Here is a 144,179-nt window from a genome sequence, read left to right as displayed (position 1 = left end):
ATTAAGCAAATCGCATTAAATCAAAATCACAATGGTATTACACCTCACACCAGTGGGATGGCTATTATATAGAAAGATAACAAGTACCGTTGGGGAGGTAGAGAATAGGAGACCTTTGTACATTATGGAAATTGAGGTAGCCACTGTGGAAAACAATATGGAGGTTCCTCAAAAATTTTTAAAAAGAACTACCATATGACCCAACAATCTTACTACTGGGTACATACCCAAAGGAACTCAAATCAGGATCTTGAAGAAATATCTGCACTCCAAGGTTTACGGCAGCACTATTCACAATAGCCAAGACTTGAAAGTAACCTAAACGTTCATTGAGGGATGAATGGATAAAGAAAATGTGGTATATCCATACAGTGGAATAGTATGGAGCCTTAAAAAAAGAAAGCAATCTGCTATTTGCAACAACGTGGATGAACCTAGAAGGACATTATACTAAGTGAAGTAAGCATGTGTCACAAAAGGACAGATACTACATGATACCTCTTATATGAGGAATCTAAAATAGTCAAACTTACAGAAGCAGAGGGTAGAATGGTATTTTCCAAGGGCTGAGGAGGAGGGATGGATGGGGAGGCAGACGATACGAAGTTTCAATATGTGCCAGATTATCAAGATGAATAAATCCTAGAGACCTACTGTCCATCATAGTGCCTGTAGGTAAGAATACTGTATTGTACACTCAACGATTTGGTAAGAGGGTAGATCTGATGTTAAATACCCTTAACACACATGAATAAATTGGCTGGGAGGAAACTTTTGGAGGCAATCCATATACTTATGGTATTAGATCATGGTGATGGTTTCATGGGTATACACGAATCTCCAAACTCATCAGGCTGTATACATTCAGTGCAGCTTTTTGTAGGTCAGCCACATCTCAGTCAAATGGTTTTAAAAAAGTAAGAAGAAACCTACCTACTGATCCCGTTTTACAATTCTTTCTTCATCCCAAGTCATTCATTTGTAGGTGTAACAAGAATCCTTGAACCGTTCATGCTGAAATGTAAGCCCATTAAGTCTGATATCATGCTCAGTGGAGGAGAGAGAATGGGTGATCGTGCCTCCCCAGTACGGTCATCAGCACCACCTCAAGCAAAGCTGAATAGATCTTTGTGGCCCTTCCCCTCTCAGCCTCCCCTCGTCCATCCAAGACCACCACCCCTTCCACGTGGAAGAAAGTTATCTCATGGACACATGCATACCAAGGAGAAGGGGACTAAAATTTCTCAAAAAATAATTATGTACCACATACTATATGCATATTATCTAATCCAACCATCACAAGAGCCACAAGTATTACTCTTTACACTTGACAGATCAAGAGTTTCAGAGAAGCGACTTGGGTTCTGGTTACGTAAGTGTTGAACCCCCATATGGTGGTCAGGGGACTTGAACCCAGTTCTGCTGGGCTCCGTGGTTCCTGGTCTCTCCATGACTCGATGCTTTCTCCCTTAGAGGCAGTGGAATTGTCACTGTCCTCTACTATGGAAACAAGCAGGATTGCCTGGTAACTGAGGCTCCTCCTTCCCCAGCACAGGGATGGAGCCAAGCTCCCCCAAGGTCTCCAGATGTGGGCAGCTGACGTTCCCAACCACGGCTATACACAGCCCGTGCCAAAGCCCAGATCATCTGATGCTCAGTCGACTGCTTTTGCCCTGAGCTTCAAGTCCACGGTCATACACACTCCACAGACAAGGAGAACATTCTCCCTGGGAGGAGGTTCTTCTGCTGGCTTGCTCACCTGTGCTTGAGGATACAGCCCAGGGCTGTCAGGGAGCCAGGGACACACAGCTGCTGGCTCTTCGGCCGACGGTTCCATGCTGTCCCGTTGAGGTCTGCTGGAGTTCACCTGAGCCTGTTGTTATCCTCTCCTCACCATCCCTTACGTGGAGATGGCACCTTACTTTCCCATATATTTCTTGGTTCACCTGCTAAGTCAGGAGTTGGCAAACTATTGCACACGGGCCAAATCCTGCTCACTGCCTCTTTTTCTTGCTGGAAAACATCCAGCCCCCTCCTTTCATGTTTTGTCCATGGCTGCTTTCCCTAAAATGGCACAGTTGAATAGTGGCTGCGGAGACCATCATGGCCGAGAAAGCTTAGAATACTTACTGTTTCTTTCCAAAAAAAAGGTTTGCCAGCCTGCTCTAAAGAACGCTGGGAGGCAAATGCAATGACTATCATTTCCTAATTACAGGTTAAAAAAAAATAGATGAAACCAAGTTGCTCAGAAAACGTCAATGGTTTCTTAAGGACGCAGAACTGGTTTGCACAGCCAAGCCAGAAGTCAAATTCATATTTAAGAGATGGGAATATTGGAAAGGTTTGCACCAGGGAGTGATTCTTTGAGAACGCCTTCTAGGCCCAGTGGTCTTGTCTTGCAGAAAAGAAAAGGAGAGGCAAGTTTCTGTTCTTTAAAACATGGTAGACAGTCAATACTTCTTAGCCCATGGATCAAGAGAATAAGACTTGAACACAAGGCTGCAGAGTGTGAAATGCCAGCCAAAAGGTTCTGGAGAATTCAGAGTTGATACTTTACTTTGTATTTTCTAATTTTAATTTTTTTATGTTTATTTTTGAGAGAGAGAGAGAGAGAGAGAGAGAGAGAGAGAGCTTGAGTGGGGCAGAGAGAGAGGAAGACACAGAATCCAAAGCAGGCTCCAGGCTTCGAGCTGTCAGCACAGAGCCCGACGCAGGGCTCGAACCACAAACCACAAGATCGTGACCTGAGCTGAAGTTGGATGCTCAGTCGAGCCACCCAAGGGCCCCAGTTTTACTTTGTATTTTCTAATTCAAAAAGCCAGCAAAATCCATACAACCCCTAGGTATACTAGAAATAAAGGTGAGAAAGGTACATGTGGGGAAGGAAGCCATGAGTTCTTCTGGTGTATTCAGGGAAGCAGACTTTCAGAGGGTGGCTTTTCTCAAGCAAGATGCTCTTCTCCCTCTGGCCCAGCCCCTCACCACACCCAGAATTTGAATGGCAAAGGCAGCCGGGCCCAGAATCCTCTCTTCCCCATGCTGTCTTCAACCAAGATGGGGCTCAAGGACCGTTCTCATGTTGATCTGTGTTTATCATATAGAGACTTGGAGACTTTTGTTTCCGATAAGAACTTATTTCCTAATGATATTTCATATTGGCCATGCATCGTCTCCTTAGAGCTCCGTCCGCAGTCACCCTAGAACGGTCTGGGAAGGGATGGAGCAGAGACCACTGGGGCTTGTGTTCTCAGTCTTGGACATCGGGGTCTGTGGAGCTTCAAGCAGGCAAGCCTGGCAGTGTGTAGACTGAGGGGCCATTGCAGGGGAGGCAACCCTAGTCCTGCAACAAATAGATGAAGCAGGAGTGCCTTGGAAGAGAAAAAAAGAAAAAGAAAAAGGCAGGCAAGGCCTGGGCAACCAAGTGAAGCCAACTAGGAAGGGAGAAGAGAGGAGGCTGCCCACAGGAGTCAACCCTCCTACACCCGGTGAGTGGTTTCATCTGCAAAAGACGCCTGGGTTGTGCAGGATGCAGCCATACAGAACAGCTCTGAGAAGTGCCAACTTGGCTCAGAATCCTTCAGAAACAGATTTTGCAAATATATGTAATATATTAAGCTTGACTCCATCTTACCAAGATAGGTCTTTGTGTATCAGAAAGAAAGAAGCAGAGGAAAACTAAAATGAGCACCTCTGGGCTCTTTGAGCTGAGCTGCATTATTAATGATCATGGCCTTGCCTGGGAGATGGCCATCCAATAGGGGTTTTAAGAAGTCATTTTGCATGAGCAGGCCAAAGGCAAAGAGCTGGCGAGAGGACGATTCGAGACCCAGGTGTCTCCCTGGTGCCGGTGGTGCCTCTCTTCTCAACCAGAACCTGGAGACGGGCTTGTGTTTTCCCAGCTAGCGCCATTCTTTACTTCCGCATCAATATTTTCCATCAATTTCTTCCTAATACCCTTAAAAACTCGATGTTATCAGCTGTAGCCAAGTTCATGCAGAATTTAAGGAAATTAAACCCCAGGCTTGCTGGAAGACAGGAGGGCCATGGCTCTCAAACTTTCAAGTGCCCAGAATGTTCCGGAGGGCTGGGGAACTCACAGACAACTGGCAGTCAACCCTAGTTTCAGATTTAGTAGTTTTGTGCATAGGGCCAAAAGAATTTCCATTTCTTTTTTTTAATTTATTTTAATTGACTTATTTTTTAAATTTATTTATTTATTCTTAATTATATTCATTTATAAATTAATTTTAGTTAATATATTTATTTTATTAAATTTTACATGTAATTAATTTATTTTTAATTTATTTATTATGATGTACAGGGTACATCCTGCCTGCCTGTATATTATTGAGAGACCCTCAGTGCTAAGCCAAACCCATGAACCGTGAGGTCTGACCTGAGCTGAAATCAAAAGTCAGATGCTTAACTGACTGAGCCAGCCAGGCACCCCCCAAAATTTGCATTTCTAATACAGTCCCAGGTCTTGCTGATGCTGCTGGTCAAGGCGCCCCACACTGAGAACTACTGGACGATAAACCAGGAAGTTTAACAGCATAAGCTTTGGACGCAGACTGCCTGTGAGTGGATCCTGGTCCCATCCCTTCCCACCTCTACCTCTGTGACCAGGAGCAAATTACTCTAACATTTCATACCTATTTCAGCAGCTACAAAATGGTGTTTTGACAAGGATTAAGTGAGTTAATAATACACATAGGGGCGCCTGGGTGGCTCAGTCAGTTAAGCATCCGACTTCGGCTCAGGTCATGATCTCGCGGTTTGTGAGTTCGAGCCCCGCGCCGGGCTCTGTGCTGACAGCTCAGCAGGAACCCATTTTGGATTCTGTGTCTCCCTCTCTGTCTCTCTCCCTCAAAAATAAACAGACATTTTAAAAAAATACACAATAAAGCCCAACCCACAGAAAGCGGTAAGAAGCCACTGCCTATCTGAGCCTTATTTGAAAAGAGAAAGATGACAGAGGCGGCACAAGTCAGGGGAGGGGAGGGGGGCAGACAGGCAGGGCCAGGGACACTTCAGCACCATTCTGAAGGACAGGCGCCGGCTGCCCCATCATTGCACAGCCCGCTCACAAACTGCCCACTGATGGTCGCGTGCTGCCTCCCCACCCCCAAGGGAACAGGAAGTAAAAGGAGGTGACAGCTAACATGACTCCGTGTCTGCAAAGCCCTGCCCCATCTGCTGTCTCCTTTGGTCTTCTCCATGTCCCTGTGAGTTAGGCCTTATCAGATGCAGAAGCCCAAGGCTCAGAAAGGTCAAGGGACTCCCACCCCGCCATGATCAGGAAGCTAAGGGCCCCCCCAGACTCCAAAACAGCCTCAGGGCACCTTATTAGCACAATGGGCCAACGACTCAGCTGGATTCCCCTCCCCTTTCTTTCTTCTTCTCCAGTTAAGAGTCAGGGTCAATATTTGTGGACTCCTTCTGGCAAAGGGGCCCTGGCAATAGGGAGGTTGAGGGAAACCCTCATTAGAGAGGGTCTGGGGACATCTCAAGCCATCAGCATCTCCAGCATGCTGCAAAAGGCTAAGGGGACCAGCACTGGGTGGGCTCCAATCCCTGAACTTGGCCTGGAGTGGCAGGTCTCTGCCCACAGAGCAGTCATGGAACAGGATAGCAGGGCTAGCCTGAATGCACTCAGGCATGCCCGCAGGCAACTGTTCAGAGGCTTGATCTTGGGCTCAGGAGGTATCGAGAAGGTGATAGCTGCGGGGCCAGGGGAAGCTGGAGAGATGGTCTCAGGTTCACATTGTATGAGCCTCTGGCCACTCTCACAGTATAGAAGCCTGCCTCTGGTAAAGGGTGAATATGTGTGAGGGGCAAGGCGGCAGCAGAATCCAGAACCTTCTCACTCCAGGCCACCCTTTTCCATCAAGGGCTCTTCCTGCTTCACCGGTCTCCTTTCTTCCTGTCTTGTCAGTGCTTAGACTGAGGACTACCAGCCATTTGACGTCCCTCCCGTGAACTGGGGTCTAAGGTCAGTCTTACTGCACAGTAGGCTGGAGGTCAGAGGCTGGGCCCCTGTATTCCTACTCTCAACTTTGTTTGGTGCACCTAGAGGGAGTAAGGCCATCAGAACATTGGGCAAGCCCTATGAAAATTCCCAAGCCCACGGGTACATCCCGCCTGTACGTCTTGACCAACTGCCTTTCTGTTCGGGCAAAGTGTTGTTTTCTTGTTCCCGTCGTCTTTGCAACCTGATTTCAAACCAAGTAACATCATCAGAGGGACTTGTAATGCCCAAAGCCCAAAGACTGTCATCGTGAATCACTTTCTGCCCCAGTCAACCCAAAGTGTGATTCCAAGGAATGTTGTAAATTGCAGCTGGGTGACAGCTAAATACAACACAAACATATCACAAACCTCATACGCTCAGTGAGAGTGATGGAAACAAGAGTGCAAAATTAATATGTTATATATACACATCTCTGGCTCATCGGTTTTTCTGCTTTAACCACATTTACGCTTTTATCAGCACTAGATAATCTCCAGCCACTACACGGTCCTTCTGGGATTGTCAATGCCTTTGAAAGGAACATTTCCATGTGGAGCTAGCTCCCCTTACATATTAGAAGAGCTTGAAGGTGATTTATAGTGGGATTTGAAAGGTGCTACAAGGTGCTCCCCGCCCCAAATCTTCCTTAGGTGCAATTCCCACAATTAAAGGCACTTTTTGGGATAGGACACTGAATGCAAAAGGCATCTGCTAAATTCAGTGACATTGCCCAGAAGAAGTATCAAGCTGACCAACTGGCACACAGCCCTCCCTCCACGTCCCTTTCCAATTCTTCCTTCTTAAATATTGAGTGACCACCATGGATTACCTCAGGGGTTCTTATCGGAGGGTCCCAGCCACGGGCGTCAGTGGTTCCAGGACACAGGCTGTCAGTTTCGTGTATGTGTTACATGTACGTAGATGTCTAGAGAGATGCTTCTAACTCCCGTTGCATTTCAAGGAGGTCTCAGACTCCCCAGAGGGCAAGTCTCATTAAGTTTACTGTATTAATGTGACGAATTTAGAAGGTCAGCCCAGGCCCTTCGGAAAGAGGGACAATGACCAGGTGACCTGGGAGGAAGGAGATTTACCCTGTGCTGTCGCGAAAGGCAAACCAGCGGGAGGGCCACACAGCAGACTCGGGAAAGGGGCCAAGGTCACATTTGAACTTCCTCATGTCTAAGATGACTTCTTAGCTCCACATCTCCTCTCCTCTCCCCCTCCCTCCAACGACACATGTACACTCTGAAGAACACATGATCTATTAAGCATGTGTAACACAACAGGTATCGTGCTCAGTACTACATATGTTTTCTTATTTAATCCACACAACATTTTGAGATCTCCGCTATTGGTATCTCCTTTTACAGACGGTAAAACTGAGGCTTAGAGCGATTGGGTAACTTGCCAAGGTCACCCAGCAAACAAGCAAACTGCAAAACCGGGTTCAGGCAGCCTTACTCCAGAATCTAGACTTGCCCCCAGATAATGTTGTCTTCCTTGGGTCCCATTTCTCCTATTTTTATCTCAGACCTGGATCACGTTACAGTCCACACCAGGAGCCATAGTTACGCCCACCCTGATGGGCTAGGGTTTCACGAAGTTCCTCAGTCTGTCAGAATATGTCCACAGACACCATCTGTGGGTTTTAGATAAAGACGGGTCTCAAGTAGCTTCCTGTACTAAAGTGACTGCCTAAGCCATCAAATCACCCTGGCGGGAGTCTGAGTTGGGATCTTAAGGGATGTCAGAGACACCCCTGCAGGAGAGGAGGGGAGACAGGGAGGCCCCTTCTGATGCCTGGCCAGGGGTGGTGAAAGCACCCCTCTCTTTAGTACAGGACAGGGCTGGTGGGAACTAGATTCCCTCACATCTGTTGCTTCAAGTCATCCGTCTGGAGAGAGCTCACTGCCGCCCTCAATATTTGCGAGTAGTGTTTGGGAAACAGGAAACAAACCAAGGCAAGAAATAAAAGCTTGGCCAGACCTTCCTCTGGTGCCTTGGTGCTAGAGGATCCCGTAGGGTCTTGGTTACCCCCTCCCCGTTCCCGCCACTCAGCAGGCTGTAGGCCAGAGTTGTCCAGTATAGAAATGTAACTGGAGACAGAGACGTAGGTTTACATGTTCTAGTAGACACGTTAAAAGGGCCAGAAAGAGATCAAGTTTTAATATATTTAATCTGTAGTCAAAATTCTATCACATCATCACCAGTACAGAAACCATTAATGAGAACTTTTACAGGTTTTTGCCATAGGAAGTCATTGAAACCTACCGTGCCTTTAGACTTACGGCGTATCTCAGTTCGGACGCTAAACCTTCAACGGGCAAAGTGAAATGTGGTCCTAACGATAACTTTGCGTTCAAGGGAAAAATAATTTTTATATTGCATCCATTTTTAAATTTATATAGATTAAAACTTCAGATCCTCAGTTGACCTAGCTCTATTTCAGGGGCCCCATAGCCACACGTGACTAGTGTTGGAAACACAGCTCAAGGAACTGTGCCTCCTGGAAGTTAGCACAGACTGGATCACAGTTTCTATGTTCCTGAAATAGTGGTAGGAACAGTGGTTGTCTGGGGATGTCACAGGGGAGACAAGGAGGGATTTTATAATTTGGAGAAAAGCAAAGGGAGAAAAATCAGGATCGTTAGGGTTCCTACCAGAATCTCATGTCTCTACACAGTAACTCCTTTTATTAGTAATTACCATGTCAATACGTTGTACGATTGGTGATTGGTCGTTCAGAATCTGACTCCTCTCCTAAACCATAAGCTCCAGAAGGGCGGGAAATGTGTCCGCCCTTGTATTCATGTTACGGTGGTTGAGCCTAGCTCAGTGCCTGGTATGGCTCTCAGTACTGTTGAAATGGTAAGCGAAGAAATTACACTAAATCTTTGAAGGACACATAAGGTACATAGGATTCTGCCCACGAGTAAACAAATCGGCCCCAAAGGAGAGTTATCATCATAGCAAGACTGGCAAAGTCAGCATGTAGCCTATAGTTTAGCTGAAAACAACAAGTCCCAAATTGGGCTGAGTGTTCTATTTTACAGATGAAGTCATCTGAGGAATTGGTAGGTGATGGTGACTTGGTAAGTCCTAGGTCCCCACAGAACCTGATGGGTTTCCATTACCCATAACCCTGAGGCCATACTCTTCCTACTAAGGTCCTGCTTTCTAGGTTCTTCTTTTATTTCCTCTAGAAATCATGGACAAGCAAGGTCAGATTTTTACTGAGCACTGGGGAAGAGCCACTTAATAGTGTTTAGTTTGGGACTTGGAGGTGAGTAACAGAAACCGAACCTGACTTCTTTCAACATACAGGGGGATTTACTGCAAAAGCGGGGCAATAAATCCTGGACAAGATTAGAACTAGGGTCACACACAGCCAGAACCAGGTTAGCTGCCTTGCCTCCCCTTTCTGTCCGTCCAAACTGGCTTCCTCTCCATTCTAAGCCATGTGTTAGCAAACACCCTGCCACCATAACCAAGCTTTAGAGCTTCAGTGTTCAACCACCAGAAGGAGGTTGGCACAGCCATCTTGGGTCCAAATTCCAGAATCTCACAGCGGGGACTTTTTGGTCTGGCTTGCCCAAGTGCCCAGCCCTGGACAAATCCATGTGGCCAGGCCTGGAAAACGATATGCCAATACAAAGGATGTCGAGACGCTTTTCTTGCCCTAGATTTGTTGAGTCCAGATCTAGTAAAAAATATGAGGTGTTTATACTGCCACTTTGTAAAGAGTCACCTCCAGAGTGTGTCCAAGAGACTGCCAAACTGGCTAACCATCATGCCAGGTGGGCCCTCACCAGCCAGTCTAACATGACTGGAGTTGGAGGGGGGGGTGGCGGGGGAGGGATGGTCATCTGAGTTAGTTTTAGACCTTGTGTGGAGGGAGAGGATTTGAGGGGTAGGAGAGGGGTGCTTTCTTACCATCAAGCCAAGGGAGAAGGAGGGGAATCATTCTAGGGCGGTGGGCTGGTGGGGAGCGGAGCCTGGCATGCAGGGCCAGCTCTGTGGGTCTGTTGGCTGTGCGGTCATTCAGGAAAATCCCACCCCTGGAGAGAGGACAAGATGGACTAAGAAATTCCCGTGTAACTGGAAGTTTCACATAAGACTGGATTCAACTTTAAGATCCAATGGGGCCTGAAAGTTATGGGATCTGGCCTAGATGCCCCGGGGGTGGGGGGATCTTCTGTGCAGTGGGGTACAGTGAGCATCACATAGCCCAGCTGGGGCAGGGACCAGAGTGACAACACATCTGCTTTACACACACAGATGGCTGAGTTGAGGTCATTATCTTGACATTGCAGCACCACGGCACCCATGATGAAGGGGTTCTGGCAGACTTGCCCACACCAGGAGAGGGTGTGACTCAGCCCCACGTCCCAGACTTGGGCTCACAGGCACTCAAGCACCCTGCTGTTCTTGAGTCCTAGTGCCCCAGGAGAATGTGTGTCCCCCGAGATCTATGTCCCCATTGTATAGAGTCCGGGGCTTTACGTTCAGGAGGAGCTGGCTGAGCATGTAGGCTTACAGCCCCGAAGACCGCCTGGCTCCTGCATCATTTGATAGCAGTGCTTCTCCAACTTCAGCTCCAACACTGGGACCTCCTGCAGGAGGACCTGTTCACACATGCACACGCTGTTGGGCCCCATGCCTGCCGTTCTGGATCAGTAGGTCAGGGTGGAACCTGAGAGTTTACACTCTCACACGTTTCCAGGGGACCACACTTTGAGAACCACCATGTTCAGGGCTTACTCCGGCTCTCGGAGCCACCTCAGCCACCAGAAGTGGTGACAGGTGCTGACAGAGGCACCAGGTACGTGAATGGTTCTTCTTCTGGCCACAGGTCGGTACGCCCGGTGGGTAGGCACCAGCACAGACTTTATCTCCCTCCCCCAACCCCTGCCCAAGGCCAGGGCTCCAGCCCTTTTCCAGCTGGAGTTGACAGCAGGGGCGGAATCAACAAGTTGACAGAGAGGCAGCTGCAGAGACCTGGTACCATCACCACTACCTAATTCCAGAAACTTTCAATCATTCTGAACAAAAATTCTATACCAAATAACACCCCAACACCCCTCCCCCCACCTCCAGCCACTGGGAACCTCCGTTTCCTAGCTCTATGAATTAGCCTATTCTAGATACCTCACATAAGTAGAAGCCCACTCTATTTGTCCTCTTAGGCTGGCTTATTTCACTTAGCATGTCCTCAAGGTTCACACGTGTTGCAGTGTGCATCAGAATTTCCTTCCTCTTCAAGGCTGCATAATATTCCATTGGGTGTATACACCACGTTTGGTTTGTCCACTCAGTTTGAAGGGCATTTGGGTGTTTCTACCTTTTGGCTGTTGTGAATAGCACTGCTATGAACACTCTCGTACAAGTATTAGTCTCTGCTTTCTATTCTTTTGAGTATATACCCAGAAGTGGGATTATTATTATTATACGGCACTTGTATATTTAATTGTTTGAGGAGCTGCCGTGTGGTTTTCCACAAACTTTGAATCAAATCTTCCACTTCGGAGTTGTTCACCAGAAACAGGAACGCTGAAAATCTCACCAGTATCCTCCAAAAGGGATCTGGTGCCAGCTTCTACCAATGGACTTATGGCTCTGAACCTTTGTGGTAAGAGGCTTAACCAACCTCCCCACTGATATACGCAGAAAGCTAACACCGGCAGGAACCGCACACTCTCATTCTAGGAGATGAGCAAGTTGTAGTCAAGAGAGGGGAGAGTGCTACATAGCTTTACTGGCTCGTCACTCCTCAGGGCTCAGTCCAAATGTCACCTCAAGGACCCCAATCATCCCCTCCCCCTAATCACTCTCTAGCCTTATTTTCTGCACATTACAGTCTAAAAGGATATTAGTTCTTTGTCTCTTTGTTTATTCTCTGTCTCCTCCAAATGGATGTGAGGGCAGGTGCAGGGGTCCCTTGCTTTTAGAAAGTTTGCATTACACGGTGCTTTGACAAAAATACCTATATTAGTTCCTGCTTTCCACTAATTTAAAGATATCCGAAGAGGATTTTCATTTTCAGGAGAAAAGGCACATAGTGAGAACAGGGTTCAGCACCTGTTTTGCAACAAGCCCTTACAGAGGTGGCACACATCCTGAGCACCAAGACGGTACCGCCAAGCTCCTTCCCCAGGAACCACACTCAACAACTCAGCATCAAGCCACCACAGCTTTGAATGGTGTCGGTGAGTATATGTGCTTTATCCCAACTTATTGTGTGAATCCATTGGCAAGATGTGTCCTAAAGGTACCAGGAAAGCCTAAGAGAGATTATTTTTTGGGTCTGGGGATACTCAACGTTTTTTCCCGTATAAATTAATGATAATTGCTTCTTTACGCCATTTTGGCTTACAAAAGATTTCATCGGAACACTCTGCTTTTGGATAGTGGGGGAATCCAGATAAGATTTTCTGTCTTAATCATGGCATACCCACAGTATCTACAACTGTGTGTGGCATGTTGTAGGCACCCACGTATTTTCATTGAATGAATGAAATATAAATATCTTATTAAAATGTATTTACAACTCTGACATTTGCAAGAGATTCTGAGACTTGCACAATTCTCTCAAGTATACACTCTCCCATAAAATACAACCCGTTAAAAAAAAAAAAAAGACAAAACCACACTGAGATGCTAAGTGACAGACTCCAGCTCATCAGTTCTTACAATGAGTCTAAAGCTCAAATGTTAATTCCACAGATGCCAGGTCTCTACTCTTTCCACAGGTCTGAGATGAATGGGGAAGGGCTAATATTCCATTAGGGAGTCAAGGTCTTCGATTGTGATCACGCTGATCATTTTCTTTCCATTAAGATGTTAAATCATGTGGCTGTTCTAAGGATGAAAGTAACACTTTTCTAAGTAATGGTCTCTCCCGGTATAAAAACACTGTCGGTAATGGGACAAAAAGACAAAAAAACCAGAGGGGCTTGGCCTCATTCCAGCTAGCTGTGTGTGCGATCGGTGTTGCTGTCCCTGGTCCTGAAGTTTTCATAAGAACCCTCCATAGAGCACAGCAGAACTTACAGGAATGCTAGATGCGGTTTTACTATTTTTAGTTCTACTGATTGAGAACTGAACAGAGCAAGGTGAGACCTTTTCCTGAACCTGAAGTAGAGCTAATTGGGGTGGTCAAGGAGGCAAGGCCATGAGCCATACAACACAGACTCCTGGGTTCAAGAGTGAAATTTTTTTTTCTTTATTGTTTATTTAGCGCGCGCGAGTGAGCGAGCGAGAGAGAGAGAGAGAGAGAGAGAGAGAGAGAGTGAGCGAGCAGGGGAGGGGCTAGAGAAAGGGAGATAGAGAGTCCCAAGCAGGCTCTGCGCTGTCTGCACTGAATGTGGAGCCTGCTTAAGATGCTTCTTTGATTCTTTCTCTCCCCCCTTTGCCCCTCTCCCCTGTTCATATTCTCTGAAAAACATTTTTTTTCCATGAAAGGTTCAACAGCAGACTAGATAAAGTGGAAGAAATGATCAGCAATGGAATTAAAAAGCACAAATAATCCAATTAAAAATTGGGCAGAAGACATGAACAGACATTTCTCCAAAGAAGACATACAGATGGCCAACAGACACATGGCAAGATGCTGAACATCACTCAGAGAAACGTAAATCAAAACCTCAGTGAGGTATCACTTTATATCTGTTACAGTGGTTAAAATCAACACCACAAGAAACAAGTGTTGGTGAGGATGTGGGGTAACAGGAATCTTTGTGCATTGCTGGTGGGAATGCAAACTGGTACAGCCACTCTGGAAAATAGTAGGGGGCTTCCTTAAAAAGTTAAAAATAGCACTACCCTACAATGCAGTAATTGCCCTACTAGATACATACCTCTATAATTCAAAAACGCTATTTCAAAAGAACACACGCACCCTTATGTTTATAACAGCATGATTTACAATTGCCAAGATATGGAAGCAGCCCAAATGTCCACCAATTGATGAATGTATAAAGAAGATGTGATACACACACACACACATTTTTCTGAATCTATTGTGTGTGTGTGTGTATCAATGATTTAGAAGACAGTGAAGTGGAAAGCACACAATTGAACAGCAGAAAATAATAAAAATTAAAAATAAATTAAAACAAAATAAGGATACATTGAGATCTCTTGGACAACTTCAAGTGAACAAACCTTATTATAGGGGTCCCAGAAGAAGAGAGAAAGAATGGTGTAAAAAAAAAAAAAAAAAACTTATTTGAAGAAATAGTAACTGATAATTTCCCCAACCTAGGGAAGGACTCTTTTGTTTGTTAGAATACGTTTGTACTGAGAGGGAGGTGGGAGATTAGGCAAAATGGGTGGATCGAAGAGGGAGGTACAGGCTTTCAGTTACAGAATTTGTAAGTCACAAAAGGCACAGCACAGAGAGCACAGTCAATGATACTGTAATAGTGATGTAACAGGACAGATGGGAGCTACACTTGTGGTGAGCATAGCATAATGTATAACCTTGTCAAATCAGTAAGTTGTACACCTGAAACTAATGTAACATCATGTGTCAACTATACTGAAAAAACAAACAAACAAAAAACCGATGTAGATGGTTTAAGAGACTTATGGGAGAATATCAAGAGAAGTGTTTGTTTTATGGTGGTCCCAGAAGGAGAAGACAGCTTATTTGAAGAACTAATGACTAAAACCTTCCCTCACCCAGAGAGGAAAACAGACATCCAGATCCAGGAGGCCCAGAGTATTCCAAAGAAGATAAATCCAACAGACTCTTAATCAAGACACATTACAATTAAATTGCCAAAAGTTAAAGATAAGGAGAGAGTCTTAAAAGCAGCAAGAGAAAAACTATTTGTTGGATATAAAGAAACTACTTTAAGACTAACAGATTGTTTCAGGAGAAACTCTGTAGGCCAGAAGGGAGTGGCATTATGTATTCAAAGTTCTGAAAGTTCAAAAAACAGTCTACCCAGGAAAACTATCCTTCAGAATTGGAGAAAAAAAAGTTTTCCAGAGAACCAATAACTAAAGGAGTTAACACTGGACCAGTCCACAAAATGTTAAGGGAACTTGTTTAATCTAAAATAAAAGAGTGCTAATTAGTAACAGGAACACATATAAATGTATAATTATCACTGGTTTTAGGTAAATATATACAGTACTTAAATTCAGAATAGTCTAATGTAATGGTGGTGGACAAATTAAAAATTGGGTATGAAGGTTAAGACAAAAATAGTAAACATAACTACAATAATTTGTTAATGGATACCCATGATAAAAAGGTATAAATTGTGACAAAGACAAAAATATAAGCGTGTGTTGGGGGTGGGGGAGAATAAAAATGCTGAACTTTAGAATGCATTTAAACTTATTATCAACTCAAAATAGACTTTATACCTCTAAGATGTTTTATATAAGCCTCATGGTAACCAGAAAACAAAAACCTACAGTGCATACACGAAGGAGAAATCTAAGCATAGCACTAAAGACAATCATCATATCACAAAGGAAGATAGCCAGAGAAGAAAAGAAACAAAAGGAATTATAAAACAGACAGAAAACCATTAACAAAATGGCAATAGTAAGTCCTTACCTATCATTAATTACTTTAAATGTAAATAGACAAAATTCTCCAAAAGACATCAAGTAGCTGGGTGGATACAAAATGAAACCCAACTACATGCCATCTACAAGAGACTCATCTCAGCTTTAACCATATGCTGTCTACAAGAGACACATATAGACATGAAGTGAAGGAATGGAAAAAGATATTCCAAGCAAACGGAAGCCAAAAGAAAGCTGAGATAGCCATACTTCTATCTGATAAAAATAGGCATTAAAACAAAGAAGGTAATTATGTAATGATCAAGTGGTTAACCCAACAAGAGGATAGAACATTTGTAAATATTTATGAAATCAACATAGAAGCACCTAAATAATAACAGACTCAAAGGAAGAAATAGATAGTAATATAATAATAGCAGAGGACTTTAATACCCCACTTTCATCAATGGATAGATCATCCAGATAGAAAATCAATGAGCAAACACTAGACTTAAACGACATGTTAGAGCAGATGGACATCATGTACATTTATAGAACATTCCATCCAAAAGCAGCACATTCTTCCCAGACACATATGGAACATTCTCCAGGACAGATCATATATTAGGCCACAAAACAAGTCAATACATTTAAGAAGATTGGAAGAGCATCAAGCATTTTTTCCAACCACAATGGTATGAGACTACTGATTAATTATAAGAAAAAACTGGAATATTTGAAAAATATGGAGATGAAAAAACATGCTACTAAACTACTAATGGGTCAAAGACAAAAAGCAAAAAATATCTTGAGACAAATGAAAATAGAAATACGATACACCAACACCTAGGAAACGCAGCGAAAGCAGTTCTAAAAGGGAAGTTCACAGTGATGAAAGCCTACATTAATAAAGAAGAATGATCTCAAATAAAAAACCTAACTTTGTACCTCCAGAAACTAGAAAAAGAAAACCAAAATAAGCCCAAATTTAGAAGGAAGGAAATAGAGATTAGAGTGGAAATAAATGAAATAGAGACTAAAAAGGCAATAGGAAAGATCCATAGCTCTTAGATAGAATAGCTTAGATCAAAAGCTCTTAGACTAAGCGCTGTTTTAGAAGATAAACAAAATAGTCAAACCTTTAGCTCAACAAGAACAGACAAGAGAGGACTCAAAATTAGAAATGAAAGGGATGTTACAACCAATACCATAGAAATATAAAAAGATCATAAGAGACTACTATGAACGATTATCTCAACAAATTAGATAATCTAGAAGAAATGGATAAATTCCTAGAAACATACAACCTACCAGGACTGAATCAAGAAGAATAGGCAATCTGAAAGTATCAGTTACTAGTAAGGAGATTGCAACAGTAATTAAAAACCTCCCAACAAACACAAGTTCAGGACCAGATGGCTTCACTGGTGAATTCTACCAAACATCTGAAGAAGAATTAATACAAACTCTTCTCAAATTCCTTCAAGAAATAGAGGATGGGACACTTCTGAACTCATTTGAGTCCAGCATTAACCTGTTATCAAAACCAGACAAGGACACTACCAAAAAAAAAAAAAAATTACAGGGCAATCTCCATGATGAACATAGACGCAAAAACATTCTCAGCAAGGCATTAGCAAACTGAATTCAACAATACATTAAAAAAATCATATACCATGACTAAGTGGGATTTATTCCAGGGTGTAAGGGTGGTTCAACATCTGTAAATCAATGTGATACACTACATTGACAAAGCAAAGGATAAAAATCCTATCGTCTTGACAGATGCAGAAAAAGCAGCATTTGACAAATTTAACACCCATTTATGATAAAAACTCACAAGAAACTGTGCATAGAGGTAAAGTATGTCAACATAATAAAGCCCCAATATGATAAGCCGACAAACAACATCATACTCAGTTGTAAAAAAATTGAAAGCTTGTCCAGTACGAATAAGGAGTAAGATAAAGATGCCCATTCTTGCTATGTTTATTCAACATAGTATTGGAAGTCCTAGCCAGAGCAATTAGATAAGAAAAATTTTTAAAGGCATCCAAACTGAAGCAGAAGTAAAATTCCCTATTTACAGATATATTATATATAGAAAACCTTAAAGGCTCCACCAAAAAACTGTTAGTACTAATAAACAAATGAAGCTGTAGGATACAAAAATCAATATACAAAAATCTGTTGTACTACTTTGCACTAGTAATGAATTCTCAGAGATATTATGAAAACAATTCCATTTATAACTGCATCAGAAACAATGAAACACAAAATTTAAAGAGGTGAAAATCCGTACACTGAAAACTAAGACACTAATGAAAAAAAATTGAAGACAATACACATAAAAAGATATTATGTACTCATGAATTAGAATATTGTTATAATGTCCATATTATCCAAAACTATCTGATTCAATGCAATCCTTATCAAAATTCCAATGGCATTTTTTTTTTTTACATAGTCAACAATCCTAGAATTTGTATGGAACCACAAATGACTTAGAATAGCCAAATTAATCTCTTTTTTTTTTTTTTAACATTTATTTATTTTTGAGACAGAGAGAGAGCATGAACAGGGGAGGGTCAGAGAAAGAGGGAGACACAGAATCTGAAACAGGCTCCAGGTTCTGAGCCGTCAGCTCAGAGCCCGACATGGGGCTTGAACCCACGGACTGCAAGATCATGACCTGAGCTGAAGTCGGCCGCTTAACCAACTGAGCCACCCAGGTGCCCCAATAGCCAAATTAATCTTGAGAAAAAAGAACAAAGCTGGAGGCATCACACTTGCCGATTTCAAAGTGTATTACAAAGGTATGGTAGTCAAAACACTATGTTAGTGGCATAAGAACAGACTCATAGATCAATGGAACAGAACAGAGAACACAGAAATAAACCCATACATATATGGTCAATTAATTTATTACAAAGGAGCCAAGATTATACAATGAAGAAAGGATAGTTTTTTCAATAAATGGTCCTGGGAAAACTACACAGTCACATACAAAAAAAATATGATTGGACCACTATCCTATACCATACACAAAAATCAGCTCAAAGTGGATTAAAGACAAACAAATGTAAGACCTGAAATCATGAAACTCCTACAATGAAACATGGGGGTAAGCTCTTTGACATCAGTCTTGGCAGTAATTTTTCAGATTTCACACCAAAAGTAAAGGCAACAAAAGCAAAAACAAAGAGTAGGGCTATTATCAGACCAAGCTTCTACATAGCAAAGGAAACTACCAACAAAATGAAGACAGCCTACCAATGGAAGAAAATATTTGCAAATTCTATATCGGATACGGGGTTAATTTCAAAAAAATATATATAAAGAACTCCTATAACTCCATAGCAAAACAAATAAACAATGCTGTTTTTAAAATGTGGAGATGAACTGAATAGACATTTGTCCAAAGACATCCAAATGGCACATAGGTACATGAAAAGATGTTCAACATCACTCGTTATCAGGGAAATGCAAATCAAAAAGGCAATGAGATATCACCTCACACCTGTTAGAAAGGCAATTACCAAAAAGACCAGTACTGGTAAGAACGTGGAGAAAAGAGAACCTTTGTACACTATTGGTGGGAATATCAATTGTAAATTGGAAAACAGTATGGAATTTCCTCAAAAAAAAAAAAAGTATTAAATAGTACTACCATATAACTCAGCAATTCCACTTCTGGGTATTTGTCTGAAGGAAGTGAAATCACTATCTTGAAAAGATTTCTGGACTCTCATGTTCATATCAGGGTTGTTTACAACAGCTAAGACCTGAAAACAAACTAGGTATCCACTGATGGTTGAATGGATAAAGAAAATGTGGTCTATTTATAGAATGAAATATTGACCCCAGAAAGGAAGGAAATCCTGCCATTTGTGACCACATAGATGGACCTTGAAGGCATTAGGTAAGTGAAATAAGTCAGACAAAGACAAAATAGTTTACGGTTTTACTTCTATGTAGAGGTCTTAAAACAACCTGAACTCATAGATGCAGAAAACAGATTGGCAGCTGCCAGAAGCAGGGGTGGGGTTGAAATGAGTGAAGGAGGTCAAAACGTACAAAGTTTCAGTTACAAGGTGAGTAAGTCCAGGGAGTATGACGTACAGTATTGTGACTCCTGACTATATTTTTTCAATTAAAAAAAAAGTCTCAGTTGAAGGGATGGGGAGAAAGAAAATGGTAATTCAAGGAGTAACAAGGTTTGGGAAGGATTGGTTCCATTTATTCTTTTTAAGACAAGGTACAATTGACCAGTCTTTTTTTTTTTCAACTTTTTTTTTTTTTTTTTTTTTTTATTTATGGGACAGACAGAGACAGAGCATGAACGGGGGAGGGGCAGAGAGAGAGGGAGACACAGAATCGGAAACAGGCTCCAGGCTCCGAGCCATCAGCCCAGAGCCTGACGCGGGGCTCGAACTCCCGGACCGTGAGATCGTGACCTGGCTGAAGTCGGACGCTTAACCGACTGCGCCACCCAGGCGCCCCATTGACCAGTCTTTTTAGGCAAAGATGAATACAATAGGGTTGGTGAAACTGAAGAGTCCAGGGCACGAGTAATTAGTGAGAATGACCATGGCCACAGGCACAGATCGGTATCTGGAGAAGAGATGGTCTAAGAAGGAAAAGGGACCCTTCACTCCTGAGATGTTCCAAAGTAGAGAGGAAGCAGGGGAGAGGAGCCCAGAGTGGCCTCAATAAAGACCATATTCTTATCTGATGCAGAGCATGGGGCCTGTGACTGGTGTTGGGCTTGGTTTGGGGGAGAGAGAGAAACACCTCACTATTGTCTGCATCTCCACACCTGGGACCAGGATCCTTCTCGCCTTCTTACTAAATACATTCCAAGCACCCACATCTCTGTGCTCCTACTTTTCTCCCTTCCACAAAATCTTGCACAAGCAAGACATATGGATGCAGTAGGTTACTACTTGTAGGCATATTGCACATGGCAGGTGGCTCCTGGAACGTACGTACACAGAGGAATGGCATTTCCTCCTGAAAGCCACTACAACTCAGCTGGTCTGAAACTGAGATCATTGCCACCCGCCCAAGCCCGCTTCCTCTGACAGGAATTAAGCCTTCTATTAAAAGGCATTGATGACCAGACACGGGGCTGAAAAACAGACCCATCTATGACACCTTCCTCCTCAAGTGTCCTCTTCCCTCTTTCTAGTGGTTTCTCCTGTGCCAATCTCAGGAATATTCGCACCCCCCACTGTCGGCCTCAGGTCCTGATCACCTCTTGGACGGATGACAAAAATACCTATCAGCTGGTCCATCTCCCTCCGGCCTATTCCCGTGGCCCCGGGGCTCCTGCAACACCTTGTTCTCCTTAGCTCAGAAGCCTTCAGTAATGCTGTTCTCTCCCAGTGAAATGCCCCTACTGCCTTTCTTGGTCAACTCCTCCTCATCCTCCAGACTCAGCCCTGACCCTCCTACGTCCTGGCCCCAACCAGACCGTTGTGAGGACAGGAATGCTGTTCTACTTGTTATCCCCACCTCTAACCTGGTATCTACACTTAGTAAGTGCTTGGTAAGTGTCTAATGAGGAAAGCGCTGAAGGAATGAGGGTTTCTCACTGCTTAGTCTTCTCCAGTTAAATGACGAGGGGACGGGAACTAACATTGTGCTAGGTCTACTCCAGCTAGGTCTATTGCACCAAATACGGTATCCCAAATGCTTTGAATATACTATTTCAGTCAAATTTCTCTGCTGCCGACAAGGAAGCAGGCTGAGCGAGGAAAGGAGTTTACTCAAAAGCACCTAGTTTGCACCACTGGCTCCAAAGTCCCTATAATCATGGGCTACGTATCATTACCTTCCATCTCCCCTCGCCCCGCAATCAGAGGCCCTTGTGATTGCAAAGCTTGGGGAACTAGAAAGTCACTCCTTAGCATAGCTTAGGGATTCTAACAAATAACTTATGCCATTCATGCATCTTTAAATATCTATTTCTTAACTTGACATCAAGCTAAGAGGTCCCCACAGGCAGGAACTGTGTCATATTCATCTTTGTACAACCTTTGGTTCTTGGCAAGTTGTAGGTATTTTGTAAATATTTACTGACTTGATTATCAATCAAATTATTTGTTGATTTATTCAGTGAAACTGTAAGGGTGAATTTTCTGGAGTCAGGGCAGGAAGGATTTTTGAGCAGATGGCCCATTCTGGCACCCATCAAATTATACTAGATGGGTCATTTTCTAAGCATGGGGCCAGCCCTGGGGACGTAGCTAAAACAAATTTAAATTCATGATGAATTCATTAAAAATTCCAGGGCAAGAAATCTTTCAGGAACACTAATGACATCCACATTTAAGACTACATTAATTCTGTATGGTTTAAATGTTATTAAAATGAAGTGCAAACAAACACAATGGTGACGAGGCACTGCTTCTGAAAAGGAATCCATTAAGAGACTCAATCACCATAGCTTAGCTATTCTTTAGTACTGCTTGACATCTTCTGTGTTAGGTCATTGTTTTCAGTTCAGTTATTCAACACCTATTTATAGAGCACTTGTTCAAACAATGCAGAGAACTTGGAAAATTCAACAGAAGTGGAAGGTGGGGTACTTGCCTGTGCCAGGTGTGGTCTGAGAACCAGCATGTGGAGACTTTAACCAAACTACTCCATGATATTTGCTGCCTCAGCATCCATTTGGTGTGGCCAAGCAGTCCACAGGGACGAGGGACAGGTAATATCTCCTCGTACAAGCACGTGCCCTGGATAACAGCCCAGAGAGGCACAGGTAAATTCAAGTTCCTGATACGACTTCTCCAACAGCCCTTGTGATAAACGTTCTCCCCTGCCACCCAGGGCCTTCCCCTTGGATGTCCCTGAAGACAAAACTTCCAAGAAGCTTACCGAAATTCCACTCTTTTCATTTGAATGGACTTACCACAGGAAGCCCAAAGCACTCCATCCACCAATCCAAAAGGCTTGGAAAACAGTGTGGAGGTTCCTCAAAAAGTTAAAAATAGATCTACCCTATGACCCAGCAATAGCACTTCTAGGAATTTACCCAAGGGATACAGGAGTGCTGATGCATAAGGGCACAATTACCCCCAATGTTTATAGCAGCACTTTCGACAACAGCCAAATGATGGAAAGAGCCTAAATGTCCATTGACTGATGAATGGATAAAGAAGATGTGGTTTACATATACATTGAAATACTACTTGGCAAGGATAAAGAATGAAATCCGGCCATTTGCAGTAACATGGATGGAACTGGAGGGTATTATGCTAAGTGAAATAAGTCGGGCAGAGAAAGACTGATACCATTTGTTTTCACTCATATGTAGATCCTGAGAAACTTAACACAAGACCATGGGGGAGAGTATTGGGGGGGGGGGGAGTTACAGAGAGGGAGGGAGGCAAACCATAAGAGACTCTTAAACACAGAGAACAAACTGAGGATTGATGGGGGTGGGGAAGAGGGGAAAGTGGGTGATGGGCATTGTGGAGGGCACCTGTTGGGATGAGCACTGGGTGTCTTATGGACACCAATTTGACAATAAATTATACTTAAAAACAACAAACAGACAAAAGGCTTGTGCCCAAGGTCCTGGGGCTCTCTCTGCCTGCACCCTGCCTTGACCTCCCCACCTGTCCCCTCAAGGCATGCTGTGCACCTCCTGCCAGGACCTGTAATAGACCTATTTCAATTTCCTCTGGGGTCTTTCCTTGAACTTCTGCTCACCATCCCACACCTCAGTGCCCTACTTAACAAATGTTAATTTGATAAGGACACAACACAGCAACAGCAACCTCTGGGAGCTTGTAGGATCTCATACCCCACCCCAGACCTCTGGAATTAGAATCCCCAGTTTAACAAGATGCCCAGGTGATTGGAAAGGCCACAATGTTTGAGAAGCACTGTAGAAATCTCTAGGATCCAGCTGGTCATGTAGGATGGTCAAGAGATAGAATTTCTGGACAATATGAACAATCTTAATAAGGTCTACCCTATACAGACATCAAGTCATTTTGTTTTACACTTTAAACTTATACAGTGTTGGGGCGCCTGGGTGGCGCAGTCGGTTAAGCGTCCAACTCCCGATTTCAGCTCAGGTCATGATCCCAGGGTCGTGGGATGGAGCTCCCCACCAGGCTCCGCACTTAGCGGGAGCCTGCTTGAGATGCTTGCTCGCTCTCTCCCCCCCCCCGCCCTTTGCTCCCCCTCATGCGCTCACTCTCTCCCGAAAATAAAATTAAAATAAATAAAAAATAATTGGAAGAAGAAATAAAGGTCTGGCTGCTCCCAGGGCCCAAAGACCCTTCGCTCGTGTTAAGACTTCCAGCCTGACTTTTTGTTTCAACTCAGTGAAGAGAAACCTAGAGTCTCCATACCCCATGTGCAGAAGAATGCCTTGGAGATTACAGGAGGGTGGCATTAATCTGCAGGTACAACAGGTGTACGGGAGGACCGTCTCAAGAAGCTGGGGTCTTACTTATGGGACCCACTTTGTTCTCGACAATCCAGCTCCAGGAAAATGGATTGGAAAGCTGTCTCCATGTGAGTTCTTCTCAAATGCACTCAGATAGGAATAATTTGTGGCAACATAGTGCCACATTTCCCACTGACATTCCCCTATGAAATAAAATAGGTCATCTAGATTGTCAACTTGTGTTTTTGTTTCTGCGGAGTGCAATGATGCTACTTTTTGTTTCAAAGAGGGAAAATGTAAACGTATATTTTTCCCAAACTGGCTTTCCTGCAGAAAACGTTGTATATCCCAATGCTGCAAGAAAACAGCCAGTGCAAAAATGCAAAGGGGTGTGTGGTGGGAGGCCGGCCCCGCAGATTTCCCTTGTGCTTCTTACCCAAACACAGCCTGGGCCTCGGTCTCAAAATAAAAATCAAAACAAACAATGTGCCTCCAACCCTTCTTTCCTTCCTTCCCTCCCAAGTCCCAAATACATAAACATAATTTGTTTTTGAAGGAAGCACATTTTTTTCCATGCGTGTTTAACAAGCTGCCGTGAAAGAGATACCTGTATTATGTTCCCTTCAGGAAAACGAAGGCTGACAAAGAATCCTGTCACTGGAACACACCATCTGCCTTAATAAAGACATTACATGATGCTTGGTGTTGTTAACATACATGTTCCTGACCCTTAACTGAGTTCTAAGCTTGCTACAGAGGGATCAGGTCATAGATTTTTGCCTCCGTGTGGAATCATTTGATTGTATAAAAAAAAAAAAAAAAACAATCCGATTGAAATGAGGTCAAGTTAAAAAGTGTTTTCTTGAGAGATTATAGGGACAGCTCACAGAACCAAGTGGAGGAATTCTAGCCAGGCCTGAGTGCCATGGGGAAGGTATGAGGCATGGAGGTACAAGGCTTGCCATCCCTCAGGGCCAGTGGTCCCCTTCATCACTGTGTTTCTATCTCCTGTCACTGTGCTGGCTTACTAACCATGCCTGTGCCCCCAACACCCTAAGAAATTCTTCCTTGGAGATCATGTTTTTTCAGTGAAAACATCATTGGCAACTTGGATGGGGCGATTCATTGAGCTATGGTCTTGTGCACAGCTGGAGATTCAGCATTCTCTGCCCTTGCCCAATGAATGCTAGTAAGGTCTCCTCACAAATTCATTGTCACAACCTAAAATACCTCCATGCATTTTCCAATGTCCCCAACTATGTGATAATAGAGGTGAGCTTGCAACACCGTGTCTTAACTCCCATTCCCAGGAGAGAAATCGATTGATCAGTCTACAGCCATTAAATTGGACCCCAGTCCACTCAACCATGACTAGAGGTGTGAATTTCAGTCCATCACAATCACAGGATACACCCAAGTCTGCCAAGACCTGCTTCTTCCAGGGGAGCTAAGGGCAGGGATAATCCCAGAGAGGGGACTAGGACTAAGGAACTAATAGTCTAAATTGACTAAAGCATGGGACCAATGGCAAGAGTTCTCCGAGATAATTACATTTGCTCAGGGGGCCCCACCATAGTGCTCAGAATCTTGCCATGCTTTTGGAAGCAATGCCTACAGGTCATCTAATTTCCCTTTCCTTCTCCCTTGAATGCCACTTTACTCCTACTTTTTATTTTCTCTACATCTCCTACAACCATTTAGGTCCACAAACATGTGATCTTAGTGGTTCTGGCTTCTCTTGCATACCAGATAACACAACATTAATTTACTTAGACTTGAATGAACTATTTTGTAGGCCTAAGAACATAATGCCCTAATTTACCCCCCAAATTAACATACTTTTGCTTCTGTGTTTGCCTTGCACAGCTGTTCACCATTTGAAGAGGCCATCACAGTGCTCAAAAGGTAATCAAAGAAGCTACTTAAGAATAACATGCTGCCTTTTTCAAAAACCAATGCCCATGCTGAACTCAGAATGGTAATCAGATCAGGCAAGAACCCAACTGAGACCTCCGTGGCCAACCCACCCAGCTGGGATATTTGCATTTTATACAAACCATTTTATGAGGCTATAAATTTCACATTTTTACAGTTACAGGTCTTAATCATCACGAATACCATTTCTGCACGCATCTTTGGTAGACAGAATTAAAATTTCCACATGATCTGAAGATGCTGAATTGTTAATAGCTTCGCTAGGGCTTTGCGGCTTTTTCTGACCTCTTTGATGATTTCATCATTGTTTATGCATATAAAAATCATGATTTAGGCTCATGAGCCTAATGTAAATCTCCAGGCATTTTTTTCCAGTCGGTTTTTGCCGCTTTTCGATATTCTTCAAGCTAGAGGACTGGTGCTTGAAAAGCAGGGAGTGTATTGAGACTCACAAATGCCTTTCTCAAACCAAGTTAGGTTAACAAGCAAATGGAGTACAAAATAATGGAGACACCAGTTTTTAACCCCAGCATATATTATAAACACAACTGTCATCTATTTTCACACTTTAAAGTATTTGTTCGTGACATGCGATCATGTCATTTTTGGTTGTTTCATTCAGTATTTGGCTCTTAAGCCAATCTGCTTTTCCATTTATAATGTTTTTCCTAGAGGGTGCTTTAACTGCATTCATTTGGGGTTTTGAAACTGCTATATCTATATTTACCTACTTTTCAAAGTCACAAAGCTGTTTGAAGCAGACTCAAATTTCTTAGGTCTAAGTAAGCATTTGATTTAAAAATGATCTGGGGCGCCTGGGTGGCGCAGTCGGTTAAGCGTCCGACTTCAGCCAGGTCACGATCTCACGGTCTGTGAGTTCGAGCCCCGCGTCGGGCTCTGGGCTGATGGCTCAGAGCCTGGAGCCTGTTTCCGATTCTGTGTCTCCCTCTCTCTCTGCCCCTCCCCCGTTCATGCTCTGTCTCTCCCTGTCCCAAAAATAAATAAACGTTGAAAAAAAAAAATTAAAAATGATCTTTGAGCTGTTTAGTAACTATTTGTGAGCATTGTATGCTATTCTACAGGAACTCAGAAGAGTTTTTCATTCACTTGTGTTTATCAGTTCTGTATATTTGGGGATCATAGAGAATGTGTTCAAGACAATAAATTTAACATGCTTTTTTTTTAGGTCTATTTATTAATTTTTGAGAGAGAGAACACAAGCAGGGGAGGGGCAAGAGAGAAAGGGATTCACAGAATCCGAAGCAGTCGGCACAGCCTGACGCAGGGCTCGAACCGTGAGGTCATGACCTGAGCCAAAGTTGGACGCTCAACAGACTGAGCCACATAGGCACCCCAACAAGCTGTTTTTGATTTAACCGTGAAATGAAAGCTTGTGCTTCCTTGAAAACATCTTTTGCATGAAGTAAAGGTGTTGATTCTTTCTATTGTTATCACCTGCCAAAGTTGGTCAACAAATACTTGGTACATACTAAGCACACTGGCTCAAGAGTCAGGTCTTCATTCACCATGTGATCGTGAGGATGGGGGCCTTGAAAAGCCATCATTGTATTTTTTTTTTTATATAATTTTTTTTTCAACGTTTATTTATTTTTGGGACAGAGCGAGACAGAGCATGAACGGGGGAGGGGCAGAGAGAGAGGGAGACACAGAATCGGAAACAGGCTCCAGGCTCCGAGCCATCAGCCCAGAGCCCGATGCGGGGCTCGAACTCACGGACTGCGAGATCGTGACCTGGCTGAAGTCGGAGGCTCAACCGACTGCGCCACCCAGGCGCCCCCCAAGCCATCATTGTATTAACTGAGGCTTACAAACCCCTCTTCACACTGAGTGAGTGTGGATGATGGAACAGGCAATAGAAAGAGCACGAAGTTTCCAGGGGGAATAAATGCAAACTGAAGGACTTGGACACATTTGTAAAGGGTCTGATGAGTCCAGCCTGTGTGTCTGCCAAAGTCATCTTGCCTTCCAGTATTGGACCTTCAGAGATGCCGGGTCTGTCTTTTAAATTAATCTAAGAATACCCTAGCTAATCCTGCCAGCTTCAACTTCATAACACTGCCCCTCGTTTATCCTTCTCAAATGTAAATGTAATCCTATTCCATCCCCTTTGAAACTCTTCAAAGTTTTTCTATGGCTTGCAGGGAAAACATACAAATGAGCTGGCAAGACCTCTAAAGCTAGCATCATTTGGCCTCTGGCCACATCTCCATACACTTCCCATTTGTCCATTTCATTCCAGCCGCGCGGAACTGCATGGAGCCCCAGCCACGAGCCATTTGACCTTTAAGGCGTCCATTTCGGTCTCAAGGAATCTCCCATCCCATCCAGCTTTTACCTGGCCCGGAAGCCCCGTAGCCAATTCCTATTCCACCCTTCAAGACCCGGTTCAAGCATTACCTTGCTCAGGCTTTCCCTGACCACCAACCCCCTTCCAACAACTCAGTTCACAGTTCCCTCCTTGCAGACACAGCTCAGTGCTCAGGCCTCTATTCCAGCACTTAACCACATAGGGTTGTAACTATTTTTCTCGAACAGGCCAGCAATTCCCTCCTTGATTACACAAAGGTCAACTGGGAAGAGGATACCTATTGTTAGGTTGCATCCTTGAATCCTTGAAGATTCTAATTTAATGGGTGGGGAAAGGCCCAGGAATTTTTTTTTTTTTTTTTAAGTGCTCCAGGCGATTCTGATGTGCCTGTCTGAGGATCCCCACACCGAACTGTGAGTTCTGGACAGGCCAGGACTGGATCTTGTTTATCTCTGACCTACAGCAGAATGGCATTTAGACTTTCAGTCAATATGCAACAAGAAAAAGAAAAAAAACAGAGTGGGGGGGGGGCAGAGGGGCAAAGCACAGGTCTTCTAGGCTTCTTGGGAGAATGGTACCCTGTGGGGGAAAATACTGCAATACGGGAGTTTTGTGAAAAGAAACTTCCTGATTTAGCTCTAAGGATCAGATCTGCTTCTCAAGAAGATAGGAGCCAGGAGGTCGATATACTGAGAAAGACGCACTGGTACCTGGGAAGTGTGTGGGCACAGAAAAACCACGGAAGTTATTCCTGGTCTTATAAGCACCAATGTCAACCATCCATAGAAAACACATCAATCAGCCTCTTGAACTTTGCCTGCGGCACCTCAGGTCTCTGGTAGTCTGACATCCAGCTTAAAGGATCTTCCACCTCTGTGATACACAAATTACTCCCAAGCCTTGCCGGGTGTTCCTCTGCTCAAACCAACTTTTTGGCGATCAGGCTGCCTCATGCTGTTCCGCAGAATGCTGGGATCAGCGTTCTAATCCACTGGCCAACAACCCCTGCCCCCTCCACCCGCCCTGTCCCAGGCCCCAGCCCCAGCCCCAGCCCCAGCCCGGCGGACTCATTCTGATGTCAAGAGATCTGCACTTGGATGGCATTTTGTAGAAGAGGATTAGACAGGCAAGAGGACACCCTGGAGTGGAGTTGGAAAGAGATCTTTGCACCTCGTGGGGAGTTTTCCAGCTGCAAAGAACACTGCCGCTAGTTTTCTCTATACTGAATACCAGGAAATGGGGTTAAGCACCATGCAAAAATCAGCCCCCCCACTCCCATCCCAAGGCTGCCAGACTGGGGCAAAAAAAAACCCAGATCCTTCTCAACCTCTGGAAGAACGCTTTTAATGTTCTGGTTTTCCTGATCGCTGGAAAACAGGCCTCAGGATTTTAGCAGCCAAGAGGCCCGGTATGATTAGTCTGGTCAGAACGGACCGGAATTGCTAACGACTGCAGGTTTTTGTTTTTAAATACATGCCGTGGTCAGGGAAGGAAAGCCCATCGTGCAGGGTGCAGCATTTCAAGCACAAAACGTGATATGAGGAAGGGTTATGATTGGAGCAAGCATAGCGCGACTCCACTTTGGGGCTCTGCCAGAGCTCCCATAAAACCCTCCTTTTTCTTGAGTCTACACCATGCGCTCTGATGTGATCAATTTAAGAGGCTTTTATGAGATGCCAGAGCGCGTTACTTAAAGCACTCCCATTTATTTCTCTTTACTTTATGTTTTTATTACGTAGCATTTGAATTAAATCCATCTGGCAACGTTTTACCATGGAGGGAGGTGGGGCCCATCAGGAAGAGAAAAGAAATTTGTTGACGAGGGAAAAGCTCCTGTGGTCAGGGCTGCTTGGACCTCAGTGGGGTGAGCACCCTCCCCCCAGTTGAACCCCCAGGTTCCATGTGAGGACAGATCTTAGATGACGAATATACAATCTGCCTCCACAATTTGATTTAGGTTTTTTTTCCCCCCCCTTTTCTTGCTTCTTCCCCTCCGGCTAACCATGAGCTATTTCCTGTTTATGCCTCCTACTAACCAGCCTTCAAGTCCTACCGGACGGTCAGGGCCCAGACATAATGTCATCTCTGCCTCACCATGTCACTTAATCCTTCTGGAAGGAAGTAGCTGGTTTCAGCTCTGAACGCCTATGGCATTTTATCTGGACTTCTGTAGGACAGTTATCACTTTTTATCTTGACTCCTACAGAGGCGCGTTTTAGTTTTCAAAATTATGAGTCTAAAGCCTGAATGTTTTATCTTTGAATCATGCTCAGCGCCTACTGCAATGACTTGAACATCCGAGGGACCCAATAAATACGTTTTGAGTAGTTATGTACATGCCGACTCCAAAAAGCAATTTTAGAACTAGGAAGCAGTTGTCACTTACCTACAAGTGAGCCACAAGGACTTGCTTTAGAGGCAGCTCTTAAAGTCAACAGCTACTCAGAGGCCACGCCTGGCAACTGGCCTCCGGTCCCACCGGCCAGCTCAGAGCCACGGCCAGGATGACTCGTTCTGAGATCAGGGAGCTGTGCTCAGACGGCATCTTATGGGAGGGTACCGATGAGCCGGATTGGGATCATCTGTTTGCAATAAAGACCATCCTGCTCAGCTGCACTATTAAAACAGGCTTCATCTTGAGGATCCATGTGGAGCTGTAATCAGGTCAAACCTCTGAGGACGCACCTGGAGCCTGGACCTTCACCTTGGCCCTCCACTCTGGTCAGGCCTGGCCACATGCGCCTCCCATCTGCTCCTTTCTGCTGGGCCGCCAGCGGCCCCTCCATCCTGGCCGGTTGCCCCCACGGCCACCTCCGCTGTGTGACCCTTCAGTGGTAGCAGTTGCGAACAGTGGGTAAATGTGCTGTCTGTAGTTTTTGTTTTGTTTTGTTTTGGTCTGTTTTAGTGTGGATTTCTGAACAAAGGAATTTGATTGGTTCAGCCATCCCTGGAAGCCAGATGACTATAGTTCTTGGGTCAGGCGCCTCCCTCCGGGTCCCAGGGCCAGGGTGCAGGGACACGTGTGCACCTGTGGGTGTGTGCCCTGGAAACCGTCGGTCAGGGACCACTGCACACCTGCGGAGCATTGCTGCCTGCCCTCCGTGAAGACCCTGCAGCTAGGGACAGGGCTCGGGGGAGGCCTCTGCTCCCTGTCAGAGCAGCGAGAGAAACGCAGCAACCAGAAGCTGGGGGTGACTAATTCACCTAGGTGTCCAGACTCTGGCGCACTGCAGGAGAGTCGAGGGGGGAAAATGAAGTAACTGCAGGCGATCGCAGATTGGCTGGGAACAAACACTAAAAACACTACACAAGGGAGAAAGAAGGGGGGAAAGCAAGTATTTTAAACCCCCTGATGAGCAGCTGAAGCCAGAGGACAGTCTTCTGAATGGAGTGATACGCTCAACACCTCATTAGAACCTCCGAGTTCATTGGGTCCTCCGGTATTTTAGACTCCTGGTCTGTCCTGGGTCCTCATCTTTAAGGCATGTGAGGTTTGGCTTTGGATACTTAAAAAAGAAAGAAAAAAAAAAAACATCATAAGCCATTGCCTGATTAATGCCTAAGACACAGCAGTTTCTGATGCTCATTGTAAGCTTTGCCTCTTAGAAGTGGCTAACGCTGGTTCAGTTCTTAACAAGCTCCCCGTTCTCACGTCTCTCACGACTTTATAATCACAGATGGAGAGCCCTGATTAGCTGCTCAATCTGGTGACCAGAAGCGCTAGTCCTTTCTTTTAGCAGATTCAGGCAATCGCCCTCCTGTATCTCTGAGAAAAGAGTCTGCTAAGATTTGATTACGGGGTGCTAACGATCACGGGGTGGGGCTGGGGGTTGGAGGGTGGCACGGCCCCCTCCTCTGGGCTCCAGGAACTTCTTTCTCTGTCTCCCTTCGGGAATGCTCCAGCTGGGAGGACGAATCCAATCATGATCATAAGAGCCAATGTCTACTGAATGCTGAATATGTCCCAGGCACCCTTGTGAGCCCATCCCATAATTACCTCACTGAATTCTCACGACAGCCTTTTGAGGAGGGGGCCATGCATGTATCTTTAATTTACAGATAGGCTCCGTCTTCAGAGGGGGCTTCTGAAACAGAGCAGGCAACCTTTTTTGGGGGGTGGGGGTGGGAGGGACGGGAGGGTGGGTGAGGGGTATTGAGGAGGGCACCTGTTGGGATGAGCACTGGGTGTTGTATGGAAACCAATTTGACAGTAAATTTCTTTTTTTTTTTTTATTTTTTTTTTCAACGTTTATTTATTTTTGGGACAGAGAGAGACAGAGCATGAAGGGGGGAGGGGCAGAGAGAGAGGGAGTCACAGAATCGGAAGCAGACTCCAGGCTCTGAGCCATCAGCCCAGAGCCTGACGCGGGGCTCGAACTCCCGGACCGTGAGATCGTGACCTGGCTGAAGTCGGACGCTTAACCGACTGCGCCACCCAGGCGCCCCTTGACAGTAAATTTCATATTTAAAAAAATAATGATAAATAAATAAATAAAACTCTTAAAAAAAAAAAAATGAAACAGACTTTAGCCTGCCCAAAGTCACAGCCCCGGCAGGAGGATGCCACCCAGGCAGACCTCCACTTAACTTCTGTGCTCCTCCCAGGCTGGGAGACATTAACTCACACCTCGAATGAACGAACATTTCCACGAATGGAGGTTTTAAGTATTGCCATCATGTTAGCACTCCCCGCCCCGGGGTTATCTGTGGCCCCTCCCGGAAGGGCCTTCCTTCCTGGGGCGACTACCGTAGCAGGAAGCCATCTAAATGGTTGATTTCCAAAGAGATGTACAAGAGGGATGCTTTCTAAGGGTGGGATTTCTGGACCTACCACAAGGTGACAAAGCAGGTTGTGGCGCAGAACGCTCGTTTATTTAATTTGCACCACTCCTGAAATAATAGACGCTCTCATCCTCCTGTAAAAGATGGGGGAACAGACACAATGAGATTCATCAACTTGCCCAACATCAAAATTGGGTGAATGGAAGAGCCAACATTCCAACCTGGCCCCGCACCAGTAGCTTCCCCATCTCTCAGCAAGGAAAGAGCCCTGCCGGACGGGAATGTACCCTACCGGGATCTGCATTTGCTCAAAGGGCCTCCGGTCTTTTGGGTTTGGTTCTGTTTTTCCCATCAGGCAAACCTGCTGCCTCCCGCTCCTGAAACTGCACATCCTGGCATGAAGCCCCGCCCACCTGCTCTGCAGGCGCACCTCCCGCCGGGCGGGCGCTCCATTCCCCCCCCCTCCGGCCTCACCCCCACCCCACACACAACACAAAATGACAGGGGAAAGAAAAATATCCTTTGTGTGGCCTGGAAGACTTAGCCTGAGGCATTACTCCTGCTTCAGCACCAAGACAACAGAAATACGTGATGATTACTGGGTACCTTTGTCAATGGATTTTTAATTTCACCTTATTTGTCATTTACTTTCTTAGGAAGAATTCTACAGTCTCCTTCTCTGTCCCGTGGGTGGATGTCTTGGGATCGCTCTCCTGTCCCTCTTATTAATTTTACTTTTATGCTCTCTGAAAAGACATTTTTTTCACTTTGTCATTCCTTGGGGCTTGCGTGCAGCCCCGAGCCTCAGTTAGCGCCCCGGTGGCATTAAAGGTGACACCTGAGTTCTGAGCCTCACCTGACCTCTGCCATGGCGTTTCCCCTCTCCTCACAGCCAAGCCTGGGAACACCTCCTCTTCCCTCTCTTTCCCCAAATCCACCCACAAAATCTGCTACTTTTGGGGGGAAGACACAAGTGGGGAGACTTAACCTCCGAAGCCCGGTCTCGATCTGAGCGCAGAGGGGCAGCTTGGCTGAGATGCGTTCGACGTTCGTTCGCTGCCTTTTTGTCAGACAGCTGTGGTGCTTTTCAAACAAAAACTTCAGCAGTTATTTTCCTGTCCTGAAAAAGAATTCAACTTCGTCAAATTCACATTGTGTTTTGTTCTCTCAATAGATAGGTCTGGGCAGTTTTGCCCCGGGCATTTCAAACTGAAGCCAATGCCATTTCATACATAACGTCCTCAAAGATAGGAGACCCTCAGCCAATCGAATTGGGAGGCTTCACCGGCCTCCTGCCTGAAAGCACTTTCACCCAGGGGCCGGGACAGTGGGCATGCTTTGCACTTCTCCTGTCTTGAGGGAGGAAAAGCAGAGGCCTCCTACCCCAGAATCTTTGAGAAATTCATTGCTCAACATGGAGAGCACCTCCTCTGTGCCAGGCATGTACTAGGCGCAGGGATAGCAAACAGACACTACCGTGGGTCTACAAAAGAAAGATATTATCCTTCCGTTTCCAGTTTCTAAGTTCAAAACCAGTGGATAGACATACTCAAGAGTGAGACAGGTGGAGATGAAAATATCAGCCTTAGCACTGGCAAAAGCCAGACTGGAGGGCACAGCGTAGATACGAAGGTTCCTATTACTTTCCACACGTGTCCAGCCCACCGCTGCAGAGCCGGACTAGGGCAGCCTCCCCCAAAGGGTGGAGCGTGCCCCCCGGGGGGCTCACTGCTAGGCTGAGAGCGGGTAGGCATCCCCAGCTCCCCCACGGGGGCCAGACGGAGAGAGAAAGGAAGGGGAGAGCCCAGAGGACTCTGGGCTGGTTTACCGAGCACCCTGGTTCCCCATGCCCGTTACCCCTCTGCAGAGAAGCAATGAGTGAGGATGGGAACGGGTCCAGGAAGGGTGTGCTGACTGGAGCCCCTCCACCTGCCAGCACGCGACAGGGGACTAGAGGCGCCCCCTAAGGGACACATTCCCTCCCCTCACGGAGAGGGCGGCCCTGCGGTAGGGAGACCAGAGAGGAATTGTAAAACAGTAAGTGCTTTCCAGAGCAGGTGGTCTCTGAGCTGAGGCCAGGACGAGCAGGGCCCTTGCCAGCTGGACGAGTTGTGGAAGGACCAGGATACGCCAGGGCCCGGAGCCTAATAGAAAGAGGGTGACTGCGAGGCCAGGCAGACTTGCAGGAAGCCACCAAGGTGCACTTTGTCCCTCTGGCCCTCAGGACCAGCTTCCTCCACCTCCATCTGGCTTGCAGTCAAGGACTAAGGAACTGAGCACAGGACCCTGAAGGCAGGTGCTCCGCGGGGCAAAGACTGGCGCCTGTCACAGGTGGCTGCCCAGCAAATATTTGTTCTTTGGACCCACATCACATCCCTCTGGCTGCCTGGAACAGGCCACTTTTCCTTCATGCCTCTTGCCGTAACTGCAGAGACCCCACTCCGAGTCACCTTCTCACTTCCCCGAGCCCCTGTGATGATCCTTCCAGAACTGATGTTTGCACAAGCCCGAATGCTCTCGGAAGCACGGCTCTCTGTAAATACAGAGTTTTATTATTAGAAGATGATGAATTTTTAAAATGCCAATTCTGGCCTTTTCGCCGTGACAGAGTGTGACTCAAGTCTGCGTACACTTGGCTCCTTCTTCGCCAGAAACCTCACGGGTCTCAGCTCCACGCCGAGGACGTGACTTTGTGCAGCGGTCGAGGCTACGATGCCGAGGGGGGGATCAGGGACATCCTGTGAATGATGGAGCCCACGCAGCCACCCAACTCCTGGGAATGCCCAGGAATATTCGTCCAGCATGGCTTGTCAAGAAAAAGCAGAAAAATCTGTATTTTGTGTAAAATGTCCTGAATGTTAAATATCGGCCTCCAATTCAAAAGTTAAAAAAGAACACCGTGAGGCCCTAACATGACACATCAGAGGGGCAGGTTCACTCTCCTCCCACTCCCCTGGCCAGCTGGCTTCTGATCTACGGCAACTTTGCCCTAATGTCCAGTTCAGCACTTGGACCGGATTGCTGGAAGGAGAGCAATGGTCTCGAGGAAGTGAGCCTTGGCCACCCAGGGGAGGGCAAGGTCTGTGCTGTGCATATTTTATTTTATTTTTTAATTTTTTTAATGTTTATTTTTGAGAGAGAGACACAGTGAGAGTAGGGGAGGGGCAGAGAGAGATAGAGACACAATCTGAAGCAGGCTCCAGGCTCTGAGCTGTCAGCACAGAGCCCGACGTGGGGCTCGAACCCACGAACCGTGAGATCACGACCTGAGCCGAAGTAGGGCGCTCAACCGACTGAGCCACCCAGGCACCTCTGTGCATATTTTAAACTACTGCTTCTTAGCATTTTCAGCTTCACATAATTCTTCCTTTAATGTTTTCAGTCGTAGGGCTTGTCCCAATTCAGGCTCGTGCTCTATGGCCCAACTCTTCGCCAGACAGGAAGACTGTGGTTGAGACCACACACGGAGCCTGTGCAGTGCCACAGGTCTGGGGTCAAATCCCGACCCGTCACTTCTTGGCCGTGTGATCTGGACAAATCACTGAACCTTTCTGGGCCTCGTGGGCAAATGAGGGATGGCTACCAACCCTATTTCGAAGGGCAACTATGAGAAATACTTGTAGGTAAAGCACCGAGCACCTGTCCGGCAGAGTGAAACCCCGGCTACAGGATCTCCATGTCCTCAGTGCCTCCTGCTCCTAACGCACAACCCCAGGGCGTGCGGAAAGCCAGGTGGACGACCCTCGGAGAGCGAAAAGTAAAAGACCAGAATCAGCCGGCATTTGGGGCACATCCACAATGCTCAGCGGATTGCTGATCGAACCTAGAAACAATTTGCCACGTGCCTTACTGGCCTCTTTTACCGATGGGATCAAACACGCTTACGAAGCCAAAGTCTGGGGCATGGAGCCCCCATAACCATCGGGCCCTGTGTGGGCATCAAGTGATTCCTTCTCTTGGGTGGAGACTGTTTCCTTTCTACGTGCTGGGCTTGCACCAGAGAGCTTGACGGGACCCTTTCCCATGGCCCACGTTGTTCCGCCTCAGCTCACCGTTGTCTGCAGATGTTAGAATATACGCTGGCTGGACAGCGGGGAGACCATCATCTGGCTCATCCTTGGACCTCCTTCCTCCTCATCAGCCTGCCCCGTGGCTGCCAAGTGGTCATGCGAAAACAAACAAACAAACAAACAACAACAACAAAAAAACAACACACCCCTCCAGAAACAAGAAGCTACTAACTGAAGCCTGGGCCAAGGTGCATTAACACCGTCATACCCACATTCTCTCCCAATCCCACTCTAGCCGTTGTCCACTGATAGTTTTCCTGTCCTTCTCCACTTGGAAGCTCTCCATGATATCAGTGATTGCCTCCAGTGTCAGATTATCATCTGTCTTCCTCATTACATTATAGATTCCTTGGGTGCCCATAAAACTTTCAACATGAAACTTTGGAAATCAGGGACTGTGAGGAATAGGAACTGGGTATTTATTTATTTGAGAGAGAGAGAGAGAGAGAGAGAGTATGCACGAACCAGAGAGAGGGGCAGAGGAGAGAGAGAGACTCTCAACCAAGCTCCACACTCTGGATGGAGGGCTCAATCCCACGCCCCCGGGATCATGATCGGAGCCAAAATCCAGAGCCAGACGCTCAACTGGCTGAGCCACCCAGGTGCCCCGAGAGACTGGGCTGCCTGTGTTGTAGATGTTCCTCAGCTCCTATAGAAATCCAGGAAAAAAAACCCAGAAGGTCTAAGACGGGAAAAGACCTTCGCGTTTGCCGCACGCCTGCACCAAGAGCCCAGAGAGCAGGGCCCGAACGTGCCGGGATGCCAGCGCCACTGAGTCAGGTCTGCTGGCAGTGACGGGCATTGGGCTGGCTCTTTCGGGGACAGGGGGAGGGGGCAGCAAGCTGACATGGAGTCAGGGACCGGAAGCTGTGAACAGAACACCCGCCAGCCCTGGAACAAGAGCACTGCCGGGGCCGTCACCGCGGGGAGAAAAGCTGGGCGAGCGCTGGCCTTTTCCGTGGTACCTGAACAAACTGTAACGATTTTCAAGGTGTTTGTGGGACTCTAAAGTATGTTCTGGCTGATGACATCTTTCGAAGTATAACGAATTGCACGGTTCTGTTGCTAGAGTGTGACTTTCTGGGTGTGTGCTATGGAGAGCTTCCGAGAACCAGTGATCTCACGTTCGTGCATTCATTCATCAACCATGTGAGGCGCTGTGCTCCATAGTACAGGAATACTAAGAGGAGCTTAAAGTCAATGGGGGGGTGGGGGGGGTGGGGGGGGAGGGACGCAATTTGGTCTTAAAGATTGAATAGGACTTTACCAGATAGACATGAGTTGGGGAGAGGAAGGCACAGGACTGAAAGTCAAACCCTGAAGAGATGGAAAGATATGACAGAAGCACAAGGATCTTCAAAGTTCAGATAATGCAATTATTAATTTTAAAACATTTCAGATGGAGCACCTCATTCAGGCAGTTACGCTTCCGACTTCGGCGCAGGTCATGATCTCTCGCTTTATGGGTTCGAGCCCCACGTCGGGCTCTGTGCTGACGGCTCAGGGCCTGGAGCCTGCTTCGGATTCCGTGTCTCCCGTGCTCTCGGCCCCTCCCCCATTCGCACTCTGTCTCTCAAAAATAAATACGTTACACATTTTTTAAAAACATTTGAGATGATCTATAATTGGGCAGTATTTGAACAGAGTGGTTCTGGAGTAAATATCTTTTTTTTTACTTCTAATTTATAATACAGTAGTTATCGGCCAGTGCTCAAAAAGTAATTGGAGTCATTTACAATGCGAAGTCTTTATTCTCAGCATCAGAGAAGGTGTCATTATCAGATGTTCCAGCAGAAGATGTTGGCAGTCCAGCCACGGCCCTCACCATTCCTGCACTTAGCCATTTCCCACTGTCCCTTCTACGGCTCTGCTGGTGGGCTTTCAGCCAATGAAAGAAAACAGGATAAATCCCCTAACTTCCTCGGGTATGACAGCTCGGAGATGCATTTGACACTGTCTCCTGGAGTCCCCCAACAAGATTGACCCCCAACTGCCCACAACAGCATCTTGCTCATTAATGCCCTCTGTATTGGCCTCCTTCCCTTCTCTTCCTCACTTCTCCACTTACCTCCTGCGATCCCCTCAAACGTAACCTATCTGCATTCAAATCTTTGTCTCGGGGTCTTTTTCGGAAGGGACTCCCATGTTGCGGATTGAACTGTGTCTCCCCCAAATCGCATGCTGAAGTTCTGATCTCTGCTCCTCCATCTCTGCACGAGACCTTTTTTGGAAATAGGATCTTTGCAAATGAAATCAAGTTACGCTGAGGTCACCCTGGATCAGGGTAGGGCCCCTCATGACTGGCTCCTTACAAGAAGAGAAGAGTCACAGACACACACATGGAGACGGCCGTGTGAAGACAGAGACAGAGACCGGAGCGATGCATGCGTGTGCCCGGGAACGCTAAGGATTGTCAGTAGTCATCAGAAACTACAATAAATGCACACGCAGGATTCTCTGAGGATTTCCCCCAAGGAACCAGTTCTGCCAACACCCCAAGTTTGGACTTCTGGTCTTGTGAACTATGAGAGAATAAATTCCTGTTCATTTAATACATCCGGTTTGTGGTCTTCTGTTAGAGCTCCCTAGGAAACTAATACACTGACCCATGATAAAAGTGAATGTTTCCTTCTTCTGGATTTTCTACGAGTCTGGGGCTCTTTGGCTATGTGCTTCAGAGTCTCTTACTGCAGGAATCCATGCTGTTCCTGGTCAGGGGGTCAGACTGTGATGTCAGGAGAGATCGGGCAGATAGGAATGGAAGAAAGGGATGAATGGACTCTTCTGAGTCCTCCTGGGTGATTACAGCCACTGAAAATAATAATGTGACCATATTTTACAACCAGAAAGATCTGGAAATGGCTGGTGCTTCTGCAACATTCGTGGATCTCCTCTACCCACTTACATAATCAAGCTTGCACAGCTTTTAAGTGCTAAGGTATGTTGTTCCCCATCTTTAGGTGGATCACAGCACTAATTAAATACTGACATAGGAGTCTGCATAACTTTGAACTTGCTTGTCACAAATTATACATTCCAAATCTTCTGGCTGTGTGCATTCCTATTCCATTTCTAGAAAGAAAAAGAAAGAGAGAGAGAGAGAGAGAGAGAGAGAAAGAAAGAAAGAGAAGAACGAAAGAAAGAAAAAGAAAGAAAAAAAGAAAGAAGGAAGGAAAGAAAGAAGAAGCAAGGAAGGAAGGAAATAAAGAGAAAGAAAAAAAGAAAGAAGGAAGGAAGGAAAGAAAGAAGGAAGGAAGGAGAAGAAAGAAAGAAAGGAAGAAAAAGAAAGAAAAAAAGAAGGAAGAAAGAAGGAAGAAAGGAAAGAAAGAAAAAGAAAAAAGGAAAGAAAGAAAAAGAAAGAAGGAAGGAAGGAAGGAAGGAAGGAAGGAAGGAGAAGAAAAAAGGAAAGAAAGCAAGAAAAAAGGAAGGAAAGGAAGAAGGAAGGAAGGAAAGAGAAGAAAGAAAAAGAAAGAGGGAAGGAAAGAAAGAAAGAAGAAGGAAGGAAGGAAAGAAAAAGAAGGAAGGAAGAAAGAAAGAAGGAAGGAAAGAAAGAGAAGAAAGAAAAAGGAAAGAAAGAAAGAAAGAAAGAAAGAAAGAAAGAAAGAAAGAAAGAAAGGGAGGGAAGGAGGAAGGAAGAAAGAGAGAGCAAGTCACTGAGTCTCTTGAAAATTATCTCAATCTTTTATCAAAACCCAATTCCAGTTTTCAAACCTTCAGAGGTTTCTATCTTCTTTTATCCCCCTTTATTGAGCCAGCTGCCTCCTCCCTAACTTGGATGTCAGTCTTTTTCTGTAAGAAATAAATCTACCTCTAAGGGTTTGACCTTGAGCCTGGAAGATGGAGGAAGCACAGAGGGAAATAAGTACAGCCTGACAGAGACGATGCAAACCCACTCCTGAGGCTCCGGGAGAAGGAGGGGGCAGCGTTTTGTACCACTGAGTTTTTCTCCCGGACTTTCGCCCCCTAGGCCGGAGTCATCAGCTGGGTACCCAAAGCAAAACCCTGTGTGGGCCTGTGGCTGAAAGTGGCCACACCAATTTGGAAGTCTCTTTTAGAGATCTGATCCTGCCATGCTGCAGACAAGGGTTGCCATGGTAACTCTCCAGGGGGCACTTTCAACCAGACAGAGACATTCCAACACGCAGAGACGGGTGGTTAAGAAAATCTATCGTGACATCGAGTTGGCGTTTTAATTTGAGGCAGAGTCAGAAACTCTGCCTGCAGCTCGGAGTGACCCTCTGAGCAGGAGAAGGCAAGTGATCAAAGTAATCTGTCATGTCTGTAATCAGACCCCCAAAGCGGGGAGGGCGCTGTCTGGAAGCCCTCTGGGGGAGGTCTCTCCACAAGAGTGAAGCCCAGCCAGCTATAGCCTCTGCAAGTACTGTTAAGAGCCCAAGTCGATGATGTTCTTCCCGGCCAGGGAGGCCAGCATGGTCTTTCTTTTCCTGACTCGCTTACCCTCCCCGTCTCCCTCCCAGAAATCTTCCTGCCTTTCCAGGTTCTTTCTCTCTTGGCTGATCTGCCATATCGGATTTCGGATGCATTTGGCCATGGAGTTCAGTCCTAGCCGCGGGACCTTGTTCGCTCACCCCTCTGGGCCACAACTTCTGCGCCCGTGGTGGTGGACACTATTGTAAACAGTGAATAGGGAGACATCTGTAAACGGCTTAACACAAAAGGAGCACAGAGCTACCCAACAAATGGCTGCTTCTCCTCTTTCAACTTTTCCTTAGTCTTTGTGCAAAGAAGAGTGACTCTAAATTAGAGAAGAATATGTCCCTCTAGTTCTGTGGATACTTGGCTAAGATAGACGAGTTCGATGGTAGTTACTTTTCAGTTGGAGGAGGGACTCTCCTAGGATAAAGGCACAACATCCCAAGAAAGCTGGAAAGGGACAGGCAGAAATAACACTCAACAGGGGCACCGGGGTGGCCCTGTTGCTTGAGTGTCCGACACTTGATTTTGGCTCAGGTCGTGGTCTCGCGGTTTGTGAGATTGAGCCCCTCGCGCCCCCCCCCCCCACCTCAGGCTTGCGCTGACCGCATGGAACCTGCTTGGGATTCTCTCTCTCCCTCTCTCTCTGCCCGTCACCTCCTCTCGCATGCAGACACGTGCGTGTGCTCGCTCTCAGAAAGAAATGAACTTAAAAAAATATATATATCACTGAACAAAATCTTGCTATGACCCTTTCTAGTGAGTCCAGGGCGCTGGGGGGTGGGGGTAGGAGGAAGTGCAAGTGTCCCCAGTAACACAACAACGTGAATGCACCAGAGGCCACTGGACTGTATGCTTAAAAATGATGAAGCTGGCAAATTTCATGTCATGTGTATTTTTAACCATAATTTTAAAAAGATGTGTCACAAGTGATTTCCTGAGCGTTTTATTCCAGACTTGGTTTTTTTTTTTTTTTAAGTAATGCAATTAACGCATTAAGCTAAGGGGGAAAAAAATCCATTTAGGTTTTTTGGTGTTTTTTTTTTTTGTGGTTAATGACAGCAGTGGTTTCCTTAATGCAGATGGATTCACAAAGAAAAAGGCACTGTAAACTTGGAAAAGCCAGTGAAAGAATGAAAAGTTATTAAATCCCCCAAATCACAAACCTCTTTTCTGATCCCTTTGAACTTGGATCTTAGGCTACCTTGAAAACACGGGGTTTGGTTTCCTTTCTGTGTCCATATTTCGCCCCCAAAGGTAAATTTAATCTGCGTGAAATTGCAGTCATTATCCAGCCGTGTGTCTGATGGGGTTGGCCTCTGTCGGGGCTGGAAAACATTCGAGGGCTTCTGGCTTCTCCTGCTACCCAGGCATCCACTCCAGGGAACGCAGCCACCTTCCCAAAGGAGGCGGCAAATTTCTGTCATAAAGGTGGCTCGAAGGGTGGCTGTATTAAATTACCCCTTAAAATGGCAGGTGCAGTAAATTATTTAATGAATCTTCCGCTGCAGCGTTTGGGCTTTTGTTTTCTTCAAATTAAAAATGAAGGGGGGGGGGCGGGGTGGAAAAAGCAATTTCAGTGAGACGCTGCTCAATGTTTTTCAAGCCTGTGGAATTTCACTGACACCTCCACCCCCAGAAACAAGCATGTCAATCACAGACTCGGGAGCTGAGAGGGGAAGAGCTTTCCAGAGCGGCTCTGACCCAAGGCGTGCGGACAGGCGCTGGCAGTCGCCAAAGGGGTTTCTGCTGTTCTGGGAGCCAAAGAGGCCAGATGTTTGAGGCCACTCATGGGCGCGGAAAGGGACGGTGAACACTGACCCTGTGAGCAAGGGTGAGGCTGTTCCTGCCCCCTGGCTCAGCGGCTCCCTGGAAGGGGGGAGGAAAGAGCACTTCTCCGCGTCCTATGCGTGACGCGTCGTCCTTGTACCTTACCTGTGAGTTTCCACATCAGCCTCGGGCAGAAGGTACCCACAAGTAGAAAATGGCTCAGAGTGAGCGAGCAACTTACCGAAGTGGTGATTCCGCATGGCAGACTTTGGGACCGGGAGGACTCCAGAGCGCTCCCTCCTTCCATCAGACAAGAAGGTCCGTTCTGCAACCTGGGAGGAGGGGGTGTTCAGTTTAGGGAGGACGGTATGGGGCAGAAAGCAGCAAGGAGATGCAGTGCTGCTAAAAAAAAAAAAAAGCAAGAACCCCATGAAGGCCAAGTTTGGGCAGGGGGAGGGGGGGCTTGAGTTTAGGGTGAGGCTTCCTGCTTGTGTTGAGTAATTAATTAATGGGGAGCCACTGAGGATGTATGAGAAAGGGAGTGCCCATGCCAGATCTTCAGGAGGTTCCTCCAGCCACAGTCTAGGGGGCAGACTCACACGGAAGGACTTCAGAAGGATGTCAGTGGTCTGGCGGTGAATTGGCTTCAGGGTGTGGACTTTCTCTGTTTTCTTTTTTTTTTTTTAATTTTTTTTTAATGTTTATTTATTTTTGACAGGGAGAAAGGCAGAGCATGAGCGGGGGGGAGGGGCAGAGAGAGAGGGAGACACAGAATCTGAAACAGACTCCAGGCTCTGAGCTGTCAGCCCAGAGCCCGACGCGGGGCTCGAACTCAAGGACCGCGAGATTGTGACCTGAGCCCAAGTCGGACGCTCAACCGACTGAGCCACCCAGGCGCCCCAATGTTTTCTGAGCGGTTACACTTTCTCCCTTCTGCACACATCCCTCCGGAGAAGGAGGCAGCATAGCGAGCTGGTCACAAGCTCGGCCTCTTTTTTGCTGTGTGAGTTGGAGCAAAGTCCTTCCCTTCTCTGGGTTTACTTTCCTCTTCTAGAAAATGGGAAAAATAAGACGTGCTTCACGGGCTGCCGTGAAAGACACAGGAGAATAAAGTTATTTAACACCTGGCAGCATGATACACATTTAATAACTGACTGCCGTTATTATTGCTCTTATGCATAGATAGCAGCCCTTTGCACTTTGGCAAGCAGGCCTGATCAGAATGGAAACCGTAAAGTAAGTGAAATTAACCTTTGGTCCTTTCCACCCCTTCCCCCCAGGCCCCCAAGCTCCCAAAACTCATTTGGTGGCAAAATCGGACCTGAAGTCAAGGGAGCCTAGCAATAGACTTCATCTGAGTGTGAAACTCATCCAATGTTGCTGCTGAAGTTCCATGTGTGTGATGTGGGGGCCTAGGTGCCAAGGTGTTTGGTCAATCACTAGTCTCGAAGTTGCTGTGAAGGTAAATTTAATATGATTAATGCCGGCAATCGGCTGTTTTTTTTCTATTTACTTATTTATTTATTTAATGTGTATCTATTTTTGAGAGAGAGAGAGAGAGTGGGGGAAGGGCAGAGAGAGGGGGCAGAGGATCCAAAGCAGGCTCTGCGCTCACGGCAGAGAGCCTGATGCGGGGCTCTCGAACTCATGAACCATGAGATCATGATCTGAGCCTAAAGTCAGATGCTTAACACACTGAGCCACCCAGGCGCCCCGTTATTTTTAATTACTTATTTTAAATTTTTCTTTTTTTGTTTTTAATTTTGTTTTTGAGAGAGGGAATGAGAGAGCAAGAGAGAGAGACAGAACGTGAGCAGGGGAGGAGCAGAGAGAAAGAGGAGACACAGAATCCGAAGCAGGCTCCAGGCTCTGAGCCATCAGCCCAGAGCCCGATGCAGGGCCCAAACCCACAAACTGTGAGATCGCAACTAGAGCCGAAGTCAGGCGCTTAACCAACTGAGCCACCCTGGTGCCCCTAAGTTTTTCATTTTAAGTAAACTCCATGCCACATGTGGGGCTCGAAACTCACAACCCCGAGATCAAGAGTCATATGCTCTACCGACTGAGCCGGCCAGGCACCCCTCAGCTGACTTTACATCAAGGAGACTGCAATCAATAATACGGGTGGGCCTCTGAACTGTTGTGCTCAGGCTGTCACAGTAAAAGACCACAGACCGGGGAGCTTCAGCAGCAGAAATTTATTTCTCAAGGCTCGAAACCCAAGATCAAGGTGTCAATAGGTTTGGTTCCTCCTGAGGCCTCTCTCCTTGGCTCGCAGATGGCCTCCCTCTTCCTGAGTCCTCACATGGCCTTTTCTCTGCGCATCCCTCCCTGGTGTTCCTTCCTTTTCCAATAAGGATGCCAGTCCGGTTGGATGAGGGCCCCAACCCTGTGACCTCATCTAATCTGAATGACGTCTTGAGAGATCCTATTTCCAAATACAGTTAGACCCTAAACAGAAGCATTCTGGGAGGACACAATTCAGTCCACGTCATTCTCCCCCAGTCAGTTGAAGGCCTTAAGAGGAAATATCGAGGATTCTCGAAGAAGATGGAATTTTGCCTCCAGACTACAACATAGCAATCCTGCCTCAGTTTCCAGCCTTCCATCCTGTGCTGCAAATTTTGGACTTACCAGCCCCTACAATCCCATAAACCAATTCCTTAAATCCAATCTCTTTATGCCTGTCTGTCTTGATCTATCTACCTACCTACCTACCTACCTACCTATCTCACACGTATGCGGTATATAACTCAGGGTAGAATGGACTGGGGCTGAACGTGGGACAATGTTGACTCTCCAGAGTAGCTCACTGAACAGAAGTCCTTAATCAGTAGGGCCTGTCTTTTGAAAGTGAGCCCCATTTGAGCCAGTGGAAACCCTTCTGTGTAATATGCCTAGAAAACGCATTTTCTCAGTCTTTGGTGATCAGTCCTTCCTGCCACTTTCTCTTGTCCGTGGGACTTCCAAATGATCTCAGTTGTAACTCCGAGCTACTAATTAAGTCCGTTAAACACAGTGAGTTTTCTGCCTCCAGCAGTGCTATAGAAATCGAGGGTTTTGCTGGTAAGTGACTAATCTGCCTGAATATATTAATTGTTGCGTGAACTGCTAGAGCTGTGAGAACAGTCTAAAAACATCCTAAGAATACCTTGATAATGAAACATCTCCTCCGTGATTGCCCTTTTCATGGTCAGAAGAACGTGTCATACCCAAAAGAAAGCCTCCACCTGTATCAACACAAGCGTATCAAAAACAGAATGCATGGGTGTGCTTTCGTATTTGTCTCTGTGAGGACTGGCTGGGGTGTCTTACAGCAGTGACCTCCCCCAATCCCCAAAAGTGCCCGGTGAATGTCCAGTGAATGAACAAACAAACGTCCTTCCTCTCCCCTCCCTTCCATCCTTGATTTTGTTTTGAATGAAGGGGAATAGCTCCTTGGCTACAGGTAGTGCCCTTAGGTCTTGTGAGAAAAGTTTGGGCGAGCCGTTTAAGATAGAGTCCGGAAGAACTCCTGCTGGGGCAGCCATTCAGACACCCCATTTTGCCAACCGAAAACTCCGCCCCGTGCCGCCCTGGCAATCCGTGGCCAAGGTCAGAACAGGAGTTCTTCCTTGCAAACGTTCAAGTGATGGAGGCTTTGCCATTAGGAGCAGTTTGAGGGGGAGCTAAAACTCACCTCCCTGGGTGGGAGCAGACACATGAAAACTTTCAGAGAGGAAAGGTCGAGACGGTCCTCCAGCGAGAGGGCACCATCTAGAGACAGAGAGAGACAGTGAGAGACCAAGGAGCCAGCGACTGGCAAGAGCCGTCTAAGCATCGGGCGGAATGGTGAGCTGTTCAGGTCCTGGCATCTGGAGGGCAGGTGTGAGCTGGGCAGGGGGCCAAGGACACTCTGTGGAAGATCTGAAGTCCTGGGATGAACTGCGCCTCTCTCACAGTGATTTGGAGACAATCCTGGGCCAAGGTCATGTGCCAGTGAGGCAGGGAAGTACAACCTGCAGAGGCAGGGGCCTTGGGAAGAGCACCCGAGGTGGGAAAAGTGGTCAGGTGGCTTTGGAGACCGATAGGCCTGGGTGCAAATTCCAGTTCCAGCATATTTCTTGCCATATGGCTCTGGGTGCGTTCCTTACTTTCTTTGAACCTCTTTTCTACCGAGTGGGATTTAACCACGTCTCACAAGGCTGATGTGAAGATTTAGGAGAAAATACGTGCAAATTGGTAAAGCGCTGTGCTCGGTGCATGGTGGGTAACAAGTGCTCACAACGTAAGTGTCCTTTCATCCTTTCTCCTGCTCTGATTTCCTCCAGGCTCACCTACACACACACACACACACACACACACACACACACGGCAATGAAAAAATTCTTAGTTTTAAAGAAGTACCGTTCTTACCTTAGGAGCCTTTAGACATGTCTTCCAACTTTTTTGGTTACAGACCACAGTCAGAAATACATCTGAACAAAACCACGTGTGGGCTGGTGGTGGAGAATGGGTGCAAGCACCGAGCTGCACCCCGTCACGTAGAACATGCAGGAATCACAGAACCAACAGCCCTCTCCTGTGTGCCAGAGAAACCCCTCTGCAGGCATGCCAGGGAAATGAGGGAGAAGGTTCCGGAGCAGCACTGTTTGTAAACACCCAATCTGGAATGACTCTCGTGTCCACCAGCCCCAGGATGGTGCCGGTATCATGGTGCAATCCTATGAAGAAAGCTACACGCCAATGAAATGCTTGCGCTACAGGTGAACGTGCCAACAAGAGAAAAATCTCAGGAACACAGCCTTGAGGGGAAGAAGCAAATCCCAGGAGAACTCGTAGGAAGAGCTCAAAGGCAGACCAAACTCAGTGTTCTTCCTGATGTAGATGTGGGGGGCCAAAACTGTGACCAAAGCCAGGGGATGATTACTGTAAAAGTCAGGAGTGCGGCTGCTTCTGGGGGCCGGGAAGGGGAATGAGGTGAGGAGGGTCAGACAGACGGTTTCTTTTTAAATTTTTTATGTTTTATTTATTTTTGAGAGCAAGAGAGACAGAGCACGAGCGGGGGAGGGGCAGAGAGAGAGAGGGAGACAGAATCTGAAACAGGCTCCAAGCTCTGAGCTGTCAGCACAGAGCCCAACACGGGGCTTGAACTCACAGACCGCAAGATCACGACGTGAGCCAAGTTGGACGCTTAACCGACTGAGCCGCCCAGGTGCCCCCAGACAGACGGTTTCTAAGGTCGCAGCTCTGTCCTCGTTCTCAGTCATAGTGGGGGAAACTTAGGAGTTGGTCTAATGAGTCTTTAAAATAGAAATTGTATATATGCTGCTGGGGGGTTAATAATACGTCACAGTTAAAATAAAGGTTAAAAAATAAACAGAAATACATTCGTGCCCCCACATCAGTACACACGTTTATCTATCTATGTGCGTGTGTTTATACCAAAATGAAAATTTCACAAAGAAACCAACCTTTGTTACGGGCTGTGTACTCCTGTACATCTACCCTATTCTCTTTGGTTCGATTCTATTTTCTTTTTTTTTTTTTTTTAATTTTTTTAATGTTTTATTTATTTTTGAGACAGAGAGAGACAGAGCATGAACGGGGGAGGGGCAGAGAGAGAGGGAGACACAGAATCGGAAGCAGGCTCCAGGCTCTGAGCCATCAGCCCAGAGCCCGACGCGGGGCTCGAACTCACGGACCGCGAGATCGTGACCTGAGCTGAAGTCGGACGCTTAACCGACTGAGCCACCCAGGCGCCCCTCGATTCTATTTTCTAATGCAGTTGTAACCTACTAAACTGATTTCAGAAGCCCCTAGTGGATCATGACCACAGTTTAAGAACATTGCCTCAGCCTGATGATACATACCAACATTCCCCCTTGCCCAGATGCGAAAGGCTGTTTGAAATATTTGGCAAAGCCCAAAGTGGCAAAGACAGACCTTGTTCTTGGAAGGGATTTACCGCTTTTGATCAGCCATTTGCATTTCAACGGCACAGCTTTTCCTCTGGGAAGCCTTGGGGGGGGGGGGGGGCGGGAAGTGACTGCTGGTTATGGTGCTGCCAATCAGTCACCCTTGTCATGGGATTCGAACAGCTGAGGAAGGAGAAGGCTGAATGCAACAGTTTGGAAGCTGCATCCCTGGGGTGCAATAACAGTGTTTCCAAGAGACAAACCAAAGCGCATCATCAGGAAATACACAATGGACGCTACGTACCTAGGCAGCGGGGAGTGAGAATTGCAGCAGCGCATCTAAAGGACAGGAATGCTGAGATAAGAATGGAGTGGAACAGGGCATCCCCTAGAAGAGCATTTTGTTCAGTCGCTGCCCTGTGGTGGCTGGCAAATCATGTGGAGGGAGCAGCTTGCGGGTGAGGGAGCTGCCCGCTGGCCAGATAACAGAGCGGCAGTAGGAACAATCGACAGACAACCGGTGAGCACTCCTTTAGGGTCCGAATGACTCGGAATGTTCCTCTCCAGTGCTTCAGCGTCAGCGCTGCTTTTAAGGTTGAGCGTGACCCTGGACAGAACCAGCCAGCGCCCACAGCTCAGATCCACGTGAATCAAGCATTTGCTCTAAGAGACCAAACACCTGCTTGGAAGAGCTCACGCTTTTCCGGACCCCTGAAAGGGTTCCGCCTTCTGGCTTTCCGGGAGACTCCGAAGCTCAGCAAATGGTGACGTCCTCGCAGGTTCTAGAACCCAGACTAGAGTGGGAGCTGGGAGCCAACGGGGTGCTGCCCCCGGGGGCCCCAGCCCATCTAGCAAAATCCCATATGGGCTCTTTCAGATGGCCTCTGCCGCGGGCTAGTATCAGGCCCCTTCTCCAGAGATTGACCAGAGTTGGTTAGGCTCCGGGGGCATGTAAGTTCTTTGGGACATTCCGTTTAAGCCTTGAGAAGGTAAGTGGATGGAACATACAGGTGTTACTATGGGAGAGGTCAAAGTTGACTGCTGCCCTGTCCCCGCCCTGAACCTCGAGAAGCCAGAGCAGAGATTCTGATAAATACCTGGCTGAGAGATAGGATCAGAACTGCCAGGAGGCAAGGAAATCATGTGGGCTCCAAATGATCTCTGTAGTGCTGTCAGGGTGGTCGGAGTGCCCCCTAACCATAGGGGTGGGTTGCGGTAAGACGAGGCCAGGAATGAGAGAAAATGAGAAAGAAGAAATGACAGAACTCTCACGTTCCTCTCTTTTCTTGACAATCACTGAAAAGTGCTAGCCAGAACAATAAAACTTAGGTTCCCAGATCCTTTTCATCCCAGCACTTCTCTCCCTAAGTAGGAAGGAGAAATGTTCTGCATATTATTGGTGCTCTATGCACACTGTATCATCTTACGTGCAGAGGACAAGACTATCCCCAGGTGAAGTCAGTCCACATGTACTCAGGGCCTAGCTTTTGCATCAGGGTATACGGCAGTGCAGGAACTTCAGAACCTTCTATCCTCTGAAAGAAACCATGAGGGAGGATCTGCTGAGATGCTTGGAAAAGTATCGCCTCCATCCCTAGAAAATTGTTAATGCTTCTTTGTTTGTGTCGTGGATAGAAGGCTGCAATATTGCAGCTGTGTGTGTGTGTGTGTGTGTGTGTGTGTGCATCTGCTTGCATGCACATGTGTTTGTCCACAAACTGGAGACAGAGAGAGTAAGCTTCTGAGAAAGACCAGAAAGGAATGGAAACATAGTTTGTTAAGCAAATGTTGACATAACCAAGAGCCAGAAATCACCTTGCAGCTTTTAGCTCACGGGGGCCCTCTCCCCAACAGCTCCAGCTCTTGGCTCTTCGCCCAGTCTCTTGATCAGTCATGCCTGCTTCTAACCTACTTCATATAAAAGACACAAATATACATTTTAGGTGGCCCCTACAAAGGAAAATTAAGGTTTGAGAAGCTTTATGGAACAAAGACAATGTTTCACAGTAAGTACACATTTCTTGATCACAACAGAAATTAAGCTGCTGTGGGTTTTTCTTATCCTACTTGTAAACGCGTCCAGAGGGTAATAAGCCATGAGCACATCCAATAACTCTAATAATTGCATAATAAATAAGCATCGAGTCAGCACAGACTGTGTGAGGGAGCGAGGCCAACAGGCTGGAGCAGCACTTCCCCGTGTGGCACACAGGCAGGTTGATACAGATCAAGGAGGAAGTGTTAGGACAGCCCTCTATAGATTTCCTGACCTTGGCATTTGTCCAGGACGCGCAGCTGCAAACAAACTCCTAAATGCACACGTAGCACACGCCGCCGACCTCCTTGCAGCTCTAAATGAGCCTGCTGAAAATGTGCTTGTTTTCGCGTGGGCTTAAGACAGCCACTGGCAGCTGCAGGGCAATTGCCTGGAGTACTTAGACCATCACAAAATTGGATGGCTTCTGACTTCAGCATCAATCAGCTTCTTCCCTGGATTAAAAAAAAAAAAAAGGGTGTGTATGGCAGGGGGAAGGGGCGGTGGTGGAATTAAGTTATTGAGTTAGAAGAATTAGCATAATGGAAGGAAATGAGCTACACAAAGTGTATGAATTCACCGCCATATATAACTCACTCCCGGAAATTTTTTTTTTCCTTTAAGATTCCTGGCAGATTTGGCCTGATGATTTGGGGCATGTCTGAGGCTCCATTTGAATCTGAGGTAAGGGAGAGTGGAGTTCCTTCACTAAAGAAAGATCTACAGGGAGTCTGCAAGTTGGGAAGGCATAGCCCAGACATGCGATGGAATGTGTCGCTCACGCTTGTTGGGGGAACCCAGGGAGGGGGTCCTACCTAATCACAGGGCCAGCCCCCCTCTCCCAGGAGCTGCCAGCAGGGGGACCATGGCCCTTTTAATAAAAACACCTAGAACTTACCTGTGCCTGTGCTCCTTGGGACCTACAAGAGGGAAAGAGGCATGGGGCCAGCAAATTATTGTACATTCTATTAATGTTACTAGCATGTCCTTCAAAGGAGGGACAGAGCACCAGGATATCATTAGAAATGGAAGGCATAGTTTCTGTTTGAGTCCACAATGTAAAACTATACTATGAAAACAGTTCTATGGATATGCATATATTGATCTAACAGTTCCCTGTATTCATGTTAAAAATGTTTTAATGTTTGTTTATTTTTGAAGGAGAGAGAGAGAGACAGAGAGCGAATGGGGGAGGGGCAGAAAGAGAGGGAGACACGGAATCTGAAGCAGGCTCCAGGCTCTGAGCTGGCAGCACGGAACCTGACACGGGGCTTGAACTCACGAAGCTGAAACATCATGACCTGAGCTGAAATCAAGAGTCAGAGGCTTAATCGACTGAGCCACTCACATGTCCATAGCCTGACTACTTTTGACATCACAAGATTCTTGATATAATCCACTCCTCTTATTCTCTCTTGTGGTTTTTTTTTTTCTTCTTTTTTTAATCTTTGTTTATTTTTGAGAGAGAGACAGAGCGTGTACTGGGAAGGGGCAGAGAGAGAGGGAGACACGGAATCCGAAGCAGGCTCCAGGCTCTGAGCTGTCAGCACACAGCCTGACGTGGGGCTTGAACTCACGAGTTGTGAGATCATGACCTGGGCCGAAGTCGGACGCTTAACCGGCTGAGTCACCCAGGCACTCCTTCCTTGTATTCATTTCACACACTCAGCATAGTACTATGTACACAGGGCCTTTGGCTGATGATTGGAGGAAGAGGAGAAGGAGAAAGGGGAGGAAGAGATGTTGATGATGATGATGATGCCTTGGAATGGCTTGGTGCAATCTTCTGTAAAAGGGAGGGATTAAATGATCTATGCTAGATATTGTAATCTATGAAAAAACACTTTACTGTTCAGTCCAAAAACTCTAGGAGTATTGTACCTTGCAGTGTTGGGAGTGTAATAGTTGAATAACAAATACCTATGGGTTGATCTTATGAATCCATTTAATAGGTTGTAAGTGGAAAGATTAAGTCTGCTCCACTGTCAGCTTATTACCAGTGAGGGTCAGAGAGAAACTGACTAGGCAGAGTCCCAGAATAATGGCAGGTCCTTGAATGAGTCCATTGGATTCCTAGCTAAATTCACCTTTTCTACCATGAGGGGAAGAGTAAAGAATCAAAGCAGTGACATCAAGGATACCAGAGCCAACTCCTTCCTTGAGAAGGGGGAATCACACACATCCATTAAACCATTGGGAGATTGAAAATCAACTTTCTTTTTTGAGAGCTCCAACTTCTTGTTCTCTCTGTCAGTAGAAATGAGTAAATGTGGAATGCCTACTGTTCATTCATCCATTCATGCATTTGTTCATTCAATGATTTTTTTTTTTTAATATATACTGAACATCTGCTGGGTACCGTCCATGATCAATGCCAACCCAATTGAGAAACTGTCAGTGCCCTTGGGGAACTCTCAAGCTAGTAAGAGTTTAAGAAGTATTCATATATAACTACAACACGAGGCAAGATAAGGTGACCGTCTTGAGAGAGACAATAAAGGCTAGTCGATGCTCTGGGAGGGTAGAGATACGGCAAGAGAACAATCTATGACCTCCATTGTTGTATGAGAGTGGGGACAGGGAAGAGGCCCTTCAGGAAGCTGGAGCCAACCTGACACTGCAGATAAATGGATGGCATGTCATCCTTCCTCCCCACAGCCTCCTTGTCTACCCATCCTGACTCACTAGTTGTTGCCTTTTTGCGAAACAGAGTGGCGTTTGTGATCCTGCTTTGTGTTTCGGGATCTAGAAGCCGGAGGCTACCTCAAGGGGTCTTAACATTTGTGCAGTCAGGAGACAAAAATCTCTCATTACAGCTCAACAGCCCAAAAGAAGGGCAGGGTAACATGATTACATGCTGATTTTCTGCCACAGTATCCAACCTGCTAAGTGTTTTCTGGGTTACCTACACAGGCACTCAGGGTGAAGTGTCCCCACGTTATCGAGAAGTAACATCGTTTCAAGCCCTGCCACGGCATACACTAAAAATATCAGATCTCATGATCCGCCCAAAGGAAGAAAACTATCAGCCCTCCTTATGGAAGTACATACCCACCTGTCAAGGTTTTCTCAGTGTTACCTTGGGTTCTATTTCTGACTTCAGGTTTTAGCATTAACCCCAGAACCTTCTAGATGAGTTCATGTTAGCAAACCTCCAAGAATTACCGTCCTTATGATAATACAGGTGCCAGGGTGTCTTTGGGGGTATCAGGTAAATGGCTGCTTTACTTTGCAATGGCTCACAATCTAGATTCTTCAGAAAGAGCTGTCCAGGGTGGGCGTCTGCTAATAGTTTCTTTTTTACAGAAGAGAGAAAATCAATCTGAGGGGATACATTCAGCACTGATGTCAAAATGCCAATGGAAGGTGAAAAATAACAGAAGTAATGCTGAGGACAATTTTCCTCCCCAGATGTCATGATGATCCTCTAGAATTCACAGCACTCCCCCTTCTAATCAAGAACGGGCAAATTGCAGAGCGGTAAATATTATCTAAGGAAGGCATTTCCCCCCTTATTTTTTCAGGTATACAAGTAATCATATGTTCAGTGTAGAAAAATAGAAAACACAGATAAGTAAGAAGAAATAAAACAACCAACCAAAATTCTACTACCCAGAGAAGATCACTGTAAATATTTTGGTGTCTATCCACTGCTATCAATCGAAAATTTATGTCCCCCCCACCCCCACTCCAGGTCCAAATTCATATGTTGAAACCCTAACCTCCAGTGTGATTAGGAGGTAGGGCCTTTGGGAAATGATAAGGCCATGTGAGGACCCCGGAAAAAGACTACCATCTATGAATCTGGAAGTGGGTCCTTGCTAGACAATGAACTTGCTCATGCCTTGATCTTGGACTTCCCAGCCTTCAGAACTATGAGAAAAACATTTCTGTGGTTGATAAGTCACCTTGTCTATGGTATTCTACCACAGAAGCCCAAATGTACTAAGACATCTCATCAAAACTTTTCCATATGTTTGTGTTTATTTTTTAACGGAATTAATGCTATATTTAATACTTACTGATTCACTGGGGCACCTGCGTGGCTCTGTCAGGTTAAGCTTCCAACTTTGGCTCAGGTCATTCACGAGTTTAGAGCCCCACATTGTGTTCCATGTCGACAGCTCAGAGCCTGGAGCCTGCTTCAGATTCTGTGTCTCCCTCTCTCTCTGCCCCTTTCCTGCTCACACTCTGTCTCTCTCTGTGTGTCTCAAAAATAAATAAAAACATTAAAAAATACTAGTGATCTACTTGTCCTAATATATTATGAATATCTTTATATATTTTTATATACACACATGTACATCATTTTATTATCTTTAATGGTTAAATAATTCTATTTTCTTTCTTTTTTCAAAAAATTTTTATGTTTATTTATTTTTGAGGGAGAGAAAGACAGAGCACAAGCAGAGGGAGGGGCAGAGAGAGAGAGGGAGACTCAGAATCTGAAGCAGGCTCCAGGCTCTAAGCTGTCAGCATAGAGCCTGACGTGGGACTCAAACCCATGAGTTGTGAGATCATGACCTGAGCCGAAGTTGGACACTTAGCTGACTAAGCCACCCAGGTGCCCCTAAATAATTCTATGTTCTTTTTCTTTTTTTAATTTTTTAATGTTTCTTTATTTTTGAGGTAGGGGAGGAACACACACACACACACACACACACACACACACACAGAATCTGAAGTAGGCTCCAAGCTCCAAGCTGTCAGCACAGAGCCCGATGCGGGGCGTGAACCCAGGAGCTACGAGATATGACCTGAGCCAAAGTTGGCCCCTTAACCAACTGAGCCACCCAGTGCCCCAAATAATTCTATTTCCAAGATGAACTGTAATTCATTTATTCAATCCTGTATACCTTTGGACATTTAGGTTACTTGCAGCTGTTCATTGTTAAAAGACCCTAATGAGTATCTTTGTATGTATGTTTCGCATACTTACCTGTTACTTTCTCAGGATAAACTTCTTAGACCAGAAACGCTAGGTACATACACACTTTTGAGGCAGTTGCTCTGTATTTCCCAACTGTACTCCAGGACATCATACTGATTTACACTTTTAGCAACAGCGTCTAAGAAATCCTCTTTCCCTAGACCCATGAAAGGCACCTTTTAAAGTCCTGTAGGTCATCTTTGCCCTTGGACTCCCAACACTCCCTGACAGCAGCTTACAGAAAGAGCTCTGCACCACTCGTGTGCACCAAACAAAGGAAGATGGGCAGGAAGCCATAAACTGGAGGACTAACTGAGAAGCGCTGTCAAAACATAGTGAAATTTTGCTTAAGAGAAAGAAGAAAGAGAAGAACAAGGTGTCAGCCTGAGATATGTGGCTTGGTTCCCTCTTGCCTTCCCTTCTGTTTTAAAAGCAGCAATGCTTTCTGTTTATACAGCTCTTCTGAGAAAGTTAGATTACCCCCGGCAAGGTTTCAGCTTTCAACCCTTTTCCAGATTTGAGTAGAGTTGATATCTGTGTGCTTTTACATAGATTATTATAGCAAATCCTCCCTACGGCTACATTTTTTGGTGCAGGTATGATCATCAACTTTGCTAGGGTTTAGAACCTCTGGTCCCCAGTCTAGTGCTCCCTTTATTTTTTATTTTACTTTTCTAAGGTTTTATTATTTATTATGAGAGACAGAGAGAGAGCGAGAGAGAAAGGACCCAAAGCAGGCTCTGCACCACCAGGGTGAGCCCAATGTGGGGCTCGAACTCATGAACCATGAGATCAAGACTTGAGCCGAAGTCAGACATTTAACTGACTGAGCCACCCAGGCGCCCCCAGTGTTCCCTTTAAATATTCCACTCTTTCACTTAAGATTTAAGACATTGGAATAAATACATATTATTAGCCCCAGGATCTATGGCAAAAATTGCCATTTTTACATATTTCCTGCTATCAACTTTGGTCACACTTTGACTTTTTCCTGAGGAAGGGTACAGCACAGATCATGAAAACAGTGAAATCTGGTCCCAGCTATTCTACAGATGCCATGACATTAACTGCATTAATGGGACCCTCTTCACTGTGTGAGTGACTCTCTAGGGTCACGGTTACTGATTCGTGAGGAGATACCAAAGTTCGGACAGGGCTCTAAGGGCCCTGCAATGGTTAATTTTTCTGTCAACTTGGCTAGGCCACGGTACTCAGATATTTGGTCAAACGTTATTCTAGATATTTCTGTGAAAGTGATTTTCCCCAGTGAGTTAACATTTATATCGGCAGACTCTGAGTGAAGCAAATTACTCTTCACAAGGTGGGCAGGCATCATCTACCCAACCAAAGGGCTTAATAGGAAAAAACCGACCTCCCCGGAGAATGAGGAAAATCTGCCTCCGGACTGCGTTTGGACTTGAACTGCATCAAATCTTCCCTGCACCTGCAGGCTGCTGGTCTGCCCTGCAGATTTTGAACTTGCAGCCTCTACAACTATGTGAGCCAATTGCTTAAAATAAGTTCTATTTTCTCAGATAGAGAGATAGATAGATAGACAGATAGGCAGAGAGACGATATAGATACAGTTACAAATATACATATAGATCCTTGCTTCTGTTTCTTTGGAGAACCCTATTTATAGGCCCATCGTCAACTCGTGACAGAGCTTTCTGGTCAGGGTTTCTACCTTATCTAGTGTCACTCCCAAAGTCAAGAAGCAAGCATAGATAAACTAACTCCATTCCATCCTACTTTTCAAAGACAAGTTCAAATGACAATGATGAAATAGTAACGTCCCAGGTGCTGTGCCAAATTCACAACCCAACACTAGGGGGTTGGCCTTGGGCCCACATTGACAGAAGAGGAAGCTGAGGCCTGGGGAGGCTGAGTTCCCTGCGGTTAACCTTGTCAACGTGACTCCAACTAAATAGATTGAGCGGCTCCAGGTGGCGGGCCTGGGGTTCAGATCCAGGTTCGGCTGGCCTGCCTGACTCCCAAGTTCAGGCTTTCGACCTCTATGCCACCCTGCATTGTTGCAAAGTGGTTTGGCGTTTGAAAAAACATTCAGTACCAACTGGGCAGGAGCAGGGCTCTAAATTCTCTTTACTTGAGCGCACGTGAAGACCAACCAAACTTTGTCCCAGGTTCTCAACACACGAAATGAGGTTCTGGAGGGAAGAGAGTCTTTCCCTGAGCCGGTGCGTTCAGAGCGTCTCCACCTGGAGAACGACTGAGATGCTCCACATGTCCCACTGATCGTTTTCAAACCTCTGTCTTCATGTCCAACTCTGACCCCTCCCTCATTACCTGCAGAGATGGGCTCCTGACTCAGCTCCTCCCAGGCTCCCGGTGACCCCAGGGGGCCGCCTTCTGGCCAGGTAGCCTGCTGGCTGCACTACCCGTTGGCTGAAAATATCTCTAGCACATTCCCCGGACCTGCTGTTCTCGCTCTCTTCTCACTGCCACACTCTCCTTCCTTGATCTTCTTCCTCTGCAGCTAAAAAGAACGGAAGCAGGAGTGAGGGGGAGGAGAGGAGGAGGGGGAAGACCGAAGTATCCCTTTCCTCTCTTCTTCCCGCTCAAGTCCAGACATAGTGAAAACCTAATAAGCATCTTTCAGCCTTGTGAATAGATGCCGCCGTAACTGTCACAAGAAAACGTCAATGTGTTTTAACACTCAAGGGGACGGAGCTGTAAGAAGGCCCCGTCTACCGCTGTTTGGAGCCATGGAAGGGAAAATGACGGGATGACAACAGGCACCGGACTCCTACTGGGGTCCAGGCAGATTATAATATGAAACACACCATTTGCCCTTCCTTTTACTGACGACGCTTCGTGTGTTATGGCAGTACGTTCACCCAGAGAATATTCAATATTTTATAGCATCCGTCCCTATTTCCCTAGGAAAGATTTACGGAATCATTCTGCTTCTTCATTTCCACTGCTTTTCCCCTCCCCCACCCGCCGCCACAGAAGCAGCTGCTGTTGCCTTGGCAACGTTACAGAATAAACTTGTTGCTTCTGGACCATCTGTACCCAACCTGAGCTACGTTGAGGCTGTTTGTTTCCTCTTCCTGTTCGTCATCCACCAAAAGTCAGACTTCGTAATTCAGACGCTGAATTACAGACCTGTCTCAAAGCTAGAAGGGCCAATTCATTCCTCTGGTTTCGGGTTTTCCCGTAGGACCCTTAGTCAAACATGTGCGGCTGCTAGGGAGTCAGGACGCCCCCAGCACATTACATCCCAACGGGGTTAGTCCATGTTATGGCAGAAAACAGAATCTCCATGGATGGAATCACAGGGCTACCGTGTGAAAAAACAAGTACTTTAGATTTATAAGCGCTTTTGCTGACTCTAGACATATGTTGACTAATTTATCTATTTGTCCTATTCCAAAAAAGAGCTAATGTAGCGATTATAAAAATAATATTTGTATCTTAAAGCAGATTGGGAAACTATAGAACAATATTTAAATACCACCAGCAACCCTGCTGCCCCCAGACACTGTTACGATTTTTTACATTTTTTTCTTTTGTGCCGTATGTTACTTTTAAAACATAAGATGGATTTATTTTATAAATGCAATTTTATACCCTGATTTGCCTAATTCAATATACACCGGGCGCCTCTGCATGTTATAAAAACTATTTGAAACATGCTCGCTCTCTATCTCTCTCTCCCATCCTTCTCTCTCTCTCTCTCTCTGTCTCTGCAGTGTCTGTGTTACTGGTTAAAGAACCCGGTCATTTATCCAACCTGGAATTTGCTACTCAGGTCCCCATGTTGCCATTTAGCACGTTCCTCTGTCCCCTACATTTCCTAAAAATTGGTAGCTGAACCTGGAAGTGTGATCAATGTGCATTTGTCACTTTGGCAAGAATGCTTTGCAAACAGTGCTGTAGACCTCCCCGATGGCACGCAGTGCCTGCCTGGCTATCTTCCTGTGATATCCAGATCCACTAGGAATTTCAAAAAAGTATACTCTCATTTCACCATTATTTCTTCATCTGTGAACTGGAGTCCTTCTACAGACAGAAACAACTTCTCGTTGCCTATTTAATTATACTCAGGTACAGTTCATAGAAGAAAGGTAGAATAAAGGCCTAATTTATTCCTTGTATTCACTAGCTATCACGATAATGAATTGAGTGCCAAGTACGATCCAAAGGGAACTAATTAGTTTTTCTAGTATCATTCTGAATTCATTTAAACATATCTGATATGTTTTAATCCATTACAGTTATTATTCTTAATCATGCTTCAATTGTCCCATCTTTGGCCAGTAGGGGCCTCTTTGCATTGCTTTCTGAATCCTTAAGAAGACTCTAGCATTTTTTCTAGTTTTTTGTTTTTTGGGTATTTTTTATCGCCTCGTTACTTTTTGGTGTGATGAGATGCTCCAGGCTCATCTGAAACATTTTCTGCTCCAGATCTGGAACTAGCCATTTCTTCATAAATATCTAGTTTGTTGGCGTTCAAGGGGGAAAATGTATATGGAAGCCGCAACCTGGGTTTTAAGGTACTCATTTTTCAAGGTCTTTTCTGTGGATGGAATTAACAAACTTTGCTTTTGCTCTCCCTTTCCTCCTCTTCTTCCTCCTCCTCCTCTGGCTGCTCCTTAACATAAAATATCCCATTGCAATTACTGCCATTTGACTTTAAGCCTACAGTATTTTTTAAACCTTATCAATCTTAAGCCTGTGGGTCCTTTCTCTTACCCCAATGACACCAACACAATTATCTGTTTCATCAACAATGCACACACATCAATCTACTCCAAAACTTAATGGCGCGAAGCCACAATAAACACTAGCGATGTCACAGTGTCAAGGAAGCAGCAAATCAGAAGCAGCTTGGCTGCCCAGTTCTGGGTCAGAGTCTCTCATGATATTGCAGAAGAACGTTAGCCAGGGCTGTGGTCATGTGAAGGCACGACTGGGGCTGAGAGAACGGTTTCCAAGGGGACCTACTTACATGGCCACCAAGCTGATGCTGGATGTTGACAGAAGACTTCAGTTGTTCTCAGAGGGCTGTTGGAGGGTCCTCACAGCATGATTTCTGGCTTCCCCTAAAGTGAGTACTCAAGACAGCAAGGTGTAAATGGCAATGACTTTCACGGTCTCGGCTCAAAAATCATACATTGTCATGTCTATCACATTCTATTGTTATAAGTGAATCACCATGTCTGCTCATATTCAAAGGGAGGAAAATGACTCTCCACCCATTGAAAGAGCAATGTCAAAGTATGTGTAGGCATGTTTCTTTCTAGTCTCTGGCTTACTGATTTACACTGCAAATGTTAAAGTACACTTACCTTTCCAAAGACTCCCCAAAACTCATTCTTTTACGGCATCAGCTTGAAGTCTAGGATCTTGTTACCTAAATCAGGTCCAGGTGTGGAGAAAACACCTCAGGATTCCTAGAGTATAGCTCCTCGAGTATAGTTTCTCAAAACATGAAGACCTACGACCCAGAAAGAAAAGTTACATCCTACAATCTAGCAACTGCACTACAAGGCATTCAGCCAAAGACACAAAAATGCTGATTCAAAGGGACACATGCACCCCAATGTTTATGGCAGCATTAGCAACAATAGGAGATTATGGAAAGAGCCCAAAATGTCCATCCACTGGATGGATAAAGGAGACGGATAAAGAAGGTGTGGAATATTACTCAACAATCAAGAAGAACAAAATCGTGCCATTTGCAACAACGTGAATGGAACTAGAGTGTATTATGCTAAGTGAAATAAGTCAGAGAAAGATAAAAACCATACGATTTCACTCATATGTGGAATTTAAGAAACCAAGTAGATGAACATAGGGGAAGGGAAGGAAAAGTAAGATAAAAACAGAGAGGGAGGCAACCATAAGAGACTCTTAAATACAGAGAACAAACTGAGGGTTTCTGGGGGGGGGAGTTGGTTGGGGGCTGGGGGTAAATGGGCAATAGGTACTAAGGAGGGCACTTGTTGGCATGAGGACTGGGTGTTACATGTAAGTCATGGTTCACTACATTCTACTCCTGAAACCATTACTACACTGTATGTTAACCAGCTTGGATTTAAATAAAATTAAAAATAAATTGGGTCGCCTGGGTGGCGCAGTAGGTTAAGCGTCCGACTTCAGCCAGGTCACGATCTCGTGGTCTGTGAGTTCGAGCCCCGCGTCAGGCTCTGGGCTGATGGCTCAGAGCCTGGAGCCTGTTTCCGATTCTGTGTCTCCCTCTCTCTCTGCCCCTCCCCCGTTCATGCTCTGTCTCTCTCTGTCCCAAAAATAAATAAATGTTGAAAAATAAATAAAGAAGTAAACAAACAAATAAATAGAAGAGAAAATATTTGCCACCTCTTTGCACATACACTTAACAGTGGGACAGGCATAGGGTAACTACTATGGACCACCCCCACCCCCAACACACACACACACACACACACACACCATAGAGGAAAAGAGGAGACACGTAGAAGCCTCTGATCCATAGCAAAACCCACAGGGGCAAATGGTGGAAGTTCCTTGACTAGGACTCAATGCCTGAAAGTGAGTCTCCCTAGCTCTCAGCTCCAGCCTCTCTTCTCTTTACTCCACCCTCTAGGTCACCCTCGTCTCATTGAGAAAGGCAGCCCAGGTCTTTTGCAGAAGAGTTTTAGCTTGCTTCCTGCCTGCAGAAGCTTCAGGGTCCTAAGGCCTCTTATCATTTTATACCGTTTCTGCCACCTTTCAATCCAACCTTGTGGGACTTCTGCCAATTTACTTCTCTTAAAAACCTCTTGGATCTCCTGTGATTCTGGTGGTGGCCCACTCGGACAAGACCACACTCGCAAACTCTTCCAAAAATCAGCCCTCCTTGATCATGGGCTTCTACAAACAGTCCTTTCAAGAACCTCTAAGCCTTTTTAATACCTTCCGCCTCCGTCCACGGCCTAATTCCGAAGCCACTCCTAAACTTGAGGGTTTTGTAACGGCAGCACCCTACTCCTGGCACAAATTCCGTAGTCATCTATTGCTGCATGATCAATTATCCTAAAACTTGGTGGCTTAAAGCAATACTACACAGGGATTATGCCACAGTTTCTGTAGGGTAAGAATTTGAGAGCGACTCTGCTGGCTAGTTCTGGTGGGGATTTTCCCATAAAGCTGCAGGAAGGAATGTGTCCTGGGCTGAGGTTACCTGAAGGTGTGGCCCAGGCTGAGGGATCTGCTTCCAAGGTATCTCGTTTTCACGGTTGGCAAAGTAGTACTGGCTGCTGGGGGAGACATAAGTGCCTCTCTGTATGGGTCTCTCTGGAAGGCTAATGGAATGTCCTCATGGCATGAAGGCTGGCCCCAGAGCAGGAGATCCACCAGAACCATGGAGAAAACGCCATTCCTTTGATGATCTAGCTTCAGAAGTCACCCATCAACATTCCCACACTTTTCATTAGAAGCAAGTCACTAATGAGCATCTCACGTTCGTGCGGAGGGAGATCAGGGTCTTTCTGTAGGCGGTATTATATTTTTAAACCACTACAAACACTATCGTCAACAATATGATTACTAAGTGTAGCTGAAGGTTTAACTTATTTTTGTCCTTAGGGTGTATTTCACTAAAGATTTACAGTCACATGATCATGTTCCAAAGTCGCCTAAAATTGTTCTTTCTGGGTGCCTATCCCCTCAACTTGAAAAACTGTTGATTTATCTCATCTCGCTTCTAACTTTTGGGGATTTCTTTTTAGTTTTTGTTTCACAGTTTTACAAAATAACCTCAAGGTTTCAAAGTCAAACCATAGAATAAGTGAATTCAGAGACGTGTGGCTTCATTTCTGCCTTCTCTCTCTTCCCTTTTCTCCCCTATCACTATCCTTGTTTTTAGTTTATTATTTATTCTTCCACTTTTAAAACATAAATAACAAATACAAATCCCCCATTCGAAGGTAAACATCTGCATTTTATGCATAAGACTCTTCACATTAATACCACCTGAATTCATTCCATAACAGTATTTAGAGATAACTGTCATTTCTTTTTAAGGCTAATAGCCACTATTATATAGATGCATATAGTTTATTTCAACCAGTCCCCTACAGAGGGACAATGTGGAGGTTTCGCATTTATACGTTTGTCATTATTAGTCTTACCACCACCAACAGATGAGAATGTCAGTCTCATGGAAGATCTATCAGCGCTGGATAGTATTGTTTAAAAATAAAAAGGTGCTAATTTTTTTTTTAATTTTTTTTTTCAACATTTATTTATTTTTTTTTGGGACAGAGAGAGACAGAGCATGAATGGGGGAGGGGCAGAGAGAGAGGGAGACACAGAATCGGAAACAGGCTCCAGGCTCCGAGCCATCAGCCCAGAGCCCGACACGGGGCTCGAACTCACGGACCGCGAGATCGTGACCTGGCTGAAGTCGGACGCTTAACCGACTGCGCCACCCAGGCGCCCCAAAAAGGTGCTAATTTGACGAGTAAAAGATGCTACCTTGTCTTAATTGGCATTTCTTGGAGTGCTAGTTCTATTAAACATTTTCCACTTATTAATATTTTTTTTCTTTTGTGTAATCTGTTTATATTTTGCATCTATGTTTTCTATATGATTTTTGTTCTTTAGAATGTATATACAAGGCTTCTTTATCAGGAATACAAATCTTTTGCTGTTGGGGGATGCAAATATATCCCCCAGCGTGTTGGTTGCTCTGGTTTTTGTTTTCAATTTCAATTGTTAGACATTATTTCACAGAGTTTAACATTTTACATAATCAAGTATTTCCCTTATTACTTCAATAGGCTTTTTAAATCTTAATGGAGTTCTTTACTATTTCAAAATGCAATTATGTGCTCATCCACATGTTACTTTAGTATTAGTTGGAGCATTTATCTTACATGCAAGAAAGGTGCCTTGATGGTAAGTTCAGGGCCTGAAGAATTTCCACGAAATAGTCGTAATCGTTAGTTAGCTAGGATCGTTAGCTAGAAGTACGACAACCCGGGTGGCTTAAACAACAGAAATCAACAGTGTCACAGTTCTGGAAACGAGAGATCTGAGATCAAAATGTCAGCAGGATTGGTTCCTTCTGGAGGCTGTGAGGGAGAATCTGTTCCATGCCCTCCCCCAAGCTTCTGGGGGTTTGCTGGTCAGCCTATGTGCTCCTTGTCTTGGAGATACATCGCCCCAGTCTCTGCCGTTGACCTCCTCACGGTATTCTCCCTGTGTGCATGCCTCTGTATCCAAATTCTCCCTTTTTATAAGAACTCTGGTGATAGTGGATTACGGCTCGCACTAATGACCTCACGTTAACTCAATTACCGCTGTAATGACCCTATTTCCACCTAAGGTCACATTCTGAGGTACTGGCCGTCAGGGCTTCGGCAAATCTGTCTCTAGGGAAACAATTCAACCCACAGCAGTCACAAAACTAGAGCACGGATCAAGAAACAGAGCACACCTAGCTTTCTAAAACCTACCATGCGTTCTCTTCAGCCACAAGCCCTTGCCAAGGTTACCGCAGCCCCGTCTCCGATGCCGTAGATTACCTTTTCTGTGTTCTTCAACGACACATGAACGGAATCACACGACATGTACTCTTCTGTATCACATCTGTGCCTCAAAATCGTATCTGTGAGATCCACGTTACTGCATGGCTGCAGGTAGCAAAGAATTCACGTCTTCGTGTCTAGGTAGTTATTTGCAAAAGGAGGACAAAATGGGGTAATTTACCCAGTTTCTTGTTGATATTTAGGCTGTGCCCAGTTTTTAACCGCTGTGGATATAGGTGCAATGTTGCAGCGAAAATCCTGGCGCAAGTCTTCTGCTCAGCACGTGTTCACACTGCTGTTGGGCACGTGGAGCGGGCTTTCTGGGTCGCAGACAGGCTATTGATACGCTTAGCTTTAGTAGATGATCCCCAACAGTTTTCCAAAGTGGTTTCCAGCCGTGCATGAAATTTTTTCGTTGCTCCACATCTTCACTAACGCTTTGGGGTGACTTGGACAAAAAAATTTTTTTTAATGTTTTATTTATTTTTGACAGAGAGAGAGAGAGAGAGACAGAGCATGAGCAGGGGAGGGGCAGAGACAGAGGGAAACACAGAATCTGAAGCGGGCTCCAGGCTCTGAGCTGTCAGCACAGAGACCGATGCGGGGCTCAAACTCACAAACCACGAGATCATGACCTGAGCCGAAGTCAGATGCCCAACCGACTGAGCCACCCAGGTGCCCCAATGACAAAAATATTTTTGATGAGAAGAGGTGGAGAAGGAGAAGAATAGCTTCTCGTTGAAGTTATTATGAAAACCAGGCACTGGCCGACCTCTATTATCTCATTTAATCTGTAAGCTACTTTTTAGGGGGAAATTATTAGCTTCATTTCACAAGACAACAAAACCAAGCATCAGTGAAATAAAGCAATTTGCCCAAAGTAACAGGAAGTAGCAATATAGGGTTTGAATTAAAAATTTGTCAGGACGTTCTAGTCCAGATAAAATATAAATCTGGTTGCTGTGGAGGTGAAGGGAAGCCCTGAACATCATGGTGTAACATGAGGCGGGGCGGGGGGTTGGCGTGGCTATGGCAGAGGACCCGACTTAGTGGTAAACAGTGACACAGCTCTAAATCTCTATTTGAAGGTTGGTTTATGCCACCCTATTTTGGAGACATTAAGCATGAACATCTGCTGTTAGGGTTAACTCCAAACGTTTTCCAACGGATGAGTTTTGTGAGAACTGATTCTGAGGACAGATGATGTGCTTAATACCCTAAACTAGAGTAACGGAAACCAGTTTTCGGGTAGAGAGTTAGAGCAAGGGCTCACGTCCGGAACTAAAGAAAAACATCCAGCAGAGCAGGTCTGGGGTGCTGCCCCCACTGCTCATGTCAACATGCATTCCTCAGCCCCTGGGTCCTGACTCCTAGGCCTGGTCTCCAGCCCTCAACGGTGGCCTCCAGCTCATATCGGGAATACCTACGCTTAAGAACACAGCAGGAGCAAAGTCCACTGTTTCCGTGCCCTCTGCTTGTGTGGCCCTCAGTGGTCGGGTGAATCTCCACAGGGAAAAATATTTCAGGGAGCAGGAAGAAAATACATACCTGCAAATAATCACCCTTCTGCCAGAGCTATGCAGTAGACTCGAGACTTGGGAGGCTGCTTTGAATCGGGCACCGTGCAGGGTACTTACAGATACATCAACTTAGTCTTCACAACGACCCTGAGAAGCAAATAAATTTCCGTTATCCCCAAGTTACAAGTGTGGGAACCAAGCCTCAGTGAGATTAAGAAACCTGTCTGAGGTTATACAATCTCTGTTTGTTTGTTTAAGTGAGGCAGTGCAAGAACACGGAATGCTTTCCTGCTGAACTCCCGAAAGCTGCTTCTGGAGAATGAAAACTTCAGAAAGCAAATTCCAGGGTCGTGGTCTAGCAACCCTGATTTATGAACCATATAATGAGAGGGTCTAGGAACTCATGTCCTATAGCATGCATCACGGCGTGTGAGTTTCTAACCGGTTCAAATGTTGTCGCCTTCTAGTTTTGTGTGAGTGCAGTCATTTTTAGAAAGTACAAAGTTTCCACTAATGAAAATGGAAGCAACAATTCAGTGTTTGGCGTGTTTCTTAAAGCATCGGTGTGGTTTTAAATTCGGGTCAAAATGAATCCCTGCCTTTGTCCTGGTTTCAGTAAACCTGTACCTTCTCCCCCCTAGAGTTTAATCTGTTGTTGGCTGACCTGGTCTGACCAGGTCACAGACGTGGGTGTCCCAGGCGTGTGTAGGCTTTGCCTACGTTACAACACAAGCACTGTCGCCCCAGCAGAGTGAGGGCCAATCAGGAAGGAACTTGGGCTCACACTCCGGGTGCAATTCGCATACAAGGCTGATCCAACTCACCCCCAGGTGCTGAAACAACAAAAGATGAAAGGAGACAAAACACACCTAACTCTGCTGTGTTAGTCACAAAGACTTGACTAAGCCATCGGAACTAGTCCCCAGATACCCTAGGACACTTGGGTGTGCCGTTCATGAGCCTCTTTTCCAGAATCAGGGAGTGGGCTTAGTGCCCCCGCCAGCCCCACTCTGGAGAGGGAGTGCCGTCAGGAGCCTAGAATGCCCTCTGCCTGCTCCCGCAGAAATGTGCCGCTGGCATTCCCGGAGACCAGCAAACAATGTGGTATGTGCACTTCCTAATCCCTATTTTAATGTCTCCAACAATCTAGTGGTTAATTAGCAATTTGCTGCCCACCAATATGCAAATGAATGACAAGCAAAGACCCTCCACATCTGTAATTATTTTGCTGATTTACAAGCCACTTTCCTCTCTGTGTAGGTTTTTCTGTGTGTGTGTGTGTGTGTGTGTGTGCATTCACGCATCAGGGATTTCATTATTTTTAGCAGCAGATCCCGTGCATCTTTATGCTTTAATATTTTCAGGCTTCAGTAATTACAGTATATATATGTATCCCCCCACCTCCCAACTGCAAATGCTTTTATTTGTTAGGGATTCTTTTCTTTGATAAAGATTGGAAAGTAAGATTTATCAGGGGGCTGAAATCCAAATCGCAGAGAGCACAAGATTGAAAGATGCACGTTTCCATGCTGCCAAATCCTTATCTGGAATCGGAGTCTTGTAATATTTGATTTTCTCCCAAGCAGCTCTGGTGCGTCGAGCCACGATCTGCGTTATCCATCTGCCTACTTTGGAGCAGGGCGCTTTACTATTTGGCGGTTTAAATGCTTTACGTTTTTGCCAGCGCGTTGAGAAAGGCTCTCGTGTTAAATTAAGTCAATTAATAAATGGAGACACATTAAGCAATCAATTTTGTCAGCCTATCTCCCCAGCATTATGTATGGTTGGCTGTAATCACAAGATAAATGCAATGTGCTGATCTATGGTAATGTTCAATAATACATTCTCCGCCAGGCTCAATTCATCAGGGAGTTTCGGTAGGGGAGGCATTTGTTATTGGCTGTCTCTGCACCTCAAGGATAACATTTCTGTCCTTTTGATTGGCCGCCTCACTGCTGCAAGATTCTAACCGTCTTATTTTGATGATGAATATGAAGGCACGCTAAGCCGGGCTGGAGCGGAGTGTCTCAGAGGCTGTGCTCCTTCCAGAGCCCAAGGACTTACCAGCTTCTTCCCGCTGCCTTCCTGTGCCAACAACCCCCCCAAAAGTTGTGATGCTTTTCTTTACCCAGTGCTTTGGGGCTGTGTTAGATCTCATTCACCTCCGCTTTCAGCACTACAAGGCTAAACGGGTTTTCTCCGCCGCTGGGCAACTTGTCTGCGTTGTAAACCCCACGCACAACCTAAAGGTGAGTTGCTATCATTTTCTATTCCCGCGGCTCGGGTTCCAGTCCTTTCTCCCGGCTGGTCGGTGACCCTCCGCGTGCTCCTGGAGCTCCTGGCAAAGGCTCTCTGGCTAGCGCTAGGACGCGCTTGGTACCCGGAGGGGTTGCCTCGGCTCCTTCTCGCTTTCTAGGTGTCTCTCGTGCTCTCGGTGACAGCGTGTTGTTTCCCCGACTGGCAGAACTGGAGTGAGAGTCCAGTCTCTTTCCCCGGAGCTGTCAGCCTAAGAGCGGGGTCGGAAGGGAGGGTGGCGGAGGGGGAAGGGGGCGTCCTCTTCTAGCTCCCAAATATTTGTGGGCAAGCGTTCAGGAGACGGAATGTGAAAAGTTACCCAAATTGCACACTGCCCCATGTGTTTGGAAAGGCAGGCAGGCACATGGATTGCGGAAGCCCCCTTCTGCTGGCTGCCGCTGAAGTGGCCACGGGCGGGGGCGCGCAACCCCCGGAGCCTGACCTGGGAGCGGATGAGGGGGGCTCTCTCTGCAAAGTGGTTTGCCTTTTGCTCAGACTCGGTGTGTGTGTGCGTGTGCGTGCGTGTGCGTGTGTGTGTGTGTGTGTGTGTGTGTGTGTAAGAGAGAGATTGAAAGATCAGGAGGAGTTAGTCTTTGCTCCCTGTGAGCTGCTGCGCCCCTTGCGCTGGGGACCGGAGGGGGCGGGATTTGCTTCAGTTGTATAATAATGAAACCGGCTGGGAGCTGCGGGTGTGTGAATCACCACCGGCTGCCCGGGGGCCCGCGTCTGGCGCCACCCGCCTCTGCATTTGTGTCTTCGGGCCAAAGCCCTTTACAAGAACAGCCCAGATCTGGGGTCTGGGAAGACCGCTCCACATCACAGCCGCGATCCACAGGGAAATGAACGAAGAACCGTTGGCTAGGGGTGGTGGGGGCAGAGATAAGACAGGGCAGTAGAGAGTGGGAGGGTGGGGGCTCAGCTGAAGTCCCCGATATGAAACTCCGAGCCACCTTGGCCCTGTTTTAAGATAAACGATGAACTCACTGGGAGTTGCTTTCCTGTCTACCTCACCATGCGCAGGGCTGAGTGACAGGGAGGAGGGCAGGTCTGCAGGAGAGCGCCGGAACAGCCTGGCAGGATAGATCTCTCATCCTGACCACTGCTCTTGGGTAAGGAAAGCGTTGCTCGTCCCTCATCACTGTATAAACTCCTATAAAGAGTCAGACTCTCCTCGGCCCTGCAGGTCAGGACTGATGGGTGCCTCTCCCCTCCCGCCGCCCCGATTCCTGGAAGTCCCTAGGAGGGACAGCTGCCTGGAGTGCCTGTGGCAGTAGAGGCGACCAGTCCTGGGCAGAGGGGTGCTGGACTGCTCCAGGATTGCTACGGTGCACAGACCTAGGAACTAGCTCTCGGAAGTACCCAGTCTGTGACTAGCACCAGCTCCATGAACTGCATTTGCTCTCTCCGTCCTATGCTCTCTCTTTCTGGCTCTAGCTCTCCTGCCCCTCATTCCACTGGCTCCTTTTGCATTCGTGGCTTAGTTATACAAATGACAGTCCACTGCCAGTCATCCTTGGCAAATCAAGTGCATGGCGGACATACTAAAACGTGATTCTGAATTCCACGTTACCGCCACTTTGGAGACCGCGTTCAAACTCCCATTATTTTGTCACTTTACATTAGTTACTTCCCCGTGGCAAGACGTTTTGTTTACCTCTGTTTTGCATTTTAATGCCTTTAAAAATTGTGTCTGAGACCAAAGTTTGCATGTATATGGTTCGCTGGCTGCAGCTGATGACGGGAGGAGACGGCTCAGATCTGGGGTGGGGTGGGCTGGGCTGGGGTGAGACGCATCTGTGTGTATTTTTTAGCGAGGTCTGCCTGGACATTGGTTAGTAAGTAGTCCTGCTGCCCGAAACCCAGGAGTTCAGAGTCAGGGTTGGAGGCTCTGGGTCAGCTCTGACCAGCGGTGCGCCCTCAAAAGATTCAACCTCTCTGAGCCTTCCCTTCTCCACCTTCGAAACGGACATATGAATGAGTATATCCATGGCTCTGTGAGGCTAAAAAGAGTTACAAGGGGTGGCCGTGCCTCGTGGCACTCTCCCCCAAAAAGAATTATGTTATGGCACATAATGTGGGGGGTTCCGGTAGGAACTTTAAAAGTTGTCACTCAAAGCCTTTAGCCCACTTAGAAACCATATAAGCAGTAACATAAAAATCTCTGACATATGCTTTGGGAGACTATTTTCCATGGCTCGCTTTTCCGTTCTCACTTGGCTTTTTTAATTTCCCATAAAAAAACCACTTCGGGATTTTGCCCACGCAAGCATCCCCGGAGGTAAACAAAGCAAGTTGAGGGCTGTGAATGCCACCAGGGGGGTCCGGCAGAGAAGACAGGAGTCACAGGGGCTGTGCCAGGCAGAAAGACCTCTACAGCCCAGACCACCTTTATGGAGGTCCAGGTGGCCCATCAGGTAAGTTTTACCTGCTTTGCAAACCTGGGGGCTAACAGCCATTTGCAGAGCTTTTGAAGGGACAGTTCGATCGGAGCACTGCTGGCCGCTTCACTTACGTTAAAAAGTGAGTGAACAAAACCTCAAAGAAAAGGTGCTCCTACTAAGCATGAATTTCCATAGACCGCAGAAATATGTCTTGGATATAATCAGCTGTGATCTACACGGAGGAAAAAATTCTTTTTTTAAAGGAAAAAAAAAGGGGGGGGGGCCTGTGGCAACGTTAACCCAGAATAGCTATTGATCTGTGGTGCTTCCGTGCACTTTGTATGACAGGCTGGAACGTGAAATGGTGACCAAGGACAGAGAGACTGCAACCTCGCTTTCAATTTTCTAGGTTGTGTGTAGCTACAAAGAGGGCTGGGAAGCCTGTGTTTTTCTTTGTGGAAGCATTTTTTGCACTTCGTCCCTTCCCGGGCTTTCCAGAGAATGCTAACAGTATTTTAGGACCTGAGGCAAGTGCTGAGTTATAATCAAAATTCACTTACTGAGCAGAGAAAATCGTGTATTTACCATGCTTCCCTAGGTCACCTTCATCCTCAATCTTATTATGGCGATTACTCAGTAACCTGGGATTCCTTCAAGCAAGCGGATTCCTTTCCTTCTACATGGGAGGCAGAAGCCTTCCTGGCAATGCAGACACCCTGGATAAAGCCACGACACCCCTTAAGCCCACCCTAATTAAAAGGGGGCATTTAGAGAAGCTGTACTGGAACACAGGAGACCAGAACCCGGGGGACCTCTGCTTTAAGCAAGGGGCAAGCAGAGGAAGAATCCGTTGCAGCGCCCTCTCCACGGGGCGCAAATGACACTCTGTGTGTCCCTGTGTCTGTCTCCTTGCACGTATAAGGATTCCAGATGATGCCCCCACATTTCTCCTTCCCACTTTATAAAGGGTCACCAGCAAGAAGCCAGCGTTCTTGGCTTGCTGCCCTCTCCGTCTTCATTCACAGAGGTTACAGAAATGTGGTCAGCAGGCTTCGGGCCGGCCCTGGTGAGGGCGCCAGCTCCTGGTCCTGACTCGGCACTCCTTTCGCCCTCGTGCTTTTTGCTTGTTTCCAAACCAAGAAAGCCTTTCTGCTCTGGCTCCTCTCCCATTGGCACCGGCCACTTCTATAATGCCCTGTCCTGGGTAGCCTTCCCCTCTCCTGCCGTGTCTCTGGAGATGCCAGGGTCCCTCTAGGGCCAGTCCTCAGAGCTTTCCAAGCAGACAGTACCTGAGCTGAGGCTGGCTGGACGACTTCCTCCTCTTAACCACAGCCCTTGATAAACTGGTTTCGGAAAGACCAGCAGAGAGCTTTCTGGCAAACTTCTGAAGGCCCTGGCCGGTACCAAAGTCCCTGCTGAATACCCCAGTGCCCTCACCAGCATCTAGAACAGAGGGTGTAACGTCCCCACTTGTCCTGGAAGGCCACTCATACCTCCATCTAGCTGGTCCTAAACCTCTTTATTTTAACCTGTTAACCTTGGGCTTACAGACTGAAATACACACGCATGCACGAGATGGGAGGGGCGTATGGGACAAGGATGGCTTTAATTTCAGGGCCTGACTAACACTACATCTAAAACCTGGGCATTTCAGCACCATTACTTGAAGCATCCACACGCCTTTTATTCTAAGACCAACCTGAGCCGGTGTGGATGAATGTGTGTTGAGTGACAGGTGATGGGGGGGTGGGGGGGGGGACTGCAAGGCGGAGGAGGGGGATCACCAAAGGAGGGGACCGAGGAGATACGTGTGGCAAAGCCAGACATCACCTCTCCTGTTTGGGGGTAATCTTTGGAAATCCTGTTCTCACCCCGGGGCTTTCCCTAACTCTGCCTGACATGGCTCGGCAGGCAGCCGAATGAGAGCTAAAGACCTGAACATTGTTTTTAGGGATTCAGAGGCGGCCTTTGGAGCGTTCAGCCTGAATACCTGTTTTAAAGCGCTTGAAGGCTTCCGCCAAGACTGGTTAATAGCCAGAGTGTGGGTTACCCGGCTCTGGTTGCCATAACCCCCACCTGGGGAACCCCGGGCCCCATCCTCTGGAAGTGTCGCCGTCTTCCTTTTGCTGGCCTCTCTTGTGCCTCTGCACAGTTCGTCAGCACCTTGGAGGGGCCCGGAGAGGATAAGAGAGGAACTGAAACTGGTGGGGGTCGCTCTCTGGGCCTTATTCTAAAAGCTCCCCGTGCAGACTCTTCCAGCCCTCGCGTTCCCGTGGATATTGTAGGACACTCGACTCCACGGGCACCGAGCGGCTGTGCAGCTTTTCTGGTTAATGGTGATTGCAAACGAGGCTCCCGAGTCCCATAAGTAAAGGCCCGGGGCCCCGAGCAGTCATTTGGCGGGCTGGTGATGGAGTTGCAGGGAGGCCGAAGCTGGCACCGAGGCGAGGTGAGCCGATTACCTCTGTCCCCCACGTATCCGGAGGCGCCAGAGCAGATTTCATGTGACTCTCTTAACCACGGTCCCTCGAGCTGCAGAGTCTGTGACAGAAATGAGAAAACCAGTACTGCAAGCTTTCCTTGAAGTCCACAGAGAGGTCAGAGCTATTTGGATGACTTCCCCAGGGTGAGGCAGAGTATTTTTCTAGCAATTAACAATGGGGGGGGGGGGTGGAGAACCGTCTGTGAAGGTATTTTACCCTGAAAGTCATCTTGAATCAAATAGCTCTGTTTCTCAAAGGCGAAAGTTGACCTGTCTAGATGCTAATTGTTACACGGAAGGGGTCAGTCTGGGGAATGGAGACCTGTCCTCCACAGGGGCCTGGGACTCAGGGAATGACAGGGAGTCATTAAATGAAATGGAAGGTCAAACCTTCGTTTTTTTAAAGTTCATTTATTTTGAGAGAGAGAGAGAGAGAGAACGAGAGTGCACACATGAGCTGGAGAGGGGCAGAGAGAGAGAGAGAGAAGGAGAGAGAATCCTAAGCAGGCTCCCCACTGTCGGCACAGAGCCAGATGCGGGACTCGAACTCACCAACTGTGAGATCGTGACCTGAGCTGAAACCAAGAGTTGGACGCTTAACCGACTGAGCCACCCAGGTGCCCCTAAAGCTTCTTATTTTATAGTTGAGGAAACTGAGGCCAGAGAGGGGGAAGTGATGTACATCCATTTCCCAGCATTGCTGTAACACACTGCCACAAACTGGGGGCTTAAACAGAAACGCATTCCCTCGCGGTTCGGGAGGTGAGACGTCCAAAATCAAGGTGTCAGCAGCACCCTGCCCGCTCTAAGGCTCGCCAGGGAAGACTCTGCTCCTTGCCTCATCCAGCTTCTGGTGGCTCCATGTGTTCCTTGGCTTGTGGCCACATCCCTCCAATGTCTGCCTCTGTGGTGTCCCACCGTCCCTTTCTCTCCTCCGCGTGTCCTCTCCTCTGTGTGGCTATCTTACAAGGATACGTGGGATTGCATTTAAGGCGTCCCTGGTTCATCCGGGATAAGCTTCTCCTCTCGAGACCCTTAATTCAATCCTACCTTTGGGTCATGTCATATTCACTCTCTTGCCACATAAAGTGATACTCATAGGTTCCAGGGGATGTGAACATGTCATCGTGTGGGCCGCCACTCAACCCACTACACAACTTTTGCAAATGTCAACCCACCCGGCGACAGAAATGGAAGCGTTAAGTTACGTCTCCTAATCCCAGACCCATATCCCCTGCGCTGTCCCAGACTGCCTTGAAGTTAGCCCCCAACGAAATGTCCCTCGTGCAGGTGCGTGCCGTCAGAGCAGAAAATTACAGGGACCCCCGTCCTGTACCCCATCAGCCCTGGGCCAGCAGAATGACCCCGCGGGTTGCACCACGCACCTATCATCCCCCTTCACCAGACCTGCATTCTGCGTGCACATTGTGTTTTTTGAATCAAGTAGTAAAGAGACACATAGTCAAAAGCATAGCCCTTTACACCCACCAGGTCAATACGGGGAGAAATAGTGGGTGTCGGGGGGGGGGGGGGGAACACGGGCTTTGGGGGAGCCAGACCTGAAGTCAAATCCAGAGTGTGCCACGTGTAGACGTGTGACTTTGAGCAAATGGTTGAGCCCCCGGAGGCTCCATTTCCTCATCTTTAAAAGCGAGAAAACAGTGCCCACCTGCTAGGGTGGCCTTGAGACTGAACTGAGCGCCTACGAGGAAAATGTCTGCCGCGGAGGAGAGTCGGTAAACGGCAGCAGTTACTGTCAACAATGGTCGTTACGATGAAAGCACCTCCTCGGAAGCCCGCGTCCACTCCCTGCAGCCCCACCGGGCTGTCTTTCTCTGCCATCCCGCCCTCTCCTGCTTGCTGCTCTTTGGTATTCGTGAATCGCCCTTGGCCTTGAAGGGAATTCTGAGTAGCACAATTTCTCGCCTTATATAAAAGTAAGATTTGTCCTTAAGGCATCGCTTCCATACAACACTGGATGCTGCCTGGGTCCTGAGGCCGTTCATCCAATGGGACAGGGCCCGGGTCTCAGGACACAGGTGCCTGTCACGGGACAGGGGCTGATCAGCCGGGTGCCCTGTCATTCACAGAGCCAGGAGGCGTGCAGATAACGTCCCCATCTCCACCCATCCTGAAACGTGCCCCTCATGACTTATGCATGACGTCTTTTCATTAGCAGCAGCTGAGTAAGCACATGGGTAAGTGGCTCTGTGAGGGGCATCGGATCCGGAGGGTGTGGATCCGAGCTGGGTGACACCACTGAGAGATTCAGCGGGGTGGGGAGACGTCCGTGCGCAAACGCTGCACGCTCCCTGGGAGACTGGACGTTTTCTCTCTGCCCTTCGGTTCACTCTGCCTTGAGAAGCAGCCTCCCTCTCAGCAGGGCAAGGATGAAGGGGGGTGTGGCTGGGTCCAGGCTGCAGACCCCGCAAGGGAGGGGGCGGCAAGAGAGATGCTCTGACCTTTCTGAGCCAGGAAAGAATTCCTGGATCCCACTGTTATCAGAGAACTTTCTAAAAGTACTAAGCGAGTCCACAGACCTGGGTCTCCCGCCCTCCAGCCTGAGTTTCTAAACGCACACTCACGGGGGCATCTGGGTGGCTCAGTCGGTGAAACGTCCGGGTTCAGCTCAGGTCATGATCTCACAGTCTGTGGGTTCGAGCCCCGCGTCGGGCTCTGTGCTGACAGCTCAGAGCCTGGAGCCTGTTTCCGATTCGGTGTCTCCCTCTCTCTCTGCCCCTCCCCCGCTCATGCTCTCTCTCTCTCTCTCTCTCTCTCTCTCTCTCTCTGTCTCAAAAAATATATAAACATTAAAAAAAAATTTTTAAACACACACTCACGCTCACTCGCACAATCGATGGTAATTCTGAGGATGCCGACCTCTGGGGACCCTGCGTGGTCTCTGAATAGCAGTGCAAGACCACAGGACGCAAAGCCCAGTGGAAGGGGAGAGCCGACCCCCAGGACTGCGGAAGAAAGAATAAGAGGGAGATGGACAAGACACGTCTCTCCTGTCCAATCTGTGACTGACCACTGCAGCCTCAGGAAGGAGGTCAAGGGACAAAGAAAGTGTTGGGAAAGAAAGGAGCAACATTCTAGTTGAGGCCTTAAAGTACAGACAGATCTGGGTTTGTATCCAATGCTGTTCTTCTGTTGTTCCTTGACTAATTTCTCTGGCCTCCCTGAGCCTGAAAGTCCTCACCTGTAAAATGATTGCTGCGAGGATGGAATAATGTCACGTACGTCAAGTGCTTATTAGCACAGCACCTAGCCCATAGTAAATACTCCGTAAATGGGAGCTACCATTAATCTGTAAAAAAAATTTTTTTTAACATTAATTTCTTTTTGAGAGACACAGACAGAGCATGAGCAGGGGAGGGGCAGAGAGAGAGGGAGACACAGAATCCGAAGCAGGCTCCGAGCTGTCAGCACAGAGCCCGATGAGGGGCTCGAACCCACAGGCTGTGGGATCATGACCTGAGCCAAAGTGGGACGCTCAACCGAGTGAGCCACCCACGTGCCCCAAGGGAGCCATCATTACTCTTAAGCTGTGTCCCGTAGGGATATTACTCAGGGCACAAGAGGTGAGCAAGCTTCTCTTGCCCAACTTGTGTGGGTGACCGAATTCCTCTTGCTCCAAATGAATGGAGGGAGGGGGCAGCAGTAACGTGACCTGTCTGTCCAGTGGCCAAGATTTTGAAGCACAGTCTGTTCAAGATAAGAGAGCTAGAGTGATGCTGTAGTTTCAGGTCCTGGTCTGAGAAACAAGGATGATAAAGGGATGAAGGGACTTGCCCAAGGTCAGAGCTGATGACGGGCACAGCCCACTGCTCTGTGACCCCACACTGCTGGAGGAGGAGAGCGCTGGTTAAGGACACTGCCTCTCTAATAATAGGACCCTGTGGCAATGCTGGATGTCTTCCCAGGGGGTCCTTGTCCTCAGGACAAGGTGCCAGGTGTAAACCAGCCAGGCAACAGCAGGGCATTAAAAAGGTCAATGTTCCTTGGGTCTCTGGTACTGGCTCAAATACACAGCAGACGGAAGATGAGGCTCCAAATGGCTTCACCAAAGCCACGAAGCAATAACCCCAGACTTTCAGATAGTAGACGGATCAAGTTCTGGTACAAAAAGCTACATTTGCATCTTACCCCCCCCCCCCCCGGGCCCCAGGTGAAAATGCCCTCAGAAAGCAGATCTGAAACCAGCCTAATGTTTTTAGCCATCGAACAGGGTCCTTGGGGCTGAGTGAGAATTGTGATCTAACCGGAAATGTCAGTTTGACTTGCAAGATGCCGTATCTCTTAATAATTTCTCGGTCCTTTAATGTATTTTTAATCACAAATTTGTGATGAGGAGGGAGCTGTGTGCTGCAGGGCTGTCCCCAGCCGACACCCCAGGAACTCCAGCTAGGAGAGAGTGGCCTGGGGAAGGAGCAAGGCTGGGCCTCCCAGCACAAGACTGGAGAATGTCTTCTATGGAGGAGCAAGGCCATTACAGACCACATTTGGAAAGGGAAGAGGGGGTTCGCTGGGCATTAGGAAGGCAGAACCGCAGGCAGGTCAATAGCAGATTTTGTGAGACTGGCCAGTCAGTCTCATCATCTGCCCAGCTTTGCAGCCAAACACCAGGGCCCCCAAGATCTAACTCCTACGACCTCACCAAAGGTCAACCAGGAAGGCCAACGCAAGTAGCCACCCGGAACCTTGGGTTTCCTTTCTGTAAGTCCGGGGTGTATTATGACTTGCACGAAGCTAAGCCAGCTACACATCCTGCAACCATCAGACAATTGTTTTCCGCTGTCGGGTACGCACACAGTGATAACAATAATGACAATGATAGCCACACGGTGGCTGCCATTTGTGGAAGGCATGCTACGTCCAGGAACTGTGGGAAATGCTGTGCGTTTAGTTCTCGCCGGGAAATGGTATGCGATTCTCCTCGTCTGTGCTACAGAATAACAAAGCAGAAAACGCTGGAAGAGCTTGTTCACTGGGGTGGAGCCTTCTTAAACTCAAATCCTGTGCCTTTAAGCACTTCTTGACATGTTGTCCATTAGTGCTCTCTTTTCACAACTGAGCCAGAGGACAAGGACCGAGTGGACTAGATTTCATTTAAACACGCCGAGGTGGGATCCTGTCTTATTCACCCTTGTGTATATACGTCAAACACACACGTAGCTGCCCCAGCCCTTGGCGGGCGGTCCTGGGAGGCATTCTCCAGGCTTCTCTGTGCCGCCTGGTAGAATCAAGCCCCTGTGGCCTACAGCAGTGACTTTCCTCCTTCCTCCTGCTTCCTGGAACCACCTTCCAAATAAACTCCTGCATCCAAATCTTTCTCTCCGGCTCTATTTTTGGAGAACCCAAGTTAAGACTATGGATACGCGCGTGCTTTTTAAAATTATTATTATTGGCTGATGATTACTGAGCACTTACAAACTGCCAACTGCTGTGCCAAGCCATTTACCTGAATTGCCTGTTTGGCCGTCCTCGGAACAATGCCATCAGTGTATCCCCAATTCACACAAGAGGAAACTAAGGCACAGAGAGATTAAGTAACCTGTCCAAGGATGCGTTCAATGAGCAATACAGGTTAGCTGGTGCTTTTAACCTCTATCTAAAGCTGTGTCTCCCTCTTGATAACACAATTGCTTGTCTGGAAACTTCTACAAAGAGCATAGCCCTCCAAATTCAGGCTCAATAAAAACTATGATTTGCATAAGATGCTTCAGGGGAAACTTTGCAACCACTTTACCTACACGCTCAACTCCAAATTACCCTGCATAAAAGGAAATCTGTGCTCCGTGACCACTTTTGTTTAAAAATGGGTATATAGCAAAGGAAACTGGCAAAAAGAAGAAAAAGACAAAGAAAAAAGGAAAAAGGAAAAAGAAAAGGCAACCTCCTGAAGGGGAGAAAATATTTGCAAATCATACATCTGATGAGAGGCTAACATCCAAACATATAAAGAACTTGACTCAGTAGAAAAAATAACAACAAATCCGACTCAAAAATGGGGAGAGGATCTAAACAGACATTGTTCTAAAGAAGACAGGCTCACAAATAAATGTTCCACATCACTCATCGCACAAACCAAAACCACAACGAGATACGATCTCACACCTGTCGGAACAGCTATTATCAAAAAGACAAGTAATAACAAGCGTTGGCAAGGATATGGTGAAAAAGGAACATCTGTGCACTATTGGTGGGAATGTAAATTAGTACAGCCACTATGGAAGATAGTATGGAAGTGTCTCAAAAGATTAAAAGCAGGGGCACCCGGATGGCTCAGTCGGTTAAGCAACAGACTCTTGATTTCGACTCAGGTCATGATCTCAGGGTTGTGAGATCGAACCCCGCATCAGTCTCTGTGCTGAACGCACAGTCTGCTTAAGATTTTCTCCGTCTCTCTCTCTCTGCCCTTTGCTTGCGCGCTCTCTCTCTTTCTCAAATAAATCAATAAGAAAAAAAAATCTTAAAAAAATTAAAAGTAGATCTACTACCTGACCCGGCTATTCCACTTCTGGGTATTTATCTGAAGAAAATGAAAACCCTAATTCAAACAGATATATGGGCTCCTCTGTTCACCGCAGCATTATTTACAATAGCCAAGATAAGGAAACAGCCTAAGTACCCATCAACGGAGCAGTAGATAAAGAAAATGTGATATACATCTACATATCTTTAGACAGATATAGAGGGAGATAGATATCATACAACGGAATATTACCCAGTCATAAAAAAAAGAGGGAAATCTTGTCATTTGTGAAAACATGGATGGGCTCTGAGGGCCTCATGCTAAATGAAATAAATCAGACAGAGAAAGACAGATATTGTACGATGTTACTTATATGTGGAATCTAAAAAACAAAACAAAACAAAACTCCCGGATACAAAGAACAGACTGGTGGTTACCAGAAGGGAGGGGGCGGGCGAAAGGGTGATCGGGGTCAATTGTGTGGGGACAGACGTTACTGGGCTCATTGTGGCAATCGCCCTGCAGTGTATACAAATACCGAATTACTATGTTGTGCACCTGAATATAATGTTATATGCCGGTTTTACTTCGATATAAGTAAATAAATAATTGGTTACAGGTGTTGTCAGGCGAAGGGATGTCTGAGTCGGCAGCTACATTGATCGCTAATTTTTTTTTTTTCTAAAATTAACGAGAAATGAAATATCAATGACCATTTTCTACCTAATCTAACCCAGCGTCCACCTGGATCTCTGGTAAACCTTCCCCCTTATTCCTTTCAAATGTTTTCTCTTTCCCAAATGGCTGTGGGAAGAACTGAGGGAGGGAGGGAGGGAGACATCCATCTGCGAGGTGAGCTTGTCAGAGAAAAGTGGAACGACGTGGACGAGCCTTGTGTCCAGTGTGCAAGCTGGAGAAATGCAGAGGAGTGTTTACACTGACTTTGGAGGGCGGGAGCGAAACGCTCAGCCGGGAGCTGCCGAGGGCAGATCACCAAAGTAAATCCCAGGCGCCTCCTCCAGCAGCCCTGACATCTGGGGACAGTCCCGGAGAGCCACACAGGGCTCACGGGGGACCCTGACGTGGAAGGAAGGGATGATGGCACGTCTGTGAGGAAAGTGCCCCTGGCACCAGTGCCATGACCATCCAGCCCCCGTGACACCTGCTCGCCCCAGCGTCCCTCGGGGTGGGGGTGGGGGGTGGCTGGCACCCCGGGGACCCTGTGCCGCCCCCGTGCCCGCCCGGCCTCCCCGTAAGCAGGAGGGCTGATGAGCACATCAAGAACCAACCTCACTGAAGCCAAAGTGATACATCTGTTTATGGTAATTAAATAAATGCCAGCTGGACCCTTCTCGGTGTGCTTACTGAAGCACGTGCCAGATTCACGAGGCTCTCCAAGAATCCGAGAGAAATCAGAGGCGGGAAAGCGAGTTCCCAGCCACTTACCACCCACTTCTTGAGAATCCTTGGCTGAGGAGGTTTTCTCAGAACCGAGAGCCTGGCTTCGGTCCCACCGGGTCTTGAGCAAGTCATTTCACCTTGGCTTCTCCATCTGTCAGGTGAGACGGTGACACTTGCTCTGTGCCTCCCTCCAAAGTGACCTTGGCTAGAGGTTGGCCCTTCCTCATTGACCCCATCTACATGCTGCCTCTTTTCAAAGGAGGTTTGAGGCAGTTTAGAACCACATGGTGCGGTGACAGGGGAAAGAAACTGGAAGGAAGACGGTGAATGCACGCGGGTTCGTTGTATGATTTGTACCCATTGTACCCGTTCAGAGTGAGTGGCAGAAATTATAAGGATCGTGGCCTTTGGACTCAGATGTGGCTTCAGCTCCAATGTTCCTGGGTGACCCTTGGCAAGGGACTTAACCACTCTGAGCTTCGCTTTCCTTGTCTAAAATAAGGCAGGCAGTGTAAGGCTAATGGAGGATTAAATGCGGCAAATATACAGAAAAGCACTTTGACCAATGCCAAGCACATAGTGGTGCCCTTATAAACACTGGTTTCTTTTTCTTGCCTGCCGTCTCTCCTTCCTTCCTCTATTCCTTCTTTCCTTCCTTCCTTTCTCCTTCCTTGCTTGTTTCTCTTCATTTGTCTTTCCACATTAAATAAGAAAGTCTCCAGGAAATGCTTCTGTCATAATTGGACTAATGGGTGAGAAGGGACTCTGTGGGGATGGGAAAGAGTTTGGAATTATGAAGGAAAGAAATCCCTGACGTGCAAGGAAGGGAAAATTTTAAAGATGGGGTATGAGTCACTGAACTTATCCAAAGCCACCAGGTGACTTACTTTTGCATCTAATTTTTGCTATCTGGGTGAGGAATTAGTAAGCGGGATCCCCTCAGGTGCCCCAGATCTCTCCAAGGGATCTAGAGTAGGAGGTATGCTGGGAGGACGTTCATTCCACATGGAGTCGGAAAGACCAGGGACGGACGGGGCTGCCGTTATGGAGGGCACGACTCCAGACAGACGTCAAGCCTCACAACAGCAGGATGGCCAGGTGGTCCAGGGGGCGCTAGAACCTACCATCCCCCTGCCTGGAGCAGGTGCTGGGACAGCAGATGTCTGCACATTTGCCTCCAACCAATTAGAAAACAGAGGTGACAAATGCAATTCCTTCTTACCCTCTGAGGTCACATGGGTATGTCCAGGCAGGCAGGATGAAGAGACAGCCTGCAAAGAGACAGGCAGCGAGAATTCTAGGCAACGGGCTGGCATCAGCGGGGTGTGGCAGCAGGAAGGAGCCCCTGCTACCTTTTCTGTGAAGCCTTTCCTGGTAACCGCTCTCCCCATCTATCTCACGGATGCTGCGCTGGTTTTAATCACAGCCCTCAGACTCGTTCGCTCCGTGCAGCTGTCTGCATGTCTGTGTCCCTATCAGATGGTGAGCCCCGTGTCCTCAGCCTTAGCATAAATGAATGAATGGCACATAGTAGGTGCTTAGTAAATGTAGCTCTAATTAATAAATAGAAGGCTCAGGATGGTAAGAACAAGGCAAGGAAGCAGGAGAACTGAGAGTGTTACCAAGACAGAGATTCAAGATGGGCGCCTGGGTGGCTCAGTCGGTTGAGCGTCCAACTTCGGCTCAGGTCATGATCTCGTGGTTCGTGAGTTCGAGCCCCGCGTCGGGCTCTCTGCTGTCAGCGCGGAGCCTGCTGCGGATCCTCTGTCCCTCTCTCTCTCTGCGCCTCCCCCACTCACACTCTCTCTCAAAAATAAAATATTCGTAAAAAAAGATAGAGCCTGTATCCTGAAGCCTGCTCTACGCTATGAACTCAGTATGAAGAGGGCAGTCATAAGGCCAGAGCTAGACAAACAGCGAGACCTGGTCCAACCTTCCAGATCCTTCCTGCCTAAGGATGGGATTGGGTTTCTGAGCCTGGGCTGGATCTAGGCTCATGGTTGAGGTCGATGATACAGGAAAATGTAGTGTGATGCTAAGTGATGCACTCTGGAGCCACACTACCTGGGTTCAATGACTGTCTCCACAGCTATCAGCCCTGTGACTTTGGACTTCTAACTTAGTTTATCTTATACCTCAGTTTTCCCACCTGTAAAATGGGAATAACAATAGTACCTGCATTGTAGGGTTGCTGTAAGGACTAAATGAGTTGATATGATAAAGCGCTTGGCACAGAGTGAATGTTACACAGGTGCCAGCTACTATTATTGCCATTGGTGATGGTGTCGTCATTACCAGACGTTGAGGGGGTTGGGGCGGGGGGCGTGCACAGTCCATAGGTCCTGACGGTGATACAGTAAAAGCAGAGAGGAATCTCATGGGTTCTGGCTTCCATCTACTGTATTACAACTGCCCCACTTTAACCGGCGAGGGGTTGATCATCTGAAGATTAGTTCTCTACGTGCTGCTGGGAAATGTTTCAGGTTCCACCTTTTGAGACCTGGGACAGTCCCTACCCCCGCGGTGCCACAGGTTGACTTTGAAAAGAACACGGGTGTGAGATTTGTTTGCCGGTGTACTCAAGTGAATCAGGGGTTTTTGTGGCTTGAGGGATGGGGGACCAAGCTTTCTCTTTCTGTCTTTATGCTGTCTTGTGGGCTCTCGGGCCTAAAGGGGGCGAAAGAACATTAAAACCCCTTCAATTCTTAAGGGGAGTTCTTGCTTACTTGTTTTTAAACACATACTTGTAAAGCACTTACCATGTGCCAGGCACACTATTCTAATTACAGATACTAACACAATCTCCAACATAACCCTGTAAAATAGAGCAATCTTTGTCACTACTTTACAGGTGAGGAAGGAGGCACAGAGAGGGTAAGCAATGTGCTCACAAGCTCACAGCAGGGACCAATGAGGCCAGGCTCATGAACACAGGCGCCGGTCCCAGAGCTGGTCGTGTGTCTCCTATTATGCCACCTCGCCGGAAGGCCTAAGTTTGGGTAAATGCACGAGAAGGTAAGCTGGCCTTTCCCAGCCCAGGGTGAGTTCAACTGCCGGCTACCCCAGAGTCTCCCACTCAGAGCAGCCCTGCCTTCCCCGATGGAAGGAAAGAGAAATCCCACAGACTCCACCAGAGTCCCAGATTCCTGCTGACTCTGGGAGCCCAGCTTTGGAAGCAAGGTTTTGTGCCCCGAAGACTCCTCCCATATGGCCGAGGACACTGTCTAGCCTGAGACCCCTCCACTGCCTCTTCCCCTTGGTTTTCTATTACTTCTCAGACACCCCCCGGTCTGAGAACAGGTAGGGCCTGGGGCCTGGGGGACTTCTTCCCTCTTTTCCAAGCAAAGGGAAGAAGCCCCAGGGAGCCTGCGGATGTCAGTAAACAGGTCTGTGTGATCGCTGGGCCTTCACAATTGGACAGCCTTTTCTTTCCCCTGATAGAGATAAATGTTGATAACTCAATGATGATGAAAACATTGTAAAGTGCCAAGCACAGCATGTTTAGTTACAAAAGCCAGGAATAATTGCTTCAGCCTTCCTGCTAAGAAAACCAGTTGTTGGGTCCAGGATAATTCTAGTAAGAAACTGGCATTCGGGGATTAATTGTTTAGAATGTAATGACTGCTACAACCCAAACTAATGAGAACAGAAGGCGGCTTCCAATTTGAATTTCAGGAATGAAATCGGCTTTGCCAGGCTGGCTGGTGCAGAAAAAGAGAATGGAAGGGCTTTTTTTTTTTTTTTTTTTTTGACCTCAGTTCTGATTGGGCAAAAAAATAAGAAAGCATTTTGCAAGAACAGCTTCTGAGAAGACTAGCCAAAAGTCTGTGCAGACGCCTCAGGAAAATTCTTGATTGATTATTAAAAGCCTGGCTGAGCTTTTCCTTGGGGCCCTGAGCAGGTGCAGGGGCAGCAAGGCAGGGGTGAGTCACGGACTGCGCTGGGCGGGGGTGGGGGGAGCGGGCACTGGACATGGAGTCCCACCCGTCCCTGCCACTTCCGCTCTGACCTTCAGCAGGTCACCTGTCCTTTCCGAATCTGTCCTCCTGCAAACAGCACTCGCCCTGCCAACTTCAGTGGCTTATGGTGAGGCTCGGGTGAGAAAGTAGCTAGCAAAGTGCACTGCAATCTTTATATCACAATGTGGATGGAGAGTGTTATTTGGATAAGTTACCCCTTCCTCCTCCTTTTATTTGTTTGCTAAGCCCTAAAAGGGACTCAAGGCAACCTGCCTATTCTTTTCTAATTTCTAGCATCGCTGTGAGCAGCGTGTTGAATAACTATCAAGGCAGGCAGTGGTTCAGTGCCAGAAAAGAGCAGAAAAGACCCAGGAAGGTTGGTAGGGTCCACGGGACAGGAGCCTGAGGGCCCCTGAGGGAGTAGAACCCTTGCTGGCTCTTCAAAAGGCACTACCGATAAGAGGTGAGGGAGTAAAGGAAATGGGAGTGGCCCACTCACTCAAGTGTCTGTTTTGTTGAGCTCTGGCTATGAAGATATATTCATTTACTGAGGGACTGTTAGGGGAGTGGCATCATGATAAAGGGATTAAAAGGACCCTCACAAGACCTACTTGACTCATGGGAGAGGCCGCAAATTCTCCACCAGTGTCCAACTCTTACCCAGTTTTCTTTCCCAGTTTCCTCCCATCCCCATCCCTGCCTTCTAGCTGACGTTGGTAATACAGATGCTGAGCAGTATTCCCTGGAATTCTTTCCACTGGAAAGCACCCTCATCAAAGTCCTACCATAAGTGAGGACTCCTCAGACTGCCTGCCCAACGTGAGGTCTGAGAAGGTTCTCAGGAGGATTTAGATGTGATGCTCTTAGGGTAAAGGCAAAGGCTTTGGAAAGTCGCAAGTGTTGGCCAACGACGTGGAGAAACCAGAAACCTTGCACACTGTTGGCGAGAATGTGAAATGGTGCAGCTCCTGTAAAAAACAAACAAACAAAAAAAAAACCAGGAGTTTTTTGTATGGAGGTCCCTTATAGCATTTAATATAGAATTACCGTGTGGCCCCGCATTTCCATGTCAAAGAGTTGAAAATGGGCTCAAACAGGTATTTGTACCCCAATGTTCACAGCAGCATTATTTGCAATAGCCAAAAGGTGGAAACAACCCAAGAATCCATCAACAGATGAATGGATAAGCAAAATACGGTCTGTACCTACAATGGAATATTACTCGGCTACAAAAATCAATAAAATTCTGACACATGCTACAACATGGATGAACCTTGAAAACACGGTGCTCAGTGCAATAAGCCAGGCACAAAAGGACAAAGATCGCATGATTCCACTCATATGAACTATCTCACATAGGCAAGTTGACAGAGACAAAAGGTAGATTCAAGATCACCAGGGGCTGAGGGGAAGTGGAGAGTTACTGCTTAAGGGTCACGCTTTCTGTCTGGAATGGCAAAAAAAAGTTCTGGAAATAGAGAGTGGTGGTGGTCATACAACATTATGACTGTAATTAATGCCACTGGGTTGTACACTTAAAATAGCAAAAATGGCAACTTTTGTGTTTTAAGATTTTATCATAGTAAAAATATATAATTCGCTTAAAAATGAAGGCAAAGTTCCTGGACAAAGTTGGGCAGGGCAGAGCCCTTGCTTGCCTAGGGCAGGGTTCCCCGCCCCCCCCCCCCCAAGCCTGTCTTCCCTGCCTCTCTAGCCACTTGGCATCAGTTCAGCCATAGCACTCACCTTGCCCCCCGACCCCCCCACAGCAAGCCTTTTCGCACCGCGTGCCAGGTCAGGTTCCTTGGTTACACTCTCAGAGACTCATGCTCCTTCTTCAGAGTACAAGCTCCAATGATGGAATATTCGAATCATGTCTGGCTCTCCCATGAGACATAAATGCCGTGGTAACAGGGACCGTGTCTGTTTACTCTCTCCATGTTAGTGCTACTGCCCCTCGGAGGTCCTCGGTAAATAAATACATTCTAGGGGCGCCTGGGTGGCTCAGTAGGTTAAGTGTCGGACTTGGGCTCAGGTCACGATCTCATAGTTCATGAGTTCAAGCCCTGCATTGGGCTCCGTGCTGACGATGCGGAGCCTGCTTGGGATGCTCTCCTCCCCTCTCTCTCTGCCTCTCCCTAGCTTGCACGCATGTGCGCGCTCTCGCGCTCTCTCTCTCTCTCAAATAAATAGGCTTTAATACATACGTCCATACATCCATTCTGGATGAAGAAACACATGTACAAATGAGCTACTCCATCTTCCCCCCCCATCTCCCCTCTATCTCTATCCCAATATTCATTAACCATAGCATTTGCATCTGTTGAAATAATTTGAAGTATTTATTTCTTTATGTATCCACAGTGTCCTTGCCTTCTCATTATACGGTAAACCCCTTGAGAACAGGGACTTTTTCTGCCTTGCCCCCTGTGGTACCCCCAGTATACAACAATGCCTGGCATATTATAGGGCTCAGTAGGTATCTATCGAATCAATGAATAAGCAGACCTCATTAACTCCTGCCCGGATTATCTTCTACTCAATTTCATTGTCTCCATAGGCGCGCCAGTCATGTCACTACACGGACAAATTGTCAATCTGTCCTTGTCCCGTTTCTGTTCTAAGCCTCCACCGCTCCCCCAGGGCCTGGAGGAATAGTCCATGTTCCTGGTAGAACCTACGCTGGCCTCTCCTGACACTCTCCATGCCACCCCTCAAACCCTTCCACACTCACTAGATAGACCATTCTTAACTCATGCCTCCCCAGAATACCCTCCCCCACTTCCTTGTCTGGTTAGCACTTTCTCACCCTTCAAGACTGCTCAGATGTCATCCCCTTCCAGAAGCCCTCCCCTGAAAGTGTGTGTTCCTATTGTGATGCAAAACTGTTAACTGCCGGGCTCTCCCACTAGACTTGCCGCCCCAGAGAGCTGGGAGCAAGTTCCATCCATCTCGCGCCGCGTGGCTCATTGCCTGACATATGGCAAGCGCTCACTGAAGAGGGGTTTAACCAAACTGAGCTCTTCAGAGTGAATCTGAGAATAAAGAGGATGGTCTCTTGATGGAGACACAGGATCTCAGTTCTGTGGAGTCACCACCCTGAGACCTGACAAGATGGCTCCCTAAACCCTGTGCTCTGCAAGTCTCTCCTGGCCCTCCTCAGGCCGAGTCCCACCTGTGGGCTGACGAATCTGCAGCCACAAGTGAATGTTCCCGCCTGGAGCTTGCACCTTCCCTCCCAGGCCTCTCCCTGGGTATCCAGAGCTTGTCTTCTACGGATCTACCCTCCCAAGGGCACACCGTGCCACCAGTATGCATGCCCCTAGGCCCGGCTTCCTTTTTGTGGAGACCGTGGACAGAACCAAGATGTACAGGCCGGGGTGGCCACGGACGTACATCAGGTATGGGACAGGGACGGAGATGGGAAGAAAAGAGAGGCGGGCTGCCCATGGCCAACTCTCTCTCTCCACCACCACGTTCTGGAACTCTGAGGAGTCTGGGCCCTCTAAATTTAAGGCTGGCCTTCTGATGCGTTGTGAAGGTGTTTATCTATTAAGATAGGAAGAAAACACGTATTTTATTTTATTTATTTAGTTTTTAATTTATTTTTTAATTTTTTTTTAACGTGTATTTATTTTTGAGACAGAGAGAGAGCATGAACGGGGGAGGGTCAGAGAGAGAGGGAGACACAGAATCTGAAACAGGCTCCAGGCTCTGAGCAGTCAGCCCAGAGCCCGACGTGGGGCTTGAACTCACGGACCGCGAGATCGTGACCTGAGCCGAAGTCGGACGCCTGACCGACTGAGCCACCCAGGCGCCCCGAAAACACGTATTTTATTTAACAGTCTCTGGCTTAGTATGTAACTCTGAAACATCTATCTAAACGGCTTGTGAGCCTCTATCTGACCCTTGCCCTGGGTCTTGCTAATGCTGAGGGTGGGCCTGGACCTCAGCCGGAAAGAAGGGCATCCCTATCACAAGCAGAGGGGGTCGTGAGATATGGTTCTCACGTCCTGAACAAAAAATACAAGGAAATTGCTACCCTAAATAGGTCTTTTTCAATACGCGAGTTTGTGCTGTTGTTTCCCTTCAGTTACATTGTAGTGTCTGATGGTGAAGGGAAAACCTTAAAAGACGTGTGTGTGTGTGTGTGTGTGTGTGTGTGATTTATTCACAGGCCTGAGAGAGAGGAGGAAGGGACAAGCAAGATTATTTTGTCTCGAACTATCCGCCAGATGTCAGGAAAAGGGTTACCTGGAGGCGGGTACAGGCAGGGGGACTGACTGAGAAGGGGCTTGAAAGACGTTCCCAGGACGCAGGAAGTGTCCACTGTCTTGATCGGAGTGGTGGTTACCGGGTCACGCAGACTGAAAATTCACCAAGCTGCACACCTGAGATCAATGCACTTTACACACAAGTCAGCTTGGGCTTGCCAGCTCAATGCCCTTGAGCGAGTTACTTGTCCTCTTAAACCTCAATTTACTTAATACATAGTGGGTAAGATCAACACGCCTACCTCGCGGCGCTGCGGGAAAGGCAGAAGCAGCGAGAACGCAGTCAGCCGTGCTTCTTTATTATATTAGCTGCATTAACTACTATTGCATTAGCTATGTAAGCTGTTGGTTCTTTAAAGGCTTGGGGGCGCCTGGGTGGCGCAGTCAGTTAAGCGTCCGACTTCAGCCAGGTCACGATCTCGCGGTCCGTGAGTTCGAGCCCCGCGTCAGGCTCTGGGCTGATGGCTCGGAGCCTGGAGCCTGTTTCCGATTCTGTGTCTCCCTCTCTCTCTGCCCCTCCCCCATTCATGCTCTGTCTCTCTCTGTCCCAAAAAAAAATAAAAAAAAAAAAAATAAAGGCTTGAAACTTGGAGACGTATGGGTTTTTTAAGGTAGTTTTTCTTAGAAACACAACAACAAAAATGAGTTGGCTCTATCCAAAACTCTTCTCTCTTCTAACTAGTTTGTCGATACCACTCATTTTCATGCCTGATTTCTTGTAAACCACACTCGGTCTAGGTGTCGACTTTACTGCATGGTAAGCAGGTTTCCTTTCACCATCAGGCATTACAATGCGACAGAATTCAATCCGAAGCGAAACGAGAGCAGGCTGCTGAGACTGGCTTATTGAAAAAGACCTTTACTGCTGTCACGGGGGACTTCACCTTGGCCCCGGGAGAGCCCTCATCCTGGCTCCAGCTGATTCCCCATGTGTCACGCCCTCGCTCTTGTCTCATTCCACACCGGAAGCTCAGCGTGGGTGGCGGGGAGATTTTGGTTGTTCTTAGATTAGGTAAGCTGGGATGGCCATTTTTGAGTCTCCAAAATGTTGAACGCGCCCTCCTTATTATACTGCTATTAAAGTATGCTGTTCCCTAAATTCACCCTCACGAGGAGAAGTGGGCTTTGAGAGAGTTCTAGGAGCTTCGAGAATACTATTTGTACATTCACCAAACCTTTCCTAGTGCCCACCAAGGACAAGGGGCCATCCCAGGCACCTGGGAGAAATAAAGAGGGTCTTGGGCCCCAGAGAGCTTAACTGGCCCTCCTCTAGATGAGGCTCTGAGAACGTGAACTTCAGCCATGCAGATGCTAATCTCATTATGAATCAGGCAGAAATACGTCCTCAAGGGAAGGCGGCTGAACAGAGTGCGCACAGTGGGGCTGCTCTGCTCATGACCCCTCACGTAGCCCTCCCGACAACCCCGCCGAGCAATTTTCATTATTCTCATTTTACAGACGAGGACACTGAGGCTCAGAGAAGCCAAGATATGGCCTGAAGTCACAAAGTTCATAAATGGAGGCAGGACTGGCTACATCATTTGTGGGCAACAGTGCAAAGTGAAAATAAGGGGCCTTGGTTGAAAAAATCAAGAATTTCATGGTGGTGTTAGTAATCCATTAAATCGAGCCTGGGACCCTTCTAAGCTCGGGGCCCTGTGCAGCTGCACAGGTTGGCTGCTACTCTGGTTTCCTATAGATGGACACAAGGCTACCTTAGTGACCTTTCTAACCAGAGCCAGATGCAGCCAGGAGCCCAGGTATCTCCTGAAACCTATGGGACCGAGGAGTCTGTCCCAGGCACAAGCCGCCTATACTGAAGGTGGGAAGGAATCCAGTCCTTAGCTTCATTCTCTGCTGTCTGGAACTTTCTCAGTCCCTCTATGAACTCTGTGGCCTCTGGTCCAGCTCCAGGCCTGGGACTGGCCATGTCAGCATAATTCCCCATCAATTAAGAATAAGAGGGGCGCCTGGGTGGCTCAGTCGGTTAAGCATCCGACTTCAGCCAGGTCACGATCTCGCGGTCTGTGAGTTCGAGCCCCGCGTCGGGCTCTGGGCTGATGGCCCGGAGCCTGGAGCCTGCTTCCGATTCTGTGTCGCCCTCTCTCTCTGCCCCTCCCCCGTTCATGCTCTCTCTCTCTCTCTGTCTCAAAAATAAATAAACGTTAAAAAAAAAAAAAAAAGAATAAGATTGGTGGCAAAGAACAGAGTGATCAAGCATCAGTGGCTTGAACAAATAGAGGTTTCTTTGTCTCCCAGAACAAAGACCAGGAATAGAGAGTTTCTAGCGTTAGTTCAGGTGCTCAAAATGTCAAGATTGGCCACTCTGTGACTTTCCTGCTCTTTCCTTCAGGGTATCAATGTTGTAGTTGCAAGATGCTCACTGTGGCTCTAGCCATCTTGACTGCGTTCAAGAGTAACAGAAGGCGAAGGGTGACCCTGGTCTCAAAAAGGAAAGCAAAAGCTTCCTCGGGGTCCCTACCTCCAAAGGATACCCCTGAAGTTTCACTGCCCCAAACTGGGTCACACGGCCAGCCAGAACTGCTAAGAAGGGCTGGGAAAACAAAGAACAGTGACTCAGTGGCTCAGACCAGGAAGTGGTCACTAAGCTGCCATGAACAAAACTGAAATACTGGTAACCATGGCGGGGGAGAAAAGAGCTGGTACTGAGTAAGCGCTTAAGACTGCTGGTTACTCGGGGCGCCTGGGTGGCGCAGTCGGTTAAGCGTCCGACTTCAGCCAGGTCACGATCTCGCGGTCTGTGAGTTCGAGCCCCGCGTCGGGCTCTGTGCGGACAGCTCGGAGCCTGGAGCCTGTTTCAGATCCTGTGTCTCCCTCTCTCTGCCCCTCCCCCGTTCATGCTCCGTCTCTCTCTGTCTCAAAAATAAATAAACGTTAAAAAAAAATCATTCAATCATTCAAATATTTATTTAGCACCTACTCTATGCCAAACACTGTCCTAGGCACTGGGGATGCATTAGTGAATGAGGTAAACAGGTCCCTGGCCTCACGGGCTTGATCTCCATCTAGTCCAGACAGGAAGTAAAAAAAAAAAAAAAAAAAAAAAAAAAAAAAAAACCCAAGTAAATATGTCAGGTAATGTTAAATGCTTTACAGAGAATTAAAACAAGCTTCTATGGACTGGGTCATCTAGGAAAGCCTTCTCTTAAAAAAGCGACACGTGACCTAGAATCTGCAGGAAAAGAACATTCCTAGGCCGAGCCCTTCAAGGCTCAGGGGAAAACATCTGCTGGGCAGGGGCTAAGGAGAAACCAAGAAACAAAGCTGCAGGGCTGGGGCACTGAGGGCCAGAGGGAGGAAGTCAGAGCCTCACGAATGCTGAGGGTCCTGGGCTTCCTCTGTGTGCGTTGCGGGTGTAGGGGGGTGTCTAGAAGCAAGGTGGGGACTTCCAGGATGAATCCAGGGAGCGAGAAGAGAGCAGGAAGAAGGGCCATTCTGCAGCCAAAGCAGGATAATGACAAAGGTCCAGAGAGTGTCTGTCACTGGAGCAGGTGTGACATCGGAGAAGGAGAAGGGTCCCTGTGCTCGACCCTTGGGAACTCCTCGGTGGGGGATTAAGAGGGAGAGGTGTCTTCAGCGTGTTAGTAGCTATGACCGCCTTGGGGAAGGATGGATGGGAGGCCCATTAGAGGTGTCACGACATCCAGAAATGACCAGGATCCACGCTGCGGAGGGGGCTGGGTGGTGGGAAACACAGAGGTGACAGGGGAGACAGGCAGAATGGAGAAGCTTCTATCTAGAAGCTTCTAGCCTGGATAGAACAAGGCTTCTATCTCTGGTTGCTCCCCAGGGTCCACCTGGTGCCTTACCACTGACGGGTGCCAGGTGAGTACCCATGTTTGCGGAACAAACGAGCACACGAGACAGCTCAGAAGCCCGGGAAAGCAGCACGCGGGCAGACAGGTGCAGCCGCAGAAAGCACTGCCTCCCGTGTCACCTCTCAGTCACCAAGACGTGTCCTAAGAGACATGGGCTTTCTTACTTTCCCCAACTGGTACCTTCGGCAGAAAAGCGAGCTGGGAGAAGTGGGTCATCTGGAGCACTAATTTACAAAGAAGTGAAAAGGTCAGTTCAGATTTAAGGCCCTCCCTGGTGATGAGGCGATGCTGAGCACATCCCTTCCCGGTTGGGAGCGGGGGGGGGGGGGGGGGGGGGGGCCTGGCTTTGGTTTGGGGCCATCGGTTTCCCTCCCGGTGATTTGTGGTGGGGAGTGTGGCAGGAGGGAGGCTCCGGGCGTGGAGGCCGCTGTGCCTTCCCTGCGTTTTCTCCTGCATCTTCACTCCCGTTTATTAGTGTGATGCTCCCGGCGTCGAGATAATGATTTAAAAGCTCTAATTTTGTTACATCCTGAAGCCTGCCTGCCATCAAGCCTGATTGTAATGAGATTTGGGAAGGAGCTGGGCTCTTAGCTGGGGTCAATTCATCTCTGGGAGAAAGTGCTACCATCAAAACGCCCAGGAATTATTAGCACTTAGAGGATGGCTGAAGAGGCCCTATTAATGTGAGATGCCCGGGGAGTCCTGACGTGTGAGGTGCAATTATATTTCTTCTTTATTTCCCCCGGCTTCATATTTAAGGGTGAAGAAAAGATGGGTAAGTAAGAGCTTGTGAAAAATCAATAAATATTTATTAAGCGCCTAGAACACGGTCCTACCACCTTACCTGTCTGCACAACGTTCCAGCCTCACGAACGTGAGCACATGAGCCCACACGGTAACTTTCTTACTCGCCTCTCAGCCCTCCCCTGAGACAGCCCAGCATGGCCTGCTTTCCTATTTTTGTTTCCTAATAAATGAGGAATCCGAGGCACAGAGAGAATACATCCCTGTCTCTCAGGATCTAAGTCTGGATTGGCCAATTCCAGCCCACTGTGTCCACAAACCACGGAGCACCTCTTTGTGCGCCAGGCTCCGTGGCGTGGCTGGGGTGGGCGGGGGCTGCAGAGAAAGCCAGCACCTGCTCTGACAGTGGTTCTCATCTCTGCCTGCCCGTTGGGCCCATCTAAGAAGCTTTAAAAAAAAAAAAAAAAAAAAGTAAAAAATGCCAAACCTGGGTCCCTCCCCCAGAGACTCTGCTCTAGTCACATGAGAGCAGGCTTAGACCTTTGGAGCTTCTAGAGTGTGGGAGAGTGCGGTGTGCCAATCTCAGCCTATCAATAACCAAGGTTGTGATCGGACTGGCCTTTGTGGTCCTACTAGGACTGCAAGATGCCCGTAGCTATAACCATCAGGAAACTGAAAACTAAAGGTTTATCATCTATAGGACCTGGAAATTACATAGTACTCTGGGACCACACAGCGGGTCATGTAGAGGGAGAGAGGGAGGGGGAGGGAGACCTTAGCCAAAGGTCTGCTTGGGTCCTGCTTTTACTGAGGTTGCTCCCGTGGGGTCTAGGGTTTCAGGACTCACTCTTAATTACTGATTTTAAAACACAAAAGCAGGAACTTAAAGCACGGGAAGACAAAAAACAAGTGGTCCAAATGGTCAGTCATCAAAATCAACAACTTTTAACGATAGAGAACAAACTGAGGGTTTGACGGAGAAAGGTGGGTGGGGGATGGGCTAGATGGGGGATGGGTACTAAGGAGGGCACTTGTGATGAGCACTGGGTATTGTGTGTATGTGAGGAGTCACTGAATTCTACTCGCGAAACCAGTATTGCCCTGTATGTTAACTAAAATTAAAAAAAAAAAAACATCAAGATTTCTAAAACAAAGGGGCCTCCGAGGGGCAGGTGGCCTGGCCAGTTACCTGCTTGTTTGGCTGGCAATGTGTTTATTTGAAATAGTCATCTTTGAAGTGGATGCTTAGGCAATGAAAGCTACAGTCAGGTGCTCGCATTACAAAATACAAACCAAAAACCAACACTCAAGATTTACAGAGAGAAGGAAGAATATGGTAAGAGACAGGTGAGTGGCAGGGGGCCCGTGCTTACTCTATTTTTATTAATAGCAACACTTTATTGACAAAACGACAGGCAGGTCCCCTGCCTGCTGCCTGGCCTTATCACATTCAATCCTACTAACAACCCTGTAGGGCTGGGGACATTATTGACACTTTTAGGGAACTTAACATGGCGTAGTGAAACAAATAAAGGGTTTGGAACTAATAGGAATTGACTTCAAAACCAAGGTCTGTCGCTTGCTATTTGTGTGATTTTGAACGAGTCACTTAAATGTCCTTAAGTCAAATTTGCCTAGTTGGTAAAATGGGATGTAAAAACTTGCCCCGACTTAGGTTGTGTGACGACCACAGGGATGAAAGTGTATCTTTGAACTTTGTAGAGTTTACTCTGTGAGCCGTAAAACATCATCCCCGTGTTACGACGGAGGAGAAAACTGAAGCTCAACACCAGTAAGCAATCTGCCCAAGGTCACAGGTCGGGACCCAGGCCTCGGGTGAGACAGGCCCACTCCTTCTGTTATGATTCAGCACCACTCACTATACTGTCTGTAGGATGTCTCTAGGAGGAAGCCACCAGACGGTCACTTTCACAGTCCCTGCCTCCCCAGAACGCATTCACGTCTTTTGGCCTCTGCCTAAAAGGGACGGTAGGACAATTCTGGGTGGCCAGAAGCTGGAAAGGCTCCCCATTGTCTTTGGGTAGCGAAGATTTTGAGACCAAAATGTTTCCAGGGCTTTGGGAATCACAGAAGAGACCAAGCTCTCTAGAGTCAAAGAGTTTACATTCAGATAATTGAAGAATTTTAAAGCTGGAAGGCACATCAATCATAGCTTCCGCGGAAAAGAAAAAAAAAAGAAAGAAAGAAAACTGGAAACACTCCAGAGGTAGAATGAGATTTAAGGTTTCTCAAGTAGTGCCTATAAAAAGACCTGCCAGGGAAACTAGAGCGGACTCGCCTTGCCGAGAGCGGCCCCAAGAATCAGCTGAAATGGTGGACAAGTGATTTAAAAACTCGGAAGCAGTGATTCTCAGCAGTGGCTGCGTATCAGAGTCGCTGGGGAGCTTTTGCACGATTCCAAAAGCGGCACCCACCCCAGACCAATTAAGTCAGTACTCTGGGGTTAGGGCTGGGCTGGCAAAGCTCCTCAGACAATTCAATTGTGCAGTTTGAGCTGAGAAACCGCCACTCTGAAGCATCATGCAAATATGAGTTGTCATTCTATTATGCAAGTAGACCCAGGGCTACTATGGAATAAGGTACCCGCAGTCTACTGAGGTTCAAATAAGGACGGACCGCTGTAATTTTTTTTTTAATGCTTATTTATTTTTGAGAGAGACAGAGACAGAGCGTGAGCAGGGGAGAGGCAGAGAGAGAGGGAGACACAGAATCCAAAGCAGGCTCCAGGCTCTGAGCTGTCAGCACAGAGCCCCATGCGGGGCTCGAACTCAGGAACCCTCAGATCATGACCTGAGCTGAAGTCAGATGCTTAACCGGCTGAGCCACCCAGGCGCCCCAGGACTAACCACTTTAATCTATAGCAGAAGGGACCAGTTGAACCAAAGGAGCTGACTGTCCAGAGGGGGATTAAGAGAGTCCCCAGTGTTTGCCTCTCTCCAGGGTGACCCAAGTGTAGACTGCCATGGAGGACCCATGACCTCCAGTCTTCATCTGTACTTTAACAAAGGAAATAAATAGGGGCGCCTGGGTGACTCAGTCAGTTGAGCGTCCGACTTTGACTCAGGTCATGATCTCACAGATCATGAGTTCAAGTCCTGCATCAGACTCTGTGCTGACAGCTCAGAGCCTGGAGCCTGCTTTAGATTCTGTGTCTTCCTCTCTCTCTGCCTCTCCACCGCCTTCTCTCTCTCTTGCAAAAATAAATAAACATTAAAAAAATTTTTTTAAAAACCATGTTAATTTTCAAAATTGGGAAAATAAAAATATAAAAAAATTTGTATCACCCATAATCTCATGGTCCAGGGGTAATCATTATTGACTGCCTCTTAAAATGTATTATTATTTTAATTTATTATTTACCATTTATTATTTTATTATTTATTTGTTATTTATTATTTTTGCCTTTTTCCCTAGTTATCATACGTGCATTTGGCAATGAAAACTGAAGCTCGCTTTCTCAAGGCACTGATCACTGTTGAGTAATAATTCAGAGCTGAAGCTTAGCTCAGAAAAGATTCAAATTCAAATGCAGCTTATTTAATTACAAGATAATTCCTTTTAGCACAGTGTGTTTTTACATGACCCAGTATTCTGCCTACTATACTTTAAAAAAAATAATGAATTGCTGGGGAAATATATTCACCTCTAAGACAGTTACGGTGGAGCTGGGGAACAAGCGCCCAAATCACATTTCTGGAGGACTGCAGTTTTTCTGCCGACTGCTCCCAAATTATGAGAGTGGGATAGTATACAGGGCTGAGCTGAGATCCCCGGGTCTCCAGAGAGTGCTGAACAGGTCTCAGGACTAGCCCTGGGAGTTTGGACCGGGAGCCCCTGGAGCCGGACTCCTCTGAGACGCCCTGGGTTTCTCTTGTCACTTGCGGTGGGGAACACGTGCCCCCAGAGCAAAGGCGTGTGGTGTGAGCCAGGAACACATGGCTATGATGCATTCCCCGGAACCGCCGCCGAGGGCCCCATAAATCACTCCTGGCTCTTCCCCAGGCCCTCAGCCCCGCTTCGTGGTGGGTGGTGCTGCGAGATAAGCACCCGAAATCGATTCAGTGCGTGGAAAAGAACGTCCAGGCGTATCACAGTGAACGAGGGTCCGGGCTCTCTCTTCCCACCCAGCTTGCAGAATGGAATTCCTCCCCCCTACCCTGCCTCACTGCTTTTCTGCCTCACACTCGCTGATCAGCAAAGCAAAACTCAGGAACAGGTATTTCCCGGGGGCCATAACTAGGTGATGAGCCGATTAAGAGGGCCACAGAGTCATTGAAAGAACACTCGCTTCTAATTTGCATCTGTTGTGGCTAATCAGGATGACGGTTAAAGTTCTCTCCAGTACTTTTGCACTTTGAAGTCCAATTGTTCTTATGGCACCAATGTATTTTTGACTGCCTATTATATGCCAGGCACTGTGCTAGGTCCTGGGACACTGTGGTTTGGGCCCTTAGGAAGCTGACAGTTTAGACGGGGAGACAAATCAAATCGATGTCGCATGCTCGGTTTGGGCAACTAGTCCCTGCATTTGTTTCCTGGGGCCCCCAGAACAAAGTACGACAAATCGGGTGGCTTTGGCAGCAGAAATGTGTGGTCTCACAGTTCTGGAGGCTGGGAGTCCCAGATCAAGAGGTCCCCAGGGCTGGTTTTTCCCGAGGGCTGTGAGGGAGAATCTGTCCTATGCCTCTCTCCTAGTTTCTGGTGGCCTCAGGAGTTCCTCGGCCTGTAAATGGTGCTTTCCCTGTGTCTTCACATCATCTTTCCTCTGTAGAGGTCTGTCTCTGTGTCCAAAAATTCCCCTTTTTATAAGGACCCCAAGTCATATTGGATTAGGGCCCATCTTAATGACCACGTTTTAACTCGATCACCTTCCAAAACCCTATTTCCAATAAGGTCACACTCACAGGCACCTGGGGTTAGAACTTCAACATCTTTTCCAGGAACACAATTCAACCCATAATTGCACGCATATATATGTACGAAGCAGAGAGGGGACCACAGGGGAGGGACCACAGATCGTGGTGGGAGAGTCCCAGGAGGAGAGAGAGAAGGCCCGGAGGGAGGGGTTAGCCTCCTAGAAAACTAGACCAGCAGTCACACGACAGGAATAAGCCCCACAGCTAAGTCCACTCCAAGGGCCCCAGCATCAGGGCAAGAAGCCCCAGGAAACCCAGAGACTCCCAGGCGGAGTCTGCTCTCCGCAGCAGGGTAATTTTGATATTGGCGGAGGGGATGGAGGAGGTAGTGGGGGCAGGGCACTGTTGCCGCTCAGAAGTACTCTGGAATCGTTCACGCTGTCATCTTGAGCAGGCCAGCCCCCGATATTTGTGAGGCCCGGGGCATAGGGAAGCCCTCATATCATATGTCTCTGCACTTTGAAGTCGTAAATCAAGCTATCACGCTGTTAGACAAAATATGTTCTATTTCCCCACCTTTCCACACATGACCTTGTGACAACCTGGAAGCCCAAGCTCAAGTTCGCGATTCCTGGACTCCAAGGAGCTCCTCACCAGAACGTAGTTGCGGGAGGGAGGGGAGCCCGCCCCTGGCCCAAAGCCCACGCCCCTTCTCAACCTACCCCCGACTTCATCCCATACCACAGGGGCCACTCCTGCGTAGGTGGGGACGCCCAGCCCACACATGGAAGCTTCATCCACCCCTCCCCTCTGCCCCCACAAACAGAGCCTCCTGACCACCCCCTTTGGCTTAAGGTTTGTACTGGTGGCGTGGTATGTTCTTGAGTGGGGGCCCTGCAGGGTGCAGGCCCTGTGGACTCTGCCCTGTGGGTGGGTGCAGCCCGGGGCGGGCCTCTGAAATGCAGGCCCAGGCAGGGGCTCTGCTGACTGGATATAAGGCCTGTTTCACCCTTGAACACACAGCGGCCAACTGGGTGGCCACCTGCGCAATAACTTTCTCCTGAATGCCAACTTCTGGGAAATTCTCTCTTATCTAATTTTCCTCAGTCTCCCCCTCCAAAGTCTGACTTCCCTTTTGCTACTTTTTTCTTAAATTTGGAATTGTGGATTTCGCGTAGAGGCCCCTGGTCGCCCGACTCTTCCCCGACGGCCACCTCTCCCCACACACGCCCCCATCCCAGCCATGCCCCCCGGACATGCCCACTTCCTCCTGCCGCTGTGAATCGGTGCCCACTGTCCTTCCTTTCTTCCTGACATGCTTTTCCCACCTTGTGTCTGTTAGAAATCAAGTGCAAACGGCAAACGGTAACAACAACAAAACAGCGGCCCACGTACGACTGGTTGTGTTGCTACGTTAAAGCAGGCCGGAGGCAGGCAGGCAGGCCCACGATAGCATGGTGACCACACAGGCCCTCGGGGGCCGGCCTTCCAAGCCCTTCTACGCCGGCCGCTCGCTTCCTTTCTCAGCGTTGCAGAAGATCACCAGCTGGCCCTGGCAGCCTGAGCCATCACAGGCACACGGCAGTAAGAAGGAAGGACAAGCGTTAAGGGCACATGCACTGAGGTTGCTTTCCCTTAAAGAGCTTTCCAGAAAGTCCAACCATCAGCCTCCACTTACATCTCGATGGCCACCCCCATCTATATGGTAGGCAGGAGATATGTACTATCTGGCCAAGCACTTGACGGCCCCCGACGAAACTCAGGCGCACTTCTGAAGGAAGACAGGGAGATTGGGTGCTGAATGGCCCCTGGCAGTTTCTGTTCTGCGGGTGCCTATCCTCAGGGTTTGGCTCAAGGGGCACCTCCTCCAAGAAGCCCTCCATGCCTTGCAACAGGCTCAGTCATGCGCCCTTCTCTTTGATCTCTCCGTGCCCTTTTCACGGCTCTGGTTTAGCATTTACCTAGTGCCCTGGAAAGGTGGGGTTTCTTGTCCATCTCTCCTTAGAATATGAGCACCCAGGGGGAAAGGCTGTGCTTTATTCATCTCTGCATTACCTAGTACCCGCACCTGACAGGGACTAAGAGTAAAACTCTTCTGCATGAATTACTATTTTATTGTGGTAGGCTGATAATGGACCCCAGAGGTGTCTGCGTCCTAATCCCTGGATCCTGTGAATGCTACCTTCTATGGCAAAGTCTTTCCGGTGTGATTAGGTTAAGGCTCCTGAGATGGGGAGATCGTGTGGCGTTACTGGGTAGGCCCTAGATGCAATCACATGTATCTTTAGAAGACAGAGGCCAGGAGAGATTCGGCACAGACACACAGAGGAGAAGATGATACAAAGGCAAAGCGAGGAGAGAGTCGAACACACTGGCTTTGGAGACTGGAGGGACCCAGCCCCAAGCCAAGGGACGCCAGCAGCCACCAGAAGCTGGAAGAAGCAAGGACAGATTGTCCCCCAGAGCCCCTGGAGGGACACGGCCCTGCTGACAGCTCGGCCTAGTGTCACTAACTCCAGATTTCTGACCTCCAGGACCGTGAGAGAATAAGCTTCTGGTGTTTTAAACCACCGAGTCTGTGGTAGTTTAAATTTGTTACACCAGCCTTGGGAAAATAATACACTTATTTGCCGCTTTAAAAAAACATCATTTAATGTAACTACAGACATAAACATAACAAATACATCTACGTGTGTATATGTGTCTTAGTTGAGGATCCCCAGAAACCAACCCTGAGACAAGGACACGAACACAGGTAGTTTATCTGGGAGGTAAACTGAGGGAAGTGAGACCATGTGCCACAAACGGAAGGCAGCCACATAAGGTGCACAGATGAGCAAGTTACCGCCATCGGCACCTGGGGCGCAGTCGCCCTGGGGACCCACTGGGAGACGTGGGACATGCCTCAGAGTTACCCGTTAAGAAGGAGGAATCTGGGTATTTCCCCCCAGTTTCTGGTCATCACGTGTCAACAGCTGCCCCTGGGGCAGGGTCACAGACACTCGCCAGGTGAGGCACCAGCGTGTGTGGGAAAGGTGTGTGGCCAGGGAACGCGGGCCAGGCACCTGCAGCAGGTGAGTAACGCACATGCTGTGTTCCCTACACACACACACAGGAGACGCCCACGGGGCACAGCGAGTGAGAGCGGGGGCTCGGGGCTTTGACCGCCCCCACATCGTATTCTACTCTCTAACATGGGAATAGCGATGCTACCTGACTCATGCCATAGGAGGAGTAAAAAATACATAAACACAAAGCCATATATAAAATATTAATATACATTATATATATATATATATATTATATATATATATATATATTAAAAGGCTAACCGTGATCCAGACGCTATTTTAAGTGTCTTCTGTAAATGACTCATTTAATCCTCAGTAATACTAAGAGGCTGGTGGGATTATTATTCCTATTTGCCTATGAGGAAACTAAGGCACCAGCTAGGAAGTAGCCGGGAAGGGGATTTGGTCGTCTAGTGCAAATTCAGTGCAAATCCTAATCATCAGGTAGTACTGCCTTCTTTCAATGGATTTATATTACCTGATCCAATGCAATGATTACCTGGTCGGTAATAAGCTCTCACAACATTGTTGTTGTGCCTACTGCTGCTACCTAAAGGCACAGGTGGTTCCCACAGACACTCGGTGGTCTTCTCCAGCCACATTGGGTTGGCTGTCCCCGGGCAGGTGACAAGCAGTTCAACGCGGCCCAACGTGAAAAGAGCCCCCTGCGGAACTCACTGGAACTCACGTGATGTCAGAGAGCAGTCCCCCTGACCCTTCGCCTTCCTGGAGGCCAGGCAGGCGAAAGTGAGCAGTGCACTTTGTTGGTGCTCTACCCTGGAGCGCGCCAGCAAAGGAGCAGAGTAGTTCCGGGGCGTGGCCACGAGAGGGGCTGCTTGCCTAGGGCTGTGCTGATATTTACTTTCAGATGAATGCTAAATCCGCAAGGGTTTTGGGACTCAACGTTCTAATTTATAATGAGACTTTCAAAGACAGGTGCATATGCATAGTTTTCCAGGCCACATGTTAGTGGAAATAAGCGGCTGTAAACACCTCTCTTCTTTAGCTGGGATATGAACAGGTGTCCCTGGTTGAACCTCACTTCACTGTCTTTATTCCAGTCTCAGCATCAGGATCCTAAAGTGAGGAGGCCAGCAGAAACAGGGCCACCAGTTTGCCAGACCGTAGGGCACCAGTCCCTGCAGTCTGTGTGAAAGCAGAGGGCCCCCTGGAGTTGTGCAATGGCATGGCATGGAAGAGAAACAAATTAGATGGAGCTTCTGGTCTCAGTCCAGGCCCCGCACACTGGGAGAGCAGGAGAGCCCAGCCTGGCTGCCTCAGCTTCATGAGAACCTGGGCAATGCAGCTAAGCTTCTCTGTGCCTCAGTTTTCTCATCTCTAGAGTGGGGCTGCTGATAATTCCTCCCATATGACTGTGCTGTGAGGATTCAATGAGACACTGCGTGTAATGTGAGTCCTGGTTTTTGAAAATGTTACATAAATAGTATCTGTTATCCTTTTACTACAAACATCCCCCCCCCCCCCCCCCACTGCCATGTCACCTTAACAGCCTCTGTCGGTTGTGTGACAGATGAAGAAATGACTCCTAGGAAGTTAATCAGCTTGTCTGGGCTCTGGAGTCTCACTCCAAACTGGGGCAAGAATGGAATTCAGGGGTGTTTTTTCTACCCAGCCCTTTGAGATCATAGTATGAATACCTGTAATCAGTCGGAAAAGCCAGAAAGTTTGGTCTTTCCTGGTGGATAAGATGTAATGCTTTCAAATGAATCAGGCAACCTAAGATGCCAGGGCTTACCCAGTGTATCAGTCAGGGTTCTTTGAGGACAGAACCAATAGGATCTATTTTCCAAAAGAGAGAGAGAAAGAGAGAGATTTATTTTAAGCAACTGGCTCATGCAATTGTGGGAGCTGTCAAGTCCAAAGTCTGCAAGGCAGGTGGCAGGCTGGAAACCCAGGAAAGAATTGATGTTGTGGCTTGAATCTAAAGACAATTTGCAGGCAGAATTCCCTCCTCCTCATGGGAGGTCAGTCTGTTTTCATTTAAGACCTTCAACTGATTGGATGAGGCCCACTCACATTATGAAGAGTAATCTGCCCTTCTCAAAGTCTATCGATTTAAATTTTAATCTTATCCAAAAAGAAAGAAAAGAAAAGAAGAGGCTCCTGGGTGGCTCAGTCGGTTGAGCATCCGACTTCAACTCAGGTCATGATTTCACAGTCCATGAGTTCGAGCCCCGCATCAGGCTCTGTGCTGACAGCTCAGAGCCTGGAGCCTGCTTTGGATTCTGTGTCTCTCTCCCTCTCTGCCCTCTCCCACTCAGGCTCTGTATCTCTCTCTCTCTCTCTCTCTCTCTCTCTCTCCCCCCCCCCCTCAAAAATAAACATTAAAAAACTAAAAACAAACAAAAAAACCCCTAAATACTTTCCCAGCAATATCTGCACTGGTATTTGACCAAACATCTGAGTACTCTGGCCTAGCCAAGTTGACACCTGAAATCAACCATTACAACCATTACATCCAAAAAGATGAAATACATCAGTACAACCCCTCCCCGGCAAGCACCCACGGTGACAGATTTTTATTTCTGCTAGATCTTTGTGAGCAAATACACTTGGAACTTCCTCCAGCAGCCTGGAACACTCTGAGCAGCATGGTGCTGTGGGGAGAAGCTGAGATCTGGGGAGGTGAGAGAGAATGAAGGCTACACATTGCAACCCTACCTTTGCACGTGCTATTCCCCATGCCGCCAAGTCTGCTCCCCTGTTTCTCCTTGCTTTCCCAGTTCTTGCTCATTCTCAGGGAGGTCACTTCTTCTGGGAAGCCTTCCCTACCACCCCAAGATGATGTTGGTTTCCCTGTCAAATATCCTCTGGCCCCCAGCGCCTCCCCCATGCCATGGCACCTCCCCCGTGTAACGTACTTGCTTAACAACTTGTCGGTTTCTCCCACTGAACTCTCAGTTCACTTCTGCACGGATGGATGAGTGTTAGGGAATGCACGGTTGTACCTCCACCCCAAACTTGCACATGGAAACCCTAACCTCCAATGGGGTGGCATCGGGAGGCAGGGCCTTTGGGGTGGAGCCCCCACAATGGGATTAGTGTCCTCACAGGGGAGAGTCTAGCGCCCCCACTGCCATATGAGGATACAACAAGACGGCCACCCGCAAACCAGCAAGAGGGCTCTCACCAGACACCAGTCCTGCCACACCTGGATCGCGGACGTCTCAGGCTCCGGGACTGTTGCGAAACAGATTGCTGCTTAAGCCACCCAGTTTATGGCATCCTGTGACGGCAGCCTGAGTGAACCATGATAAGCAAATGAGAGGAGTGGCTCTGTAAGGCTGAGGAGAAGGGCTTGTCATCAGGAAGCTGGCGGAAGGGGCCTCCCTCCGATGCAAGACCCAGGAACAATGTGCTCCAGTGTCTTAGTCTATTCGGGCTCCTATAACAGAGTACGACAGACAGGGCATCTGAGCAACAGCAGCAACTTATTACAGTTCTAGAGGCTGGAAGCCAAGGTCGGGGTATCGGCGTGATCAGATGAGGGCCCTCTTCTGGGTCATGGGTCCTCACGTGGCATAGGGGGCACGGGAGCTCTTCAGAGCCTCCTTCATAAGACAGTAATCCCACACCTGATGGTTCCACTCGTGACTTAAACACCTCCCAAAGGCCCTACCTCCTAACACCGTCACACTGAGCATTAGGATTTCAACATATGACTTTGGAGGGGACAGAAACATTCAGACCATAACATTCGGGTTCCCTGGCACCAGGTCTGGGGCTTTGTCTCTTGCTCCCAAACAGCCTCCTTCCCACACTCCACCTCTGCCCTTCTCATCTGCAAGACAGCATCACCACGTAAAGAGCTGAGGCCAGCAGTGTGCCAGGACCTGGTCCTGGGGGGCGGGGGAGGGGGCAGGTTCACATGCTCTGTCTGGGTCTAGCCAATCTGCTTCCGAGAGCGGAAGGTACCGACAGCAAGGCCCGGGGGCTCTCTTACTTCCCAGCCGCCCCTACCGGAGCCTGGAAGGCATGGGTGGGCCTCCGTACACGGTTTTCCTTCTCCTCCCCAGAACAGTCTGTGGCCTTACATTTCCCGCCCGGGAGAGGCGCAGCACCTTTATTTGCTACCTGCAGTCGAGCCTGTGACAATCCCCAAAACTTTCTCTGATTGTGTCCACGCCCTGTGTGTGTCATCTGCAAAGGCTTTTGTATCACTGGAGCATCAGAAAAATCCCAGGGCATTCCTGCTTCCGAGTCCTGGGGCCTCAGGCCTCGTTCTTAGCACTTAGCTGTCTCGCCAGGTCCCTCTTTAGCGTAGGGGTGTATGTGTGGTGGTGGGGGGGGCGGTGGGTGCATGCGGGTATGTATGTATGCATGTGTATGTACGTATACATGCGTGCCACAGAGAAGCGTGGCATTAAGGAAGTCATACCCCGGTCCTAGTGATCCCGTATCATGATAACGATCGGTATAATCATTATAACGTTAGCCACCCGCTGCTCCAGAATGCCTGTAAGGATTAATGGCAGGCTGTGAACAAAGTGCCACGGGTTCTTGGGGAAAGCTCTTTAGCAAGTACTGGTTTGAACCTCTTTCTGGGGTGGGGGGTGGTGGAGAGAAAAGTATAAACTAGGAACGGAGCCACAACTTGGCCACCACCCTGCCCTGTCTTAGCGGTGGGGCCTTAGGCCAGTCTTACCACCTCTCCGATTCTGTTTTCTCATCCATCACATAGCCTCGCAGGGCTTAGACCTCTCTCCGGGGGCTGGGGGAGAACGAAAACGAGATCACGCGAGCGAGCGAACACCCTATGGAAACCAGCAAGTGGCACAGATTCCCAGGCTTGGTCCTGCCTTGTGAGCTCTCAGGCCAAGTTTCTACCTCAGCCAGCTTGGGGATCTGTCTCACGAGCGCCTATGTTGGCTCACACATGACTCACTTCTGTCTCCGTCTGCACGGGTGACGGGAGGTGAGCTCTGGAGGAGAGGCTTTGGGCTAAAAGGAGCACATGGGGAGAGTGTGGCCCTGTTCTCTGAATGTGTCCTCGGCGTCCACGCCCGGGTGATGTGTCCCTCCCCCGTTGATAGCTAAGAACTCTCCTGAAAGTCCAGATGGTACCTTCCCACAGGGCTCTAGTGTGGAGGCGCCCTCGGGCCCCGAAGCCTCTCGCAGCGGGACAGGCTGAACGCCCTCTGCTTCCCCAGAGACAGAATCGGCTGCCCTTTGGAAGACTTTCTCCAAGATGACTTCTGAGCCCTTCTGAGGTCAGTAGGGGTTGATGCACACGAGGAGCAGGAGTAAAGCCCCAAAGCAGCCAGCTCCCGGAGAGGAAGGGCTTGGGAGCCCTTGGGAAGAGAAACCTGCGTGACAACAGAAGCAGTCATCTCCTGTCCCACGCGGTGGCTTCACAGCCCTGAGATCCCCAAGCCGTTTCCCGAGGTACAAAGAAAATGTCCCCCATAAGGTTTCACTTAAAGGACATTAGAAGTACTTTTCCAGAACGTCTGTCTGTCCTATCAACAGAGCCTAATCACAGTTTTCAAGATCTAGTTAGGCTGAAAACATTCATTTCCCTTAAGAAATGGTCACTGCCCGGGGCGCCTGGGTGGCGCAGTCGGTTAAGCGTCCGACTTCAGCCAGGTCACGATCTCACGGTCCGTGAGTTGGAGCCCCGCGTCGGGCTCTGGGCTGATGGCTCAGAGCCTGGAGCCTGTTTCCAATTCTGTGTCTCCCTCTCTCTCTGCCCCTCCCCCGTTCATGCTCTGTCTCTCTCTGTCCCAAAAATAAATAAACGTTGAAAAAAAAAATTTAAAAAAAAAAAAAAAAAAAAAAAGAAATGGTCACTGCCCTCCCCCCCCCCCCCCCCCCCGCCATGGTCAGATTACAGTTCTACCTCCATCCCTTCCAACTATCCTGCTTCACTAAGTTCAGAGAATCAGCATCATCGTCACTACCACTAACACTGATTAGCAACGACTCTATACCAGGCAAGGTGCTAAGGTACCTGAATCTCTCTTTTAATTATTAAAATTGCCCTATGACAGAAGTTTTATTATTGGCCTAATTTTACAGGTGAAGCTCAGAGAGGTTAAGCAGCTTGCCCAAGGTGGCACAGCATATGAGCAGCTCCACTGGGATTCAAACCCCCATGCTCTTAACTTCTTCCCGATCTTACTTCTCTTGGGCATAACCAGAATAGTTCTTTACCCATATTCTCGTGGAAGCCAGCCAGAAGGATATGAGCACGCCAGTCGTGCATTCCCTTTCTTTCTGACTCCGTGCCTGATTTCTGGAAAGTCTTTCCCAGGCCCTTTCAGGTGCAGTCCGTGCAGACCCTCGTTTTAACTAAAAGTTCCATGGAGACCATGGACCGGAGGGCCCAGGGGAAATTTGTTGCCTCTTATCTCCAGAGCTGCCTGCAACTGAATCAGCAGTGACAATGATGGCCAAATTTCAGCAGTAGAATTTGTTCAAAGCAACCATTCTCGCCGACTATCAATTCTAGACTCCCAACAGTCACAGAGTATAGCAGCATATTATTTCTCTAAGGGGCTGCCTCTGACTTCAAGCTTAGGAATGGAGAAATCAACTAGCTCCAAGCAAATGCTGGGCTCAAATTCCAGTCCTTCATTGGCCCATGTCACAGCATTTTTCTATTTCCAGAGGGTGATTTGCTCTGATTCCAGGGCACATCAAAACCCCACGTCTAAGCCACTAAACACCAGCTGCTGGTGGCAGAGTTTGAAAAATGCCTCCCAGATTTTAAGTATCCAGAGTGGTTTGTGGCAGCACTATAGCAGCTCGGTAACACACACAAGAGTCGAGATAGATGGGAGCTCCTGGTGCAAACCATTCCTCACCCAGGCGCTGTGTGAAAGCTGACTCCGGAGCGAAGCAGAAGTTCATCCATCCACTCGGCCGACTGGCCGTTAGGGAGCAACCCCACGCACCCTAGACAGGGCTGGGCCTGCCCGTCTCTCACCTCCCCTGGAAGGTGGACATGGGGCTAACAAGTGGGGGACCCCGGAGTCTCCCGGGAGGACGCACAGCTCAGTCTCCTGGGAAGGTCCGGAACACTAGCCATCATGAGCTAAGCTGAAGGCTTCTCGGCCGCCCCTGCTGAATTATGCCTTCAGCTGCTGCCCCCCCCCCTCCCCCAGGATTCCGCGCTGGTTGAGAACTTTGGGTGCTGTGGGTCAGGACCAGCTCAGGTAGGGAGCCCTGGGCTTGGCTGCCGACAGAAGCTGTAAATGGAAGTGGTTTTGGTTTTGTTCTTGCTGTACTTCCCCTCTATCCCTCCCTCCTTCTCTCTCTCTCACACACACACACAGACACACACATTATTTTTTAACATTTTTCTAATTACAAACCCAGTACATATAGAAAACCACTAAGAAAAAGGTTACCCATAATCCCACCCAGAGATAGCCACAATTAATATTCTGGTATCTGTACTTCTAGTACATTTTCAATGCAATATATGTGACTCTATTTTTCTATAAGAAGAGCATTAAATAGTGATATGCAGATACAGTCTTACCTGTTTGTTGTTTTTTTTTTTTTTTTTTTTTTTCACAGACAGCATGCATGAATCAGGGAGAAGGGCAGAGGGGGAGAGAGACAGAGACAGAGAGAGACAGAGAGAGTGAGCCTCAATCAGGCTCCACACTCAGCACAGAGCCAACACAGGGCTGGATCCCACCACCCTGGGATCCTGACCCACGCTGAAATCAAGAATCAGATGCTCAACCAACTGAACCACCCAGGCACCCCTGTTTTTTTTAGTAACATAAACAGTTTACAAGATCAGTCCACAGGTACGACCTTCCTGCGTAAGCAGTTTGGGCACCTTTCAGCCCCTGTATTCCCCGATTCAAGTCTCAGCCAGGCTACAAGAAGATGGGCCAAATTACTGATCCTCTCCTCACAATCACGAAGCCGCTGATTCTGCCCTTGGTCAGGACTCACGCCTGGAAATATCTCCATGAGGCACAGCTCTCCATCTGCAGCGGGCATATACTATTTATCTGGGGTGTTTGTTACAATGTCAAGAGATATTCATTTCCTAGATCTACGGGTGCAAAAAAAACATGTCTAGGGCCTGCAAAGATTCCCAGACCATAGTCTATAAATTTCCAGTGTAGCCTTACGTGTGGAATGAGAATTATGGGGTCCATTTAAAGGTCTCGGTTCTGTGGAGCCCCCAACATGCCCATTCCCCCACCCTAATGCCCGGCAGCTCAGCCAATTATTTTAAGGCAACAGCCACTAAAAGGTCAGAGGTTATACAGGGTAGTCTCAGGATTTATGTCCACTTCAGGACTCATTGACCCTCATCGACTTCTTTTATGAGTCAGGAGCAGGAAGGGACCATCAATATTGTCACAAGTGGGTTGGAAGCCCCCTCATTCACCATGTGGGACATACCACTGGAGGTGTAGACAGAGGACACTCTGGCTTCAGAGGACCCTTACTCAACTAGGCTCTTTCAGATGAGAAACGGTTAGAAATCTTAAACATATTCATAATTTGAGGTAACAACTATAACTGAACTTAATACATATGTTAGGTTCCCATTCCATCAAGAGTGGAAAGTTAACATTAGCCAACCTAAAGATTCCCTGCTTTTGCCCACCATTGTGTCCAAGTTTTGAGGGGCCAACGAAGTGATATTCTGGTAGATATTTAACAAGCAGCTCTTGGGGGGGGGGAAGCCTGCATACACATATGTACACAGGTTCAGTAACATAAAGGATGCGTGACACAATTTTAATACAATAATAAAATATGCAATAGTTTTAGTTGTAAATTCCACACAGCCGCGCAGAATGCCTTCGCGGGGCTTGCTGAATTCTTGTACCCCTAGGCAACCTATGGGTGCAATTCAGCCACTACTTAATAAAATCAGATTACAACGAGAAGCCACCACACCACTGATGAATACGTGCGATTTCCATATGACTGTTGGTTGACAGTTGCTTTTATGTTAATGAGACGCAAGTGAAACCACAAAGGTAAATGTCAGAATATCACTCACTCATCAGTGATGCGAACAACCTCTTGGCTGAACTGAACAACGATTTTAGAATACTAAACTTCCCAACACTGTGTGCTATCCCACACAAAGTAAGAGGTACACACACAATACACTTTTAAGTTTACTGTGCCTTATTAACATTTTCTCCATCGCTTTCTTTAGTCTAGACAATCAAAAACCCAGAAAATTGAGCCCTGGTTTCCAGCATTTGCCAATTTCCATGGTATAAATGCCCCCACCGTAGTTAATTTCAAGCTAGCAAGGTGTCATTTTTCATGAAGCTGGGAGAAGATGCTTACCATTATTTCGTATTTCCACCATACAAAGATACAAATACAGATTTATTGATATGTGAATGACCTCAAGAATACATGTAAGCAAAATAATCAGGAAGTGATGAGTTTGGAGTATTTATTACCTTTGTTCTTTTTTTTTTCTTAAGTTTTATTTATTTTGAGAGAGAGAGAGAACGTGGGGGGGAGGAGCAGAGAGAGAGAGAGAGAGAGAGAGAGAGAGAGAGAGAGAGAGGGAGAGGGAGGGAGAGAACCCCAACCAGGTTCCATACCGCCCGCGCAGAGCCCAATGCAGGGTTGATCTCAGGAACCGCGAGATCACAACCTGAGCCAAAATCAGAGGCAGATGCTTAACCAACTGAGCCACCCAACTGTCCCATATTACCATTGTCCTTAATATAATTTATCTAATTATTTTCATAATTTAATTTTAACAATGGGTACACTTCATAATCAGCTCACAAGATTCTTGAAATTTTAATAATTAGCCTTTGTGAGCTGATACACAGAGAGCCTGTGTGCCGTCGATGGTTGGATCTGGCGGGCATTCTTTCTAGTTGTTTTCATCTATCCTTAATGACACAACTATTAAGAATTCTTGCTGCCGGGGCGCCTGGGTGGCTCAGTCGGTTAAGCGTCCGACTTCAGCTCAGGCCACAATCTCGCGGTCCATGAGTTCAAGCCCCGCGTCGGGCTCTGGGCTGACAGCTCGGAGCCTGGAGCCTGCTTCCGACTCTGTGTCTCCCTCTCTCTCTGTCCCTCCCCCGTTCGTGCTCTCTGTCTCAAAAGTAAATAAACGTTTAAAAAAAAAAATTTTTTTTTTTTTAAATAAAAAAAAAGAATTCTTGCTGCCATGTGTCATCTGGCCAACGGCCTAAGCAGGTCACTGCTGTGTCCTGACTTTTCTACACACACTATCTTCCCCAGGTCCATAAGCTCTCTCTCAGCTCACTTCTGTGGATCAACGGAGATGCAGATTTTAAAACTCATTAGGAGAGCTGGAGAGTCTTTTCTCTAATGATATGCAGTGGTGACTTTCTGCTCTACTAAGTGTACTAAATAGACCCATATCTATTTGAGTATATTTTTTAACTCTGTGCTGTTCCACTGGCCTGTTTGTTTTGTCACACAGCAGAACCACATTGCTTTCATTACTGTAACTCATTCTTGGTTTTAAAACAAGTCGGTCAGCTAGTCTCGTTCACTGCCACTCACTTTTCCGTAACGTCCTGACTATAGTCGCGTGCTTTTTTTTTTATATATATAAACTTTTTAAACCAACTTGTTTGGTTGTGTTTAGCCTATTTTAACCCAATCAGGCATTTGTGATGGTCTTCTTAAATTTATGGAATGTCAACATGTTTATCATAGTGAACCATCCTATTGAATAGATATTTTTTATTTATTCAATTCTTTGCGTTCTTCAGTAGCATTTTAAACTTCTTTTCCCTTATAGCTTGTGAATGTTTCTCGTAAACTGTATTCCTAGGTATTGTTTTTAATGTGTATAACTAGTTTGTGTTTGAACTTATGAAAACTATTAATTTATATTTATTAAACCTGTGCTTTACTGAGTTCTTTACTGTTTATGGTAATTTTCCAGTTAGTCCCTTCCTTTCCGAATCTTTATACCTCTCATTTTTTCTCCTGTCAAATTGCTTCGGCTATTTGCTGTGGAATCTTGAAGAATAAGAGTACAGTGAGCATTCTTGATCTGCTCCAGGTTTCAGTGATGTTTCCCGAGGTTGCCCATTATAAACAATACCGGCCTACTTGTTAAGAAAGTTTGTCTGGTTCTATTGCTTATAAGTCTTATTAAGATAGACTTCATACACCTTCGAAAGTGTGTAATTCAGTTGGTTTTCATATCTTCAGAGAGTTGCACAACCATTACCACAAGCTAATTTTAGAACATTCTCATCACCCTCAAAAGAAACCCCATACCCATTAGAGAGCCCTGAATTCCCTCCTCCCCCCAGCCCCCCCAGCCCCCGGAAGCCACTAATCGACTTTGTAGGATTTGCCTACTCTGGACATTTCATACAAATGGAATCATACAAGTTGTGTCTTTGGTGACTGGAATCTTTCAGTTAGGATAATGTTTTCAAGATTCATCTATGTTGGAACGTGTTAATACTCCATTCCTTTTGTTGCCAAATAATATTCCTTGAGTGGATATAGACGACATTTCGTGTATTTATTTGTCAGTTGATGGGCATTTGTTTTTTTCCAGCCTTCAGCTATTATGAATGATACTGCGATAAACATTTTGTAAAAGTCTTTGTGTGAACATAAGTTTTCACTTCTCTTGGGTATGTACTTAGTGGGTTATAGGGTAACTCCGTGTTTAACCTTCTGTCAGAATGTCATCCAAAGCAACTGCACCATTTTATATTTCCACCAGCAGTGTATGAGGGTTCCAATTTCTCCGTATCCTCACCAATGCTTATCATCTTTTTTACTTTACCCATCCTAGGGGGTGTGGTTTCTTATTGTGGTTTTGAATTGCATTTCCCTAAGAGCTAGTGATGCTGAGCATCTTTTTACGTGCCTGTTGGCCATTTATATATCTTCTCTTGAGAAATGCACCTTCCAATCCTTTACCCATTTTTTTAAGTTTCTATGTAAATTCTGCTTGATTAGCATACAGTGTAATATTAGTTTCAGCCATACCATATAGTGATTCAACACTTCTCCTTTGCCCATTTTTAAATTGGGTTAGCTGTCTTTTTGTTGATTGAGTCGTAAGAGTTCTTTACGTATTCTGGATACGAGTCCCTTAACCAGATGTATGATTTGGATACTTTTCTCTCATTTTTCACTTTATCAAATGTCTTTTCAACATCAAGGAAGATCTTTTTGACCTATTTAAATGGCGAATCATTTAATAGCTTTCTAAATATTGAAACATCCTTACATTCCTGATATGAACCCTTTCTGGCCTAGGGATATAATTCTTTCCACATGCTGCTGCTATACACGACCTGCTACCATTTTATTCAGACTTTTACAATGATACTCATGAGATTAGCCTAGGGTTTTCTTTTTGTGTTATCTTCATTAAATTTTATTATTTTATTTAAGCAGGATGAAGGTCATTTGTTTGGTAAAGATCTTGGTAAAGAATCCCTCTGAAACCATCTGGTGTGTGGTTGCATCCTGGGAGAGCTCTGGGAGAGGAGGGAGTGACCACGATGTCTGTTGCTTCTTAGCAACTCATGTGTTCAGATTTTCTATCTTTTCTGAGATTCCTTTTGCTCGTTCATCGTTTTTAGAGACAGCAGACACATATTCATACGGGCTGAAGCAAAGTACTGCTTATAATTTCTACCAATTTCCCCTCTGTCCGAGCTGATTCTCATTTCACATTCTCACACTGTCCTTTGGTAGTGGCTCCAGTCGGTCTGTGGGATGGCAACATGATGAATACAGAACAGGAAGGACCCGGAGGCTTTCGCGAGGCTCACCAAGGCTTCTGATCTCCATTTTAGAATACTGCGTTATCCCACAGCATCCCCCCTCCCCTGCCTATTTCAAGACATGGACTGTGGCTCCTCGTAACAGCAAAAGTGGCTTCCCTGGCTAGTGTACGAATGCCTTTGTTGAGAATTATCCTAACGGTCCGGAAGCTTTCGCTACTCTTCTTTCTGCCCAAGGACTGTACTCAACAATCCAAAAGATCTAGCCCTATAAACCTTACTGTCATCAGGTCAGGGCCCAGTGGCTAGAAGAAAGTAGGCTCCTATAACCCTGCCACTTTATTGAATTTTCTTACTCTTTGTACTAATTCTCTGGTTGATTCTCCTGCACGATACCCCAATCTCTAGGAAAAGCATTTTCCCTTCCTGCCACCTGTATCTTCCAGAGTCAGCATGGACAGGCACAATTTCCACTGAAACTCAGCCTTGCTGTCCTTTAACGTTTTCATCTGCTGGCCTAGACCAATGCCTGGAACATAGGGAATACCGGCCAGCAAATGTCATCGACTGGGTGACCTTACCTATGCTCAGGATTACCCGAGACACTAGGTATGAGAACACTTTTAAAAATGCGAGTGATGATTCAAGGCCATAGCTCTTGACTGGAAAGAGGGCATAAGAATGACTAGTTTAACATGTTACTAAAATACCTGTTGAGCCCCTGTTGTGTGCATCTGCTCTCTACACACACATATGACAATTATGACAGTTTGTCATCATTTTAGATACTCATATTACAAGGCATTCAGTAGAGCCTTGGTATCATGGTCATATATCCAGGATGTGGAACAGATTGAAAGTGTTGTGAAACCCTCGGCCACCACGTCTGTCCCCCACCCCGGTCTTGCTTTCAGAGCTCTCAGTAATCAGACTGTATGGTTCCTGCCCGGCCTTATTTCTCGTTCCTCTGCTGAGGCCTCATCGGTTGGCGAAGACTAGCTCCTGTCCGTGGTCAAGCTGTTCTCCATCTTCCAGGAGCACTTTCCCCTCATCTGTCCACCACCCAGTCCTCATCTATTGTTTCTGGCCCATTTCAAGAGTCACCCCCTGCACAAGCCTTTTCCTACAACTCAAGCCATTTGATACTGAAGAGAGCACAGCCTGCTTCTCTCCATGAACTCTTCTATTGCAGAAACATATGGCTTCACATATGGCAGGTTCTGGTGAGCTCCCTGATGGCCAAAACAGCAAAGTCAGTGGCCATGTCCCCTCAACACGTCACACAGAATCCAGCCTATTCTAATTGCTCTACAGGCATATGCTAATTATTAAGGACCCTGGGCTAAAATGGCTCTGAACCTACAATCAAAAGTGGACACAGGCAGAAGCTGCCCTTCTCAGGGGATGGGGGGACAGTCGTGGGTGAGGCTCCATCCCCCTCCCCGCCAGGAACATGGCGCTAGGAGAGGTCACCCACAAAGACGATGTTCTCATTACCAATTCAGTCCCCGTGGAAAGCCTCACCAGGGCCCTTAATTTCATGTGTTAAAACAACAAACGAGGTGACCCCAGCACCGTCTCTAATAGGTAGCGCGGGTCAACAATTATTCATTTGTTCTAGTGCTTTTCGCATGACGGGCTGAGATGAAAATTTGTCCTCTTCCTGGCAAGAGCTATAAATTAGTTTTATGCTACTGTTAAACCCAGAGGCCAAAAAAAAAAAAAAAAAGGGGGAAGGGACTGGAAGTGGGGGAGGGTTAGCAAATAAGACCTGACCACTTCCAGTGACAAAGCTACCTCTTAGCCTGTGTAGGCAAGGAAGGAGGGGACCGCAGAAGACAATGAAATTGGGCCAGACAAAAACATCGATGCAGAGTCTCTGACACAAGACCGTGGACTCTTCAGGGATCCGAACTGAATCTCATTTTTCTTTTCATCCCAACATCTGGCAGGTTTGCTGAATGAATGAGCTAGGAAATCATGGGAGGTAGGTGGCAATCGTGACTCTCGTAGCCGGGTCTGAATGAAACCAATTACGCCACATCCCTAGGAGTTCTCCTTGAGTTCTCGAAGGCCAAATGGAGCCAAGTAAAATGATGGTGTTCATCAACGTTTCTGACACGTATTTTTCCATATGGTATGAAGTGGAAAAAAGCAGCTTATAAGAATTCACATATAGTATTTAGGTATTTGTGTTTAAAAGGCACTGAAAAAAGTACCCACCGAAATGGTAAGAGTGTTCTTTGTTAGCATGCTGGCGTTGTGAGTTTTCTCTTCTTCATAGTACGCACAATTTCCTAAAAGTTGTGCGATGAGAACACATTCCCTTCTAATTAGAAAAAAAAAAGTTTTTGTTTTTTTTTTTTTAATCTATCACCATCCCATAGTTATCTGCTAGAAAAGGAGAACAGTGGTGTAGATCATCTAGAAGATGGGAAAAATTACCCATGCTTGACTTTGGAGTCTGTTACATACATTTTTCCCCCCAGAAGATTTATCTTCCTAATTACGCTTTGCTCTTTACTTAATATTAGGATTAGTTCTAAGTCCCCGAGCCCCCTGCCAACTAATGAGCTGGACTGCATGGCAGGAAAAGTCAGCTTGGAATGGAACGAAATAGCTACAGATAATCCACAGGCAGATAATTGAGCTTTGGCTGCGCGCACAGAGAGGGGGTGGGAAGCCCAAGGGGGGTGGGAGGGGCTCGGTTCCCATGCTCAAAAGCCAGACTCCTGAGGGTCAAACCCCAGTTCCGCTATCGCTAACCCCAAGGTCTTGGGAAAGACCCTTATCCTTTTCTGTGCTCTCATTTCTTCGTTTGCAAACTGCTGGTGACCGTGGCATCCACCTCCGGGAGCGCAGAGGAGGATTAAATGACACGATGTGTGTGATGGGGTTAGCACAGGCCCTCAGCAGGTGTGAGTCAGGACAGCTGTGTGTTTGGGGGCATGCCTTTCCATGATTTGCATCCATATAATACCTCCCTCCAAATGCACTTCACTCTTTACAGCACATTTTAACACATTCCTCAGTCTCCCGTAGGAGGGGAGGCAGGTATTCGTGTTCTCATTTTACAGTTATGAACACAAAGTCCTGGAAAGGTGAAAAGAGCCGCTCTTGGTTTCATAAGAAGGACAGAGACCACATCTCCTTTCTCCATGAGCCTCCTTTCCATGTGCCCCTGCCCTGTCCCCGTCACACACACTCTCTGCCTCTACTCCCTTTCTCAGCCAACACGAGGAAATGTAGGTTTTATCCTGAGGTCTGTTCATCAAGACTTGCGACGATGAGCCAGGGAATGACTGTTAAGCGCTTGGCCAAGATCAAGTGCTGCGCAAATACTGAATTCTAGTAATGCGGAGAAATTGAGGAAAATTCCTCTCGTTTTGGCTTCTTGTCATGAGGTTGGTACATTAGCAGGGCAAGGATTGAGGACTTGTCACTCCTGTGCTCTATGGAGGAACGCTTTCGTGCCATTAGCAATTTATCTTCCTTCTGAAATATTCTCCACTATTGGATTCATGGAAGAATCTTTTGACAGTGGTGGCATAGGGGGAGGGATGGGGAGGAAGATAAAGTTCCTTCCAAACTCCGCTCCCCTTACAGGTAATTTACACAGAGCTCAGTCACTTTCCTGACTCTAAAGTAGATCGTAGCTCCTTCCTCACCTCCCACCCAAGGCTTCCTTCTTTTCCCTCTGCCCTTCCCTCTCCTCCCGCTGGGTTCGACATTAAGAGAAGAGAAAGCAAGGGGCACCTGGGCGGCTCGGTGGGTTAAGTGTCCAACTCTGATTTCAGTTCAGGTCATGACCTCAGAGTTGTGAGATCAAGCCCCCTGTGAGGCTCGGCACTGACAGTGAAGAGCCTGCGTGGGATTTTCTCTCCCCCTCTCTCCCTCAAAATAAACAAACATTTTTTAAGAAATAGAAGAGAAAGCAAAAAAGGACAGGGCAATGTGCACTCAATCCTCTGCCAGAAACTGGAGAGGAAGCCACCCTGACCATTCTCTACAAACGCCTTCCTGACCTCTGAAAGCGTCTGCTGTCCTTACTAGAAAAACCTGCTTTGTGACAACAGGGACCCTGTTTGCTTTGTTCACCATTTTATCCCCACCACCCCCACCCCCCCACAGCACATAGTTGCTGCTCAATACATATTTGTGAAATAAACGAATGAGCGAAAGAACGAATGAATTCACCATGTAACAGCAGAGCAGTGTGGGACTCGATGGATGCCGCTGAAGAGTGATGTTTGTTTATGCATTACTCCTTAAAACGAAGAGGAGGAAGCTGCTTTGAACTTGTGAACGTGAAAACCCAATTTAACTAAATAGTAGGAAACTGCAGCCAGCCATAAAAGTAAAGGACTTATTAATTAAAGCTAAGCTCTCTGAAAGAATGACTCTAAATACAGTGAAAAGAAAGAAGATAAACCACCTTCCCATTCTGTGCTTAAAAATTCCCTCGGAGTTTTGCTTCCTTCCTTCCCCTCCTGTGAAGTCAGTCTGTGCTCCAAGCTCTGGGCACGGGGACCCTGAGGACTGACAAACGAAACAGTGTCTTGTGTGGAATCGGGCAGCCGATTCCGGGAAGGTACTCTGGAACCTGCGAGGGTTGGAGGTTGTTAAAGTGTCAGAGTTAAGAGGAATGTCTGCGGTCATTAAGAATCCTCTATCTGATTCCAAAAGGGATGCCCGGCAGGCCGTAAGTGGGCAGAGAAGAGCCGGTCTGGCTCCCCCTCCTCCAAGTGGAGTCTGTGCCCCAGCAGCGCTGACACGCAGGCTGGTTAGAAATGCAGCACGTCAGCCCCGGCCCAGACCTGCTGAATCAGAGTCTGTGCTTGCACAGGATGCCCAGGGGGGTCGTGTGCACACTGCAGTGTTTCAGGCGCGCCGGTCTAGCCCGCTGTGAAAGGAGCTTTGCAGTTTGTGAAACTACGAGAGATGCTCTGGGATTTATACACGTGCAGGGCACAAAAGCAGGTGCTTTGGATCGCTCAGAGCTCCACAAATGCCTTCCCTTCTACAACATTCCCCTAGAGCATGGGGAAAAGCAGACTGATTGGAGGCAAGCCCAGCCCCTGCGGTGATCCTAGATGTAACCCAAGCTGCTGGCGTTGTGCAGGTTGTAAGAATCCTAGGCCGCAGGTGGATTCTCAGTCTCCTTCCCCTTGGGCCAGCTGGAGAGCCTGGGACAACAGTGGAAAGTGAGCACCCTCCACTGGGGACTATGGGAGAAATACGAACACAACAGGCCCAATGTTGAAAGGCAGCCATGGAGAAATCTGGAAAGAAATGCACTTACGGGAACAATGTCAGTTGCCTTGAAGTACATTGGGCTAATTATCTTAGTGGACACTAATAAACGTGTTCCTTAGAGACGCATGGTGACTGTAATAACTTAAAAGATGAATATTGGATGAATGAGTTATTAGGGACTGGCCAGACTGCTAACCTCCCAAGCCCAGAGGGCAACTGTTCTCCCTTCTGCCTTCCCATGTCTTCCCCTGAAGCCTAAGATTTTTATTAAATATGTACCCAGCTACTGAGAAAGCTTTAGAGTCAATAAAACACCTGCCCCCTCGCTTACGGGGATTTACTCAGAGCTGTCAGCCGCTTCTCAACGGGGCGGTGGTGCTGGTCCTCAACTGGGGTGAGGAGAACCACACTGCAGAGAGGGAGGGAGCCTGTATTCAGCCCACAGTTAGCCTCCGCTAACCCACTGACATGCTGTGGTACAAGTTTCAGTCCTCAGCCCCTTAATCTAGGCTCAGAGAGGGGGCTTCTGCCCCTAGAACCAAAGGGCTGGGCCTGCACCACTCCAGGCATGACTGTGAATACCTTCAACTGCTTTTCCTCCGGGTTCGGGGCCCTGGGTCGCCCTAGGAATGGCAGCCGCAAGCCCACCTGCTGAGTCCAGGGCCCGTCTCTGCTGTGACTCCCATCCCCAGCTTCCAATCCCCTAGCTATTAGCGTCACGGGCAACCAGATCAATCCAGGGGTCCAGTGGGCACCTGGAGAAATGAAAGAAAAGGTTTCTAGCATTCTTCCTTAAGCTTTGTACAACGTGCCCGTTTAACAGTGACCTAGAGACAATGGCCACATACCCCACTCCTTTCTTTTGTTCGTTTGTCCACGTATAGTATACAGCGAAGTGCACAGACCTTTAGCAATATCTCGGTGGATTTGTACGTGTGTGTGTGTGTGTGTGCATCCATAGAACCACCGCCTAGATCGAGAGCTAAAATGTGCGCAGCCCAAGAAAGTGTCCCGCATGTCTGTTCCCAGTCAATATGCCCGCACACAAAGCTAACCGCTGTTCAAGCCTCTGTCACCATAGTTTGGAACGCTTTTGAACTTCATACAAGTAGAATTATTACGTGTGTCCTCTTCTGTCTAGTTTTTCTTTATCCAACTTATTTTTGAAGTTTATTCCTATCGTGTGTGCTGCGGAAATCATTGTCTTGCTATAGCTGTGTAGCATTCCACTGTGTGAATGTACCATAATGTAGCCATTTAAAGGGCATTTAGGTGGTTTTTATTTTATTTTTAATTTTCATTTAATTGGTTTTTTAAACTTACATCCAAGTTAGTTAGCATAGAGCGCAACAATGATTTCAGGAGTAGATTCCTTAATGCCCCTCACCCATTCAGCCCATCCCCCCTCCTCTCCAGTAACCCTCAGTTTGTTCTCCAGATTTATGAGTCTCTTCTGTTTTGTCCCCCTCCCCGTGCTTATATTATTTTTGCTTCCCTTCCCTTATGTTCATCTGTTTTGTCTCTTAAAGTCCTCATATGAGTGAAGTCATATGATTTTTGTCTTTCTCTGACTAACTTCACTTAGCATAATACACTCCAGTTCCATCCACATAGTTGCAAATGGCAAGATCTCACTCTTTTTGATTGCCAAGTAATACTCCATTGTGTGTGTGTGTATATATATATATACCACATCTTCTTTATCCATTCATCCATCGATGGACATTTGGGCTCTTTCCATACTTTGGCTGTTGTTGATAGTGCTGCTATAAACATGGGGGTGCATGTGTCCCTTCGAAACAGCACACCTGTATCCCGTGGATAAATGCCTAGTAGTGCAATTGCTGGGTCATAGGGTAGTTCTATTTTTAGTTTTTTGAGGAACCTCCATACTGTTTTCCAGAGTGGCTGCACCAGTTTGCATTCCCACCAGCAGTGCAAAAGAGATCCTCTTTCTCTGCATCCTTGCCAACATCTGTTGTTGCCTGAGTTGCTAATGTTAGCCATTCTGACAGGTGTAATGTGGTACCTCATTGTGGTTTTGACTTGTATTTCCCTGATGATGAGTGATGTTGAGCATTTTTTTCATGTGTCGGTTGGCCATCTGGATGTCTACTTTGGAGAAGTGTCTATTCATGTCTTTTGCCCATTTCTTCACTGGATTATTTGTTTTTTGGGTGTTGAGTTTGAGAAGTTCTTTATAGATTTTGGATACTAATCCTTTATCTGACATGTCGTTTGCAAATATCTTCTCCCATTCTGTCGGTTGCCTTTTAGTTTTGCTGATTGTTTCCTTCGCTGTGCAGAAGCTTTTTATTTTGATGAGGTCCCAGTAGTTCATTTTTACCTTTGTTTCCCTTGCCTCCAGAGACGTGCTGAGCAGGAAGTTGCTGTGGGCAAGATCAAAGAGGTTTTTGCCTGATTTCTTCTCGAGGATTTTGATGGCTTCCTGTCTTACGTTGAGATCTTCCATCCGTTTTGAGTTTACTTTTGTGTATGGTGTAAGAAAGTGGTTCAGGTTCATTCTTCCGCATGTCGCTGTCCAGTTTTCCCAGCACCACTTGCTGAAGAGACTGTCTTAAGGCATTCACATTTTTGTACCAGTGCCTTGAAACTCAATTCCCACAGGGTTATGCAGAGAGGGCCAGATGAGGTCTGCACACACAGTATGTTGCATTATTACAAAAGCTTAGGGAACCCAAATCTCTTAAAATGTACAGCAAGCACACCTGCCCTCAATCCCGAAAGCAGATATGGTATCTGTGTCCCAAGGCTATAAGCAAACTGGCCCTTTGCTCCAAAGAATCACTAACTCTATATTTCAAGGCTGTTCACTATAAAACATCCTTGAAAACCTAGTCTGGAATAAAGGACGTTCAGTGCTATGCTTGCAAGATATGCAAAAAATGGAAGAGATCAATGAAGAATTGTTTCCCCACACGTATATGCCCAGGGGTGGGATTGCTGAGTCAAAGGAGCCGGCACAGATTTAGCTTCAACTGATACTGGAAAAAAAAAAAAAATTCCCCAAGTGATTGTATCATTTTACACGCCCATGAGCAGGTGTATGAGAGTTTCAATTGCTCCACACCCTTGCCAACACTTGGTACTGTTGGTCTGTTTCATTTGAGCCATTGTGGTGTGGCCATACCTTTGTCCCTTTCAGGGACTCTTCCACATATCAGGCCTGCTTAGGTGTTATAATGATGGTACAAACCATCAGGAATATCACTGCCATGGGCAGCGTGGATCGGAGGCTCTGGGGAAACAGAAAGACACACAGGGCAAACTTCCCTCAGGAAACATGCTTTAAAGGTATAGAAAGTATGAGATCGCTCCTAGGCAGGGAGAGCTGGTCTCAAGGGAAGGCACTACCTACGCAGTGCCATTCAGGCCGTGCCAGCATGGTGACGGGCCTCAAAAAGAGACCCTCAGTGGAGCAAAGAGGGATGAGCAGGTGGGAAAGGTGGGAGGACCAAGGGCCAGACCTGCTCGTAGGATTAAACTTTGTAGCAGCATTGCATTGACCAAAATGCTAGCGGGTGACGACGATGATGAAGGTGACAGTAATCATTTACCGAGGGCCACCGATGTTCCAAGCACTAAGCTGGGCTCTTTACATACATTAAGCCTCTCTCTATGTTGCAACCAGCATCCGTTGGCCAGTGATGAGATGGAAATAGTAAAAGGCTTTTGCTAGTGAAAACACCGGTCTCGGGTGAGAATTTTCAGGGAGCTTTACGGGAGATTTGGAAGGGCTTTGGTGTTTTTACGACTTCATCTAACTCAGCTATGGGCCTAGAAATTACGCAGGGTGAATTTCCTTAGCTCACATCTCCATCCACTAGCCAGATAAAGATAATAGTAGTGAACGCAATGATAACTTCGGTAAGAATATCTCCTTACTTGGGGCCAGATCCTATACAATGTACTTTGCATCTCATTCAGTCCTCACTTCAACCCTATGGCATCATAATCCCCACCTTATAAAGAAACTGAAGGACAGGGAGGTTAATTAACGAGTCCACAGTCTCACGGGTTTTAGTAGCAAAGCCAGGATTCATTTCCAAGTTTGTCAGACTTCAAATATGTTTTCTTTCTACTCTGTAGCACCAACTTGCCATCTACTCTTGATCAAATGACACACTTCCTATTTTAAGGACAAGCTTCTAGGGAGGCCTAATCTGCTAAAGATCATTATTTGGGATTTTAGCCTGCTGTCAAAAGATGGTCTTTTGTGTGAAACGACCTGGTCCTCTGCTCTAGATCTGTGCATTTCTGGTATTAGCGTATGGATTGTGAGTTGACGATCATCCCGGAAGGACTAGAGGCCATATCCATGCCTGTGTGTAGACAGTGTTCCCTGACAGTGAAGCAGTTCCCAGTCTTAATCATCCAGGAAAGAGGCGAGTTCTCAGGGAGGAAACCAGAATTCCTAGTTCTGGGGGTCCTAGGCACGCAGAGAACCTCTGCTTCTCTCACAGCCTGGACATGACGGGCCTAGAAGCCTTTGAGGAGGACAGTGTGCAGGCGTGAATTCATCAGTGGTGGGAAATCTGGAGGCTGGGAGCCAGGATGGACGGGCCAGAAAGTTCTGGAGGACAGGCCTAACATTATGCACAGTAAGCTAGGCCTGACCCTAAGCATGAGCCCACTTTGAAAGTTAGTCAGAGTGAGCTCAGGAATGCTTCTGGTACATCTTACTCTGAATCTGCAAATCAGTAGTTCAGAGATACTACTGATGCAGGGATCAAGGACACACACGAACGAATGCCTCTCTCCATTGCCTTCCTAGTTCCCTGCAGACACGAGAAGTTCCATGGTTTCAGCAGTCACAGGTTGGGAGAAACCCAGCAAGTCACAGCTGCCCAAAACTCTGATGGGGAGACTGGGGCAGGGTGTCAGGAATGAGGACAGTCACATCGACATTCCAGTGACAGGGACGCTTTGCTCGGGTCCTCTAAGATGGAAGAGCTTAAGACCAAGAGGAAATTATTCATTCATTTGAAAAAAAAAAAATCGCTGTTCTCTTTTAGGTACCAGATAATGTTCTAGAGATACAGTAGTTAACCAAGATAGCCAAGTTCCTAGTCCCAAGAAACTTACATTACAGTAGAGAAGACAGTACAGTACACACGCGTAGATATATGACCTATACTATATGTACATTATAGTTCCATAGTGTTGATAAATGCCATGGAGTAAAATAAATTAGAGTAAGAGGATGGAGAGAGGTTTTTTGTAAGTGAAGGGGAGGGAAGGCAGCCTCAGATTGAAGGTATTTGCGGAGCAGCACTGCAAATGAAGTGGGAGAGAGAGCCAGCATGGGTATCTGATAGTGTCCTAAGCAAAGAGATCGTGCAAAGGCCCTGTGACAGGTGTAGACAGCACGTTTAACGCACAAAAAGTGGTAAATTGTTTAGAGCAAAGGGAGCAAGGAGGATATGGGTGGGAAAAAGGCGAGGCCAGGGAGTTAGCTGGGAGCCAGAGTGTGTCAGCTCTTGGTGGCCATGATAGGGATCTTTGGCTTTATTCGGAATGGGATGGAAACCCATTAAAACACTTGGTGAGACAAATTACAGTCCGTATGAGGCAAGAACGGACACAGGGAGACTCATGTATTAGTTTCCCAGGGCTACCATACAATTATCACCGGCTTGATGGCTCAAAATAACAGAAAATTTCTCACACCGTTCTGGAGGCCAAAATTCTGAAGGAAGGTGTTTTGGTCTTTTGGGTGAAATGACCTGGTCACTTCCCCTCTGAAGGGCCACATCCTCTCTGAAGGCTCTAAGAGAAAATCCTTCACTGCTTCTTCTGGTTCTGGTGGCTCCAGGCATTCCTTGACTTGCGGCCACATCATTCCAACTTCTTCCTTGATCTTTACATGGTCTTCCCCTCTGCGGCTTTCTCTTCCGCCTATGTCTCCTCTTCCATCGCTTCTAAGAATGCTTGCCGTTAGACTGAGGGCCTATCTGGATAATCCAGGATGATTTCATCTCAAGATCTTGAACTTATTTACATCAGCAAAGCCCCCTTTTGCTCAGATAAAGTCACATTCACAGGTTCCAGAAGTTAGGACATTGATCTATTTTGGCGGTCCACCTTGCAGCCCCACGACAACTAGTCAGGAGGCTCTGGTAAAGCCCAGAGAGGTGATAAGGGAGATTTGCCCTAGGGGAGTAGCAGCCAGACGGTGAAAAGTGGTCAGATTATGCTAGCATAACAGGTCAATGGGGAGGGGTCGTTCATTCGTCTTCTCCAAAAATGTTTCTGGGGAACCTACCACGTTCCTACACTACTGTCACTGGGGATACAGCGGGGTTAACACAGATATAATGCTCGCCCACCTGGAGCTTACCTCATGGTCTAACAGGAAACCTGGACCTTGAATAAGCGTGTTGTGTGTTACAAAGGAAATATACCAGCAACAGACCAACCTATTGAGAGTTTGGAACGTGCCAAGGAGGAATACAACTTAGCCAGGACAAAGGGTGCTCCAGGCATGGATGAGGAAGGTACAGAGCTCTGGCAGAGCAGGCTGAATCTGTGGAGTCCCTGGAGACCAGGGGAGCAGCCTGGCCACCAGAAGGTCCCAGAACACCGAGGACACACCTCTGCCCCTCACAACTTGTGACGTCGGCCTGTGGGCACGTAGCCATTTTCAGCAAGAGGCCCCCGTCCCAGGTTCCGGCACCGGCTCCTACCGTACCCATAACCCTGAGCGGCACCGATGCCCGCAGCCTGAGCTTGTGCAGACTGGGCGAAGTGGTTCTCGCGGCAGGCTGGGCACACCCCCCTTGCGTCACTCCCTCCTTCCTCCTAAGGAGATGCTCACGTTAACGGGGCTTCGATTCATTTATTTTTAACCTTTATTTTTATTATTATTTTAATGTTTATTTATTTTTGAGACAGAGACAGAGCATGAACAGGGGAGGGGCAGAGAGAGAGGGAGACACAGAATCAGAAGCAGGCTCCAGGCTCTGAGCTGTCAGCACAGAGCCCGACGCGGGGCTCGAACCCACAAACCGCGAGATCATGACCTGAGCGGAAGTCGGACGCTCAACTGACTGAGCCACCCAGGCGCCCCTATTTTTAACCTTTAAACGGCTCACCCAGGCACCAGGTTTCGCTTGCCAAATGCAGATATAAAAATGTCAGTACACGAAAAGTTGCTTTTAAGAAAAAGGCCTTTCATCTGCAAGATTCATAATACTCATCAGCAGGCTCAAAATCTCGCAGATGAAAGGCAGAGCCAGAGAGTAAATGAAGACGGACAGGCACTCCTCTGACTATGTGGTGGGACTGCAGGCCCGCCCCTGACGTTTGCAGGGCTCAAGGCCAAAGTGCAGATGGAGGTCCACACGCTTCCAAGTTCAGATACTTATGAGTACAAATCAAGGTAAGAGACTCTTAAAATATGTTCTATCCTCCCCCTTTAGGAATTCCCCCTTCGGAGTGATCTGCATGGCCACGACCCCCAGCCAGTGGCCTGTCTTGCGTTCTTCGTCATGAGGCTTAGTCTGGCACTGTGACAGGTCCCAGGCAAAGGCAAATGAACCTCCACAGGCCACACATCTCAACTCTGTGCATATCCCCCCAAAATAATCATCCATGGGCCATATCTCATGTCTAACGGTCCACCTTCTGGATGTTGGGTCCCAGAAATAGCACAGCTACAGGACGTTGACTTAGAGCCATTGGGTAGGGAATACAGGATCTCCGTTATCTGGAGTGTAGTCTCCACGGGTCGGTTCAAGGGCTCCGGGCAGGCACAACCCATTAGTGCCTCACCTCAAGAGGAGGGGTATAGCCGGAAGAGTATATGGGTGCATTCAGCCTTTTGCTACGTCAGCGGTCTTGCCGAGGTATGGGAGGGGAAAGTGGGTCTAGATCAGTCTAGCAAGTGGACAGATTTCCTGGGTTGATCGAGCAGCCTGTCCTTCTCAAACAACTTGTAAAGAGCAATCTGCTATTAATAAAAGGAATGTCTGAGGCTTAGAGTAATCTCTGTAAAAAAAAGTAAAAGCAAATAAAGTACCCCTCTGACATGAAAAGTTTGTTCCTCAAGGCTTTTATTTTATAGCCTAAGACAGCAGCTGAGCACTGTCCTCAGTGTCCTCCTCCTGGCCAGAGCCCCGCGCCTACTCTGTGTCCCATCACCGCTGGGTTCTGGGTAAGGGGCTGCCAGGAGACCTTCCTGAGAAGCCCACAGCCGTGGACTCACAAGGACACACACATACCCCTATGCACTCCTGAGAATGTAGCAGCCGAAAATAAAAGGCGCAGGACAGGGCCTCCACCTGAAAACAAACAGCCTTTCCAAGGATACGGTCCAGAACAGGGTTCCATTTATACATCATTCACGCATTCGTTTACTCCAGCAACAAAAACTGATGGAGAGTTTACCCGATGCCAGATACTTCCAAGTGCTGGATTTGCCCATCACTGGGCTAGGCGCTGGGCAAACTAAATACAGCCCCTGACCTCAATGGTGTCCACCCTAGCTGAGGAGAGAAGGCCGCGAGTTAGTAATTTCAGCGTGAGCTGGACAGGTCTTAATTGCCGCTTGACTCCACAGGGCAGAGAGAGAGAGGCGGCATCCATCTTACAGAGGCTTATTGGTCTCAGACAACACCAGTCGGGACTGTGGCTGAGCCACCTAAATGCTATAAAGGACAAGAGCCAACATGATCCCCGTACGTGAAGGTGACACTAATATCCCGATGGATGGCACAAATACATATCAAGCATCTATCGCGTGTCAGGCACCATGTGAGCAGTGAGGACGTGTGGGCAACAAGTCCCCATCCTGAAGGCTCTCAAAAGGCAGGAAACTATGTATAAATCAACCAGCCCTGGGCAGCCAAGAGCCAGGGCCTAGGAACTAAAGAAGGGCCCTGAGAGCTCAAGATCTGAGTCCTAGGTTTTGTTCTCAAAATGTCACCCACATATTCCTTCCCCGCTCCTCACAGAGTGAGACTGTCCTGGATGTATACCTGACCAGGCAGGTCAAGAGGCTTTCGAAATCATAGGACTGGTGTGCGTACAGACATGTGTATGGACTCCTCTTACTGCTCTTTGCCCATGGATCTTGGTTCTTAAAAAGTTTGGTTCAGGGGCGCCTGGGTGGCTCAGTCGGTTGAGCGTCCGACTTCGGCTCAGGTCATGATCTCATGGTCCGTGGGTTCCAGCCCCGCGTCGGGCTCTGTGCTGATGGCTCTGAGCCTGGAGCCTGTTTCAGATTCTGTGTCTCCCTCTCTCTCTGACCCTCCCCCGTTCATGCTCTCTCTCTGTCTCAAAAATAAATAAATGTTAAAAAAAAAAATTAAAAAAAAAAAAGTTTGGTTCGCCAAAATTTTCGTTTTCATTGTCCTCTTTTCCAGTTAGTTAACGGCATACGTATATCCCAAGGCCCAAGCCTTCTGTGTGTCTGCTAACCCATATTTCCCTGCTGAATTTACATAACTTTGCTCATCAGTAAAAGAAACTGTGTGTGCAGTGATGTAACGGAGGCAAGAATCAGGTATTCTTAGAGATGGTCCTTGACTCGGTGGCCAGATACGGCAATGTTTAGGGAATAAGCTTCCAGGCCCACCCCTACAGTGAAGGATCTGTCTGCAATACTTAAACCGATCTTCATGGCTTGAAAACCACAAATTTCATACAGGCAAGTCCATTTCTAGCCTTCGTTATTCTGACTAACTAACCACCAGTTTCACCAACGAAAGCCTCTGCGAAATGTTAATTAGCAGCATCTGGTGTGGATCAGAAATACGGATACTGAGGCAATGGCAGTTGTCATCTCTGGAGTGTGGCCTTCCTGCTAAAGTGTCGGATGATCACCTCAAAGAGTGACTTCCTGATTAGGGAACTGATAGCCTCTACAGTCTGGTTAAAAAGGTTCACGTTTGGGGCGCCTGGGTGGCGCAGTCGGTTAAGCGTCCGACTTCAGCCAGGTCACGATCTCGCGGTCCATGAGTTCGAGCCCCGCGTCGGGCTCTGGGCTGATGGCTCAGAGCCTGGAGCCTGCTTCCGATTCTGTGTCTCCCTCTCTCTCTGCCCCTCCCCCGTTCATGCTCTGTCTCTCTCTGTCCCAAAAATAAATAATCGTTGAAAAAAAATAAATAAATAAAAATAAAAAGGTTCACGTTTATACCACATCCCTCCCACTAAAATATTTCAAAGAAAATCATGGACATTACCATGCTGTCCACAGGAGGATCTCATCCATCTGTGTCCCAAGTATAACTAAGTCTGGGGGAAATGGAGCATGGGACACATTCTCTAATGAAGATGTTCTATCCCAGGTGACAAGAGTCCCACTGTTGTTTTCTGCTCTCAGCGTATTTTTTGACTGCTTGGAAAGGCATTCCAGAGTCCTCCTGGGTTTTGTGGGCACGTCTACAGTCACGGTAGGTTTTGACGAAAAGAGGGGAAGGGCCGAGGTGTCCCGGGAAAATAGAACAGGCAACGCTCAGCCTTCAGCCTTGACTGTCCCTCCTGGAAAGAGCGAGAATTTTTAGCACTGCAGAGTGGGACCTAGGGGTAGCTAACAATTACTCCCTCTTCTTGGCAGCCCTGATTACAAACTTGGTGCAGGCCCTGACGTTATCCCCAAACTCTGATACCTACCCTGAAATTTTACCCCCTCCCCCACCTGCTTTTCGGCTCTGGGTGTGAAACGCACTGATAAGCATGTTGCTCTCCCCTCCCCCACACCCCCCCCCCTTAAGTCACTCGCATAAAAGAGACTTTGCGTGAGCAAAGTCTAAGCAAATGCCTGTCATCTGAAATTGGGTGCAAACCCTCCCCCAGCTGAAATACAGTAGCAAGCAGGGCTTGCTGGCCACAGAGAGCAGAAAGGGTCATGAGATTTTCCAGGGGCAGTTGTCCTCTTTGGAGGCCAGGATTTGGAGAGAGAGCCATTACCAACCATAGGAGTGTGGCTGATCAAATTAAGGAAGGCGTTTTTTAAATTCAATTACACCCTCAGTGGAAATGGTCTCACTAATGCTTGGGGAAAGAATTATACCCAGTCCATAAAGCCTAACACTTCTAAACCCAATTTTGCACATTATTCTAAAGGTTAATTCAAGATCTCTCTTCCAAATGGGAAGTTAAATGCAGCCAATGGGAGGAAGGCATCTGCTGACTGACTGAGGAGTTTATCAGCCTGTAAGAGTTCATTAGTTTTAATTAGCGTAATCACTAATGTTGCATTAACAGTTTAGTGAAGGAAAGTAATTACTCACACATCCACTGTATTAGATGGGAAGATTAGAATTCATTTTCCAAAACGATTAGCATTTTGCCAATTAAAAGAATCCTTTCTCCCTGCCAGAAACCCTGTGACCTCACTCACCCGAAGATCGTTTAAACGAAACATATTTTGCATCAGAAAATGGAGCAGGAAGAAGGGGAAGAATTAAGGCTGGGTTTATTCCTAGAGCCTTCTTGGGGCACAGCAATTGCAGGGGCTCCCTGAATTGATAGTGTCCCGCTCTATTTGCATAGTCATTCACTACAGTGGCTTCAGATTGTGCCCTGGGCTTTGTCACCCAGCAGCAATTAAAAAATGAAAAGGCTAGTGGAAGATGAGGCCGAAGGAAGCAAGGAAGCAAGGTGGAAGGGCCGTTGCTAAGGTCCTCTGGTTGGACAAGAGTTGGAACTTACCACCGGCCCCATCCTGAGCGTGCAGGAGCGCTCTACCGCAGGAAGCTGTGTCTCTTGGGCCCCTTAATGACTTCCCCTGAGCACCGGTGTATCTTGCCACCTCTGGCTGCTCTCCGGCACCACGGCCACCTCTTCTCCATCTCTACCAGGACCCCCAGAGACCCATTTCTGCGACGGGAATTTCAGGATGTTCTGCCATCATGGGTCTGTGTGGGGACAGGAGGCCCCAGGCCAAGTGCAATGTTGGGGTTTCCAGGACCTTATGTTGGCCTGTGTTCAGTCCAGAGTGCTGCCCAAGTGCAAAGATCATCTGGCCAGGACAGACACATGCAGGCATGGACTGAGGCAGAAGGCCACCGGAAGTAATCACCCAAATCCACATCTAAAGGGAAATGCCATCTTGATGTAATACTTAATAACAAGTATTGCGATACTTGTAATAATTTGATGTAGTTATTAAAGCTGTCTCACAAGCATTATTTCCTTCGATCCCCAAACAACCCTTTGAGATACATATTTTGTTGATAGGGAAACTGACTTAATCAGGGCTACGGGACAAATAAACAGTGAAACAGAATAGAGTCTGAGGACATCCAGCCTGTGATCATCACAGACTCTGATCTCTGTCACCTTTGACTGATCTGGGCTCTGTTCCCAGCGGCACCCCTTATGAGCCACGTCACCTTGGGCAAGGGACTCAACATCTCTAGGTTTCTTCATCTGCAAGACAAATATAATATGTTTCTCTAGGGATTGTTGTAAGGACAAAGTGAGAGAGAGGAGCTTCTCAGAGGCTGGGAGAGGGGACCGCGTTTGGGGCTTTCCGTGAGAGGCCGAGACCGGTCCTCTTGAGCCCAGCAGATGAACCCCACTGCCAGGCCTGAGTCTGTTGGAAAGACCTGGGGGGACCCTGGCATGTGGCCGACAGTGTGCGAGCCCTGGGCTTTTGTACGTTCCCAAGGGATACGAGAAACTCCCCCTCTCCCACTGACTGAATGGTACATGCCACCAGCAGGCAGGTAGGAGCTAAGCCAGATTTAATTTTTTCATTTGTTTTTTAAAGAGGAATTGATCGGGGCGCCTGGGTGGCTCGGTCGGTTAAGCGTCCGACTTCGGCTCAGGTCACGATCTCACGGTCCGTGAGTTCGAGCCCCGCGTCGGGCTCTGTGCTGACAGCTCAGAGCCTGGAGCCTGTTTCAGATTCTGTGTCTCCCTCTCTCTCTGCTCCTCCCCCGTTCATGCTCTGTCTCTCTCTGTCTCAAAAATAAATAAACTTTAAAAAAATAAAGAGGAATTGATCTTTCCTGTGAAAAATTAAATGAAGTAATTATGCAAAAAAATACCAACTTTCCACAGTGCCTAATTCTTAGCAGAGGTTACCTACTAGTCAGTCCCCTTTCCTGTATTTAACACGAAAGGGGAAGTCAGACCCATCACTAGCAGGATTCTGGAACACAGCCTCCCTCATGGGCCTGGCAGGGGTGCAGGATGGGTGACGGCACGCTGCCCCTCCGCTTCCGCCCAGGAACAGCGCAGGAACCACGGAAAGGCCCCTGTGGCTCACCCCCCAGGTCGGCTGCCGTCCCCGGGCAGGGCGCAGAAACTGGCAGCTGGAGCGAACAACCCGGTGCGACGCTCACCTGCCTCTAGGTCACCTGGGCCACAGGGTGACGAGCACATCACTTGGGGGTGTGTACGCAGTGGAGGGGGGGTGGGGCCCAGGATACCCTAAAGAAAGGGAAGCCAGCCAGGCCTCCACCATTAGCCAGCCTCGAGCCCAGGGAGCCAGGCACCCTGGCAGCCACAGTGGCACGAGTCAGAAGGCAGACCTTCACCCTCAAACTCTCCACGTTGGGGACGAAAGGAACCGAGAGGAGGAGGCAAGGGTCCAAAGGCACCTGCAGTCCTGATAGGGCTTGGAGAGCCGGGGCACAAGGGACACGGTGCCTGAGTTCCGCCCAGAGACCGGCTGCCCCGGGATGGCCTCGTGCCCCGAGCACCCCGCGAGGTGCCACCTCACTGCACGGCCCCGGTCCCGCAGGCTAATTCAAGGAACCCGAGCTGGAACTCCAGGAATGGAGGAGGAGCTGGAGGCAGGGAGAGCTTCAGGGAGGGAGAAGGGGGGGAGCAGGGCTGCCATGTTCAGAGTCAGGGGGGTGTCAAAACAGCCAAGCTTTGTAACCTTGGGCACGCAACCACGGAAGCCTGTTTCTTCAACTGAAAAAATAGGAACCGTAGTCCTGGGGTCACAGGGAGGACCCTTGCGAAAATCACAATTAATGAGGCGCACACTGATGTCTGTGCCACCCACAGCCAGAAACACGGTTCATCCTGCTCACAGCTGATCCCCCTAAGCACCCTCACAGTCCAGCCAGAGAAGGTATTCAATCAGTGTTTACTGATACCTGATCAGCAAGAGCCATCACAGCTCCTGGGGTGGGGTGGGGGGGGGGGGTGGGTGGTTTGTGGACACACTGCCACGAGGCACAAAGGATCGGGAGAGTCTCAGGGTGGAGGTTTCCTCGCATTGAGCCCCTGGGAAGCTGCTCTGGAGCAGTGAGCCTGGAACAGGGCAGAAATGTGCCCACTGGGGGGGGGGGGGGGCGGTCGGGGGTAAGGGCGAAGTCCCGGGAGTCACAGATGAGGCTCCCTGCCTGGGAACTGTGGCCCAAGTTGCACATCATCAGCTCTGCATCCCTCCTGAGGACCCAGGGGAGGGCACCCAAGACGGCACAACACCTGGCAGCACTGGAAGGACAAACAGGGACTTATCACAGCGTTGTTCTAATAAGAATAGCAATGGGGGCGCCTGGATGGCTCAGTCGGTTAGGCGGCCGGCTCTTGATTTCAGCTCTGGTCATGATCTCACAGTTTGTGAGTTCGAGCCCCACGTCAGGCTCTGTGCTGACAGTGCGGAGCCGCTTGGGATTGTCTCTCTCCCTCTCTCTCTCTCTCAAAATAAATAATTAAACGTAAAAAAATATAATAATATCAATGATAAGAAAGGGAGGGGAGGAATTCCATTGGCTTCTAATGCCTGCACAAAAATATTAGCGGTATTAAAAAAGCAAAAAAAAAAATTGCTTTTTGTCTTTATGACTAATGACCATCATAATGCACGTTGAAGGGGGAAATTGCCTATTTGTTTCAGTATTTTGTTAAGGAATCAGAAAGACATAAATATTGTCTTTTCTTGGACTCAAGTTTCAGAATCTCAACCACCCAAGGTATCTACCTCAATTTTTTTTAGGGGTTTGTTTTTTGTCTTTTTTTTTTTTTTAACATGCTGTTAGCTTTGGAAAATATCTTCTTTGCGAAAGGAATTTTTTGCGGGAGCTTCCGTTTTTAAATGGCACAATTTAGATCCTATACCAAAATGACACGACGTGGAGAAGATTTAACAATGTCTCAGCACCTAGATCTGGCAAGACCTTCAGAACAATTTAATTGTGTCTCATGAAAGCATCTGTCAAATCGGATAATCACAAGTGTTGGCAAGGACGGGGAGACACTGGAATCCTCTTACCCGGCCGATGGGAATATAAAATGGTGCTGCCACTTTGGAGAACAGTCTGGCAGTTTCCCCTCGTTCTGGTGGGGTGGTGGTTTTAATATTTATTTATTTTGAGAAAGAGAGAGAACGCATGGTGTGCTCAGGGGAGCAGCGAAGGCATGCAGAGAGGGAGACAGGGAATCCCCAGCAGGCGCTGCACGGTCAGCCCAACATGGGGCTTGAACTTACGAACCGTGAGATGGTGACCGGAGCCGAAATCAAGAGTCAGATGTTCAACCGACCGAGCCACCCGGGTAGCCCCGGCCCCTTGGTTTTGTTTTGTTTTGTTTTGTTTTCAACCTTTATTTATTTTTGGGACAGAGAGAGACAGAGCATGAACAGGGGAGGGGCAGAGAGAGAGAGGGAGACACAGAATCGGAAACAGGCTCCAGGCTCTGAGCCATCAGCCCAGAGCCCGACGCAGGGCTCGAACTCACGGACCGCGAGATCGTGACCTGAGCTGAAGTCGGACGCTTAACCGACTGCGCCACCCAGGCGCCCCTGTTTTGTTTTGTTTTTTTTTTTTTTAAGAAACAAAGCTTTCGCCGCCTGCTTTCCACTCTTGGCACACCTGGGGAGCCTCAGCCAGGCTGAGGGACTGGCCTCAGCCACTAACGCTCTCCTCTCTCCCGCAGTATGTGTCCAGCCGACGCGCCGTCACTCAGAGCGCACCAGAGCAAGGCGGCTTCCCCCCTCACCACCTCACCCACCACCACCGCCCCCACCGCCCCCACCACCACCTCCGCCACCACGCCCGCCCCCACCACCTCCGCCACCAGGAGGCGGGGCTGCACGCCGCCCAGGGGACACCCTGCATGTGCCCCTTGTTCTCCTGCCAGTGGGAAGGCCACCTGGAGGTGGTGGTGCCCCACCTGCGGCAGATGCACAGGGTCGACATCCTCCAGGGAGCGGAGATAGTCTTCCTGGCCACGGACATGCACCTCCCCGCCCCAGCCGACTGGATCATCATGCACTCCTGCCTCGGCCACCACTTCCTGCTGGTGCTCAGGAAACAGGAGAGGCACGAAGGGCACCCCCAGTTCTTTGCCACCATGATGCTGATCGGGACCCCCACCCAGGCCGACTGCTTCACCTACCGCCTGGAGCTCAACAGAAACCACCGGCGTCTCAAGTGGGAGGCCACCCCACGGTCCGTTCTCGAGTGCGTGGACTCGGTGATCACCGATGGGGACTGCCTCGTCCTCAACACCTCCCTGGCCCAGCTCTTCTCCGACAACGGCAGCCTCGCCATCGGCATCGCCATCACCGCCACCGAGGTCTGCTCCGCAGAAGCCGAGGTGTGAAGCCAGAGGCCAACGGACGTTCCCGCACGGCCCCCCTCCGCCAAGACACTCTGCCTGTGGCCCTGGGATCCCCGGTTGCCGGGACTCCAGGCTCCTTTTTATTCTTCTCCCTCCTTCCCTCCCTTCTTTTTTTTTTTGTCTCAGGTACTTTGTGGTACTTAGTCTTTGTCTGCCATGGGCATTTTAGTAGGTAAACATCCTGTGATTCAAGACCTTGGTGTGATGTTTGTCCTGATTTGTCGGTAGAGTTTTCTAGAGCATTTCTAATCCACTTTGATCAGGAGGGTTATTTCCTGCCACCCCCAGGTCCCTCCTCCGCTGCTTCCCCAATGAGCAAAAGTCACCGAGACTGCAAAGCGGACCGTTGGGGTTGAAAGGAGATTTGGTGTCCCAATCATTTCTTCCTTCTCTTTTCAGTCTATTTCGGACCAAGCCAACCCTGAACTGTGTGAGGACAGCAGGTTGGGGAAGGGGACCTGGCCAGCTCTGAGGTGTATTCCAGACCAACCAGACGCAACTCTGACAGCTTCCCAGGAACCTTAGGGTCAGGGCTAAGCTGCCTGGACACGAGGACGTGGCATCACCTCTGAAGGCCAGGGAACCCGGGCTGGAGGTACCACGACGCCATGAGCCCTCTGGTTTGATCCTGGGGCTCGAGGGGGTGCACAGATGCTGAACCCTCTGTTGGGCGGGCTGCTGTGGGCTTCCTGTCGGCCTGGGCCATGGTTTCTTGCTCTGGAATCAAAGTCCTCGTTTTTTGTGATTTCGTGAAAACCTCTTTGCCCTCTGTGGAGCGAGTAGGAAAGAAGAATAGGCAAGATGCAAGGGAAGGGAAGCAGCTGAGAAAACAAAAGATAAAATTAATCTCCCAGCTCTGGGAGGGCGTTCTCTCTGTAGAGAGTTTGATTATCAAATTGTAAAATCCATCGATCCTTTCGCTGGGGTAGAACACTTTGGTATCGTGCAAAGGACCCACTTGACTCTTGATAGTAAGGCGGAACCACGACTTAGCATCAACCATAAGGAATTTGGAGGGTGTGCAGAGGACCTCTGACCTCTGGGGGTCAGAGGTCACTCGTACACCTAGGGCAGGGGAAAAGGGGTCCTCTTTCCTTACTCTCAAAGTGCTCCGAGGGCCCCATTCTGCACACAAACGTTGTCGCTGGTCAACTATTATTCAGCGCCCTGTTGCAGCGTGAATGAAAAGGTGACAAAATCCATCTTGCTTGTTATTGCTTTCTCTTATTTGCTTTCTCTTATTGCTTGCTTGTAGACTGCTTTCTCTTATTTGGCTGTCGCAACAATTCAGCACCTTCTTGTGGAAGTCTCTCTCGTGTAGTTGAAGAAAGTACGCGTGTTTAATCGACTTTGCCTCTTCTGTCCAAAGGTGAATACCTTTCAGCCTTCCCAGTGGGCCTCTTCTCCCCGCTGTTTACTGTTTTGTTCTCTCCTTGGCTACTCTCCAGTCACTGAAAAGCATGGCGCCCAAACCCCACACAACGCTGATTAGAATTGAGTGGGCCTTCGGCCGCCCAGAGGTTGCTCTTTGCCCTATTCCCTCGGCGTCTTGGCTGCATCCGAGCAGGCCTCCAAACGAGTCCTTAGTTTCAGACGGCTTGGCCTGGCATCAGCAAGTCTCTCCCTCACCAAAAGTGTTGGATCCTGAGACACAACACCATTCTTCCCCCAAGTCGGTATTCCTCCAGTCACCTATTCTGCCAACCCACACCATGAGCACCGGTCAGTAGATTTCATAATGCAACCCCCTCTAGTCACACAGCAATCATTATTACTGCACACAAGACTGTATTATGAACAAGTGACCCCAGATAGGAACTGGTATTTGGGTTCCTAGGAATGTTTGGAATTAAGGGTAGAAATGTTTTATTTGCATCCATCTATGGTGCTCCCAAGAAGGCCTGCCTCTCCATATCCAGATGTTGAGGAATTGAAGAAAAGAGAGCAAACAAAAAGATAATAGAGAATTGAAAACGATACGAACAAAGTGTGTGGTATTGAGCTTTAGAGCCGCAAAGTGCCCCCTCGTTTGAATCTCGGGTTAATCCTTATTGGCATCCTCGATAGACTAGAAAAAATTAGAGATCCTGAGACACGAAATGACCTTCCCAAGGTCACACGTCAAGTGGGTGGGACCATGACTAGAACCGAGCCAACTGCCTACAGATTTGGTATTCTTGAAAAAGGAAGACCGACCCCAAATATTCAGCAGTATTCCCGCCTCATCAGTGGACTGTGGGCCTGAGGGTCAACTGGGTCTTGGTTCTGGGATACCTGAGGGATCAGGGAGAGAGAGACTGGAGTGGATTTGCTTTTAGATGGCAGCTCAACTTGAAGAAGTGGTCGACCTGGAAGCAGGGGATGGGGTGGTGGGAGTGAGAACTGGCTGTGGAGTCTTCGGGATCATTACCTACTCCAGGGTCCTCTTTCTTGGATTTCCAGGAATCTGTCCAGTGAATAGCCCAGGGATCACGTTGCCTCATTGACACCCAGGTGCTGACTTAATGACTCAACCTGCTAAGGAGTGTCTGCATGTTAAAAGCCTAGGGAGAAAGCCACACTTACAGCGAGAAATGAGTTACCAGTATTTAAATTTCAGGCATTTGTGAGAATGATTTTTTCAGGAGGTGTGGACATTCCTCCCCTTGAGGGAGGCCTACATAAATGGTGGATGCTGAAATGGAGGTCAGGCCATACAAAGCAGATTGTCTTTCACAGTCTTTGCCTGAACCTGCATCTGAGATAGATCCCATCGCTACCCATGGCTACCTGGGACATTTTAAATGTTTTTATTTATTTTTGAAGGAGAGAGAGAGAGACAGAGCATGAACGGGGGAGGAACAGAGAGAGAGGGAGACACAGAATCGGAAGCAGGCTCCAGGCTCTGAGCTGTCAGCACAGAGCCCGAGGCGGGGCTCGAACCCACCGACTGTGAGATCATGACCTGAGCCGAAGCCGGACGCTCAACGGACTGAGCCACCCAGGCGCCTACCTGGGACATTTTAGAAAGGGGCCAGGTTAATAACAATAACAGTACCCATGGCTACCATTTATTGGGGGTTTGTGACCCAGTAGGTTGACTATGTTGAATATAGTATCTCATTTCATCCCATAACAGCCTTATGAAATGGGTACCGTTATTGCACCCATGAGAAATCTAAAGCTGAGAGAGTTAGGACCTTGCTTAAGGCCAAACGGCTAGCAAATGGTAGAGCTGGGTCTGGAGCCCACGGGTCTTGCTCCCAAGTCCAGGCTGCTTCTGATCAATAACAACTTGTGCTATTTCTAGGAATTCTCGGACCCAAGGGTCAGAAACTCTGAATGGCAGAGAGGCCTTTTAGTACTAATTGTGCCCTTTGATTTCTCCTTTTCCGCCTGCTTTTCCCAGCCCAAGACAGGCTGGTGTGCTAGAGCTGCTTTGGATACCAGTTGTTACACGTTTTAGGAATTCTGTGAGCTGATTAAGCACGGCCGTTACTAAAAATTAAATCGTCAACGTATAATTGGTTATATTAAAAACAAAAGTTAACAAATACTAAAAACTCAGCACTTCCTAATTATTTCAGGACTCTATTATTTTCTGTGCTCTTTAGATATGTAGATGTATAGATTCTTGACGTCTATCATAATTGTATGGTGAACACAGTACACGCTGACGGGCTACCAACCCCCCTTCAACCAAGTGACGTCACAGCCATAGCTTGAAATTGGCCGTGGTGGTAGTGTTTACACCACTGGCAACTGTCAAGAGCTGTAAGCCAGGACCTTTCCCCCTAGGAGAACTAGATGTTAAACGTTTACCAGCCCACCACTGCCAAGACATCTCGGATGCACACGGCATTGTGGAGGAGAGGGGGCTTTGCAAGGAGAAGCAAAATCCTATTGGCCACACCGACAGAGACACAGGTTACGGTCAAGCTAGCCGAACAGCCAATTATTGGGAAAACACAAAATATTCTGTAGAAGGGAGTCTGGGGCTTCTAAGCAACTTCAAGCACATTCCCTGCCCTACCTACTCCAGACCTTGCACTATTGCTCTTGGTGCAGGAAGTCCTACCTGATGAATTTCATGGAAAAGTCATGGCTCCTCGGAACTAGCCTATTGGCCGCCCCAATCTGCAAAATGAACTCAAGCTCTAAGAGACTGGGATATCCTGTTGCTTGTTCTTACGGGTCATGTTTCTTATCTCTACCTGTAGACTAAAACCTCATCGAAAGCAATAGTTTGCTTTGAAACACACACACACACACACACACACACACACACACACACACACACACATTCAAATTAGTGATTGGAAATATCCCACATCTGAGATGGGCACCGTGAGCAGTGGTTTCAAATGTCTGTTACCATCAAAATAGGACCCTTGCACAGCATAGCACAAAGCTGAGAGACAGAAAAGGTAACGAGTCAAGGGATACCTCGTGAAGAACAGAGAGCCCCCAGCAGCACCTTACTTTCCTGCTCTGGCTGTTTCTCTCCACTGCATCCCAACAAAGGATCCTGTTCACAATCTATAGCCTACTCTAACCAATACTCTTTCCAAATTAAAGGCATGGTTCCCGCTAGGATAAAAGTCACAGGAAACTCCAGGCTGAGTGTCTGGAAGCAGGCAGAATGTCAAGGTCAACAGGGAGTCAGTTACACTGATTCCAGTGATTTCGGCGTAAGGGATGGAAGAAATGAGGGTTGCTGAAGCTTCCACCTGGATCCAACTTCTGGTGGAAAGGGAAGGGACTATGGACCAAACATCACAAAACTATGCTTCGATTAAAAGGTCAGCTACAAATAGCATCGAAAGTAGAGTCTCCCAATAGATTGCTAGGCTTTCAGATTATTTGTTCTGAAGATCTGCTCCAAGAACTAGTGAGTTCTCTGTTGTGCTCACCTGGAGAATGGCCAGCCAAGAAAAACCTCACTGAAAAGAGATCCAAGAGATCTGTTGTAGATAAGCATTGATTTTATATTCCTTCCCACATCAGGTTATCACATGGGTTATCTACATGGGTTAGAGTTTTTTCCAATACTGTATGAAAATATTTTACCTTGAGTACTATACAATACACACTCCCCTCTCTTTTTTTTTTTTTAACCTTTTTTTAAGGCATTGAGATAAGAAAGAGAAATTGAGAATCATTTTACTTATCCTGAATTGATGTATACATATACTTTTCTAGGTTTTCTTATGGTGTTAAAGACAGCAAGAAGCAAACGTAGAATGAACGTTACTTTATCTCTACCCTGTCTCCCATGAAACGTGTCATTAAATTGCATTTGATACTGTTTCCTTGATCCTTTGGAGTTGTTTTTTGTTGTTGGTGGTGGGTTGTTTTTTTTTTGTTTGTTTTTGTTTTTTTTCTCTCCCCACAGGCTACTGTGCAACATGCGGGGACACAAACGAAATGCTACAAGGGAAAGTAATTATCAGAAATTCACCAGCTGCCATATTTGACTTATGTTTCATTATCTTCCCCCCCCCCTTTTCATTTTTGCCTCGATTTTAAAGTCATAATTGGATGTAAGGAAGACAGCGCTACTAGAGGTGAATAAAAGCCCTGGCAACAAAGTTGCCCCCAATGCTATTTCAATGTATGGGGCAGCCCTGAGGGGACCAAAGCCTCCCTCACTGGACTCCAAAGAAAGAGACAGGCTTTCACTCCCCTTCCCTTCCACCCAGGGCCCCTTCTCTTAGCTCTTCCCTCCTTCTGCCTGACAACAGTGTTCCTGAAATTTACTTCTGGGCCTATCAGATCAGTTGTCAAGGGAGCCTTCATGGTTTGATTCTTTAATTTCAGGCCACTGTTAGTTACTCGCAAGATCAGGACTGAGCAAGAGTACTAATCCTATTGCCTGTCAATTCATGTTAACTTCTGTCTTCTTCCCTACCTCCTTATTCCCGGAACCTGTTTCCTGCTCCCACATGGGCTTACAGACACCGCCTTGATTGATCTAAGTGACCAAACTGACCCCGTGGCCAGCATGAATATTCACAAGCCAGGCCCTAATTCATCTCAGGCCACGTCCTCTCTTGGGACATTCCCGCATCCCACAGTGTCCCAGATGTTTGCCCCTTCCCTCCAAATACCCTCAAAGCCATGCAGTAAGTTTTCTTAGTGCTAGGGCGAGACTCCACCAAAAGGAAGGAGAAACTCAGCCACCTGGCCTTTGCTCTCACCCCACAGACAAGGCTTCCATGCATCTTAGCTCTGAGCTGCCACAGAAGCATCCCGATAATCCACATTCCCCAGGGAGGACCCTGAAATGGTGACCCTGCTCTGGCATTGTGGGGAGATTCGACAGGCCCAACCCTGGCCCCACTCTGGGATCTGGAGTTTTAATTCCCAAACTTCAGCGTCCTCAGGAAATAATCTGGAGAACTTAATTTCTAGGCCCCAGAACCAGAGATTCTGATTAGAAAGGTCCAGAGTGAAGCCAAGGATTCTGATTTTTTTTTTTTTTAGTTCATTTATTTTGATAGAGAGAGTGTGTAGGGGAGGGGTAGAGAGGGAGGGACAGAGGGAGGGAGAGAGAGAGAATCCCAAGCAGGGTCTCCATGTCAGTATGGAGCCCGATGTGGAGCCCGAACCCATGAACTGGGAGACAATTACCCAAACTGGAATCAAGAGTTGGGACGCTTAACTGACTGAGCCACCCAGGTGCCCCAGGATTCTGTTTTTTAACACTCT

At 47.5% G+C, this 144,179-nt stretch overlaps 1 protein-coding gene and 1 long non-coding RNA gene across 3 annotated transcripts; one reads left to right on the top strand and one right to left on the bottom strand.

Annotated features, from left to right (window-relative positions):
• Nucleotides 1–50,430: 50,430 nt before the first annotated feature.
• LOC147584767 (uncharacterized) lies at nt 50,431–66,089 on the bottom strand. The gene is made up of 5 exons (XR_015253127.1): nt 65,643–66,089; nt 61,443–61,591; nt 61,103–61,208; nt 50,978–51,073; nt 50,431–50,697 (listed from the first exon to the last, which is right to left on the bottom strand). It is a non-coding gene; the product is annotated as an uncharacterized LOC147584767 (long non-coding RNA).
• Nucleotides 66,090–67,941: 1,852 nt separating this feature from the next.
• On the top strand, nt 67,942–137,683 carry SIAH3 (siah E3 ubiquitin protein ligase family member 3). Of its 2 annotated transcripts, none has more exons than XM_086711820.1 (2): nt 67,942–68,269; nt 136,803–137,683. In XM_086711820.1, exons 1-2 carry the CDS (start codon nt 68,231–68,233, stop codon nt 137,469–137,471), a joined length of 708 nt encoding a protein of 235 aa, XP_086567946.1. In that variant the 5' UTR covers nt 67,942–68,230; the 3' UTR covers nt 137,472–137,683. The 2 variants fall into 2 exon arrangements, with proteins under 2 accessions (XP_086567946.1, XP_086567945.1); XM_086711819.1 differs by lacking the exon at nt 67,942–68,269 and adding an exon at nt 68,812–69,414.
• Nucleotides 137,684–144,179: the final 6,496 nt, after the last annotated feature.

The sequence above is a fragment of the Puma concolor genome, chromosome A1, assembly GCF_028749965.1.
Source record: "Puma concolor isolate L17-30 chromosome A1, mPumCon1.1.hap2, whole genome shotgun sequence".
Classification (NCBI taxonomy): Eukaryota; Metazoa; Chordata; class Mammalia; order Carnivora; family Felidae; genus Puma; species Puma concolor.
Note: the sequence above shows the minus strand (reverse complement) of the source record. Positions and strands in the feature narration are given on the sequence as shown.

What these genes read in the sequence shown, in the direction of transcription:
- SIAH3 (XM_086711819.1), top strand. Translation starts at nt 69,280, where the DNA reads ATGCTTTTCTTTACCCAGTGCTTTGGGGCTGTGTTAGATCTCATTCAC. An exon ending in ACCCCACGCACAACCTAAAG is followed by an intron (nt 69,415 to 136,802) that starts GTGAGTTGCTAT and finishes TCTCTCCCGCAG; the next exon opens with TATGTGTCCAGCCGACGCGC.